We start from the raw sequence: 144179 nt of genomic DNA on the forward strand, positions 1-144179 counted from the left end.
ACCGTTCAAATTTAATTATTAAATTAAAGGAAAATTACGTATTTAAGTAAAATAATACTTACGAGTACTTATAATTTTGGAATAAATTTGTGTATTTGGATTTGATTTTTATTTGTAAAGGGCAACATATTGATAGTCTTTAGGAGATATATGCGGTACATTGTATTGCCAACTATTTCTTTACTTTCTTGAGAAAAAAAATTCTTCCAAACAAAGTTATTTCCCAATTCTACGAGACTGCGCTAACAGGCCTTCCTGGGTGATCACGGAAATTTCGATTTAATATTTTTTTATAAACTTCCCGAGACGTTTTTATATTTTTAATACTTTCAAATATAATATTTGAGGAAAGCCTCGCCATTATTTTCAATTAACAATAGTCGAAACAATTTTTGTTCTTATTTTTAAAATTTTGAAAATTAATTCTACATAAGGTTATAACTTTGTAGTCAAAATATTATTGGTATATTTTTTATAGATTAAATAAACTTCGCTTGCTTTTATGTTATAAAAAATAATTACTTCAACGTCACAAAAATTGAATTTTCAGCTTGAATGCCCTTTTATTTTTGAGAAGCATAGTTTCCATTAATTAATAGGCAACACCAATTACCTTTTTTATTTCAGTTAAATTGGTGATAAATTTTTCTGAGATTTATAAAGATTGTTTTTATAGACATATAAGTAGTTGTACAGATATAAGATATAATTGTTACAAATAGAAATAAGTACTAAAACGTATCAAATCTTTTTGCTGAAACACACTTCTTGTTAAAACACACGTGATAAATTTTAATTTTACTTTTAGTTTTGATGCATTGATTCATTTTTTATTAGAAATGTTCCTATAACCTAGTTTTCTAATACTAGGGACTGATTTTTCAGAGTCATTCTAAAAGTCGTTAAAGATCAATTGAATAAAACTTATATAGTGCTCAAACCCAACACCTGCTATTTAAACTTTTAAATATTAGCAAGTTTTCTTCAAAAAAATTACAACTATTGGGCGTAACTCATACATTTGTTTTTGTTATACTTCCAAAATTATTTGATATCGAAATATAACATAAATAATGGAATTCCATATTAATTATATAAAAATATCACAGAATACCTTGCAATTCTAAAAGGAATGACAGACAGCAAGATATTTTTAATCCCCAAAGAGGATATAGAAAAATAGAATGTTTCAACAAAATAAAAATTTAGTTAACCAAAACGAATCACAATATTAATTTTGTAGAATACAAAGTGTACAGACACTATAAAATATTTATCAAATTTTAAAACAAGTATGAGACGAAACCTCTAAGCATTCAATGGATTCACCGTGCGGGTGCCGGGTCCATCGCGTTACAGGGAAAGAAGCTTCAACAGTGCCTGGGTTTTGCGACCCACGTGTAGGTTTAAGGTTTAAACGCGCGTTAAACGCTCATCTCTACCGTCCAAGCTCCTCTCTCTACCTAATCAAATAAAAAAAAATACTAAGGCTTCTTTCGAAGAATATTCCAAGAATGAATTGATATTAGTTCTGGACAGGCAAAAGTCTTTTCGTAGGTTGTAGAGAGATTTGGCCGTTATACCTCTCGCTTCCACTTCTACCGCGTGCAAATCCATGACTAACCTATTTCTAGTGGGTTCGTTAGTGAGCTCGTAATATTTATTGACCTTGATGGTATGGTCTTTGGGGATCTTGGTGTCCCAAGGAACCGTAAGCTCTATTATCACAAAGCACTTTAAAATTCGCATAAACATAAATATGTCTGGTCTGTAGGTTGACGCACAAATATCCTCTGGGATTTTGTATTGTTTCTCATACGTGTCCATCATTATAGTCTAATCCGAAGCCGTTTAAAGGATAGAGTAAGGCTTGACGTTTTATTTTATATATTATAAGCATTATAATTATGTAAAAGAAAATCCTTGTAATCTATATATAATACAAGTAGTTTTAATTATATGTTTAAACATATATACATTATAATATAAAAAAGACTTCCTTAATAACTAGGTAACTTTTATTTAAAAAAATAGATTTAATAAGCCTTATCAGAAACGAAATTCTCTCAGATACGAACATATATATGTAAGTCCAAACGTCAATTGAAACTAGTAAATGATACGTGAATACTTGCAGAGAATAAGGGTTATATATTTCACTGTACATAATTCATAAATTTAAATCTCTAAGCCTGTCTAATTTCACAAATAAATACTAACAGAACAGTAGAAATCAGAAAAAAAGCTTATTATATCAGAATTTTCATTCCGCATGCTGTAAGCCGAATAAAAAACTTTTTGTTATTGAATATAATCCACTAATAGCGTTTTAAAGTTACAATTCTATGGTTGATATGAGTTAATAAAAAATTAACGTAAAAAACTTTTCACAAATGTCCCTATAAATTTAAACCTCTATAATATTACACGATATATTTAAGTAAATATGAAATATTCCAAATATCATAACGAAAATTAATTTGAGTGTGATTTGATTTAGCTGAAATAATTATACAATTAATGGAAATAGAACATGATATGGACATGTCACTGTGACCGATGAAGGTTTATAATTCTGCAGAGGCTGTAGATCAATTACAATGACATGTACAAATAATCTATTTACTACTATCCAAGATTTTAGAGAACATATTCTATATTTTACCTAACGATTCGATTACTTTTCAACTGCATTGATAACCGTATCGGCAAGGATAGGAAGACATGAGCAACCTACGTCGTCTCTTTTTAATGACTAATATAACGCTAACATGGTACGAGTACTAAAATTAGGGAACCGTGTAGATCCCGCAAAATTGTTTAAATTCCTTGCGGATGACCCTATTGGTTGTCTTTCTTTTTATATTTCTTTTAAATGAAACTAATATTATTTGCAAATACTATGCGTGCTTTTTACATTGGACAGGCAAAGAGGAGCATCAATATAAGGGTGCAAGAACACATCTCAGACATCAAAAATAGGCGCGCGTCGAAGTAAGCAATATGTAAACACACAATGGCCAAACCAGGCCACTACATTCAGTTTGATAAACCACAAATATTCGCTCGTGAAGACAAGTATATACCGAGATTAATCCGCGAAGGTATTGAAATTAGAAAATATCCCAATTTCAATAGAGAAGATAGCTGGAATCTATCAAAGACCTGGAACCCCCTTCTTAAAAATATAAAATCCGATATCCGAGACCCCACCGTTAGACCTAGGGAAACCGTAAGCGCATTCTGCCAGCATCCAGAGCGGTACGCCAGGAAATTGAGAAATCGATGGCGGTAGATGATAAATAACAGGACCAACTGACTGTCATTCACATCTCGCCAGCCCGTGATCAAAGTTGCTAAAAAGTACCCGAAACGTCGGGAGTATGTAGTTTTTAACAAAAATAAAGCATGCGTAGTATACCCGAATAATATTAGTTTCATTTAAATGAATAAAACTCGCGAAAATCTTAGATCTCATTCTTATATTTCTATTTTTCTGAAAGACCGTACTCTCTAACTAGTCTGAGTCTGTTCTTTTCTCAAATGTACTTTTACTACAATGTAATGACAAGGTATTTTTGGTAGAATAAGTTGAGTTAAGAAGAGAAAACATTGAGGACAAAAAATTCACACTTCAGACTTTATCTAAATGGGACGATGCCGATTTGATGCAACCAAAAACATTCACCCTTTGAAAGATTCTATTCAAATTTACTCCAACTTTTAAAAAGGTATTCTTAAAATAATTTAACCACCTACAGTCGTGTGTGGAGTATTTTTGTCTGTTTTGGGCTTGTTGTCCCAAATATCACCTTGCGGTTTAGGTTTCCCTGGTGAGAAAAGCCTAACGGATAAATCTTAGCATGGCCATTTTATGGCCAGCCTCTAATATTTTACACAATTTTCACTTTGTAAAGTGTGTGCAGATATTACATAATTTCATTTCTACATATCGTTTTTACCACGAGCTCAGAGGAAGTCAATCTTTCGATTGTAGGACTTCCTTGCATCTTCCTTTCTCTTCAGTACATCAAAGGATTGCAGAAATATATCTAAGTATGTGTGTATTCCTCCACCTACAATTTAGAAGACTTCATAAAAAAGTAAATAGGTTTTTACTGGAATAATGTGGTCTTCCACTTATGCCATCATGTGCGCTTAGCACCTAGGTGAAATTGTGATAACATGCTTTTCTAGTTCTCGTCCTACATAAAAAAAAAAACAAAAAAATATATTACAGATATAAATAGTTCGGATTGACTTCTGACTATAAAATTTTGGTCGTCTAATAATATTATGAGTTTTGGAATGTGCGGAGTTGTGGATTTCATACGCTTAGTGCAATTTAAACTTCTGAATATTAAATAGTAGGAAGTTGATTTGTGAAAACAACTAAAATGCCTAAATATCAAAAAAATATATGTAAATATACAAAATTTTACTACAACGCAGTTTTAATATATTTATTGTATGAATAAAAGTATTTAATGTCATCTATTTTTATAAAACAATAATTTTTAAAATATTTATCCGCTTTCAGATCAAATTTAATTAATAAAAAAGTTTTTTAAAACAATAAAATAAATAAGCCAAAATATCCTTTACATACGTGTCTGAATATGTGTGTGTTTGAGTACCTAACTTTGGCATCGCCCTCTCAAACGGTATTGTTTCTCATATGTATCCATCATTATAGTCCAATCCGACGCCGCTTTAAGGATACAGTAAGGTTTGACGTTTGATTATATATATATATTTATATATATAAGCATTATAATTATGTAAAAATTATTGATTTTTAATCATAAAGTTAGTTTCCTTAATGTTCGTTTCAGCTATTAACTTTTATCGGCGTACGATGGTTCGATTGAATGCTACACATATGCCAGTGCAACTATTTGATGTTAACTAAAATATAATAAAACTTTATACATTTATTTAGAAAATATTGATTTTCCGACTTAATCTTTTAACGAGTTGCTGTATGACATTTATATTATGTGTGAAACATACACTGGCATTGAACGAAACAAATAGAACCCAAGAATTCAAAAGCCTTATTATATTTTATTATAACATAAATAAAGTTATATGTGCTAAAGTGTTAAAGTTATATGTTACAACGAGAATCATCTCATAAACTCTGAGCTTACACGACAAAAGTTCAACTGGAAATGATTTTGATTAGGTACAAACTTTGTAGACTCACAAGTATCGATTACCATTTTCTAAACTTGTTCATGTTTATGAAAGAAACCTTATTACGTTACTTTATATATAACATAAAATTTGATCATACGATGAGGAATTTGACTGCATTATTAAGCAAGTTGAAACCGTAGTCGCTTGTATATTTCACTTGTGGCTTTTCTGCATAGGACTCACTGTACGTCATACGAGCTACGAATTATATTAAATCATGTTTTCATTTTAACGATCTTTCACACGTTCAAAAGACGGAAAACTCGTGCTAGAATGTTATTAAATAACTTATTGTAATCTTCACAGCATTTATCAGTATTTTTATTAAGTGATTAATAAAATATTTATTTATATATATTTCAAATTATTTATTTGTATTCAGATAAAAACACTATTAAAATGATAAAAAACATAATTTATATCATTTCTAAAACGAAACAATTTAGACGACATCTCCCTTTTTTGACTTGACACTTGAGTGACTTAAAAAATCTACTTTATATATGTATAAACTTTAAGTCTGATAAGGGTAAAATTTTGAACAGAAATACATAAAAAACCTTATTAATATACAAAGTTTTAAAAATATTTATGAATTACAAATACAATAAGTAACTATTAAAAGTACTTGACTCATCACAGTTTTATCAATAATTTTGAACATTTGCCAATTATAAGCAGGAAGTTTGTCATAAATTTTAAGTTAAAATTTGTTGTATACATAAAAGAGTACATTCATTAACAACAGTAATCAAGTTTTTATTCTAGATAGTTAGTGCTCGAATAAATTGCAAGTTATTTCCCGCACCGTCGCGCGCAGTATTGACGTTGACACTTAACGGCACATAAATTCACGAGAAATAATTAAACATAGTCGCCGAATAGGCACAATTTCATTTTCCTAATTGAACCACAGGCGTGTTTTAAACATAACTTTTAAAGTTTCATGATATTAAGCCATAAACTTAAATTTTAAGTTTTATTTTATATTGTTTTTAACAAAATTTGTCTTTTAAATGTATATAATGACAATCCTTGACCATACCCTTGGAAACACGGCAAAGGATCAATTGTGTTTTTGTAGGAATTTTGTGAATTCGCAGAGAAAATAAATAAAATATAATTCTGAAATAGACTGAACCTTTAATCAGCATGTGCGTTATAATCAGAACATTTGAACAGATATTCTTTTCCGTTAGTGTAATAGACAAAACTGACAACCTAGCTGCATACATAATGTTTATGGATTGCGTTCTTTGTTAAACAAAACAAATGTTAAGCAGAGGTCCCTTTGGTTGAAATATCCGATACATTTTTCTTTCCTTCTACATAACAAAATCTTATCTTCGAACTAGCAACAAGATCCTTAAGAAAGTGATATCAAATATCAATGTGCTTAGATCTAGGTAAGTAGCAGTCATTTGTAGTTAGCCTGATTGCACTTTGGTTGTCACAGTATATCTAGAGGGGGGATTGTTGTCATCGTGTTATCCAAGCCCCCTCTGAATTTGTTGTAGCCACAGCGCCTCCTGTGTACCCGCCGACTTAACTCCTCCCTCACTACTGAGGAATATACTTCCTCGAAATCAAAACTTTTTCTTATCGCATAACCTTTGATTACCAATCTTGCGTTATGACGCACAACGTGTCCGTTTTAATCGGTTTTTGCCTTGAATACCTATTTGCATGGGAGCGCCCTTTTACCAGAGGTAGGTCAACCAGGCTCCATGCGTTATACTTTATAAGAGCGTTATATTCCTCTTGCATAGCACCTTTCCATTTCTCAGCATCTGAGGACTCAATAGTTTTTTACACAGTGTCGATCAGATAAATTGGTAAATAAGCATAACAGGCTGTTAATGTTAGGATTAGGTTTCCCTGTTCTCAATGTGATACGGCTTTTCTGTACTCTTTTTTGAGTAATATGTCGTGGTGGCTTGTATGTTTCATCAAGGTCACCAGTATCTGTTTCATATTCACTTGAATCATTATTAACGCCTCCTCCTAAGTAAGTTATTTCATCAGACTTATTTGAAGGTGAAAATTCTTCAGATTGATTTTCTTAAAACTCACCGCTTTGCTTATTTTCCTCTCTATTGTCATATGTTGGAAGGTATATTGAAACATTGTCTTTTGATGGAACGTGTTTGTAACAATTTTCGAAGAACAGAACATATTTACTTCTAATTATTTTACGACTGTGAAGATCCATGACACGGTAATCTTTGGAATTTTCGCAATACCTCTTTATTGGATTTGTTGTCCCACTTCAGGCGCCTTTCTTTTAATATGTGGAACATTACATCAGAACCAAATATTCTCATACATAGATCAACATTTCCGATCCCTTCTACAGACAGAGCAGCTCTCTGTTAGCAACACTGACAGTATTCACTCACGGCTTGCTGATATTGTACATCCACTCTTTGTTACTGCACCTGTGCACTGATGCATCAGAATCTATATGCTATTTTTCTAAAACCACCGGAAAAGCAGCAAGAAAACTAAAACTTTCAGACGTTTTGTTTATTTTTTTCTTCTCATTGGGGCATCCACTTGAAAAATGAACATATTTTTTACACGTATAAGACCTGGGTCTTGGTTTGTTCGGTTTTGATGGAAGCATACGATTCCTTATTTTCATTAAATTTGTATACAAGACAGAGCTGGAATCAACTATTTTCACTTTTTAAAGTAGCTTTGTTTTAACGAGATCAGCACTTACTTTTGCTCTAGAATTTTCTAAGCCCACTATCATTTTCTTATACATATCGGGGAGACCAGCCAGAATCAGTGTGCCAAGCCACTCATCATGAACATCAAGTCCTATCGATCGGTGGAATTTATGTTACTCGGATCCACGCAATCCCATAGACTTCCATGTTCCAGATATGCTTTAATGGCGAATTTCCATGTGGAAAAATTATCATGTCCGGTTAAGTTCTCTAAATTAAACATATTATGTGAACTCATTTTTCCAAAGACCGGGCAGAAAAAATTACTTCCAAATCTTGCACTACCTGTTTATTATTACTGCGAATTTCCTCTTCACAACCACACTCTGCTACCATGTAGGAATATTGTGAAGTCGCAGAGGAAACAAATAAAATATAATTTGGAAATAAACTGAACCTTTAATAAGCATGTGCGTTACAATCAGAACATTTGATCAGAGAAGTTCTTGCCATTAGTATCATAGACAAGACTTAGCAGCAAATTTATGTATATAAAATTTATGCGTTCAATTTCAACAGTTTTTATAGAGATTGTAGAAATTATAAAAGAAAGATAATGAAAAGGATGCAGTAAGAATCAAATGAAAATAGACATAAAACTTTCAGTATTCTCACAAATGTTATAAAGTTCATGAAGTCAACTACATGCTCGTATTTCAAGAGTTAGTTACAATAGCCCAAGTAATTCTTATAAAATATAAAATATGATATGCAATACACCAATATTTAATAACAAGTTAGTTATTGTAATATTGATAATTATGCGACCTTTATATGTAATGAAATTTCACTAAATAGATATGAATATTGCTAAATTGTAAATTGAAGTTGAAAATATCCACTTATAGAGCTTAAGCATGAATGCGAAATTATTTGAACAAAAGCTCAACAGCTCATTCAAACACTTATCAAACAGCGTTTTAAAAATCTGCTCTGAAATAAATCTCAAGGATGATTAATCTTATATGTATATAACATAAGGTACAATTTGCAAAAATAAATAAACCATATTTATTATTATTAATCGCAAATCAAATCACTTTTAAAATATATCCATCGTAATGCGGACAAAATAAAAAAAATCAAGCAAATATTACACAAATTTTGACACCAAACGATTTAAACGCTTATTACCATATCGCCGATAACGTCCCCATATTCATAAATCACTATAGATTTTTACTGTCGCGGTAAAAATATTAACCCCTATGAATAAAACATTTAATTTGGCCTCGACTAATGTATATTTTATATCGCTACATTATTCAGTAATAGGCTATTACGTTTATGTCAAAGTTTCGAGCTGGGAAGCTCTTACGGTATTTAAATTTTGTGATTGATTTCAAGTACTAATGTATAATATAATGAAAAAATTAAACATCCTCAACATAGTTAAACATTAGGAATCAGTAAATATTAAGAATATTATTGTAATTTGTGCAAGAATTTTGATGATAATAGCACTTGTGATCATCTGGAGAGGAAACCTCAATTAAAAAGCTCTCCAATCGACAACCTGACCAGCTTTATACGCAATTAATAACAGTAAGGTATTAGAGCTATTGATATTAACATCGATCAGAATATTCGTCGCCTCGGGAAAAGGCTGGAATTTCAGTCGAGCGATTCATTAAATATGCACAAAACTCGTGATCCATGAACATTTTGGATACGCATACATTTAATAAAATCCAATTAGATTGACGACATTATTTATACGTGTAAATATTTTTTTTCGTTTAAGGACGTCATAATTTTTAGTGACATAGTAAATTTCTTTGAAAATCTAACTTATATATGTTATAGTTGATTTAATTAATATATATATAAAGTCATAAATAAATTTAACAAGAGCTTCTTCGTACAATCTTTAATAAGATTTCTTTGTTGTGCTCTGAGCTCAATGCCATGTCAAATTTATTTTAATCATTCACCTGTATTGCTTTTTGAGGCTCATGCACCCATTGTTGAAGCAACAATGGGACTGTAATGGACTACACTATGCTTATAGAATATACATTCACAAACATTTACCTTTCCATAATACTTTACAATATCAAGAAAATCTAACTTTTCATACCGTGTTTTAAATCTTTAAACAAGATAGGTAAAATCTTGTTCACTACCAAAAAAAAAGACCTGAATCTTGAAACCCTGAAAACCAGTTCCGTGAGTCATCGAATAAAATTAACAAATTCATAATATAGATAAGAATATGACGTATTCAAAATGTATTTTTATCAACAAAATTATTTCGTGATAAATCGTAGCATGCACTGTAAAGCTTGTTCATAATAATTACACCGATACAAGCACTTTAAAGTATTTACCGCTACTATAAAAATTATAGCTCATATAGTATGATTAAAACTGAAATTCACATGTGACCATTTAATAACACGTATCACGATAAATTACCATACCATATATTTCAGTAAATAATATTCGATATAATAAAAATAAGTTTTTGAGCAAAACATTAAATATATGGAGACCAGTATAAGTAGGACAATCATTTTATTAACAAGTTGTTCTTGACGATCAAAGAGTATTTTCTTAGAACCTAAACAGAGAAAGCTATTTCTGACTCTAAATTTATCTGTTTGTATGCAAAGGTAAAAAATATTACTTTTTTTATTATTTACGATTGATATATGAATATATATCTAATATGAAAATAGATTTCACGAATGAACTAATATTTATCTATTAATTTTATTTTCGTTTAAAAAAATTACGAAAACAAATAATCCAATAGAATAAATAAAAATGTTTTTTATAAAACTATGTTGTTTTGACAACAAGCTTCAATTAATATTTCATTTTAAATTCATAACATAAAACTAGACAAAAAAATGTACATAGAAAAAAAAAACATTTAGTAAAGTAAAATGATTTTATTATATAAATATATAAGATTTCAACTAAGGATTCGCAAATGTCAACGAAGATTTCAAATTAATACGAGTAATCTTAGGCCCCACTTACCTTACAAAGAAGCTTAAGCAAATTGAAACTGTACACGTTTAGCAACGATCTCAGATAAGAACACATATCACGGATGAAAATCTAACTCTTCACCCTAATTTGATTCCGCCATAAGTATGGCATGTGTAAACTTATAAGATTACATATAACAGACCAATTTAGAGGCAGTTTAATTTACTGATTGATACTGATTTTATTATTTAAATTTTAATTCTTATATTCAAAAATTGCTACTAGAAGGATTACTTGAAAATTATTCCCCATTGCAGAAATCACCCATGATTGTATAATATTTTGTAGTAGTTATTTTATATATGTCTTATAATCAAAAAGCTCTATTATTAAATGACGGTTAATAACAAAAGTTGCTGTTTATAAAAGCCTTTTATCTAACCATCCATCGGTCCTGAAGTTAAAAAAAAAATGTTAAAATACGTCAATTATTTCAGAACAGCATGTGTTTGTCAAAAGTTCATTGATATGTACCAAAAAAATATCGACTTTAAAATTTTACATAGATATATTAATTTATAGTACTTGTATGAGTATAAAATTAGCGTTAAATATGACAAATAGTATACAGAAGGCCACAGATCTCTTAATACCTGACCAACAGCGTTAATGTTCAAGCCATCTGTCGCTCCCTCGTAATCTGGCGAGACTAATAGGCGTTTCTTTGTGTCGTGATTGTTAAGACGTAGCACCCTTTTTAATCCAAGCTTTATTTATTGGCATGCTTTCTTTAACAAATTGTCGTAGAGGAAATGCTATATTAAAAAAAATCTGTATGGCCTGAGGGATGTTGAGTTCCATTTGATTTTTGTTATTGATTAATTATAATTATTTTTTTTACTTTTTAAAACGAAGTTTATAATTGAAATTAAAATTGTGTTAAAAATTATTAAAAATAAAATAATTCAAATGGTTTTGGAACAAATCTTAAATAATTTCTTTTTCATTACATTTTATACTTACCAGCAAAAAAAATATGGCCTATTAATAATACTTACTCGATATACTTAACAAAATTTACTAACTTGTTATGTTAATGTCATTTTTATTTTACATCTTTTACCACGTTTTATTTTATAATTTTTATTTTTAATCTATCTCATTTCGTATCTCTTATGTTTTATTGATTATTAAGTCTTCTCATATTTTCTCATATATTTATAAAATACAAAAAAAAAACAATTTTTAATACAATGTTAGATACGTATTATTCACAGAATAAAGAAACGAGCAGACTACTTTATTTCATTACGTATTCTTTTAAATAAATAATGTCGTTTGTGCAAAGTTAGGCGTAACATGTTATATAATATACTAGTTTTTGTTTGCGACTTTGTCTGCTTTTTCTAATGTTTTGGTCTAAAATGAAATTTATAATATGGACTTAATTATACATTTTATCTCAGTAAAATGATGTCATACACACGACTGTTATGATTTCTTCCCTTGCAAACTACAGGAAATGAAAGTGTATACCATAGATCATATGTTTTTGATATTCTTTTAAAACAGTTCTCCTATTGGAGATCAACAGTATTTTAATTAAAATCTGAAAGCATGTTTCACCTAAAAAATCAAAGAATTTTCACACCTATAATGTCAGTACGATTCATTTTTAGTTTACTAACATTTTATTATTTAAATTGTTTATTTGAGGATGTTTCAATCAAAATGATCATTACAATATCATATTTCTGAATGGCTTGGCCTTAAATTCACGTTTCCAGTCCTCATTCGTAACACATCGTTGCAAACATTATAGAATCGTTTAGAGACCTCGTATGAACATTTGTACTGTATTTGTTGGGTATTACTTATTGCAACAGGAAACAGAAGCGGGGGAAATATTATGTCGTAAGCGGAACGAATTTGTTTTACTTATTTCTATTTGAACGGTAAAAGGTTTCTTTTATATATGTTTACCTGATTATGGCAAGAGGCTTAAACATCCGATAAGTCTTTATGAGAATGAACAGTCTTTTATCATTTCTTTATTTTATATAAGCTTACAATAATAAGTTATACAATTGAAAATCATAATGTGAAATATTATTTTAATTTTTATATAATTTTTCTATAAAACTATTCATAATTTATAAGCATTTAAAAATTTTGTAAAACAAACGTCTGTCAACAAATTCCATTTTAAGTCAAATAAAGTGAATAAATATTTTTTGGGACATCAACAAGGGTAACGACCCAGTTGATGTACAAACGAAATTGCTTTTTACCTTATACTTATTTAAATCATTGAAATGCTAGCAATGTATTAAAAACTTAAGTAAGTGTGATATTTTAACATTAAGTATCGCTTTATACATTATAGAGCTATTTAAACTTCATGGAATTCTAGAATTAATTGAAAGTATACTACAATATCAACTTTTTATTCTTTTATGCATTAAAGAGTAGGTTGTTCTTGCAAGGAAGTAGTGATTGTATTACTGTTATAAAAGTTAAAATGTGTAGTCTGAGCAAATGTGGGATACGTACCTTGAGTGGAAAGTACATAAAATGGTTGCGAAATTTTAATCATAAAGCTAGTCTGTCAATTTAAATTGAGTAAGGAAACAAATTTCAAGAAAAAATTGTAAATAACCTTACATCTTCAAATGCCTTTCAATATTTTATTTTATTATTCCTTTTATTATAAGTAACATAAAAGTTATTTGAATGCTTATCGTTCTAATTTAATTCTTAGTTTAAAAATCATGTTTTATATTCCAAAACCTAAAATGCAGTGTTGTGTTTAATTTTGTTATTCAGTTATTTTTTTTTAGCTGAAAATATTAATCTCTAGTTTAATATTTTTTTCCAGGTTTGTGAGATAACAGTTTACGTAATTTGTAAAATAAAAATATTTAATTGTGTGAAATCTAAAACATATTTTTCTTTGCACTGAGAGATAAAACAAACATTCATAAAAGATTTTCGCGGACACCAGGCCGATTTAATTTCCGGATTTTTATGAAAACATTATACAACATCTGCTGCCTGTGAAAGGGGAACAAATGTCTGAAAATTGTATTTGTTTAAACTGATTTAAAATTATAATTAAGTGCGGATTAATTAAAGATTTTTCTTTGTGTTGTTTGACGGACATTTTTAGAGTTAATGGAAACAGTTAGCTGAAGTGTTTTTTTATGTAGAGATAACATTCTATCCAACGCTTGTCACTCGACTTACTTTGATGAAATCTCGACCTCTTTGGGTAAAGGCAGAAGTTTTGAAAATATAAGGTATAATGTAATAAAAGAAATATGTTAATTTTTTTTTATTTATTTTATCAATAATATATATCTTCCATTTGGAGTTATATTTGAATATTCAACGAGTTTTTTTTTATATTTTTGATAAGTTTGTCTTAAATCTTATTCTCTTCTTCAATTATATGCGGTATAAAATTACTAACCATTAATTTTAATATAAATAAATTTCTGTTTAATTATCTGAACTCAAAATGTAGTTTTAAACCCGGAAACAACTCACCAATTATTTTATTTTTTTGCAGAATAATAATCATATATATCACAATTAAAATCAAACTCTCTTAAGGAATGCTTATAAGTTCGAAACCAGTAGTAAGAGGAGGTCAAATATTGTACTATTTTTATCTTTTTTTAATTTCATGAGCTACTCAAAAAAAATTCTTACTTATAGTCTGAATACAAAAGTTCCCATACTTAAAATTTTATATTTTTTAAGTGAGCAGAAAAAATATGAGACACTACAAGCTTTCAGCTACAAAAAATCCTTATGATACCATTATACAACTCAAGAGACCTCTTAACAAAGTGTCATTCATGCACTCGTATACAATTAACAAAGAAGAATCGAACTCTAATTATATATATTGAACCTGAATCTAAAAGAATTTTCTAAATATTTAAATATTCTTATTCACTTATTTTATTTTTAGTCTTCAGTCTTAATTCCACGTACAACAGCATTAATAGTAACCACTTAAGAATATTGGGGAGTTGCTTAAGATTTTAGCAATCTCTTGCTATCAAAAGAACATTAAGTCCAGTTCGGGTTAAAAATAAATAAGGAAAAATAATAACAAATTACTTAATTAAATACTTTAAAACAAGATACTTCTTACTGTACTAAAAATAAAGATTTTAATATATTTGGTCAATATAAATAATGTGTATTTTTAGCGTACGTTATATTGAAAAAGATCACAATGTTCCTTAATACAAATGGTCCGTAATACATCATTGTTATCTCTAATAACCAGTTTAGGAACCCGATGCAGGGATCAAATCTAGCGGACGTGAGTCTTGTTACCGACGATGTATTGAAATACATTTTTTTTGATTGATACATTCTTTTTGTTCCGGGATTAAAAATGCCATTTTTATGACATGCGATTTTTATGTACACCCATTCGAATAAACCCATCTATATTATTTCGGAGAGATAATGTATATTTTATCGTAAAAACAAATTAATTTTAACAGGAAATTATTATAATACACTAGATCAACATTCTCAAGGCGAAAGTAAATGTTAGAAAGCCATTAATTATGTTAAGACAACCTCCAATTTACATTTCAGAGATTTCAAAACGAAATCGTCCGGTAAACAAATTTAGTAAGCACCTTTCAAAATAAACAAGCCAGCTGTTATTATAAGCGAAGAAATAATTGTGCACAGAATCAACACCTCCTGTTTTCAGTACAAGTTATTTTAAAAAATATTTGTATTCTGAAAACGCTATGAAAGTCGTAAAGATTTGAGTTATTGTATTTAAATTTATTAAAAATATAAAACACTGCTTTTCATTATGTTCAGAAAAAAATCATGCCTAGAATTTTTTCCTAATCTTATGTGATGTCGATTATAGGAAAATGTATTTCATAACTATAAATTATTAATGTCATCTGGTACCAAATTATCGGTTCTAATTCAAATCATGTATTGAATATTATTATTAGAAGCTCAGATATTGAGCACGTAAAACTTAATATTCATGAATACAGCTAAATGTTTAAATGTATACACATCCAATACTTGTTATATCTTACTGTTGTTGAAACCCATACAATGTTAAATAGTGTACGCAATTTTCTAATGAGAATAGCTGATAAATGCAATAACGAGACCCAATGGCATTCAGTTATCATAATGTAATCAGGGAAACTGAACGGAAACAGCGAATTACGGACTGCGGATGCCTTACGTAATCAGCGATGCTTTTATTTTGTGACGCTGTATGTTAAATAGGATGAAGATCAAACAAATCCTTTAGAACGATATTATAAAGATGTGCCTTAAAATTTTTATTATAAAACAAATAATAGATTTATACAACTACTTTAAATATTTATATGTAATTTATTGCAAGCTCTCAAACTATGTGTAAAACATTACTATTATAAATGTTATGTTTAGTACTTCATTTCATTATCTACTTTACAAAGTAGAATAGTCTAAACTAGGTATAAACCAAACTTCAAAGAAAGCCTAACATTGGCATCTAACTTATTGTATGCAGTATAAAAATTCAGATTAGATATATGCTATAAATTTGAAACACTTTTTCAGATTTCAACTGGATTCAAGAGTATAATATTATGGGCATAATTGATAATACAGTACCGGGAGTGGAATTGGAGAGTTTTTCTAGTTAATTTAGCTTGCAAATACAATTATTATGAAGAAATATCTACAACGCTTTTTTATACAACATAACATGTGGGTTTTGAATTTCAAATAGTTAATTGAAAACAAATAAAATTATTTTCCGCACACACACTGAGTGGATCAAATAAAAGCATTATGGAAGGAGATCATTTTCACTAATGAAAATGTGAAATTCCAGGCACTCAATAATTTTATTTTAAATGATATTAGTTTCGAAACATTTTAAAAAAGATCAACATGAAATAAGTCTCAAAAAAGAAAAAATCAATTGATTTTAAAATATAATTCTGTAAAAACACTTTCTTTATATTAATTTTAAAGGGGTTTTTCGTAAACTGTAAACAACAGTAACGTGAACAGATTATTATTATTTTTTTCTTTAACATCTTTCATGCGTATATCTCTACTTAGGTGCTATATATTGTATTCTTACGATTTTTATTACCAAACTAATCTTTTCTTTGATAAAAATTTCATTATTATATTAATATTGTATAAATATTTATACTGTATGATTGTAAAAATAGATTTCAATATTAGTATGATTTTTTTTTATATTTGAAATCTATCACATCAAATTATTTCACTTACTTGTTTTTGGAATCACATTTTTTCTATTTATTCTCAGCAAAACTCTCTTTTGATACCTATATTGCGGGAGACCATTACCACAATAGTCCACGCTATATTAGACTTAAAGTTTAATAACCTTTTATTTGTTACCCGTATTGTAGGAGTGTATTAAAAGTAACTAGCAACTAATACTTGAATTAAGAATGCCGTCATATATTTAACTGTTTATTGACAATTAATTATCCTATTTGCTAAAATTAGCAGTTTTTAAACTATAGTAGCAAGATTCCTATCGAATAGATTATATAAATTGCAAGTTTTATAAAGGCTTTATGTATGTATACCAAGAAATATGAGTAAATATGGTAGCTAGTGAACTATAAATTGATGTAGCCAGTCTTTTTGTTGAGTGTACACATTTTCTTTTTTTCAGATTTGTTTTTGCTTTCAGATTTATTTACTGGCGCCACCGCAGAATTCTGTCAGAAAATATTTTTATGTGGCAAATGAATTGCGACCGTGAGGACATTAAAATAAAATAGATTTTTGAAAGCTTGTCGTCTCTTACACCTTCATTACCGATAATAAGTTACCTCCAAATAAAAATATAATCTTATTGCTTTCTTTAATTAAAAATGTACAATCAGCTATTATCATGTATTGGTAAAATCAACACAAAATTGAATTTGATTTTCGTAGCAATGTGCTCACTCTACGCCCATATTTAATAAAAAATCTAAAAAAATTCTAACAATTAAATATAAAACAATTCGTAATAACCTAACATAATAAAAAATTTATATATTTCACACAGAATTCCAGATATCTGATTCATTGATCTGAACTTAGACATATAAATGACAGTAAAATAAAAGTAAAACAAAAGAATGCAAAAGTATCAATTTATTATTTTCACACATTTTCATTTAGTAGATTACATAAATGATGTAGTATTATGACTTATTTACAATGCGATATATTTTGAAAGTGATTAATAATTCTATTCTTAAAACGTAATCTTTGATATGAATTTTATAATTAACTAAATAACTAAGATTGAATTAACAATGAAATAATTAAAGCTAAACTAATATAGTCTTCGATCAAATGTTATAGTAGTTAAGTATTTACATTATAAATCTGAAATAACTCTATTATAATAAATGCAAAGGAAACATATGTGTTATACGTGAAAATCACTTTCAAAGGATACACAAAAAAAAATATATGGCGTCACAAAACATATATATATATATATATGTATATATTATATTAAACAATTACAACTAAGACAAATTCCATATGTATATTCAAAAGGATTTTCATAGTAATTTAACACATTTTTAGATCATTGCTTTATGGGTTAGCTAACCTTATGATATCTTTAAGGATATGAAGGTATTTTTAGGTTTTTAATGCATTGACTAGACCTGGCTAAAAGTGATCTTCATACACAAAAATTTTCAACATAATCTTATATTAATAATCATTTCAATTAAAAAACTCTTATTATTCTTCTATTTCGTCACCGCTATAAATTTTATTCATGAAAAAATATTTTTTTATCAGAAATTACATGTTATATAAACAAATCAAATAAGTCTTCAGCAGAAAATCTTACCAATATTTTAACATTAACACTAAATAATGCTTTTAATATAAAACAAAGATTTTTCACGTCAACTAAACCTATTAGCATGTGGCTATTTAATTTGAATAAAACAAAAATTTATAATTCATCTACTATTTCAAGCATTTTAAAATTACCTTCTTTTAATTAGTAATTATAAACTCTAATCAAGGCAGATCTTATAAATATAATCGAAATATTTAAATAATGTCAAAGTTAAAACTACTCAGACAGCCATCTATTTTTACGCTACATTACATTTACTAGAGTGCATAATAATATCAAAATAAAGATGGAGAGGGAGCGCTTTTCGCATCCTGAAGTTTTATAATATTTGACTTCGTCTTGCGTCGGCGGCGAGTAGGAAGCCTCATAGCTAAGTTTGCTAGCACAAGGGAGCATGTCAACTGGAATTTCCATTAGCTTCCTGCGATATTCTATCTTAAGTGAATCTAAACCGTTCTCCTGGTCCTGCATAGCGTCTTCATAAACTTGATCTTCATCAAAATCGTCCTCATCATCGTCTGTTTTTTCAACTTTATAAGCGCCACTGTTTACCCTGAGAGATGTTTCAGATTTCTGGATCTTTATGTTACCTAAGTTTGCTTTAAGTTTAGTGTCCATTAGGCAATTCAGTCTGATTAGAGAGGCTCGTACCCGCTTGCTTCTTGTTTCGTTCCGGAGCTGATACAACCACGACAGTCGACAATCACATGTGAACTTATTACCTGTTAAAATTAAAATATATGTCATTAAAATATATATTGATTTTAAACCATTTACTTTGTATCTTATCAAAATGAATACGTTTATTTTATCAATAAATAGCGTTGAGGTTATGTAATCATTTTCAGTGCAAAGTCGTGTGCATAAACAAAATAACTTTGAAAGCATTACAAACTTGAGTCCGAAGAAAAAAAACACTTCCAATTTAAATGCCATCCATTTAATTAAAAACTAGCTAAAGTGGTCATACATTGCATAGTTACTATTTATGTTGGTGGTATATTCATGTAAAATAATATTTTCAGACTACAGCCACAAAAATAAATTAAAACCACTGCATAGGCATTATTAAATCATATACGACAATGAAAGTGCAGCAACGAGTAGTTTTGCGGCAAATATAATATCGCCTGACCACGAAATATACCCCCATTAAAATGTCACAGTGGAACAAACCACTATATATTAACATTTGATTCATTGAGTTTCAGTTACAGTTAGCACAGTAACTGTAATATTAAATTTAAGTTCTAAGCAACCCTTACCGTAACGTGTAAAATTAAGTAAACAGTGCAAAAGTCTAACAAAATGACGCAGATCATTTGAATTTGACCCTTATGCACCCCTTCACGTATGGCATAAATTTCAGTTGCGTGCACATTAACAGACTGATGAATTTAACAACACGAAAGATTAATTACTTTGAAACTTCAGTCACTGTGTTCGGAGTTTACGATGTTTAGCAAATCGTAAATAAAATGTTATTTTCCTGTTCGTATTTTTTTATAGATATAAGCTGGTGATTTTTACGTAACATATTTCACTATCAAAGCTATTACGCAAAATCTGATAAAAATGGAAAATTCATTTTATACTCGAAGTATAAATCGTTTTCTTGTTTTCTTGCTCTGCTCCATTTGAAAATATTTTCATTTTGAACAAAACAGGTTTCATTTTCAAGTTTTATAAAATATCATGGTCTATGTTCTATTTAAAAACAAAAAGATAGGCGTAGTAATAATAATTTCAATCATGACATTGAAAACAACCTTCTAAAATATTTTAACATTACGCCTTAGGCTTTATAATTAACTCATTCTGAAGTCTCACATTAGCTCAGTCGTAAGTATTCAGTACTAAATTCAGAGAACACTACATGCTAATAAGGCACGGATTATATAATTTTCTTATTTTAATGGCTTCATACGCAAGCTTTAGAGGCATATACATATGTTAGGACATAATATAATATAATAAACATTATAAGGGCAAATTCGTAATTGATAAGTTTTATATTTATATTTATATGTATTATGTATTTAATGTTATTAATATCGAATTATTGTCCAAGAATTCAAAAGAGTATCATGTTTTTTATTGTGTTATTACATGAAACCCAGCCGAGGTTTGTGGAAAATAATGTTTTAAATTTCTTCAAGAGCAATTAATCACTTTAATAAAATTATGAACCCCTCTGAATTAATATTTCTCCCAGTAAAAGTAACATTACTGTTTAGTTTTATGTTGAAGATCAAAACTTAAATGAAAAATACTAAAGGAGATCAAGGACTTACCATCGAGAGATATTAGTGCGTAATTTGTTTTCATATTTTCTACAAGACTTCGTAGAGTTTCTTGTTTCAATGTTTCCAAGTTGTTGTTTCTTAAATCCAGAACATTCAACTTTTTTACGTCATCGAATACTCCGTCGTCCAAAACAGCTAACTTATTATCAGCTAAAGAAAGTTTTTTCAGCTGAGTCAATCCGCCAAAACCTCTTTCTGATATAAATTCTATTTCGTTTCCATCTAAATAAAGTTCTTGAAGGCTCCAAAGTTCTGCAAACGCCAAATCACCTATCATCATTAATTTATTATATCTCACGTCTAGTGTAATCAAATTGGATAACCCTAAGAAATTCTCCCTTATCACAACTGTCAACAGATTGCTGTTCAAATCCAATTTGATTAAATTATTCAAATGCTTAAAGCATCCGTCATGAAGGACACTTAATGTGTTCTTGGATAGATGAAGCCTTTGTAAATTCGGCAGCACATAAAATACATCTCTATGCAATTCAGATATTTGATTCTCGGTCAGGCTAACGTTAGCAAGCATTATTAAATGGGCAAAAGACATTTTCTCGAGTTTGGCAATTTTGTTCTTTGGTAACGATATTTCTCTCAATGTTGAAGAATTGGTAAACGCAAATGACGGTATACTGAAAATATTTGCATATTGAATATTAAGATAGTATAGTCTATCGAGTCGTACAATAACTTTCGCTGGTATATAGGTGAGTCCTCCATCTGCCCGTACATTAAATGTAAGCCTTTCTATTTTAGGTTGCGAGTAAAAGTTGGACCAAAATGGGTCATCTTCGGCAATGCCGCCATTAAAAACCCAGCAGTCGGCTTTAGTGGCAGTTTTAATTTTAATGCTCTCGCAGTAACAATGTACTTTGGACACTCGATCTTGTATATCACAAATGTTCACGTAATGAGAGTAGAGAGTTTTTTCTGATTTCCATCTTCGTTTATCATTTTGACGACTCTCCGTCAGGTTTATCTCAACCGTTGCGAAAGCAATCATCAGGATTAGGTATTTAAAGTCCATATTTATTGCTTTTCACATCGAATCTGAAACAAAGGAAAGAATATTAAGCATTCAAGCGCCTCGACATCTCTGTTTTATTACATGGCAATAATTGTGTTTATAGCTATCTCTTTCATGTCAAATAAAATTTATATTCTTTCACAATTTCTTATAAAAAATAAAGAAAAAATTTGTTGTTTGTTGAAAAAAATACTACTACACAGCTTTTGTTATGCGTGTCCACAAACACGGTTTTCAAGAATTCTCTGGGGAACTCTAATTTCTAAACAAAAAACAACACAACATTTCTCGAAACCACAAATTGTTGATTTCATAAAACATTGATACGTCGCATTAATAATTCATGTTCCGTAGCTCATATTGTTTTTATCTTCCGCCCGAACGACGGGTTCGGTATGAAATTTTAAAAATAATAATCCGCTTATTAAATTTGAATTTCAATATAATATTCACGAGAGAAATATGATTTTTCATACAACTTTGTTGTTAATTCACTCACTGCATTAATGTACGGACAAGCAATCATAAAGGCAACAAAGACATTTCTATACAAAAACTAATGTATTTTAAGTTGTTTTTCCACAAAAACATTTTCTATTAAAATTTTCCCGAAAAATAATAAACTATGGAAAATCCTATATTAACTATTTCAATTGCAAAAATACACTCATAAGTATTATTGACTGTTCACTTCAACTTACTTCGAAACAATACTCAACAAGTTTAGAAGTCTCAACATGTTTTTATTTGTTACGAAACTAATATTATATTTCACGCAGATCTTATATTCATAGTCTTATATATTTCTCCAACATTCTATAAATACTTTAATTTATTCTGGAAACGAGTATGTTCTCTAATTCTCTGACACACTGATACCAATATAAAATAAACTCTAAAACAGTGTAATAGGGATTAATAGAGTTATTAAAGTTATAGAATTATAACAGAGTAGATTGGAATTAATTGTAACAGAATTAAGACGTTATCCGACAAGTTGTCTAATCCTTTTGTCTCGCCTGCATTCTACAATATGCCTAATTAAAAGTAATTACTTCATAAAGACAAGCAGTGGCTCTCATGACGCAATTAATATAACCTTTTGTTCCTCTATTTCACTTTGTAATCTCCATACTAACTTTCACTATATTGATCATAAAACAACACGAACATTATAGAAATTTGTATATTTTTACGGTAACACTACAACTTATCTACGCTCATTGTGAATTAATCCTTGGAAGCCAATAAATAAAGTTTTTTTCGGCTCAGCCACGAAAATGAAATAAACTCATAATTTTAATAATTTATGAAACCAACTACATTTACAACCTCAATTATCAGAGGGCGTATATATCACTCCGTTCTGTTACTTACAGTGCGTTAGGGCTGCCAGCGAGAAACAAAAAAAATCTTTTATATTTCAAACATACATATTTATTATGAAACTATAGATATAAAAATAAAATTTTAACAAACAATAAATATTTTATGATACAATGAATTAATACTTTAAAAAATGTATATAATTAATATTTCGAAAAAATACAAATGCCAGCCCTAATTCCTACGTTTTAGTGCACTACAGACTGTAGAGGTCATTAAAACGTTATAACAAAGTCCGGTAGTTTCAAATGTAATTTATTAAGTCTTAATTGTATTTAGTGTGTTTTGTGGGCGCTCTATGCAGCTTTTTAAGTCCATCGTGACCCACTTCGTAGGTGTCGCGAAACTATATTGCTGACGTCTAATTTGGAGATAAATGTAACTAAGTTAAACTCGCTAGTTAACAAAACAAGGTTTTAAATTACTACGGGTAGTGTTTTATTATTTAAGACAATTAGAAAACATCCTTGGAAAATTTAAATGTTTTCTCTCTCTATATTCTTGATATCCAAAATAATGTTTGCGGTTTCGAAGAGTAATTTTTTAAAGGATTTTTACATTTGTGACTCAATATTGTTGTGTGGGAAGTAAAGAATTTAAATAGAACAATTCAAAACAACTCGCAATTTTTATATGACCCAGCTCTGAAACAACTTTTGTGATACACCGAGTCGCATTCATTTAGACCTATCTTCTTAATTGTTCATGGTTCAGTATATAAATAAATCTTTCCGATATCATTTTAAAATGGTTGAAAAAAAATTTTTGTAAAGAAAAGCTAAAAAGGGGTCTCAAACAGTATTATTTGATCGTAAATATAACAAATTGAAATTTGTTTACTTTTACATCGAATTTAAATCAGCTAGGACCGAATACATTTCAAATGATCATCACTAACAACTGAAAGTATCGTTACATAAACTCAGAACCTAAAGAATCAAAGAGAGTCAAAAAAGCACCGCTATTGTATTCAAAACAAAGACATTAATTTCAGAATTCTTTTTCAAGTCAACGTGTCGGATGCACCAATGCTCGATTAGGAGCTTTTATAACGAACGATTACTAACTTATTAACAACAATAAACAATTAAATTTAATTTCTTTAAACAAAAATCATACAGTATATATTCTTATCAAGTAAACTAACCAACTGAAAACTTTTCTTTAAAGAGTAAATCCGAACACAGCTGAACTGAAATTATTATTTTTTTTTTTTATTTTGTATATAAATTACATTCACGTATTCTTATTATCACGACGAAATTATGAATAAAAATGTCGATATAGATAACAAATATAAAGATAACAGCAATGTTAACAATATAAAATCACAGTAGTAATAATTATATTAGTGCCACCCTTACTAAATATGGCTAGACCGTAGTAGATGTTTTGAGGCGCTGATACTAATTTTATGCCTGTAAAAACATATTGCACAGAAGGCTACCTCAAAGTATTTTTCCGTATAAAATTGTATATTAAAAACTAATTATCCATTCACTCCTATTAGAGATACATTGCTATCCATGATGCTAATTTGTTAGTAATGATATACAATTTAACTTGTTAACGGGTTTATATTGGTAATACAAAATCGTATCGCAACGTCGAAACAAGCACGCTTTATATTAAAAAGCCAGCAAGTAGAACACCATATGTCAACGCTTTCGTAACTCATGATCTGATACAGTTACCGTGTTGTGATAGTTTTTATAGCTTACGATTTTTTGAAAATACAATCATATTTAAATGACCTTTCGAAAGCTCTACCTGTTTTAATCTGTAACTAATATAAAAACTATATTATTTATTTAGTTATATGAATTCCGTGTCCAAAAATACTAATAAAACGTTCGTGTTAAAAGCATGCAAGTTATAATTATTGGTTGTAATTAAAATTCCAGATGTAAATATAAATATTTTTATCCAATGGTAACCAGAATGTGGCATTTTTACAAGAAAATTGATTATAATCTAATGACCCCCTTAAAAGCCTGTTCACACGCAATTTCTGATAGTCTAATCGTTCATAAATTATCGTCCTGCAATATGACTTATCATTAGTTAATATATAAATATATTCGGTTAAAATTAAATTTATTGTAATGACAATTTTATAATAAATTTAAAACAAATTTACCTTTAATTTAATTTAAATTATAATTTTATAATTTTTCATTTATAGCCGATTACTATTTGTAGTATTTGCAGTCTGTATTAACGCCCATTGAAGCCACTTAGCCGAAATTACCAAAAGTTGCAGTGCTACGAATGTAATGTGTACTGTGTTCTAGTTATGAATTATTTATAGGGTAATCGCTCTCTCACCTGACCAGCGAACAAGTTACGTGAAACTTAAGGCTGTGTTATATTTTTTTTCTTTATAATTTTATTTCTTGTTACTATAAGAAGGAATACAATATATATGTCGCAGAATGAGAGCGATGTAAATTACGTGTTCGGCGTCAGAGTCCAACATGGTGAATTTCTTTCAAACAATCAGTAAGCACACCCGGTGCAGGCAGGAAAGCACTACTGCCAGTTACTATCTCTAACACATATATATATATATATATATATATATATATTATCTCTAACATTATACATACATACATACATATATATATAAATATATTTTGATTACTTTGTTATGACAAAATTACATAAATCACGTCGTAATTAATCTAACATGGTTTGAAAGACTGTAGCAAGTAACTTCGTAAAGCCTGGCAACGCTGTTACCTGCTATGATGTAATCAAACTCTTCTGCTTATCGATTCATGTATGAAACAACTTTCGTGAAAACACATTCAACTCATACAAGTATGTCAGATTATACGAATGCACCATTTAACTTTCATAAAATAAATACCAATAAGATTAGTTCAGCTACTTATGGACAATTAATCATTAATTATAAAGTTCGTAACAACAGTATCTACAGTGTAATTTTAAACAATTATAAGAATTTTTTCCTTCCATTATAATCATAGTCACGATGGCTTGCAACGAAAGCTTCTCACAATTATTGGCAAGAATATCTAATTACAAAGTTTTTTTTTTCCAATAGAGCAATTTCACACGTTAATAAATAATAAAGAAAAATTGAGCCAAACAGACAAAATCGATAAAAAAAATCAACTTTATACCTTCAAAGAATAGTTAGCGTGAAATCTCTTTGGTCAGAAGTTAATTGTGAAAAAAAAAAAACTTAAAACGGCACGTGATTAAATAAACCACAAACGAGTTTCGGGAGTTAATTGCTGTGTAAAAACGTTCGTACAATCGCATCATTAGTGCTGTATCGAGTGCTTCGGTTGTGATTATAATTGATGAATCGATTTGATGATCACGAATAAATCGTTTAATGTCTGCACCTCTAACTCGATTATACTAAAAATTAAATACCTAATTACGTTACTATTATCTAGCTACTAACGAAATGGACTGAGTATTCAACATTTATTCCATGAAATAAATTGAAGGATAATGGTTTTAATTTCAACGCCAGTGTCAATATTGTAGTCGTACTAACATAGAATCAGAACAAATTTCTTTTTCAAATCAAACTGTTCCTGACTGTCCGACAAAATTAAACGCAACGGAATCACTTGGTACCAAGTTGTATCACGTGAATTGGTTAGCAAATGATTACAGTAACAAATTATGTTTGCTATAATACATTGTATTATACTATGTACATATATATAGTGTACATATTACATAATTTATGTAATATGTACACGATATATATGTACATAGTATTAACTTAATTTAATTGTGTAATTATTTTCCTACTTCTATTATAACATTGCTCCTAAAACAACTATCATGGATTTAAATCTCTAAAATCATTCAATTTGAACACAACTTTTTGTTTTTCTATAGGATTATACAAATATTTTCTTCACATACAAAAAACCAATCAAGCACCCAAGGCATCATATTCAGATTCGAATGAGATGTAACAAAATCATTATTACAATATCCATTTAAACCGTCAACATATTTATTTGAGTTGAAAGTGTGCTAAATGTAGTTTTAATTATACTTAGATATCTGGGTCACAGTGTTTTACATAGAGCCGTCCAGGAATGAATTAACACACAATAAATACACACATTTCTTTGAAACATTAAAAACCTTTGTAAGTAATGTTAACTACCGCACGTCGTGTTGATTGGGAGAACGATTAACTATATTTTAGTAAATATTCTGACATAGTAATAAACATAGTAATATTTAAATCCCCGATGAGATTTTAACGAAATTTTGATCCTATTTTCAATTTTATGTTTTGCATTTACAGTCTTCTTATGACCTAAATTAAGCTTAGTATAATATTTTATTTGTTTGTACCAATCACACATTTATTTATGTTTATTTTTGTTTATTCATATAAATATACACAAAGTTTGTCAATGTCATATTTTGTATCTATAATAATTTATTACAAACAATCTCCATTTAACAAATGAAAGTAATATTTTTCGTATTTTATAATTTTAAAAACTAACTACTACCGACGTTTCGGTTACTAACCTTGCAGTAACCGTGATCACGGTTTCTTTATTAAATATTAGTTTCATTTAAATGAATACTCGCGAAATTATTCGATCTCCATTTAACAGTTTCACTGATGGCCGGAGATTTTATTGCTAAAACAAAAAATATGTCATATAAATTACACTAAAGTTTTTCTAATTTTAACTAAATAATTTAATATTCCAACCAATTTTATTAGCTGTTTCATTCATATTAAAAAAAATCGCTTGAAATAGTCTAGCTATTTCAAGGTATCTATTTTATGACGTCTGCCTTTGAAGTAACAGGTCAACATTATCTCAAACTAACCGTTACTTTTAATTAGAGCTGGTAATAATTAATTAATTAAAACTGCTTCCTAAAAAGAGGGTTCAATGCATACGCCTCATTATACATACAGCTTTTAGGGACGAATAAAAAATACTATGGGGTCATAAACCCGGAAAAGCATCGCGTTAGTATAATGTTGATTACATTTTAAAACATTCGGTCAACGAAATTAATACAAGTTATATCAAAATACTTGTATCAATATTTTTATGTTAACTTTAATTTTAATGATGTCATAAAAATATCATTGGATAACGTGTTTTTTTTTATTGTAAAAATCGAAAATAATATTAATAATTAACTTTAATATATCTAAAGAAAAAAGTTGAATAAAATGTATCAATAATATAAAAATATTTTGCAATTTATAAACTCGCCTTTGACAATTTTAGCATAAAAAAAAAGCGTATGAAGCAAAACAACTAAAAAAATTTATGAAAAGTCAAAGGGACTGACTGCAAAGTCTTGTCGATTTCACATTTGTGATATAAAAATAGTAAACAATAATTTTATCGTTCTCTTCTTTATCTTCGAAGACCTTCGTTAGCGGATAGAGTAGACCTTTTATTAATCTGAACGCAAAAGTAAAGATCGAGTGATTTGCTGAGAATATTACATATGGGATTTTTCAAAATTCTGTATTTTAAAGAGATTGTTTAGGTAGAGAAATGTATTAAAATAATACAATTTTTTACCGTTGACATCGTAAACTAGGGGTTACATATATTTCTTAAAGAAATTATATGTAATCTCCTAGTAAACTTTCATCATCATCATCATCATCGAGAGCAAAGGACTCTTCTCACAAAGAGAAGGTTAGAGAATTAATCAACAAGCTTGCTCAAGACGGATTGGGGATTTCAAACTTATAATTTGAAATTATAAGTCCAGGTTTCCTCACAATCTGTCAGTGGTGTCTAAATACTCTTAGAAAGTACATATGACTCGGAAAAGATCACATTGGTACTAACAAGGTTTAGAACCCACGCCCTCACGTATGAGAGGCGGGCCTTTAACCTCCAGTCCACCAAGACTTTAATAAACTTTATATAGATATAATTTATTAGTTAAAACACTTAGAAATCTAATCCATCAACAAATTTTACCGTGTGGGGTACCTTATGCTACGTAGATGCTTTTTTTATTCCTATTGTAGATATCTGTATGTTATATATTTTAAAGATATAATTTAGAAATTTCGTTCCATAAGAACACGTCTGTTTCACCAAATTAAGAAAAAAAAACCGCTTCTAGGGAACGATTGATTTAACAGAAGTAAGATGTTATAATAAGTTTCGAACTAAAATGAAACGTGAATTCCTATAATTCATATTTAGTTTATTAATATCATAACAATTTATTATAGTCAAACATAGTTTCAATATTTTATATATATTATGTATATGCAATCTCAAATTAAATATTTCATTTAATGTTTCAATAACTCTGCAAACAGTTTTTATATATTTTTATTCAGATAAATTTTATTTTTTTTCTATTTTTAAAAATAAAAAAAAGGCGTGATGATAAAAATATAGTTTAAAAGAGCGAATAAAAAAATTGTACCTCGTTTATAATCCGGTGTAACGGAACATCGATTTCAAAAAAACCTCTATTTTTCTGTATAATGGAGAAATAACCATAAAAACTAATGTGTGGCGCACTATAGAGTTTTAAATGTGAATGGCGGACCATTTTGAAAAAACAAAATCGTTATAATTCCTATATTATATAGAAATCTATTCTGCTTTCTTCCAACAACAATTAACAGCTACGGAAAATTTAGCATTGAGATGCAAAATGTTTGTAAATCTCTTAATAGTATTCGATAAATCACATTTGGAAGAAAGGCAATTTACAACTTTCAACAAACAATGAATGTTCTACAACGAGAATAAATAAATCGATTTTGTGAATTTCTCGTTCTTTCAGCGCTCCGTAAGTCCCGCTTGTTCCTTAGAAAACTGAATTCAGAAAATGAATTTGATATAAAACTAAAATACAAAGTATAGCGATTGTTTCAAAATATAACACAAAAAAAATTTGTTTACTTATATATGAAAATATAGATATTATATATACAATAACTATATTTTCATTTTTCAAATGTAATAGATAAGTTAATTTTTTTTTATTTATTTCACCTATATTTGTATTAGAATAATTCTTAAATCCTAGTGTAATTTACTTTCAGATAAAACCATTCATAATACACAAACAAGATTTATATATTTACGTCAGTAATGTAGCCATACATGAATTTATATCAAGAATAAACGTGTACCTACTGGAAGACTGGGTTCAGAGTTAAACCTACATTATTGGTCTAAGCAGCGAGCGCGCCATTTATTTTTGTCTGATAAATTCCATACCATAGGTATTTCACAACTATTCTACACGTGTTCGTTTCGAATATAATGTTAACCATATTATTATGATAATGATAATAATGTTATGAATATATTTAATGTCATTTTGTGTTTAACATCTAATTGCCACACTCTGTGAAGACGTATAAAGCGGAAAATATCGGGAATTAGAGTAAGAATACAAATAACGAAGTGTGCAATGTATCAAATAATATTGATTTGATTCCATGTTTGCTTATTAATTGATTGCTTATTTTACGATAAAGATTAGCTATAATTATATTATGTTGTAAATATTTGAAATAATAGTTTAAAAACTATATTAAGAAGAGAATACTGTAAAATTATATTAAAAGTGGAAATTCTAACATGCGGATCCATGGCTATAAATCTAGTTTTCAATACGATTTCTGCTTTGTAGTAATCTAAAAAATTATGGCCCAATGTCAGTAATCGGAGATGAGAATCAAATAATTTTCTCTCGAATTGTTTAACAAGTTATATCTATTTTCTGTATTGTAATAGTTGAATTTTATTTTTTTTAATTCATATAACAATTCTATTTCATATCAAATAAAAAATTTTTTGTTTATCGTAAGTCCAAAATGTATGTGTCTTAGTAATAAAATAATTATAATAACAATATGAAAATCTTAATTAACAATACAACTGATAACACCAATGGTATTTTATTTTATTTTCCGCACGGAACTCAAGAGAAAAGTTTGAAAAAAAAAATCCCCTTCTGTGTTCAGAATCGCCGCTTGAATATTTTATTGACTCACGCCTCATTTTCAGGTTGAATTATTTAAGGGAATACGACGATGGAATTTTAATTACACAGAAAGATAATTGTACCGAAGCTACAATTAATCACGTAATTATACAGCAACGGCTTTTCATTCTGAAGGTGTCATTGAGTATTTTGATTTTTATAATATTACTATAATCTCAAAACATTTTTTTTAGATATGTTGCAAAGTTTTAAATACGGATCGAGTTCAAAAGGCTAATTTTCTCTTAATATTCATATTTCTTCTTAAATCTGTGACGTCAGATTTTAGCTTTTATTTTCAAAAGTTCTTTTTCAACTCAAATATTATAAAGTAAATATATAATTATCATTGTAAATTATTTATAACCATTCAATTCAGAACATCTATTAAAATGAAGTAATGAAAAACTTACTTAACTCGTAAAAACTGCGGCAGTTATTCGTTTTGGGCGTTTTTTTATCATCAAAACTAAAGTTATCAAATATAAACGCCATTATTACTTAAACATTTACCGCTTAAAATTTTACGATGAAACTTAAAGAGTGATATTATAATAAACTAAACTTTATATATTATTTTATATAAAAATTTGTTTCATACTCAGCATACGAAATATTTTGCATTTCAATATTATATAATACAAAAAGTTATATGTTACCACATATTTATTTAATAAGACAGACATTAAATAAAATTTCAATGTAAATTTAATGTTATTTTATATCACAGAATAATAAAATAAAGGTTTACCATACCGAAATAATCACAACACTTTTGATACCACGTAAATCAACCAGCGAGAGGGGAACGTCAAATCCCCACGACGGTAACAACACAACTGAAGCTTTTGAGCTTCGAACCGTAAACGAGCGAGTAATAGCATGCGACTAGAAGCGACGTAGACTGTTTGTTTCAAATAAATATATTTCGTTAATTTTATTTATTTAAATTTTTAATTCTATTATCTTACATACTCTTCTATATTTTGCGTAAACATTTCAATTATTATTCCTAAGTAGTCAGATAACACGTCTAGATATTGTATCTCTTCGTATACAATTATCATAGCATCCTTATAACATTAACCTTATTATACCAGTACTGTATGAATATAAGTGAATTGTTTCGTCGTGTCGCACTCAAGCACAATACGTAACATATTCTTATATTTATTACATACTTGTACAACGACATATCTACGTTATTTAGGACACATAATTCATTCGAGTAAGCTCAAGACTACCGTCAAACTTATGTAATTTGTATACATTACACAAATTAATTTATCTCATACAAATAAATATATTCATAGCATATAAATAAGAACGTATATCCCAGAACAGTATAAGGCTAATCTGATACAGAAGCCGCCTCTAAACAACAATTCACAGTAGGATTTGGTTTCTCAGATAAGAAAGCGAATTTCTTGCACATTTGCAATACAATCCGGGATCTCCTTATTCTCAGCTTAAACAAGTGCATTACAGTTAAAGCACGGAACAAAATTATATTAAGCGTAATAATATTCAGTACAGATAAGGTTTCGAGTATTTTTATAGGAATAATGAAATAATTCATTAAAAATATAAATTTTGTAAACATGGAACGTCTATTATAAAAAAATGAAAGTTTTGATTGAATCCAATGCCTTATGATATCGTATTTATTCATCTGAGGCTAACAACGGAGAAACTAATCAAAACATTAAAATAAAATACAGTGGCTGTTCGCAGTAAAAGTTATCACAATCAAAGTTTAAATGAGATTCAAAACCGTCAGATAAATTTCCAGCAAGTGCGATCTGTAACTCTATCGGGAAATTGTTATATTAAATGAGTTTTAGATCAAACTTATTCGGTGAGCCCGTCCGTAATAACCTTGTTAATTGATTCGATATAAACATCATTGTGTTTCTTTACAAAACCCATTGGACTAAACAAATTGTTTCAGTTTGTAAAAAATTATATCAATTGTAGAAATTGTTTACTTAATAATAACAATCGAGTTACGTTAACAAAGAGAGACGAAGTACATTAAATTTAAGTCAGTAAGCCTAAAGGATCTTAATATGGACACGTGTAAGTAATATTCCTGAACGCTCGACACACAGATATTCAGTCACGTAGGCTGGTTTAGCCAACTGTTGATATTATGATAAATCGAACTTTATTTTTGTATTCCTAACTAGCTTACCGTACTTGGTACGAATACAAAAATTATCTTACTACCCAGAAAGGAAATTCCTCTGGAAAATTTTGTATATAAACATAATTTTTTTATTCATTTTATATTACTTTCAATTTAACAGACAAGTGAATATGACGTTTTAAAACATATATGATGTTTATTTCAGATATATTTAGATATTTTATATAGTTTCCGTCACACTTCCGACTCTTGGCATATAAAATCTCTTTGGGACCTAAGCTCAATAATTTACTGATGGCTTTAACTTAGTATTACATGTGCTTTTATATCAAAGAGCGACCAATGTTTAATGTCTGAATAAATATTAGGACATCGAGCACGCTAAGATTATTAAATTATCTGGATGGCCTCTATATATATATATATATATTTAACAATATATATATATAAAACATTCATCATAGGTATAGTAATTATTTGTTAAATTTCCCATTTCACAACTTTCATTCATATAGACGAGTCTCAACCAGACATATTGATGAATAAACAAAATACACATCCAATTTAAATGCTGCCTCCCATCATATTTTAAATCGGCTTTACCGTGTCACAATAGAGAACTGTTAATTTATTTTATAAATATAAAACTGGAGACTGCACCGTTGGAAGTATTACTTCAAACAGAACTTATAAAGCGTGCCACTCATCACCCACTGAATATAAAAAAAATATTTTCATGATGCAAAATTTTAAAGAAAAAATAAATAGTTATTATAAAAACATTAACTCAACTAATATACTTAAAAAATATCTTTAAAAATATTTTATGATATTGAACATGGTTAGAAATTAAAGTCAAATTAGTTACGAATACATTTCATCTTACAAGAATAACATGCTAATTAGATTGTCTTACAAAATATTCAATGAAAATTAAAACATGAATAGCGCGCTTAAAGCGACTTAGTTCCGCTACGAAATAATGACGGCGCACCCACATACTACTCCGTACTGTTTTTAAAATCAATTTTAGAGGTCTTAGAATACAAGGAAAATGTATTTCTCATTCTAATTGTTTCACTGCATTCTATCTCATATAACAAAAAAAAAATATATACGGAACCAAGAAATAATGACAATCAAATTTACAATGTAATATGAATTTTGAAATAAATAAAATGTTTTACACTTTTATCGGATTAAGTGTAAAAAATATTTGGTGTCAGAGGTCAACAGAAAGTGGTATTTCCGTTAGGAGCAATTCAGGTCAGAACGATTCTGAAGCGTTTGACAACCCAAGATATCATCACATTACCATCTATTTCGATTTTCATTCCTACGGAAAGAGAAAATGTAGAATTCATGAATATATATTTTGAAAAATTTGTATTTAGTTTGATTTAAATTTTTAATGCATATATTTTATGCTCTACATATACATACATGCTACTATTAGCATGACAGGAATAAGTCTTTTCATGAAGTTGTTTTCGAATTACAAAATATAATTGATTTATAGAACACAGAAATTAAGAAAACATTACACATTTTTAAAATGAATAAAAAAATATCATACCCTTCTTACAAGTCCACAGTGTATGGTTTTTTGAAAGAGTACGTCCAAAAATTGTATTTTAAAATTTATAGCTTTTAAAATTTTCCATAAATAAATGAATCAGGACCATGAAATTTTTATATTCTTGTCTAAAAGATGGAAACAGGCTACTCGGTATTTTTTAAAAAGCGGTCTCCATAAACCCCATGCGTAAATCGACAGGTGCAGGTGATGGCATCTTTTGCAATTCCCTTTATTTATGACCCTGAAAAAAGGTTATATTGAGCGTCAATTATATCGTCACAGATTCAATTGAACAGAAGATTGTGAATAAAATTTATATTCATATTTTTTACTTCGTTCTGTCTTTTAAATACTTAAATTCCATTTGCGATAGACTTGCCAGTTATATATATAAACTTCATTATTTTAGATCCATAGCATAAAAATAACTTGTTAAATTAACTTAAATTTTTAAAAATAAGATATTTACACTCATTTAATTTGAAATAATATTTTTTAAGATAATAATAATAATAATAAACGAAGCACTAAAATGAATTTACCTGTCTAAATGTTATACTATTATCCTTATTTCAAAATATTTAGGTCTTACTTATAAAGATACTATATATATATACGCTTTGGTGATAAATTGTAGCAAATAAAAAAAAAATCACATGTGCTATTCTTTCACAATACATTATATGTATCGACAACAAATGTTGTTGACACGTAGACTTTTACTAAAAATTACTACACCTCCATCTAGCCACAGCTGTTTTCGATTTTCTTATATTTCAATAAGTAGAACGGAGACGACAAGAATCAGCAGTAAGGTTTTATTTACAACATTTATCTTGTTACGTTGGCCGTACTGTACTTGACTGACTACAATATTTTTTATTGCTAAATTATAAAAAAATAAAAGAAAAACTCACATATACATACATACATACTCACATTTATTTATATATATATATGAATATAAAGTCGATGTATGTAAATTAATCACGTTTGTTAACGTACATTGTACTAAGTTATTGAAGCATACGATATGCTTGACTTACTTAATTCGATACATAATAAAGTTTAAAATAAAAGCATATTTTATTTATATAACCGGTGAAACATGACGAGAGCGTGCGATAGAACATTTAAAGCAAAGACCGTTCTAAGTAGTAATTTTTCCTACTGCCAATATTAGGTATCGTCAAATCCGAGATCAAATATCTAGACAATATCCTAACACGGTCATGACCCATGTCATAAGTAAAAAAGTGCCTATGAATAATATATCGTAGTGTCCCTAAATATAGCTCAATCTTTCAGAGAGAGTTTCAAAAACTTGAGAAAAAAAATCTATTTCTGAACTAAATAAGTATTAAAAAAGCTTACATTTTTTTATTATTTAATGCATGAAAACAAATTTATTTAATCGAATTCGACTTAAATAAATTACATTAAGGTACGGACACATTTTAAGTTACCATATTCTAATTTAGATTTAATGTTTCACTCCACAGGTCTAAATGCCAAAGTCTATATATAATTCTAATATTTTTATATAAAGATAACCATATGATTTTGGTTTTTAGTACACACTTAGTTACTCTGTGTCCGACCGCTGTCCGACATATGAGACTGGTGACGTCATGATGTCAGTCCTACGTCTAGTTAGACTAAAAATTGCGAATGATCCCCAAATTACCAGCTAATCAGTGACAGCCTGTGATCCAACATTATACACGTAGAAAGGTTTTTGTTGTAGTTTTTATTTGAAATAATAAAACGGTAAAATTATAATAGGAAACATTATTTATCTCTAAATAAAATGAATCTTATGTTTGGACGTGACATTATATTTGAATACTTTCGCGAGTGTTCATTTGATTCAAACAAATATTTTTCGGATTACTGCGATTATTTTGTTATTTTAAAAAATACATACTCCCGACGTTTCGGTTACTTTGCAGCAACCGTGATCAAAGGCAGACCAGATGTCATCTCCTAGTACACGCGTAGTAATCCGACAAATATTAGTTTCATTATATTTGAATGATTATAAAAAAAAAATATTTAAAAAATTGGTAGAATTATTATATATTGATAAAGCATACAGATTATTACGATGCGTAAAAAGGAATTTACACTAAGAATTTTCTTGAATCAATATGAATACTGCAATATATATTTTTTTGATCAAATAAATCTAACAATTTTCAACACAAATAAATTGTTATTAGGGACTTAGTAGAAACTTCGTCGAAAGCAATCTCTATGCATTCATGTACTTTACTTACAACATACGAAACAGATAGGTGGTATGCATTAAAATAACTATCTTTCAGATTTTTAACACTCCTTTGTTTTTAAAGATAGCTAATAAAAAATAAATATATTTAAAATTTAACATTATAATAGTTTTAACAATTTATTTGAAATAATGATTTTCGGATATTACTACGTTCATTTATAATGTTCTTTTACATTTGACAGGACGTTTGACATACTTTACAGTAACCGTGATGGCGAGCAGACGAGATGAAACGATTTCGTTCATAGATGACAAATAACCAGACTGACTGAAAGATACTTTCAACTCTTCATGAAATCACAGTTGCTGTAAAGTAATCAAAACGTCCGGTCAAATGTAAAATAATAAAATAAATAAACGTAATATATTTCATAATCATAGTGTTATTTAAACGTGTAATATCGAAAACCTTAGCTGTCTTTAGTTTAAACCATTTTAAATAAATGATATATATATATATATATATATATCGTGCCTTAATTACATAATTAATTAGAAACGGAACTAAATCTCGTAAGGAAATTGAAATGAGAAGATGTGGGATGAATCACGCAACTTGAAAGAAGATTGTTAGTGACTATGAAAGTTAGTAAGTTTTGAAACTTAGTTTATTGAGGCCGTGTTAATTTTGTTATTAAGTTTTCTGTAATAAGTTTGATTATTATTATTGAATTAAATTTTCAATGTGATAAGAAGTATGTTTAAATGTTGCTTTTAATCTTTCTTAATTAGTATGTAAACAGGACAATACCTTTATTTCAAGATAAATTAAATAGGTATATAGGTATGTATGTTACCGTACGCTTTTAAACATTTATTATTAAATTATTTAGTATTAAACAGATTTAAAATAATAGGAAAATCTTAATACAACTTTATAATTTTATGTAAACCACAATATTTTAAAATTATTTTAATTCATTTTATCACTTTTGTTATTTAAGTTTTGACATTGTTTCCGAACTACACAGACGAACTTGTGCTTTGAAATAATTCTTTTAATTTCTTATATGTTACGATTTCAGCAATTTTTATTTTTATCGATTAATTATTAGGAATTTTGGTGTCCTAAAAATATTGTTTTTGAATAGTATTTTCCTTATTATCTTCAGATTAATCACAGTAATGTCCCGAATGTGTTAAATAAAATGTGGAAATAGCCTTCGTAATGATTATGTTACTTTATAATTCATATCTATACTGCTTTAGAATTTAATTCCTACATACATACTGATACATTAAACACGAAGTATTTTAATAATCTTATTTACGCTATAGCGATTTATATTAAATTTGAAGAATGTATGAGAACAATGGCATGATACAAAGTTGAGGTGATATCAGAACATAGAATTTTCATGCCATTAAATACGTTCATAGATCATTAATTTTAATATCTTTGTGATTCGAATATTTAATCTGCAATATTAATTTTTGTTAAGCTTCCCCTTAAGGAACAATCTCATAAAAATTATATTATGTATATATGAATTCCAGTCATAGTTGTATTATATCATATAAATATTTATCAAATAAAATTTCCTATTATATATAAAATATTGATTATTTAAAACGAATTAAATGATCTAATATAAATATTATTTAATGTACAAACGAAATAGATTATATGTATTCAAGTATAACAGTAACGTAGAATATTTGTTCTAAATTAATCATAATGGGCGGTATTACCATTTTTCTCATAAAATATGAGCTCTGTAGTCATGTTGCGTGAAACGTTCGAGGGTTGGAGCGGCTATTTTGATTTATACGTCACATTCGTCACAACGCAAAATAATTGAAACTAGTGTCTTTATTTGAGTTTGCTCTACCGTGTTAATAGAGATTACATAACACAAAAATAAAATATTACATCAACTATTTTTCGATACTCTACTAACAAGGAGTAGCTACTCAGAGTCATAAACATTTATAATATCTAAGTTACATATTTTTCTTATAATTTATATAATCATCAAAGCACAGTCAACAATTTTAATTGATGATATGAAAATTATGTCATTTAAAAATATAAAACATATTAAAGGAGCGTACTATATAAATTCTAAAACACGCATGCGACATTTCTTTGAAATCGGAGAAGTAAAATATTATAGAAACCATTATAGTGAAGGGGTGTAATAATAGGGTCGGGTAAAGAAATATGAAGTCATTTTGGGCCATTTACGTAGTTGTTTCATAAATTAACCCTTAGGCTATGATCCCGCATCTTGTGTGTTAATTAGCGACCCAATAACAATTAGAAAATATAAAATGCCAGTATCGACGTTTTAATATTTTTATTAATTATATTACTATGATTATAATAATATATATGGTCCAGATATATCCAGTTTTATTAATCTCTTGAGCAATACCATTTTCAAATGTAAATATTTTAATTTTAAAGAAGAAACTTAATACTATCGATGATAAATAAAAGACTTTAAAAATGATGTGAGTGTATTGTGCTATAAATATATCTTTTAACACTATAAACAATTATGTATACATATATATGTGAAGTTTAAAATTATGTATATTTCCCAATGTCACCGATAATCACTAACAGGAGGGAACGAGTTAAAACTTGTTGTAGTTCTTATAGACAGTACTAAAGTAGGACGAAATGAGAAGGTGACAGTAAGGATAGGGATGAGAGTTTATGCTGCGACTCGCAATCATAAAAATAAAATAATAAGAACATCACGTCCTTCTCCTTAACAATAATGGCAATCAGATAGTAACCACGACCATTATGTTTAAGACACGCCAACGTTGATTAAAGAATATGATTTTATTATAGAGGAGATTTAAAATTACGTAGTAATAAAAGCAAGAGCCTAAAACTGCAGTTGTCTGTAAATCAAAATGCAGTTAAAGTCTAGACTTGATGAGTCACACCCCTAACGTGTTCCATTGTCGTGTCAATCTCACATTAAAGTTGACGGCTGTTTCCAACACGCTACCTACATTCGATGTATAATAACACGGATACATGCTAAATTATATAGATGTGGCGTTAGAATTGCAAAATAATTCCTTATACAAAAACCACGCTTTCAAGATGCTGTTTATCAAGGAATATACAACTTATGCTCGACATATGTATGTGTATTGATGTTCGGTAAAGTGTGTCATAAAGCTTTTTATTTGAAACGAAATTTCAAAATCTCATAAGCGTTTACAAATATATATATATATATATATATATAGGGACCCATGTTTTATAATTATGTAATATGTCGCTTCTAGTTAAATGTTGATTTGTTCTGATCAACGCATTAATGTACAGGCGTTACGAAAAGTCCTACAGAAAAATTTAAGCTCTGAATGTAGCATTGTATTCATAATTGGCTATTAACAAAGGTTTTTATTCTCATACAGAAACATATTGGAAAATTAGACAAGGAAATCGTAGGTTACCGTTGAAAGGGTGAAGCCGGAACCGTTTTATAGCGAGAGTCGGCAAGGAATTTAATAATTATAAAACGTTAATAGAATTTGTTGCAAGTTGAATGTGTGCGTGTTTTCTTATTCAAAAATAGCATATCTGAATAATTTTTTTTCCATAATTTTTATGTTAACATGCATTTAATATTACACAACATTTACCTATTTCATCAATTTTGTTCGACTCATTAAACCGTAGCACGTAAAAGAGCAGCGAGTAACACAAATAGTGCCCTACAAACAATTTAGCCTCTATTTCCCAGAGGAAAGCGTTTGTAAATATTGAACTTGGGCTTAACAACTTAATTAAAACAGTAGCCAATAGTTACCTTGAAATTTTCCAAATAAGACCCATATATAATTAGTTTTGTATTTAAATATTAGCAGTTTTTTACCACTTTGAGTCCCACTTTGGAATCTCTTTGTTCCATGTTCTCGAGGCAAACATTATTCTGTATAAACTTTATAATTTTTTGAATCAACTATAAAATTTACATGTTTATTTGAAAGAAAGTTGTTTCCACTTTAATTAAAGATTTATACACGTACATTCATTTACGACCACATATACTTTGAATATTAAAGAATTACTGTTAATAAACATTTTATTTTATGTTCGTTGTAAATTTTTGTAAACTATTAGGTTCATTACCATCTACACGTCTGGATGCTGAGCAAGATAATCAAGTGTTTTATATCCTTTCTTTACATTCGTAATCTCCGAATGTAATGAGAGATTTTTATTATCTCAGTCCCCAAACCATTTTACTCGTCTTGAGGGAAATAACTCGTAATTTATTTTATACCAACACTGGATATATGATTTGTTCTTTAACGGAACTATAGTTGGTTGGTTGATCTCAATTTGTAAGTTAATTTATTTAACAACTCTGTTATAATGACCGCAATAATTAAGTTTTTGTTTTAATACTTTTTTCAGCGAATGCTTTTAAGAGGCTCAAAAATATTTTTTTCTTTCAAATATTTTGCAATTAGTAGAGACTCATAAAACTGCTTAGGTTAATGTAATAAATAAACTTTTAATTATTAAGAATCTATTTAACGTGTGATAAGATTATAGCAGAGGAACACAAAAATAACAAGTAAAAATTATATTGAATTAACGGTTAGTAAAGAAAAAAATTTATTCGGATTTTATATAAAATAAAATTAGCAAATTTAGAAAACTGTTTATAGGCGCAGATAAAATTTACAAATGTGAAACCTCGAAATCATTTTATAACTTTATAAGAACTTAATGTAAAGATGATTTATAGAATTAAAATAAAATATACAGCTTTTCAAAGACGAAGACTTCAATAGAGATGTATTTTTATACAATTTGTCTTTCAAAAAGTATTAAAAAACATTACCGTCTTAAATGTCCAGTCATCATTAATGACTGCAATTATCAAATAGTGCAACAATTTCAATCTATTGTAATTGGTAACGTAATTTCTTGTCCAGTAGCCAAAAAGTTAAAAAAAACCTGACAGAACTATCATTCAAATTCATTGATTGCAGTGTTGAAGTATTTTTTTTTTGGTTCTTTTAAAGGAACACTAGTAAGTTAAGAAGAATACATTATCATTTTGGTTAGAAACTTGCATGAATTTTTTTGTGCTGATTTCATTATTATGTTACCTAACCCCGCTATTGGTCTAACCTACTATCTTTTGCTATGATAGTGAGACCTCATTTATTCTAGATATTGAGAACTCCAGCTTCGTGAAGAGCATTTTAAATTCGTTAGTTGAATGTCCATTTTACTTTTTCAAGCTGAGTCCCGTTGTAATAATAGTCTGAGAGTCATCATATTATAAAGGAGAAATGTATAAGAATTTAAAACCAAAAGAAGTAAAAATTTTATAAGTTTCAAAAAAGATATCAGATTTTTGTGTCTTTAATTAAAAAAATCACTTATTCTAAGATCAAATAAACCACATTATAAACCACAGTCGACATAATATACTTAAAAGACTCTCTTAAATAAAAGGAGAAAAATATAAAAAGGCTTTTAACTAAATTAATTTAATTCTGATGCTTAGCTCTCATGCTATTCTATAAAACGAAGTTACTATTTTAATGAGCAGTTTAACTCTTCACTTGGCATAACATTATCTTTTATACTACTATATTTTCCTCTAAAGGGTCATACGCTACTTGCGATTATATTTAGGTATAGTCCCTAACTATTACCAAGGGCAGTAACGTTCATTTGATACAATAAAATGTCTTTTCAGGACCACTTATGTTATATGAGATATAATTTAACATTTTTTTTGAAATTGTAATGATTTAAATTACACGTATAATTTATACAAGCGACGGGAAGATATTTCGCGCACAGATTCTGAAAAATATTACAAAATATATATCACATTAAATTTTATTATTAAAACATTATTAACCTATTTGAATTACAATTCAACAATTGTATAAAAACGTTGAAATGGCTGAAAGTTGTTTTTATAGTCATGATTTATTGGTAGGATATTAATTCTTTATTAAAATAATTATGACAAATTGTAAAACAATCGCTTAGCGTTTTCTAGTCCGATAATAGTTTCTCTGAAATACCTTTCAGTTTATGTACCGATATCAATCTCCCTTACTAATATCAAAAAATGACACATTTGTAATCAATTAAATATTAGAATAAAATAAATAATAGTAACTTTAAATATTTCTTATTGTTAATAACCTTATAGATATTATTGGTAATATAACATGAGAATACAATAATTCCCGACCGTTATAAAATATTGTTTATTTTTCCCGTCCGAAGACGGACATTTATATTTCAATGTATTGTAGATTGATCACAAACATATAATTTAGTTGCACAAAATATATGTTATTAAAATTAAAACTAGCAATTTATATTTATTAATTCCAACGTAATGTTTATCAAACTATTCACAATAACTATAAAGCAATAAAATTATCGTTACTTAACTACATCAAAACCGCAATTTTATAACAAGGGCCATAAAACGGTTTGTACCTATTATTTATGTTCCGCATTTCATATAAAAATGTTAATATGCCTTTTGTACTAGAAATGTGTAAAGATTTGGGCGCTTAACACGCACAGAAACGTCAAATTATAGAGGAGAGTTTAATAAAAACATACAAATTTAAATGAAAAAATTCTCGAAATGATGATTTATGTTTATCTACGCGGATTGTTTAAATTTTTTGATAAACTTCTACTGACACTTGATTTTTCATATTTAAAAATATATCCCAGCGTAATATCACGTGTTAATATATCCGATTAAAATGTCGCGTCTTAGTCTCATTGCTGTAAAATGTCTGAATTATATTGATTTAATATGTAAAACTGATACACCTGTCTTTATAGCTGCGCCACGCATTTCTCACCCACGCCTACACAATAACATTTCATTTAATGTTTTCAGCTTTAAATAAGCAATGTTCCGACGTAATGCCTCATTGGCACGAATGCGGTATGTTTGTTAACGGTTTGGTTAACGCCTAAATTCATATTATTATACGGCCTGTGGAATTTTAATACAATACAGACTTTACAAGGTCTCTCGAAGGACCAATGATTTTGATTAAAATTAGTTTTTTTACCCTGGTTATATATCAGACGGATAAAAAGATTCATGTATTAGTTTAAGTAATTAACGTGATAAAGTGATACTAGGTTATGATATATAAAATATAGATGGCACTAAGATTTTATTTCGCTGTTTCAGATTTATACCCCTCAGGTCGTATTATGTGTAATAAAACGTGGCCAGCTCACAGCACTCCTGGGATACTAACTGTGGAGTAAAAAGTTAACAGAGTTTACAAAATTCAGTAACAAAAGAAAAAGTTATCGATAGAAGACAAACTATTGGCATTAATTTTAAATATTCATTTAGAGATTCAATGGTATAAATATATTAGTTATTGTGATTCAAAGATATTTGTTTAATACTACGAAATTTATGTTAAAATAGTACTTAACATTTTGTTATCATATCGTTGTCATTTTGAATTGTATAGTTGAATTATCATGATTTTGAAAGGAAACAAAGCATATATTCTAGTTTAATCTACATAAGATATTAAATTTTAAATCAAAATTTTAACAAGTTATCTGATTACTCTCCAAGAAAATTACACAATTTATCTTCCTCCTAGATTTACTTCATGTAAATCAAATAAAAAAATCCTTATAGTAAGTCGTTTGTTATTCTCATTAATGAACCGAACAGAAATACTTTCTTGTTAAAAAAGAAAAGTTTTTTCTTTCATTGCAAAACGTCGACTTTATATTGTCTGAATCACACATTTTATCTGTATTGAAAAATGTTTTACCCCATTAATATAAACACTTAATACTTTTAGTAATTCATTTGTTAATTAAGATTAGTTGTAAAATATTCTGTACTAACGACTATTCAATATATCACTCCTTCATCACTTAAACTAAACACTTCTCATGATATATTGAGCCCACAGTGTTGAAATACTTTTAAAATCCACTTAAGAACAAAGCTTCTAGCCTTCACTAACTCAGGGTGCTCTTACAGGTACCGGCTACACTCAAAACTTGAACAGCTTTCACATAACAAAGCTCCGTAATAAGATCCCATGTTGGATTTAGGCTGATAACGCACTTAGCGTTTTAGCATAACATAAAAAAAAATTAAACAAATTTTTACCGAATTAAATTTATATATTGATAAAGATCGCGTAGATCTATCGTCAAAAAGTAACAACAAAGAGAGATTTGAATTTGATAAAAAATATGTTATAATATATATAATAATATAAATATAGCAATTATTATCTTTGTATAAGTTTTGTACAATATTTTTAATACATATTATTATTACTTTTTTTAAATCGCTCCATGTGTTATACACAATAGGATTCTGGATGTTAACTATGTAACTTTCTGAGTTTGGGAGAGATCGCTAACATGCGTCTTAAGTACAGTATTTCAAAGAGAATATATAGCATACTGTAAGGATTATCAGATATTAGGAATTTATTTCCTGTGATTTAATATAATTATTGACTTAATATTATTTATCAATTCTCCAATCGAAGTTTAAACTGATGAAGTTCCTTTTTTATTTATTCCTTTATTCTCACCGTATCGATAAAATTGCTTTCAAATATACATATTTTCATTATAATTTTACTTTATAAAATGTAATTTTGCTTAACAGAATATTAATTAACATCAGGACACCTTTGTGTAATTAAAGAAAATATCGGATGACGTGGAACGTTGACTCCACGGTAGCGTTACACTCTGTATAAAATAGCAAGATTTCATATACAATATACACAGTTAAATATCATAGTATATATATGTATATATATATATATATATATATACGCAACTGGCTGTAGCCAGCGTCTTTATTACAAATTAATATAAGGACAAACAAAGGTATATTTATCATATAACAAAAAAATATCTGTATACTTATCTCGTTGATGTGACTTTATAAATCGGTTATACATAACATTTATACCACCTTTGTTTTAATATCTACTTCAAGAGCATATGTCATTAAAATCTGTCAACTGATTCTGACAGAAATAAATACAATATACTGATAAGCCTCATTTTTATAAACACTATGTTACTTTGATAATCAAAGTCACAATATGTGTAATGTAACTCTAATATTTTCTTCAATACACTGCTTAAAACTAAAAATGTGAAATTAAATTATTACGCGATCAGTTATTTGTTATAGTATAGTTTAAAATTATATCATAAAATGTAATTAGGCATATGCAGCTTGAAAATTTTGCATTTTGCATGTTAAAGTTATGTCATTGCTTTATCGTGCATGTTAAGCATGATATGTCACATATCACATGTGTCACTGATTTGTATTTTGGAATTACTATTTTGAATTTTGATCCAAAAAAAAACTGTTTATATCTCTTTATTATTTTCAATCAAATATTGATTACATAATGATCAACTGCAAAAGCAGAGGAAATTCATTCAGATTGCTTTATTTATTTGCAATATGATTAAGTCTCAATAAAGTCGATATAATACGCTCTTCACAAATAAATATCCGATAACTCATATAATGTAAGGAAAATTATTACACGTTTACAAGAAGTTGGACAAAGTAAGCATACCTTTTAAGACAAAGTTTTGTTTAAAATTATAAAAATATATTTAACATCATAACGAAATAAAACAAAACATGTAATTTTCATCATAAGAAGGGCCCTCAGTTACTACTTATTACATTCAGGCAATATAAATATCAATTCCACTAGAGATCGTATTCAGAAAGATATGAAATGTGGCATTAATTAATTATATTCAATGTACAAGATCACTCCAATCAGAGAGCAAACAAAAGAGATAATAAGATGACCTATATAAGATAAATCAAAATACGTAACAGTGTCCCAAATAAAAGGTACTTTCTTGCCGATCAAGGAGACTAACCGGATAATTAAGGCGCCATTCATTTCATCCGTTCTTCTGGTAACTGTCCGTCAGCTGCCTTCTCTTATATTTTTTTATCGAAACTCTATTGTGCAAGGACGCTCCGGGCACCTACAGGATACGGGCTATAAATACTTGAGAAAATAGATTTCGAATTGTAAAGATTTTTATCAGGCGATTTTTAATTAATAATAAATAAGATTCTAGCCTTTTTTTTGGATTCGTATTTAACGAAGTAACGAAGTTTTTTACACTTGACTTCTTTGTGTAATATAGAGATATATTAAAATTCTTTCAACAAACGATTTCCAAGCTATTGTGATTCAAAAGTATCTTATATGTAAGCTAATATAGAGATCGTATAGAAGGAAAACCTTAAAATTAGTTATAACAAAAGCCTCTTTTTAATTCGAACAAATAAAAAAAACTATAGAAATAAATTAAATAATATATACAATTTTTCTATTAAAATGTTTGTTTAACCTCAATTTTTCAGAATCGCATGACCAGTTTCCGTTCAAATAATTACTTTAGTTGAAATAATTTGAATATAAAGTATCGTTTCGTTTTGAAAATATTTTAGGTTTTCTAAGAAATAATTTTTTTTGCTAAATCGTAAAATAAATAAAAAAGCTCTGAGATAACATTTTCTGGTCATTCGAACTGATCGAAATGTGAGTCTCTAAATTTTTTAAGACCACAAAGTTCCAGCCGTTCAGATCCCGAAATCTCCTTATTCACGTAAGCTGCTTAGAGGAAGCCGAGGGGAAGTCTTTGACAATCGAATGCGAGAGATTTGAACTCGAGAATTTAAATTTTCGCGGAGACAAGGATTAATGCGCACTACGGAATACGGAATTTAGAATTGGTTACGTTGTTAATAATGTTAAATACTCACAGAGTTTAATTGGATTAAGAAATAATTGCGATACAAGACTCACGACATTTAATACGTGTAGGCATTAATTGATGTCTCTTGCTGCTTAAAATTTATTTAAGAAAATAATTCTGAAGACTAAAGTTTCTCTATCTAAAAAAATTAATGACAGACGATTTACTATTAATTTGGACAAAATAAAAAATCATGAATAAACCAATTATTTAGGTATCTGTATAATTTTTGATTTTATTTCTTCACAATTTTCTTTTGCAGCAGATTAAACCAAACAATCTTCACAAATCTCTTGCCTTGTTCTTGTTATTTTGAGTCGGAAAATTATATATATATCCCCCAACCATTTATTCACTTCATATAATTTTCCTTAATCACATGTAATTACATCCGGAATATTCTACCTTCAATTTTCAGTATAAAGTTCTGAATATTTTTCACGTTTAATGTTTATAAAAAATATATCATTATGTTCTCACTTTATCTTCTAGAATTATAACTAGATTCGAACAAAAATAAAAAAAAATTGAAACAACAGTGCGCTATGTTTAAGAAATTCCAAAGAAACCTGACTGAATTAATTCGGACACGAATTAATCCGAACACCTTCCGATTTGAAAGATTGTGACGCACCGATTGGCGCTTTTCGAATTTCGAACACGTTCCATTTATCACTGACGTTTTATTTTTACAAAAGCCTTTATTAAACGCGATAAGGCCAGGCTCTTTTGATGTTTTAATGCGAAATTCAAATGAAATTCCATCAGCCATTTTGCTATACAAAAATCACTTTATTATGAGCTAGATATAAAGTAATAGAGAATGTCTCAATACTTTCATCTTATACAAATGTATTAATGCAAAACAAATAAGTTTTTAAGATATTCGTAAAACTTTTTACTCGGTCCCGTATATCAATGCATACAAACTTTTATATTCAAATACGTCTATATATTTCCGAGTATCAAAAATTCTGTTTCGCGGCCTCTGAATAATGTACATGATACGTGATGTCTCAGACGTAAAGTGGAACATGTTTTCAAATTATAGGTAGTGGATGGTATATTGATATTAGATATTGATGTACGCAGCACAGCGATGTTACTAATGGTTCGTTTCCATGATAAGTATTATATTTTAATCATGATACATTTTACAAACATATTCATCAGTACTTTGACAAAATATTATATGGATATTCAATATAGTTTTATCTTTATTATTATTATTATTCATCTCACGTCGTGCTTTCTTACATGAACGAGATACGTCAAATATATCTGATGTAAACTCTCCTTTATTCAGGGGAACATTCAAAGATCTTTCATCCTGAAGTTGAAGCCAGTTCTTATGTACTTAGGATTATTTTACAAATCATTTTATCTAGTTAAATATTTTTCTATATATATACGTAGCTGGTAAAAAGCGATAATGTGTGTAGAGTTTTTTTTTGTCTACGATAATCATCAATAACCCATTTAAAGCCTATTTATAATGATTTTAGTTGTAATTGAAAATTAAAAAGTAATACAAACACAGTTCAGTTACTATTAATTTATGATTAATTTTAATGAAAAGCGACTTAATATTTTGACTCAGTCATTCACCCAAAAATTTTTTTAGCATAGCTACCAATTAAAGACTACATATTGATTTTCGTCATCAAAATCTTGCCTCTTGAAATGTGTGAATAAAAATATAAATACCTGACTTTATAGTTTCATGAATTATCATATAATTTTTGATCAATAACACGATGTTATAACATACAGGATAATATAATAATATAATAAATTCTCTTCATACGTCCTCAAAGGATGAAGACAACGGATACCTCTTACATTTTGAAAGCAACTCTAATTCCGCAAACTTCCTTTGTATAGCAACAATGGGGTACATGTCGCGAATTCTTAAAACCTAACAAAGACTATTGAAGGCGGGATAAGTTTTTGAATCGCTCATACAGTATTTAGCCCAAATCCGACCACAAAAAGCTTGATACTGAAAACTTTTGCCTTCTAACATTAATATTAATTCAATGGTATTAGAAAAACAACTTTCACAATCAATCTAATTTTAATATCAAACATATATACAAACCAATCAACTATACTTACTCATTTTGTCTTCATACATACAATATGTCTCAATATTGGACTCTGTATTAATCAAAGGCAATCTCAGTTAGCCATTAGTATTGTAATAGAGCGATAAAAGATTGAATGGTGGCTAATTCTGAATAGTTATTAGCTATGACGTCATCCTCTGAGACCTGTGGCTTTGAGGATATTAACCAAGCGTTCACTAGAAGAGACTACTATGAAATGAAAAGAAATTTAATTCAAAACCCGGGCTTACGTTTTATTAAATCAAATATGTAACGTTTGTAGTAAAAGATTCTGATAATTATGTGGTTGTAACTTGTTCCTTTATAAATCTACAAATAGTGGAAAGTAGTTTGTATTAAAAATTGCAATCGTACACAATAGCTTGCCTAGATATTATGATATTTTTTAGCTTGATTTAAGAAGGCAAAGTGTATTAGATACTAAGAAAAAGACCTCTCTAGAACATTATTACAATCACTATTTAAGATATTCAAGCGTCCAGGCTACTACACAAGAACTGGTTCTTAGTGAATTTGCTACGCTATGCCTACAACAGCCATTTCTGGTTTGAGGGAATTCTCGCGAGTATTCTCATATAATATTGCCTTTGCTTTACCCCTGGAATAGAAAAGCAATTTTGGCAAGTAACCTTTATTTTAATGTAGTTAATTAATTTGTCGAAAACAATTTTTATATATAAACTGGTCAATATAATTTAAAATATTATAATGTTTCGCGAAAAAACACATAATATACGTGTATATATAATAAAATTTTGTAAATCATCCAGTATAACTAGTTCCGAACTTTTCCATTCTACTTTTCCGAGATTTTCCGGGATTCTCACAGATTCTATTTTATCATCTTGCTGAGAGACGTGCACTTCATTATTGGACTGGAAAAATTTCTGGAAGGGCATTGGAAATGTCGATTATATAGCACAGGAATATATTACCTCTTTAATATCCGCTTCCTTATTATATGTAATAAATAATATAAATGTGCGTAATATATTTTAGTGTATTTATTTCCGTAATCCCTATTTGCCCTTAATTTTTTTTTCTTAAAATACATTCCTTTGAGTTATATCCTGTGTATAACTTTTTTCTGAATATATTTTGCAAATTTTTTCTGGCATGGACAAATATGCTAGTGTTTTAAATAGTTTTTATTAAGAAGTAACATTTATTCTTTATTTATTAACCTTATGTATGGCCAATTTAATTTAATATCAACCTTGATAGAGTCACTATTCAAATTCTTCTCTAGTATAACTTGATATGATTTCATAAGCGTTCAGTAACAAAAATGTCTTCAAGAGTTACCGAGAACATTTTACCTAAAAGTTATTTTATACTTCTTTTATACTTTAACAGATTTCAATTTTACTTTTCTTATGCAATTCCTTTTAAATGTATGTAAGTGAATTTAAAGCAAATTACTTTTCAGTTATTTTTAGCCATAATTTTTGTTTATTTACAACAAATAAAGACAATACAACTATAAATACTTAGTTAGCGTTAAGCTATTGGTTAGTATTTAAAAAAATCTATAGGTTATTGTTTGACAGACAATATGTTTATAGAGTTTTTTGGCAATGACTAATCCTATTTACAGACAGACTAAGCTCGATATATCACTAACATCAAAGCATATTTGATCGGCTTAAAAACATGTTTCCATTATAGCTAACGAAGTTGAACCGCGGTGTGGAGCTTAAAATACATATATGACTAGATATCGAAAGCTCACAGATATAAAACACGTGTAAACGATTCTATGCCTAACTTGATACAGTTATAGAAAAAAAAAACTATGAACAAATTCCTAAGTATTATTATACAACAGTATTATATCAAAGATTTTAAATTCAGACAAACCTGCGACCTTCCTAAAATTTACATAAATTCATATACAGACAGACAATATAATAAAGCATCTTATTTAACAGCAATCTAAGAACATGACATTGGAGGTTACGAATACTGAAAATGAAAATGAAATAAAATTATTGACCCATGTCACGTAAAACGAACGGATTGATCCTAATAGGTTACGCCATTTAAGTGAAATGACAAAGTAATCTGATGGATGAGGGATCACACAGTAAATTGATATCAGCACTTTGATATTCGGAAATGTTAACAATCAGGTTACCGCTAACGTCGCCATCATTGGCCGTTTGGGGTTACGAAACGGTTTCAATGAAAATATTCTATTGATTATAGTTATTCCATTAAAAGTATATGTGGGATGGAAAGTATATGTGGGATGGGTATCGTTTAAAAACATCATACATATATGTATTATAAAAATAAAAAAAATATTAATAAATTTAATTAAAGTTTTTTTTTCTTAATTCTTTTAAGGTGATATAAGAACAAATTTTAAAAACAAAATCATTTCACTTCGCCCATTAGAAACAAAGTACTATAATTCTTTAAACAGTAATAAATTGCATTCAAAAATGGGCCTACCAACTTAATAATGGACAGATAAGCAGTGAAATTAAAGAACATTTTCTCTATAAATTTAAACAAAATGTAATTTTCATAGAATTTTCAACTTTAAACTGTTAAAGATAAGAAACAGATGTCAAAATGTAACTGTGGCTTCTAAAGTTAAAACGTCTATGCCTAGTAATTGCGTTGTTAATGGACCAAAAGTGATTAATTTGCGACGACATTTTATTTAATGAGGATAAATTGCATTTAAGAATTGTCCCATAATAACCATCTTAATTCCTTTGCTCTATAAAGCCTTATCAGATTCAGTCCCCTTTAATTATAAACTTCATTTTAATATTCTTATATGAAATACCTTCAGAATGATAGCTTAGTATAGCAATATCTTATCTATTATAGCTCTGAAGTCAAAAGGAAAAGTAACTCAAACAAGCTCAGCTTCCCGAGTAAGTCATATCAAAAGCATTCCAACGAATCTAAATTAATAGCCATTTGATTCTGTCAAGCTGGTCCTGATAGTAATCAATGGTCCAGACAACTTGAGACTAATTAATATACAAAGGGCTATTTAGTTGCTATTAAATTTGCAACTTAAAAAAAAACTTGCAAATGCTTGCGTTTTTTTTTACTTAGAATTTTAGATGCAAAATATTTTTAAAAATGAGTTCAACATAGATCTATTCTATATGACACCTGACAATAATTATGCTATCTTTAAAATTATACAAAAGAAAGAATTAAATAATGTATAGTCCCTAATTTAACATGCCCAATATATGTAGGTACATGAGATATTTGTTTTTAAACTTTGATACCACATATCGTAACTCTCCAAATTACTACATTATTTCATCAATGTCTATATAACATTGTCCAGAATAATAAGAAAATCTAAAATGAATCTCAACTTTATACCCTAAGAAAACTTATGAAAGATCCTGTGTTATTAAAAGTTCTTTTAAGAGTAAGGTGAATGTGTCTCGGGCTAATATTTAACTAGTCTTCGTTCAGCTAATCTCACTTCCAGACGTTTCGTAACAAAAGAATATAGATAACTTATTGCTCCTTTCTTAATCTTATATCGTATCTTATTAAAATTTGTGACTATGATAGCTAAATTTTTTATATATGAAATGAATTAAAATAAAAAAATGTTTTAATTTTTAATATAATCAATATCTATTTAATTTTTGTGCTATAAATAAGTTAATATGTTTGATTGCCTATACTTCACCTCAAAAACTATCTCCTTGTAACGGGAAAGCCTTATAAAGTAAAACATAAAGTTTTGATATTGAAAATCTATTTGATAAACATGTTTATATAATAAAACTTATAATGGAAAAAGTTCTAACTGACGGGTCATGGGGTAATAAATATATACCTACTTTATAGTTCTTCAATTTTCCATCCCCGACATGCAAACTATGCTGTGTCCAAAGTTTTTTTATATCTCATAAAATATTAAAGTTTAAAAGATAAATCATTGAGGTTTTTAGAGTGATGTTAACCAAATTTAATTATTTTGAAAATCTTCAACAAAAAAGTATATATTTTAAGATCACCTTAAAATACGTTCCAAATAACAATAAATAATAAAACATAGTAATAATGAAAAATATATTCATATATTCATACTCAAAAGAGCATTTCCTTTAATTATATCTATTAAGCACAATTATTTTTGAGGGTTCGGATTTATTACAACGCACTCACTAAATAAACGTGCACTCATTTATAACAATTTCGAATTATTGTTACTCCCTTATGGACATAAAGTGGACTTTAATGCATTATAATAAAATTCATATTTGCAGTTAAATCAAAATGGTACGAAATCCCTAATAAAATGACTCGTTTGTGTCAAAATCCGTTGGATATGCAAAGTCGTTAACAGTGAGTGAAATCGTATTAATTGTGGTCGTATTAAACTGATATTAAACGATACACGGTTACCTCAATTTTAAATTTAAATTGAATAATTTATTACCACAAAATTTTGTCATTATGTATCATGGTATTTAAATATTCAAAAGGAAAACCAATTGGCCTTAAATTTTATATAACACAGAACGAATTGCATATTACATATGCCCATATAAATTTATTCCATTTTTGGGGTACATAAAAATTAAAAAAAAAACATTTTGATTTCCTTTTCGACACTAAAAATAAAAAAAAAATTAAAACCGAAATGACATTCAATCAGAATTAACAAATTTCAGTCCATTGAAATAATTACATTACACTAATAAAATCCCTATGACTATTAATTCATCTTAATTCAAATAGCGTTTCCCGCTTCATTTATAATAATCCCGCACACGCTTCTTCCATATGAATTATACCATTGTCTGCGCGCGCGCCGGTATCAAGGGAGGCAGTTTAGTAACAACTGAATCGTAAAGTGGACGTGCTGTTTTAGTTTATTTGCTATTGTTCTATTTGTATATAACTTAACCGTGACGGATTTGTGATGAGTGTCACTAAATTAACATGGCTGCTATTAGGTAACGGATGTATTGACTTAAAATTTGTTAATACTATTCATTTTTATATACTTTATAATTATATATAGATACTAACCACCTTAAATAGAGTGCAATATTCAAATTCAAAAGTATTATATGCAAACAGTTGTTTTATCATAACTCGATGCTTACAAGATTTCAATATTTACACTAAAATTTCTTTTTATAACAAATATAAAACACATGATAAGTTAAATCGTATCATCAATGAATATTTTGTTAAATGTGCTCATGTAGACCAAATTGTTGCATTAGCTGACTGCCATAGTTATCATTATATATATATATAAAACCTCTATGTATCAGTTTATAATATTGACACTAACACAGTATAAAGTAATAACTTAATACATATTTAAAATTTAATAAAAATATCCCGAAGAAAAAATCTTTTACCGCTCTCGATAGGAACATTTTAAGGGCTATCTAAAATTTTAAATGGCAACTATTAATTATTCAAATGCAATGTCAAGTATCCTCCCTAACTCCTCCCCTAGACCCTTGCATGTTTAATATTTTCCATCAAAGACATGAAGTGCAGATGTCTCTTTAATTATTCTCAATTGAAACCAATTACTAAAGAACCGGAGCTTACATAAAGGCCATAATAATTGCACTTAGCTTTGTCAATGCTATTAAAAATATATTAGATTAATAACAGACTTCACATGAATAAGTCTATATTTTGGGAAAAGTAAAGTGAAAAATTGTCCAACCAACCAAATATAACCAAGGTTTTAACCTCATATTTGGAGCGTAATACTAAACTTAAGTTAGAAATTTGGTTCATTCATTAAAACTATCCAAACTATTTCAAAGAAAAGTCATATTTCATAATTATAAAGAGATTCAATTATAATTTTTGCCTTAGAGTTTCCATTTAAACTGACCTTAAGAAAGTTCGTTAGAGTGGCCAGTTAAACGTCAGTGGAAATCTTTATATCTACATAAGGCGAAGGTAATATTTCCTTTAAATCTTAAGACTTAGTAGTCTACTGGTGTATACTATCAACTCGCGATATTGTTGGCGTACTAATAAAAAAAAACTTGACTGATTGAATTCACATTTTGTGTAAGATAAGTTCTTATCAGCTTTGATCATTTCCTATGATTAGAACACTACAAGTAATATGCAGTGTGTACTTTACACTGTTAGTATAAAAATCTTTTACTCACGAATTATTGGTTATATATCTTGGTTTAAGAATTAATAACATCAAAACTGTGAAAGTTGAACCCAACATATCCTTACATGAGTTTTGCTTCGTCTAAGTGTACATAAGTAGTTTCTAATTTCCCACAGGAATATATCAACGTGAAATAAAAGTTGTGATAATGGTACTGCGGGCTTACTATAAGTTGGAATTGTCACACTATATGCGTATCACTGACAGTTTGTATTCATTAATCTTCGCACGTTACGGTATTGAAATAGTTCATTAAATGGTAAACGCGTAACGCTTCGTATATAGTGTAACTTGCGTTAAAATACAGATGTTACGTTAAATTTAAACACTGTACATTTAATCATATAATAGTATATCCATTGCAAAATTTAATTATACATTTTAGAATATTTCATGACTTTTCTATAAAATATGTTTTATTATTATATATTCAAGATGGATTCAAATTATAAAATTCTTGACAAAAGTACTAGAAAAACAGCTGCTAAATTCATTAAGTTTAAAACATTCTATATTGGTTAAGTTTAACAAACGTTTCACAACGTGTTATTAGACAATCTCGTGTCACAAGTATACTAAATGATGTTTATTAAAGTATTAGAGCGCGAGCGTCTTAACAATTGAGGATATTAGTGTATGGAGAGCAAACTATCTATGAATGAAGAGCGACTCTCGTCTGTTTAAAAGATCATGATACTTTTAACTTTGTATTTTAATATTCCTTAAACATAAACTTTTTTTTTTAAGTTTAATTTATGTTTAAATAAGCTTAAAGTTTATGTTTCAGGTAACTGAACCCACGATTCTGATAATAAATGTCAAGGTTTTGAACGGGAGCCATAACTATAGTTAATTTGCTGGTTACATTTATTATACTGATAAGAATTATATAATTTTATTAAATTGTTGAACGATAATTTAAACAACACAATATATAAAAAAAAAAATTGACAATAACTATTTGACCTGATGGAAAAAATAGCAAACCAAAAACTCCCACTCAGGTTATTGCATGAGTTCCCTTACTGTTTATATACACTATTTAAATATAAATGAAAGTACTATAAATATTAATTAATATTTCATTACACTTTACGGGTATATATCAAAACGACGCTCACAAATTAATATGATCAAAACAAACTAGTCGCGCTATAAAAAAAATATATGAATTATAACAGTGCTCCCCTCGCTAGTTTCATAATTTGTCTAATTTAAAAAAATTAAAGCGTAACTGGGCCAGGACATTTAAACACCATAAAGTTAACATTGTGTTATTTAGAACGGTATTTAAGTTTTTTCTAATTACTAGTTAGGTACTTAATTTTTATTTATTATAAGTACGCTTTTATGTTCCGCCTATGTATTAAAATTTATGTAATATGAATTATAACGACATTAAGTAAGTTTAATCGAAACCTTTCTTCTATTAGTTATCTTTCCTAGCGTTGCTCTGTACATAAGCTTTACTAAACTATAATATCAATTTAAAATTCTCTATACACCATGGAATTAAAACTGATTATAATTTATTGATATGAATCTTGAACCAACAGTTCTCGGCTTTACTTAGGTACATTTGCATAATTAATTGTTTAATTCACTCGCGTAGCAAAAACCATTTGCTTATGTAAAGCCTGTCATGGCGTAAATAATGTTTGTTTATTAGTCTGGCAAAAACGTTTACTGTGGAATGATTGCATGAGATAAGGAATAGAGTAAAATGCAACGGATGAAACAGTATTTTCATAGAGGGTTTATTTTTACTAGATTATTTAACGTTATAAGTAAAATTACGTACAAAATAAATCAGATCACTGATAGGTACTATTGTTCGAAACGAAAAAGATAGAAGATAAAAACTTTTACATTATAGAAGTAGATAATTTTCGGATATAATTTTTGTTAATTGTTAATTGTACAGATTATATAACAATAAGTAATAACATGATTTTCATCAACAGTGACATCAATAGGTGCGATAGAAGTGAACATAACGAGTGAATGGAAACCAGAACTCGGATGGAAGGTGATGTGTAACTGGCAAACATTGGACAACGACACATTACAGTCTGTCAGGTTATATAACAATGGACAACAGTTCATGATTTATAGACCAGAGGTATGTTTAGACGTGCTCTATTAAATAAAAGGTAAAATAGTTTTTGACATACAAATGTCGTTTTTACAAGTTGATATTGAATTGATGGTTAAATTTTATTTCGTGTTGTTAAAATTACAGCTATGCTAACTAGGGACAATAAAACACATTTTTAGGATATATTTTTTTATTAGTAAATATGTAATTATACAAATTTATGACTCATCTACTTCATCGAAAGTACTCCAAAGCTCGAAAGTAATCTTTTAGCTGTTATATAAACTAGTGGACTTATCTCTTTTGGTTAGTACGACGAAATACATTTCGTGTAGAAGTAATTTTTATTATGAATAGCCGGGCGAAGCAATTAATTTCGTCGTTATACGAGTCCTTGGTCCCTTTTTATTTATTTAACAGACTGGAAAGCTTTTTGTAAAGAAAACCTTGGTTACACAGATATATTTCGCAGATAATCCCTTGAATCTGGGTTGAATAACGTTTGTTTGGACTTTTATTAACTCCTTTTCGATATTTGGTATATTTGATTTTCGATATCAAACAAGTTCAAAGTTCATCACCTTCGTATTTTTTTATAAATATTCTCAAAGAATTCCCATTGTTGAGAATCCTCAGTGATAATTTTTCGGGTTCCTCTTTGAATCGTCAATGAGGTGAGCAATCTTTCTATTCGAGTACTTTACGAGTAACTGACCGTTTCCTTTTACATCCTCAATTCTTGTATGCTTTTGTAGAACTTCGTCCGATATACTGTTTATGCACATTTATACCAGTTTTAATTTCTTACTACTTATTTTTTTACATTAGTATCACAAACAACGCTAAGTACGCTTATTTATTTTGTTTTATCCTCATGTCTAGCTTTAGCTAACTCAATGAAATATGACTACACATCTTTAAAATTACATATAGACATATATTTATCTTTTCATTGACAAAAAATATATTTCAGAAACATGGACATACTCGTAATGAGATATTTAACACACCCGAAAAGAAAATAAACGTTAATTGCGCCTTAACAAGAGACCGAGGGCAAGAAGGTTTTTGTAATCTGTTGTTAGAGCCGTATCAACCTCCGATAAGTGACTTTACTTATTCTTGCGAAGTGTCTGGTGAGAGACCAATGTTCCGTATCGGCAAGAAAGATTTCGCTGTCAAGATCCTCGGTAAGTTTTTACAGCGTGAGAACATTTTGCTTTAATCTAACGAGCTAAATTACTCATAAGTGCTATTATGAGTTAATCTTTATAGTCCAAATACGAGCAAGTTCTATATAAATTATTATTAAAGAACATTCCCATAGTGCAAGCATTTGCCTTATTTCAAAAAGGAAATTTACTTTTAAACGTATTTTTAATTCTGGAGTTTTAAATACGTTTGTTCTAGTACCACCTTCGGACGCCGAGGTTGTGAGCCACGTGCATGATGAATCATTGCCTAGTCGCGTGATGTTGAACTGTTCTTCCACGGGTCTACCCGCTCCGAATTTGCAATGGACAGTTGATAATGATAAGGTATGACTAAATATATTTCCAAAGCGAAAGTTTTAGTGGGACTGTTTCGCGGAAACTTGCACTTGCTTACAGCGTTGGAATTAATTATATATAATTTTTCCCACTGATCAAGCTTGATCAGAGACTAAGACATTGTGAATTTTCACCTTTCTATATATTACAAAAATTATGCACCTAACTGGCTTGCCTTCGGTAAGAGGCGGAATAAATATACCTATATTTTTTTTTGCACGAAAACACATGTATTTGTTTCCTATGTCTGTAACAGATAAATATTTGCTTTAGTAAATTATTTATACACATCTTATGGATGTATGCGCATATCAATATTAGTTTGATTACGTAAGAATGTTTACTTCAACATTAGAGTTAATATAGGTAAAGAAAAAAACGGGTTTTAAATGCTTCAAAGGAATTCCTAATTATATATTTCTCAGTTACAAGCAGATTTCACGGGCAGAATCTGGAACGCGACCTCTAAGCTGTGGAAAGTGTGGTCCTATCTCTCGTACACGCGAATAGATGACTCCAAGGTTCTGTGTAGACCTGAGATCATTTATAACGGTGATATCTTCAGTGGAAAACCGGCCGAGTTTAACTCCGCTAGCCGACTACTTGGTGGGTATAAAAACCGTCACCTATTTATACTGACCCTACCGAAATGGGATGGAAATTGTATAGAAAATTATTAACAAATTACAGATTCACTGCCAAACAATTTAATTGCATGTGAAAATATTCGTACCTAAATTACATTTCATTAAATTGCTGCCATTTCTTTTAAAATCTTTTCAATTTAACTATAGACTGAACACAAGACGGAAATCATATTTAGTTGTAGCTGACGTTGTTTATAATATATATCTTGTTTCGTTGGCACACGTATGTAATTCAAATTCCGGGTTTTTGAATATTGCTATTTTAAATTACTAATTTTTTGCTCCATTCCTAATTATTAGGAAAAAAAAATGATTCTGACAAGCGAAATTTCTCATCAATCATTTTAAATTATTATAAAATTCTTTCCAGGTACATCGGTTCTCTCACTGAGCGTTTTATTTCTTGTGACATTTATAAGATAGTGAGGTGAAATTTAAATGACATTTACTTAAATGAAACAAAAACAGAGATGTATCGTTTTACTTCCACAATAATATCGTTGACTTAACAATCTTTAGGATTATGTTACACTGGAACGAAGAGCACAGATTATAAAAAAAAGTGTCTTATAAATAAACCCGTATTCACACTTGGCATGTACTAAGATCGAAATTTATATTACTATATGTTATACTGTGAATCTGTTCAGGATTAACTATGGACATATATAAACACACTGTATATTAAGTATTTACATATAATTAAAAATAGTAGTGTAACAGCTGAGTGGAAACAACCATAGAACTTTAATTGTAAGTAAGATTTACGTATGTTCATTTGATTATATAGATATTATGGTTAGTGGAATTAAAATCGATCGACAGATTATGATGAAATAAGACTCGAATATAGATAGATAGATGGAATGCTCGTCCGTCGATTGCTTTTAAATTCACTACAATACGTAACCACAGATAATTAAACTTACATGATTATATATCAACAGCATTCGAATATATTTGGCATCAGATATTGAATTACTAGATTTATATATATATATATTTGTATTTAATATTATCTAGAATAGACAACTTAATAGACATCTTTATGAACGTACATAGTTTTTGTTGTAAATAAAATTTCAATTAAACTTTTTATATAATTAAGAATAAAACTAAGTCAAGCTCAATATAACTCGAGATACATTTGACTAGATGTGCTATAGTATTATATATATTTTCAATGAGTAACTACCCTCATTATGAGAAAACACGAAAACCATAAGGTTATATAAGAATCATTCTATCAACAAAAATACTATATGTTACGAGTTAAAAATTTGTGCGTGTTTATCATTGTAAACAATGACACATTCAAGCGAGACGATACGGACTTAAAGTCCAAGAAATATACAAAGAAAAAAAAGGCCATTGGTTTAAATCGACCTCATAACTATTAATATTTTTTTTATTCTCAATTAAACACGACCGTTTGTTTAACGGATAGTTTTTTGTTAACGTACGGACCAAATTTGACTACAGAATCGAACATTCAATCTCCACATTATCACAGTTCACTTCCCTTTCCTTCCATACAACAATCTTGCTATATTTGTATAGAAAAATCGTCGATAGAATCCGAACGATCCTAATCAGTCCACATTAATGAGATCTAAGACTTTCGCGAGTTGTATTCATTTAACTGAAACTAGTATATTTTCGGATATTCGGATATACCTACTACGTGTGCTTTATTTTTGTAAAAAAACTACATACTGCATACTCCCGACGTTTCGGTTACTTTTCAGCGACCGTGATCACGGGCAGACGAGATGTCCACATTAAGGTTAAACTCAAAGTGTCGAGACGAGAATATTATAAAGATAAATTATTAACTAGATCCGAAATAACGTGCGTTTTCACTGTCACAGTGACATTGTATGGAACTGTGTGAATAAAAATATATTAAATTAATACATAACACACAGATATTACACCAATACATCAAGAAACCAGCCGGGTGGTATGTACATATATATAGTTTTATCATATCACATCACAACATACGCGGGACGTGACGCGCTCTTTAAAGGTAACATTTTGACCATTTTACGAGTACCTCTGTTGATTCTAAATTCAAATATTATCTTAGTCATTGACTATAATAAATTTTTCAGTAAATAATTTTAAAATAGGTTAGTATCGACGAAGGTGTTTTATTTTCAGCCGCTTAACTAAAAACTAATTTTCAAAGAAAATTTTCTACTAAATTTATATTTTCCTATACAACCAAGTTGTTTTGTTATTTTTATGTTTTTTGTTAACGCTTCAGCTAAATTAAATTTAATTAAATATATGATTTAAATAATTGAATTTATGTAAAAATAGATATAAATTTAAAATTAAATATCGATTAAGACGAATAAAAATATTCCATGAAATATGTGCATTTTTAATAACCTAAAGTATTTTTTTATGTAATATAATCGCATTACATCAATAGGAGATTCGGGGTAATACATCCAAGCTACCGAACTCTACGAAAAGTCGCCGAGTCTGAAGTGGGCGACAGGCATACCAACTATCACTACAATATTAATCTAGGATAATCACGTGTCTAGATATATCTAGAATAGAAGTTCCATTATCAGTCTATCGACTAAAATTATGACTAGATACAATCATTTGGTTTCTATTCCCACAACACATTAATTCAAAATCTTCATAATCACATCAAGTACCGAAGATATAAATTTCATTAACAAAGTCATCTTTAAAATTACCCTTCACAGCGGGTAGGACTTTCACACACATGTACTTATAAAATAAAAGTAAAATTAACATACATTTTGTTATTTTTCCTCAAACTTTATGGAATGATTTGTTGTCTGTGGTTAATTCGAATAATGCATTTATACCATAAAAACGCAGAGAGAAATTAATAAGATAACTATGAACGGGCGATATTATATAATGCTGTCCGGACTGCATCATGGAGCTGTCTGAAGCCACGCTCTCAATCCTTTAGCCTTCTCTGTGATCGCGTCCGAGTCCTGTGGGTTCGTCTTGCAGGTTTCAGGCTGAAAATTATTTTAATTTTTATTATTATGAAATATTTTAAAATATAGACAAATAAAACTCTTCGAGATTAATTGGTGAATTTAGTTTAGTTGATATGATTTCTAATAAAAAAATAGTAGAACTTATAAGACTATTATATATATATATTAGAATTAGAAACAGTTCTGTATGTATATAAATCTATGTTAACTCACAGCCGACATCGTCAATCTAGTGTGAGAGGTGGTGGGGTTACAGGAACTCGTCTCCGGCGAGGCTGAAATTCAGAATTAATATGAAATTCTAAATATAAGATCATTGCAATGAGCTTAGAAATGCAGAACGAGTGGCTACACATAGGGGATTTTTGCATCCCATTGGCACTAGAATGGCGCACTTTAATCCATGATTGGTCGCCAGCATTGCTAAAATTTTATTTCAATGTGTTTCGGATGAATCTCCCAGATCAGAGTAATTTAGTAAGATGGGGTACAAGGAACCGAAAAAACTTGCTACATCTGCGGGGAGGCAGTTGGAACTGCTAAGCATTTGCGGGTGGGATGTAGGTTACTCCTAGATAGCGGTCAATACTCGCTTCGTCACGATAGGGTTTTAGAAATCATACGTGAAGCGTTTCTTTTATGTGAAAGCTGGCAAACGAGCAGATGGCCTACTCGATGGGCAACCGTCGTCTATGATCGTCCACAACATAAATCTTGTGGATGCGTTGCCAACCTTGATTGTTGAGGAAAAGGGAGAGGCTAATTCTTAACAAGTAATATATACTGATTGGCCGTTCTTTGACATCAAATACTTGTGATTGGCTAATTCCTAATAAATTTTCCATACTAACCGGTGTGAGGGCGACGTGCGTCCAGCGCCCTCCATATATCTCTGACGTCAGCGTGAAGCGCTCGAAGAGAGCGAAGCACCGCGCTACCCGCTTCCGCTTCGTGAGGTGCTTCGCTACCAGACGACGCTTCGCTGGTAGTAGCCTCCTAGATAACAATAATTTTTAACATTAAATATATCGCAAACATTTTAATGTATATTGGCTTAATTGTGCAATAAATAAAAAAAAATATGATAGCGACGTGTAGAAAAAATGACCTCCGACGATGACAACGAATATGAAACGACGATAAAAAATACAACAATGAAGGACACGAAAACAAATAATAATCCGCAAGCAAATAAAAATAAGGGCCACCACGGACTAGGCTATTGAACCTGTATGAGCGGCGGCTGCGCGTCCGCTAATTTGCGCAAGGCTCGCTCGATGTGTCTCAGCCTTATTTCCTTTTCACCGAGCAACGCTCGTGCTCGGTGCAGCGCTACCTCGAGCTCTGTAGCTTCGCGTTCCTCCTAAATTATAAATTCCATCAAACGCAGACATCATACAGATATACATAAGAATTTCATCGTCTTCGTGTCGTTTAGTAACTAGAGACACGAACATGGTATCTAAGGTTAAAGTTTTTGTACAAATCACTCAAAATTCTTTAAAATTCGCTTAGTTTTCCAACTGACAAATTGTTTATTAGTTTTGAGTACAATTTATACAAATGTCATTAATGTTATTTGGTTATAAAAAACAATGTTCTTGTAAACTCAGGATTGCCTCGTTTCGATATAACCCATTTGTGTGTTTTATTATTTTCGATCACTTAATAATGCAGTGACGTATGTGTTAGCATCCAACACTAACGCGTATGTGTCCTTGATCAACACATAGGTACGCTGCGTGCTTACATATACGTACACGTGTGTGTGTGTGTGAGTGTGTGTGTGTGTATATACCGAGGGCGCTCTGTGTGGCGACAGTCTGTCTCTCTCGCGGAGAGTGGCTCGCCGTCTGCGGAGCGCGTCCCTCGCTCGCCTCACGCCCTCACGCTCCACTAACGCACGGTGACGCACGAACTCGAGCTCGGGCGTATCAGCTGTAGGACCGGGACCTTCACACACATATATCATTAGAAATACTGTATATGTATGGAGATATAACACTTTTTATACATATGCTTATTGGTAAGAGGTATATACTAAAATGTTGAATTAAATGTATGCGGAACCAATTCGTGAAGTAACAGATTAAATTTAATAATGAAATAAAGTAAGTGAATAGATTTAAATTTAAACAAAATTCAATTACAAGACACACACACACACACACACACACACACACAAATATATATATATATATATATATATATATATTTGTGTATGACTGCGTATCCAGAAAATATCGTATAAACTACCTTATTTTAAGAAAATTATTTGATGTTTTGATTATATTTCTTTTATGTTTATATTTAAATGTGTTCGTTTATTTATGTGATTATATTTAGTTGATAAATATTACAAATGTAATTTTAAAAAGACACTCAATTTATTTAATTTTGCTAAGAGCCGACGCTAACGTCAGTTAGATTGTCGAGTGGGGTTGCTAGTGGCGCCAACGTCGTACCAAGGTATATAAATGGGAGCAGTCACATTGTAATAGCAGTGTTCACTTGGACACGGTGTTGGACGCACACTCGCCAATCCACGTGGCTCAAATTCATAATTGCTATTCTATAATAGTAAATTACTTTCGTGGTGTTAATCAAATAGTGACAAGTGAAATAAAGTTATTGCAAAGTGTATTGAAGTTTTAGTCATTGGAATGCAATATGAGTGGTTCACAAGACCCTAATGGGCTCAGCGATCCGACATACATATATATATAAATATATCCGACATATATGTCATCAGTAATTTTCATCAGATTTCCAGATCACGCTGCAATATTCCGAACATCTTTACTGATTTCAAAAATATGTTAATTTTTTTTCATTATATATTTGTTACAGCTTATAAGGTCGGAATTTTAACGACTTTTATTATTCAATGTTGACGCGATTTTAAATTATGTCTGTTGTTCGGACAGATCGCTAAATTGAATTAGTCACGGCTTAAAAATCATTAAATTTAGAATATTATTCAGTTCTAAACTTCCTCTGTAAAAGTTAAGTTACTGCAGCTCGAACACGGGCTGGCTCGACCGGGGAAGTACCACCCTCTCACAGAAGATCGGCGTGAAGTAGTCTTAAATGGCTGCGTGCGTCCGATGAGTGAGAAATACCGTTGACTTTTCCCTATTCCCACCCTTTCCTGCCATCTCCTTATCCCCACCCCCCCCTCTTTCTCAACAACCAAGGTTGGCAACGCATCCATGGGCGAGGGTCACTACAGCCCACCAAGTAGGTCGTCTGCTCCTTTGCCAGCTTTCTCATAAAACATAATAATAATAATAATCACCTAACTCTCCGAAGGGATATCTCAGACTGTAGGCCGGCTGGCAGGCGAGGTCGGGGAACTGATCTTCTAAGTCGTCTAATTTTCTTAATTGTTGACGGAGACATTCCAATGGGCTCGACCAACCTTCACCACGTCTGGAATTCAACAAATAATATTATATATGAACGTACTACAGAAATATATAATAAATAAATGGACATGTTACTATTTTAAACTAGTTTTTGCTCGCGTTTTCGTCCTCGTGAACATTGGAGTTGTTCTCAGAGACTCGTATAAAGTGTGTTTACACAATACATATAGTAATCTACCCACAACGAGAACTACAGTGTGTGTCACGTGACCTCATACACCAGACAACAGTTGTGGGTAGATGTCGCGTGAACTACACGTTTCCGCGATAAATTATAGCCTATGTGTTATTCTGATGAATAATCTAAACCATTGTTAAGTTTCATCAAAATCCGTTCAGTGGTTTTTACGTACAAGAGTAACAAACATCTATCCACACTCACGGTCTCTCGGGTATGACATTAGCAGAATTCCTATAGAAAACGATTTGGATGAGTTCTAATAACTTAATTGCTGTAAATATAACTAATACTGAGCCGTTACAAATGCTCTAAATAACATTATACAAGCAGCACGCGGTGACATGTATATCAATACTCAGTTCACTTACTTCGGTGAATAATTCAATCTCGAGGTGGAAGCTGATTTTAATCTCGTGAAACACCTACGTCTACCGTGACCTGAAATATTTAAATAGTTTTATGAGGAAACACTACGGTTAGGATTTTGATGCTTTTTTTTAATATTTTCAGTGAGCTTAATGAATGGTGTATGTTCTATGTTGTTAAACTTATAGCCGAGTACCGTTTATATTCTCCTTGGGCTTCTCGTCCGCTGTGGTCGCGTCTGACGAATCCTGACAGTCGGTAGTACCTTGAATATGATAAAAATTTAAAAAAAGTACCTATATCCTATGATGACAAAAGTGCTCTGAAAATAGCCAAAAATATAACTTACCAATTAAATTAAAGAACAATGTAAATAAAACATTTGTTATGGCTGACGATGTAAAACATTTAATTTTATTAAAATTATATATATTTTAAATTTTCTTTTAATGAATTTAGTATAAGGGGAAAATTTTGTAAAATGTATATATATAGTTTAAGTTATAATTACCAGCGTCTGTATCTTTGTCCCGCCTACGTCTCGGAGGTTCTCTGAAAGCCACTGCATTTCGTTTGCGAGGCTTCGAGGACAGCTTTGACGGATCCGATTGTAGAGTCTATATAAAGAAATACATATATATATTCGCAACTTAGCAAGAACGTAATATTTTGACAAACTTATTGTAAGGTGATATAAAAATATCCGAACATATGCGTATCCAATGAAAGAGGAGAAAGTTTAATAACAAACGGTTGCCTAGCAACCGTGAAGATACAATAACAACCATAGCTGCAAGTATAGTAATTTATAATTCAATACAGATTTTTTTTACTAATCAATGTATATTTATCGAATAAAACATAACGATATGAGAGAAATTATTCTAAGTCAATGAAATATTTTTTATCACATTTCAATTATTGTAATGCTCACGTGGCTCTGATTTCAAACAAACTATTCCGAATTAGTACGTGTATACTTAGGTTCAATAGCCATTATTATAAAATATAACTTTTCACATATAATGTTACATATAGGAAACGGCTTGTATAAGGATAGTCCCACGTATTTAAATATATACTGGACTTATGTATGGCACTATATGGCATTATATTATATTTAAATTTAATTCTCGTTCCTTAAAACTTTAATGTATGTATGAAGTAATAAGTTATATATTTTTTTCTATTACTTACACATAACGTAAATAAAATTTAACACATCTACATATAGAGACTACTTACAACATCCCTTTTGTGTTTCCAGTCTTCGTTGTTATTATCCAGCGACCTCTGCGCGTTGCTCTCGGAGTAAGACGTCTCGTCCGTGAACTTTATAGTTGGATTGTTGTTCCTGCGGGGAGGCTCGCTCTCCATCACCACACTGACCGACGTCTCGTTCAGCTCCTTACATCTGTCATTATAAATAAGGATTTATATAAAAGACCTTACCTATGTATTTATAACACTTATAATATTTCCGACCTTCAATTTACCAACAATTAACATGCTGTTACTTTTACAGCAGAGAAATTGAGATAATTCCTTTCTGATCATGATTTTTAGACCGAACGTCTATACATGGATATTCTATTTTCAAATTGATAAAAGATTATAGTATTTTAAAATCGAAATCATGAAATAAAATTTTAATTTTATTTTATTTTGAAAAAAAAACTATTTATTATATTTATATTAATAATTTCAAAATTCTGGACTAATTTATTTTGCTAAGGAACATAGTCGTCACTTTTAACTAGATATTGTACATATAAGCGTTTAAATTCAATGTTTACGGGACCATAGTAATAGTAATATTCTTTTCCTTACTAATTATTTCTGTCTCGTATGTCATCGCACAAACCTTTCCAAGGACTGGTTGTTCGTTTTGTGTGAGTTTGACTTCTCAGTCTCCGATCCAGTCGTCATACTCATCTCGCGACGCTTGTTACGCCTCTCTATAGACATCTGGAAAATTTAACCCACATATATATAATAATTTTCTTTAGTTAGTGTAACAAGGCACGAAATTTTTAATTCGGTTTAATTCATATTTATAATTTCTTAGTGTCGGTAAAACAACAAAAATATGATACTACACTATATTCAATGTAATATAACATTAGTCTGTCATACCTTCAGGTCAAACTGAGCATTCAAATATACTTACCATGACAATGAAAAAATACATTGTTGATTTGGGCTATTAGGAACTGTTTTGAATTATATGCACATCTATCAATATTTTAGTTTTATTTAACTTTAAGGAAATTTGTAATTTAGGTCGCGGGAAAAACAAAAATAATACGCACAGGTACAAGACTGTCGCAGTAACTCTTACGCTTCATGTAGATTTGGAAGCAACACTGTTCTCTACCATCTCGCCCATACCAAACAGAGATGTTTTATACTGCCTCATGATACGTATATTCTATTCTAAATTACTGTAGGATCGACTTCGTACAATGTTATTGCATATATGATTTCGGTTTTAAACAGATATACCTTTATATGTAAACTATATGAAATATGGACGACCCCCCCCCCCCACTCCCTCACCCGGCTCCCCCCTCCCCAAACTCAAGCTGCCGTAGCATCAAAGATACCTTAACATCGTGTTTCAATCTCGCGTACTTCTCCTTCAAACACTTGTACTTGTCAAGGACGACCCTGTCCTCTCGTCTAGAGGACGCCCTCTCCCCGGCCAGACGAGCTCGCAGCTCCTCCAAGTGACACGCGTGCTGGGCACGGAGACGCTCCACCTGGGTCAATACAATTGAATTTGGTAGGTTATTATAGATTGTTCCGGTGTACAGTAATGTTTCATTGGAAATTTTGTACTGTTTTCCAAGAAATTACTGTTTTTTGGATGCAGTTAAAAAGTAATAGCAATTACCTCTGTTTCATATACAAGTTGGGTGAGATACGACAGTATAAAACCCACACGAAGACTACAAAACGAACCGCCCCATAGTTTTAAGTATCGCGTAATCAACACTAAACAATATTTTTCATAAATCATATTTGACATTAACAAAACTATGAAATTACGAACGAAACACCTGGCCTTGACCGAATAGATTACCGTTATACAGAGTGGTCTAGGTGACCATTGAATGAGGTTCAAAATCCCATGCATCCATACATGCATTCACCCATGCATGCATGCTTTCATACATCCATAAACTCCATCACCGATACATTCGGACATCCAGACATTGATGCAACTATAAAGCCACATACACACAATCTACAATCTTGCTAATATTATTGTTATATCAATATTAATAATAAACTAACCTCAGCTCTATAGTCATGTCTCAAGTCGGTGACGCGTGTAGTGTGTTCCTCCCTTAACGTGTCAATGGTAGCGCGGTTCTCTTCTATCATTCTCGATCTCTCTCTATTCAAGATGGCTTGCAATTGGCTGTGCACTTCAGTTAAGGCCCGTTCGTTTTCTGTCATATTAAAATTGCATTTATAATTAATATAAAAAATTATATATAATCTCAAGTTTTCCATAATTTAAAGGTTAAAAATATAGTAAGTTTAATTCTTACTGAGTATGAAATATAATTGACAAATTATTTAGTCATCATCAATGAATAATAATTATTATTGAAGTGAAACTTCTTATGCGACCTCCAACAAGGTTGCGTTGAACGTTCAACGCTTGGGGAGGGGAGAGTTTAAAGAAACAGAGTGAGAGGGCTTGCGCGGCGCTCGAGCGCATGCAGGCAAACCATTGTGACTTAGATAGAAATACTACAAATTCCTGGAAAATAAATTTCTCCCCCTTCCTGTCTTCATTCCAACATAACGACGTCTCACTTCTTACGCGGACGGACGCCTCGCACACTTATTTTTTTTGCTATATAGTAACTAACCTATTTCTAATTGTTCTCGTAACTCGTTGAACTTCCTACTGTAATCGCTCCTCAGTCTCGCCATATCACTCTCGTATTGTTTTGCAGCTGTCTCAGTATCGTTGTTATATTTTCTTTCGATTTCTTTCAAATTGTTCTGAAGCTCTTGTTGATGCTTCCTTTCAGCGTCTGTGAGGGCCTATAAGCATAATACACATTAAAAATCGATGCTTCTGAGAAATGTTTCATAGGGAGGAACAATTTATTACAGACTGCTAGTTTCTAGACATACAAAAGCCTCTTACCTAATTAATTTTTTTTTAATGCATATTTTTGGCTTCAAACTAATGACTATGTTCATGACCTAAGCATTATGTCTCAAACCAAAGACGGTCTAATATTAAACGTCGTATAATTCTCACCTGATCCATTTCCCTCTTATGTCGATCCGATTGTTCCTTCAACCTCATCGTTTTTTCGTTCAGAAACTTCTCTTCCGCTTCCTTCAACTCTTCCTGCAACTCCGACCTCATTCTTTTCTCTTTCGCACTGAACTCTATTCTTATAACCTCCAACTCCTTCTGTAGAGCTAACTCCAACCTTCTACGCTCATCTTGCTTCCTCTCAAGCATGTCCCTGACCCCCATATCCGGTATCAATGGAGATTTTATTGGTTTGGGTGTGTCTTCCTGCGTTTCGAACTGGTATACCACAACAACGTTATCTGTGCTCGATTTCCCTTGAGATAGTATCACGCCGTCTAACCTCGGACTGGTTATGCCTTTGCCCAAACTGGACGCAGAATCTGATGATTTCAATGGCGTTATGACATTTTTATTGAAAGGTTTGAAAGTCGTTAAAGGGCTGGACCAGTTCTTAGCGAATTCTAGTCTAGGCGACCTATCCGATCCCAAGCTTGGTGTTGGAGATAGTTTTAGCTGTGGTCTAGCCTTAGGTATTTCTATACTATTTGATCTGACGCTAGTCTTTGCTTCGTCGTCGTTTGTACTCTTCTTGGAATCCTCTGAATCTGTATGAGTAATTTTATTCTGCTTCTGTATGGGCTCTAATTTAGGAACTTTAATCTGCGGGATCGGATCTCGTGGTTTCGGCAGTGACTCGGTCACTTTAGATTGTGATTTCTCTGACGAGTCCTCTGTTTTTTGACTGTTTTCCTTGTCAGAGTCTTTTGTATCGGTTACCTTAACGTTTGAGTCGTCTAAGTCGTTTAGATCCAAGTTGGCGAATTCTCTATCAGGGGAATCAATCGAAGTTTCAGATTCGATGCTTTCCATCAGATTTATTGATATCTTGCTCCTTAGTGGTATTAACGGTGATCTAAAAATATATATTGATTATTTCATAGTAATACCTATAAGATATCAATATATAATGTTATACCTACCTCGGTCTGATTTCTTTGTCAGATGAAGGTTCTTCCAAAGTCATAGGCGTCGGTTCAATATCGCTTCTTCGGACTAAATCTGAAATTTTTTGGAAATTCTTCTGGAACAATTCAGGTTTAATATAATCCGCTGGTGAGGGTTTCACAAGGCGACGTCTTGGAGAAGTTCCACGATTTAAACTTTCGCTCTCTATATTAAAAAAAAGAAAAAGTTATAATACTGATTTTATTTGATAATACATAAAATTATTATTGTCTTACCAATTGAATCTCTTTCGGAACCGGAAATACTTTTAATTTCCCTGGGGCTATCCAATTTAGGCGGTAATGGGGGTCTGGATACCAATGGTGATAAAGGCATAGGATTAATGGGGGTCGACGTAGGTGATGGCAAGGCAGCTCGTATTGAACTCTGAGCGTCGTTCTGTTCCGAGGAGCTGTTTGAACCGGGACTGACGGTAGGATCCGGGAGATTTTCCAGTTTGAACCTGTTCATTCAAGCATATACAAAGTTATTATGATAATTTCAACTTTATATTAGTAATATTAAATTTTGATGTTCTTAGTTAAGGGTTTTCTTGTTGCACGTAAGTAAGAAGTGAATAATATGTCACACCTAACACTTTTCTTATCTTCTTCAAAACTCGGAGTTTGCTTGGCCCTCCCGAGAATAATTTCAGCCTTTTTCTGGATCGCGTCATATGTTTTCTCTCGCAGAATACCCTTCGGTGGGTCACTTTTAGTCACTGAATCTAGTTGTAGAGACTTCTCTGTATCTGGACTGGGAAGATTCGAACGAGACAGCTTGAGGAACATGTTTCCTTTGCCTGTTGATAAAATTTTTATTTATTTTTTATGAATTAAATTATTTCTTATTGGACTAGATTGATTTTTTTTTGAACTACAATTATATTTACGACAAGGTTTAAATCATATCACCTGTCAACGGTAACCCTCTGTCTACTTTAGTGGATGATAAAAGTGGACTAAAATTTTCTTCCTCCGGACTAGTCAAAACGTGCATCTTCAAATCAATTATTTCGGATTGCTGTTTGAACAACATTTTAGGCCTCTCAAACGTGGGACGACTAAGAATATCTCTATCGGATATATTTCTGACTAGACTCGGTTTAGGCGATGAAGGACTTTCTACACTGCGTCTTAGAGGCGATATTCGCAGATCACTCAGTTTTTTCTCCAATCTGGACAGTGGAGCCAGAGGTGGCCTTCCCAAAGGAGTCAAACGTCTACTTCCGGACATTACCGCAGGATTTGCACTGTCCTTGACATCAGACACATGTTGTTCGCTATCGGTGCTTAAATCTTCATCTTCGCTCTCCACTTTGGTTTCGACGCGTTCAAGGTTTTTGGTGTTTTCTTCAGATGTGAGAAGTTCCTGAAAAGTTAAAATAGATCGTGTTTGTATTTCAGTTCAGTTTATTTAAGACAGTATGAAGTGTCCTTTTAATGAAAGTTATTTGTAGAACAAGAATTTGACCTATTTTTTTAATATGTATTCACATTACTGAGAAATATTGGCAAAAAAAAATAATTAGAACTAAATTATTTCTATAAATATAAGAGATAATAACAATTATTTATATAGATAATAATGTATTAGATATTTTTTTACCAATTTAAAATTCTTACAAGTTTAAGATAATGAATTTAAAAAAAATGACATGTACATTGAAAACTTCATAATGTAATATGTTGACTTGCTTACAATATATTAGATATATGAATAAAAACTATCAGATATTCTCTCAAAGATATTCTGCATTCCATATTATCATAGATAATTATATAACTTACAATAACTTTTCAAATGTAAATGTAAACATTCAATATCACCTGAACCGATGCACAGGTGTCATCTTGCACAGAGGCATCCCTGGCTTTCTTCACCAATTCTTTATAAACATGATCAAGAGGATGTTCCCATTGAGTCTTCTTTGTTTCTTCATTGTAGTAGTAATGAGTTTGAAGCTTTTCATCAAAACTTGAAAAAAATTATTAATTTTTATTCGCATTAATAAAGGGCTAATATGATCAATCAAATGGTAAGGAATTTGCAAAAAAAAAAAGATTTGTGTATATATTTTAAGGAAGAAACAAAGTTAGTATGGACTCCAATGTTTAAAGTTTAAACTAAATCAATGGAAATACAGAGAGAAAATATCAAGAAAACTGAGCCAACTGACCAATTAGACTAGAAAAAAAATCTTTATATTATATAGATTTTATTCATTAACAATTATCCAATAATTTGAACCTAGGCCAATAATCTTTAAATATTAATAATGATATTTACTACATTTTCTATTTATAAAGGGATTTGCATAATCACAACTGTTTCCTACATTATAAGTTGTATCTGTGAAGTACAATTATTGTAATATTTAAGATAAATTTTCACAACTTCAATGGCAACATGTGGTAAAAGTTACATACAACATAAGAATCAATATATTCTTACTTCGAAGCTCTACAATTTTCAATACTTTTTTCCTATGAAATGTTATATTACCAGAGTTTGCTATCAACATAGTATGATTTAATGTTAAACTTTCATAATTTTTTCCTGAACACTAAAAAACTAATATGTTATTTGATGAATAACAATTTGAACAACACTACCCCCTACAAAAAGAGACTGTTTCGTAAGATTAAGGGTAACTGATTAGAAAATTATGAAGTAAGAGAAGGTATCATATGTCAGTATAACAAAAGTATAAGTTGAAACTTAAAAATCTTAAGCTAATTCTCATTCTTATAAATGATTATTAACACGGAATATAAAAAAATATTTTACTTACTAGGCTTTCCATGGGGCCGGCAGAGCTTGCATGAGACCATCTCTAGCCAGGGGTAGAAGATGACTCTCACTCTCTGGATCAATGCCGAGCTGACAGGCATAGTCTGAGACTTCTATAAATTACATGTTTTTGTTGATTACGTACACATTGTATAGGTACTTGCATTGTCATAATTTTTTAAACAAGTCTAGTTTCTAGGAAAGCTCATTAAAATATGTCTTTCTTTTAAAAGGTTTATAATAAAATCGAGCATTAATCAGTAAAGTCGTTACGGATAATTAAATGAAAAAACTCTATCACATAATTTTTCAAAATCTTTCAAATTAATTATTTAGTGCCGAATTTAAAATTTTTCGTTCATTGATATAAAATTTAAATGGGATACAAACAATACCTTCGGCTGATGGTTGGCTATTTTCATCAAATATTTCACGACACACCACAGCCGACGGCGAAGTCATGTTTAGGTCTCATTCTCTACTTCATTTAAAATTATTTCCACACATTATTATAGCATCTTTATTTCTAAAATCTTTAATATTCATGATTAAAAAATCCAATTCAATCTTAAAGTTATCAGCGAAAGAAAAATTTGACAACTGAATGACAGTTACTGATAAATTGAAAATAATGATATAATGTTAGGTACTGACTACATTTCATGTATAATAGTGTTTATTATAAGTTTTCTCATTAATAAGAAAGGATTATATAGGACAGTCCCTTAAAATGTGAATATTTCAAGACATACATTTTAAAATAACTTTTATTTTTAAATTTCTATTATCAAAGGTATGACAATTATTTAGTACATCATAAAATATATATCACACAACTATTTAATGATATAAATTGTTTCATTCGTAAAAATTAAGTTGGCCTATCGAACGTTTTCCCTTATATTTATGATTTTATAATTAAAATAATAAATTCTGCAATAAATCGAAATAGGGAATATTCAAATAATTTATATATAATTATTTATTAATTTAAATGAAATAAATAGACTAAGTGTCGACGGACAAAATAAATAAATAACTTCCTTAATAATACTTTTAATTTGATTGTCAACGGCTGTTTTTTTATATTTCTGTAGATGTTTCAAAGATTTCCTTAAATTGGTTGCAATAAATAAAGTAATTGCAAAAGAAATATATCAGAGATCTAAAATATGCACAATCATTACTTTTAGCTAATTCTTATAAATGGTCAAATATAGTCATTATTGATAATTAAAAGGAAGATAATCCTTATAAAGATTAAAACTTTTTTATTTAATTCACAGTTTTTCTTAGATAACAAAATATATTTTTTAAAATCATCGTATTTGCAAAAGTTTTAGATAAAGGATCTCTTTTTTGTTAGGAAATAAACTGAAACAGCTAAGGAGTCGCCCATAGTATAAATAATATTTTAATGTCATGACAACAGCAAAAATGTCACTTGGGTAATACAAATCAGTTTGGAAAATTGTCTGTGGAGGTATAGATGACAACTTGTATTTACATTTTCAAGCATAATCTTTTGAAAATATCTAAAATTCATTAAAGAAATGGCTTCTGTAAAGGACGTTGCAACTCTTTATCAAAATCTTAAAACAGAATGGGCGAAAAAACCACGCAAGTTAGACAAATGTGGCGAGCTTCTCAATAAAATAAAGGTAAGGAGGATGACTTGTCAAATATCAGCAAACAGTATTATAAAGAACAAAAATACCAAAGTTTATTTTATATTTTTATAAATTTATTATATCTTTATATTATAAAAATTACATTATCTTTAATTTCAGATTGCACTAACCCATCTTAGTTTCTTACCTAGTAATAATGAAGCCGCTAACCAAAAAGAATTGATATTAGGTCGCGATGTTTTGGAAATCGGAGCACAATGGGCTGTAGCGACTAAAGACGTAAAGGCATTTGAAAGATATATGTCTCAATTAAAATGTTACTACTTTGATTACAAGTAAGAAATTATTATAATGTCCAATATGTAATATAATTTTATATATGCAAGTCTATTATTAAGTTCTTTCCTAGTATTTTAATTAGGTTTGGTATAGTTTTGTTTATTCAAGTAAAGCACTTAATACTATATATAATTTTATGTTTTAGAGATCACCTTCCGGAGTCAGCCTTCACTTACCAACTGTTGGGTTTAAATCTTTTGTTTTTGCTGGCTCAGAATAGAGTTGCTGAATTCCACACTGAACTCGAGCGTCTCCCTGTTGATGTGATCAGAGCGGATCCTTATGTCAAGCATCCATTGGCTTTGGAACAGTATCTGATGGAAGGAAGCTATAATAAAATTTTCTTGGCTAAGGTACTGTATAGATTGTTTGGGTTGTACTTTTTCAACCAAACTATACCTTTATTAAATATTAAAAAAAAAACTTTACAGTAAAATTAAAATAATCAAATATTCTTCACAGGATAATGTACCAGCAGAGAGTTACACATTGTTTATGGACACTTTACTAGATACCGTGAGAGGTGAAATAGCAGCTTGTATTGAAAAGGCTTACTTGTGTATATCAAGCACTGAAGCTGCCAGAAGGCTTAACTTACCTAATCAGCAGGCAGTTTTGGAATATGGAAAGAAGGTATATATATGAACAATAAAACTTTGTAATATTAAAATAACAGTTTCTTACAAAATGCATACACAATTGGCTTGACTGACTTTGATAGGACTTTCTTTGGCAGGGTAGATAAAATAATGGTTAAATTGGGCTACTAGTATTTATTTTTATTAATGCAATCATAAAAAAAACTATTCCATTTAAACATAGTTGCCCTTAGTGAGTTAATAAAACTTGATTGTTATTTTGTTGTATCAATTGCAATTCATTTTATAATTTAATTAATTATAAAATAAAATATTTAAATCCGGTCATAACAATAACCAAAGACAATAAAATACGCTTACCACAATAACCACTTTTTTCTACTTTTTTTGCTACATTCATTATCTGCTTTCTACATTTTTTATATAAGTCTATTGTATTGAAGCATTGAATTGTGCTGCTTCAAAATGTTTGAGATTAAATATTTTTTTACATTTCTATTAAATGTATATCAGATACTGGAAAAAATATATTTTTTTCAATTTTAGACATATATAGTATAAATTTGTAGTGTATAAAAAAATATATTTAAAGTTACTAATTCTATTATATGTCTTGGTCCAGGTTATAACATTTTACAGCATAATACATAAAATGTGCACTCAACTCTTTTAAAAAAGTATTGTTGTTTTTAAAAAAAAGCTAAAGCACATTAGTGTGTAAGTTAACTGATAAGCTTCCCTTATTGGTGTATATGGCCCTGTTTAAATTATATACTGTGATTTAATCATTCTATCGTTTTGCTAGATGAGTGCCTGTGTGAGTAAGTAAGAAAAACCTAAATATATGTAATTACAACATGGTAAAGTAAACTTAAGATTACTAAAAAAAGAAACATTTGAAGCCTTCACCTAATTACAAAATAATTAATTTAAATAACATAAAAAATCAATCTGTCCATGTATAAAAAGGTTTTTGTATTTAATTTAGAACTATGTATAATTTAAAAACCTCATTCGTCTGAAAGTCCTGTAATAATAATACTAAACTTTTGTTTCTACATAGCGTAACTGGACATTGGGAGCTGATAACTGTTACCACTTCAATGCAGCTGAAGAAACTTGTATATGTGCTGCCGGCGTCTTCCCATCAGCGGAACTGGCCGAACAGACTATAGAGTATGCCAGACATCTTGAAATGATAGTATAAATGTATAAGCTTTATGAATAAAACCTCATTTAAGAATTCATTTTTTATTGATCCCTGAACACATTGTTTTGAATACAATCAGGTTGTTGTTATTTTGTTTTTTATACACTGAAATCAGTACATCTTGAATCAATTAATATTCTTCTAAATTAATGTATTGTTTCTATATTATTTGCTTTTATGGCTTGTGTAAACAGTTCCAAAGCCTCTTTGAAGTTCCAATTTCTGTCCACCAAGTAGCTAAAAGCAGAAAATGTTTAGTATTTTCTACAATGAAATTAATGTTAATTATGAAAAATTATCAATTTTCTTTACCTTTCACATTGTTTTTCATTCGCGTTCGTTATTTTCATTAAAATGTAAATAAGGCGGGTTTTTGTATTTTCATCGGGGGTGGAATCAAATTTAAAACACAACGCCCTTTTTGGAATCTAAAAATATAACATGTAAAATTGAGAAAACTACGTTTTAAAGGATTAGATAATGAAAATGTTTATAATATATCACAATTATATCAGACACTTTAAATATTAATTTGCATTTAATAAATAGCATAAATAAATGTAGGTATATTGAGTGATTTCAACAGTTATTTTCTACAAAACTAATTTATTAAAACTTATTGAAATGTGTAAGATTTTTTGATATGGCAACGATCCCATTGATTTCGGCGACGCCGCTGTCAAACATTGTTAACCTGCGACGAAGAGTGTAAAATATAAAACTGACAATATTATTAAATCTGTGAAATATGAAGAAACATCAAACTCGACAAAAAACTATTAATGATCCAGTCATTGTATCCCGGGTAAAAAATTATCTTGCTGAAAATGTGGATAAGACATTCGTTGATGTTAGCCAAATGGCGCGTTCTCTTAAAGAGCGCTATCGTGAATACAGCAACAGAAGCGATAATGCATTTTGTCAACTGGTTGAAAGTGCCTACAAAGTGGTATTACAGAGCTACGGATTGGATGGAGCTTCCACGTCAGAGGGCTCCGAGGAGGAATCTGATTTAGAGTTATTAGACGAAAACAACAGTGAATTGAATGATCGCTTATTAGCTATGTATAAAATGCAGGATAAAAAACGACCGCCGGTCATTCGTCGAGCTAATGACAAATCTGGTGAACCCATAGATATATTGAGCAGTGACGAAGATGGCAGCGCAGCCCCAAAAATACCCAAAATAAATGATCAAATAACTATTACACCCCACATACCAAATCGAAATACAAATAGTACAGCGGTAGAAAGTCCTGCACGTGAGAAATCGCAACCGATTCAGAATATAGCAGATAAAAAAAGGAAATTGGAGTCAAATAAAAGTGCACAACCTAAGAAAAAACCTGAACTTGGTACTGTTAAAAATGTCAAGGTTAGTTTTGAAGATATCGGTGGTATATCAGATATTATAACACAAATTTGTGATCTTGTGTTGCACATGAAACATCCGGAAGTGTATGCAAAACTGGGAATTAAATGTCCAAGAGGAGCTCTGTTGCATGGACCTCCAGGCACTGGGAAGACATTGTTAGCACATGCTATTGCAGGAAAACTTCAATTACCTCTTATCGCTGTTACTGGTACTGAACTAGTTGGAGGAGTCTCGGGAGAATCTGAAGAACGAATCAGGGAGCTGTTTGAAAGGGCCACAACGGTTGCACCATGTATCTTATTTATAGACGAAATAGATGCTGTGTGTGGAAACAGAATGAATGCTCAAAAAGAGATGGAAAAAAGAATGGTTGCTCAACTGCTTGCTAGCTTAGATAGCTTAAATGAAAACAGCGCCTCAGTTCTTATACTTGCTGCTACAAATAATCCTGATTCTTTGGACCCTGCACTCAGGAGGGCTGGTCGCCTTGAACAGGAGATAACTTTAGGAATACCTTCACTAAAGGCGAGAAAAGAAATATTACTAATTCTATGTAAAAATCTAGCTCTCGGTGATGATGTTAACATGAATAACTTGGCTCAGATAACTCCCGGTTTTGTAGGTGCTGATTTACAAGCTCTTGTTAACAAAGCAAGCACATATGCTGTTAAGAGAATCTTTGCTAAAATAAGTCAGAATAGAATAGAAAATGTTAAGGAAGTTATGGAAAACAAAGATAACGAAGATAAAATACCGAATGGTGAGAATAGTAATGAAGAAATTGTTAAGGAATCTGATGTAGTAGTGACTGATAATGTTTTGGAACCATCAATACAGGATAGCACCACTGAGGCAGTGAACTCTCAGGAAACCGATCATGGTAGTGGAATCATTGAATCAGTACAGAAAGCACCAGAAATTGAGATTAAACCAATAGACCCAGTTGATGAAGTCTTAAGCCTTCTCGAAAACACTCATCCTTATACTTCGGAACAGTTATCTGGATTGGCCATCATACAGGAAGATTTTCTAAAAGCCCTGAAAACAACCAAACCTTGTGCTGTAAGGGAAGGTATTGTCACAGTTCCTGATGTTACATGGGATGATGTAGGATCTTTAAATCAAGTTCGTAAAGATTTACAATTAGCTGTTCTAGCACCTGTGAAATATCCCGAGCAACTAAAGAAACTAGGATTGTCATCACCAAGTGGAGTTTTATTATGTGGCCCACCTGGATGTGGGAAGACTTTACTAGCAAAGGCTGTAGCTAATGAAGCTGGCGTAAACTTTATATCTGTGAAAGGTCCCGAATTGCTTAATATGTACGTCGGTGAAAGCGAGCGGGCAGTCCGCACATGTTTTAGACGCGCGAGAAATTCAGCTCCTTGTGTTATATTCTTCGACGAATTCGACGCTTTATGTCCTAGACGTAGCTCGCACGATAACAATGGAGCTGCGAGAGTGGTAAATCAACTGCTGACAGAAATGGATGGCATCGAAAGTCGAGAAGGCGTCTTCGTTCTGGCCGCATCCAATCGACCAGATATCATAGACCCTGCGGTGCTCCGACCAGGCAGGCTGGACAGGATCATGTATGTTGGGATGCCAGCTACAGAAGACCGTTACGATATATTGCAGAAACTGACTAAGGGAGGAACTAAACCGTCTCTCAGTCCGGATGTTGATTTACGAGTTATCGCGGATGTGACCGAAGGTTACACTGGCGCTGACTTATCTGGTCTGGTTAGAGCCGCTGCAACCTACTCATTAACCAATCATATCGCCAATGGCACTCTCGACGGCGAAATATTTGTATCATTCGAAGACTTCAGATCCGCTCTATCTAAATGTAAACCATCTATATCTCAAAAGGAGCAATTGCATTATGAGAAGTTGAGAATAAAATATTCCGGTAGTATATATGAAAGGGACATGCTGATGGAGACTGAACCTACTAATGAAGAATCTATGGATACTGTGTAATATAAGTTTGTGTTATAGATGAAAGTATGTACCCATTTGTATCACGTCCTTATGATAAGTGTATTACAGTGCCAAAAATAATTTGGTGTTTTAATTTACTTTTGAAAATATTTAAACAATTCGTTTTTAATTGTTAAAAGCTTATATTAATATACATGTATATAACATTCTCAAGGTTAATGATACCAAATAAAGATTCTGATAACGATTAATTTAAAATCATTAAGTATTCAAAGTAAGAGAAGCATTATTAGGATATTGAATGAATAATTAAGTGATACAAATGTTAGAAATCTATAAATTTAGTCTTACGAATTTTAATTTCAGTGACAAAATATAAATATTTTGATTACAACTGTCTTTTTTTAATTAGCCGAGGGTATGACTATATAGAAATAAGAAAAATTAACATCAACATTAAGCATCCATACAATTAAAACGGTTAAGAGAACTCACCAGAACTGAATTGTCAAGTTGTTAAAGTTTCTATTTACTGACCTGTATTCACTTTCATTTAAATTTAAGTTTATAGTAAATTTACCTACATTTTAAGTCGAAAAAGGTAAAGTGTAATCTTTATTTTGTTTTCAATAAAATCTATTTTATGCTATGAATATGAAATATCAGAAATTAAGAAATTATTTTAAATTTTTATTAGAATATGTTACTCAGTTCAAAAATAACAGCTTACAAAATCCTCTTATTACAGATTAGACAAATAAACAGTTATTTAATAACTTAATTTGTGTTCAATCCCAGTTTGCGGACGCATTAAGATGTTGTGATTTTGTATATATGAGCGTGCAAATTTCATTAGTGAAATAAAGCCAAGTACACACTTGATACTTACCCGTAAACATAGACAATTACATTTGGAACTCAAGTAAAATGATTTTTAAAAAATGAAACTCACCGAAACAATTTGAAAAGCTTTTTTTTCCCATTCATAATAAGGTTCGTCGATGTGAACCATCTCATTGGTTATTTTGTATTCATAGCCATTTGCGGAATACAACGTTACTGTACGTGCGAACGTTAAAAGACTTTCGTTTTCCGCCAGTGTCTCGGCCGTTACTTTGAAGACGCCGTTTATCGTGAATGTTATGGATGTATCCTTTGTGAATTTAATTAAGAAAAATAGTCGCGGTTTATTTAAATTATTCAAAATATTTTGATTTTATTTAAAATGCAAGTTTTTGAGAATAAAATATGTAACTTACTGTAGAATAAACAACGTCAACAGTGAACGTGGAGGGGTCGTGCTGTATATTCGGCCATTTTTTCAATAATTTCAAAATATTAGAACTACCCTGTATATAGTCGAGGTCACTGGTCAGAATATTTCTATTTTTAATAAGCAAGTTCAAGGCCAGCTTATTTGATGTGTTGTAGCCTGTAAATAAACATTATTATTTAAATAGCGTCAAATATTAAGGAAATTTATTTCTCTCGTCAAGAAACACTGAAAATATATAAAAGTTGGTGAAGTTAATGACATTTGGCACACAGATAGTTTAGAGTATTTTAAAACAGAAGACATATTTTATTCCGTAATTCATTGTATAAGAGTAGTGTTTTATGAGTTCATATCTAAGATAGATGGCGCTGACTTCATTAATTTCTTTATGGATTTAATTCCGACGTCTGTGCGGACTAAGTCGCGACAAGCTAGTTAATGTAGTAAAAGACGTATACGTACGCAACTGTCCTCTGTGAGTAACGGTCATAACGGCGTTATCAGCATACATAGATTGCATAGGTCTTCTGTCATCAGGACTACATTCCAATAAAGGAAAAAATACTTCTAGAAATTTCTCAACAATATTCCTACAATCTTCTGGACAATAATTCTGTTTTGTATTTGGAACAAAGTCGTGGATTATTTGAATTCCATCCTGTAATTGAAATTATCATTTTGTATGTGACTGTTATTTGTGTAATTTTTTTTTTTAAATTTTGAGTTTCTGATTGTTATTTTGGAATAACTGCTGTTTATTAAATATATATGGATGTATACATGACACATGTACCAAAACATAACATATTTATTTTGCACAATTATTGGCAGTCTGTCTGTTTGTTCCGGCTTATCTCTAAATCGGCAGAACCGATTTCAATGGGACTTTCATTAGCAGAGAGCTGTTATTATAAGAAGTAAGAAAGGCTGGTAATATTTTTTTCAAAAAAATGATATATTTTTATTATTCCATCAATACTTAATCAATGGCACAATAAGACATTAATATATTTTGACATAAAAATAAAAAATTACTTACTATTTCTCTCAAACTGGAAAATATACTCTTCAACACTTTGACATAATGATCTGATTCTATGTAATCATAACAAAGAGGATTTCCTTCTAGAGATAGCTTTAGTAAATGCAACTGTCTAATTGGAAGCAAACTCAGGACACTCTCAATATTGTTATGGGAAAGATCTAAAGCATTCAGCCTAGGTGTTGATTTATCTAGATTAAAACCTTCTATGCATCTGAAAGATTTGAATATTTTAAGATAATTATATTTTAATATTAATCTAAAAAAAATATGTTGCTATTGAAAACATTTTACACGTACGTTATTTTGTTATGTGACAATATAAGTTCAGTCAGTGTATGCCACGACACAGAACTGGGCAAGTGTATTAATTCTGTTTGATTGAAGTTACGGTGAAGTGGATAGTATATAAAGTGGCTTATATCTGAAAATTATGTAAAATATTATAACACATACATAATATGTATATTATATATTTACATAATTATCAAAACCAAATATGACTTACCTGTTTTCAAGGTAAACTCGCTCAAATCCAACTTACTCTCACCGTCATATCCCATACATAGTCTCGATCTCAAAACTATTCTCGGTAAGAAGTCAATCTGTCTCAAGGTGAGCACAGTTTGTGCTATCGACAGTCTTACTTCAATATTATCCCTGCGGATAACAAAACCCAGTGAATGAATGGTCAGGAGAGCACCTTTGCTCCTGATGACGAAGAATTTGCATTCCTTTGGAGTGAACTGAAAATAACGATTTCAAATTCATATATAACTAATGGTAAACGAGTGTCAGATAGTTTAAGTCATCTTAATCTAAATAAAAAGCCTAAGGTTCAGCGATTGTTAATTTTTTGCATGAAATTTTTGGGACTTTTTTATGTTACTGATTCATTGTTCTAGAAAAATCCATTTATTTAATAACTGTCGAAGTCCCAAAAAGCTTTTAGGACAATTTAATGTCATCTACCTACTATAGTACTTTTTTATTAACATGACACAGAAAAAAATTACGATTGCTTACTAATATTTACATACAGTGTTGAAGAAATTGTTAAAATTAATGAATACTTATATCTTGTAAGGAAGATGTATTTTATAAATAATCAGCAAGACATACTTCTATAAAGCAAGGAACAAAATGTTTTCCTTTCAAGTGATCAAGGACGAGATCCAAAACGTCTTCCTTCGTCCATTGCTCCGGATAGCCTTCTACCTGTTTGAGACAAATAAAGTATTCAATTTTATTAAAAAAAACTAAACAGATTTCGATGAAAATTTACAGTAAAACAGTTCAAACATTGAAATAAGACAGCTCATAATTTATACCGGAATTTTTAGTTTATTATATTTTCGAAAACTATATACGGATCGTTAGACGTTTTTCATTGGTTATAGAATGAAAAACGCGAAACGCTTCGTATGAGCTGTGACTATACAAACTACGGATTAGTTTTTTTGGATAAAGTTTTATGACACAAACAACAGATGTCGCTGACGAAGGGTTAACATTTCTATGGTTGCGGCACATTTCTTTCTGAACTCAATGCCGAGGTCCAAACGAACGAAAACGCGGTCAAAAACTAGTTTCATGTAAGCATATCCATTATATCACACATACTGCTATCAAGAAGAAAGCTGAATCCTTTTCGTATTTCTCTTCCATATATTCCTTGTTCATCATCATCAGAGTCTGTTGATAAAAAATATTAATTAATTATACATTAGTACTAACTCATTGTTAAAAAAAAATATGAATTTTTATATGTACTGTAGTATATTGAGTGAAATAATACAGTATTTAATTATCGCTTGTACTATGTTGCCTGTTATTATCTGTTAGGGTGAAATTTTCATATTAGCTCTTATTGATATAGTAAATAAAAAAAATGTATGAAAAATAAAATAGATTTTAAGATTTTTACTCGTGGTATTATTAGTTTGGTTCGCTTGGACTCTATGTCCCATACCAACAATATAAATATGTATAGCCCAGTATGAGCCATATATTGTGTTATATTCTATGAGTATTTATATACCTTGGAACTCCTGTAAGAGACCGTTTTTCTGGTCACAATGCTGTTCTTCCACGGCCATGTAGGTAAGAAAGCTAGCACAGTACCGTCTTTGCTCTCCAGTAATTCTTGTTTCTCATGAGCTGGTATATACCTCCCCGAGCCATCTGATACATCTCTTTAAACGGAAGAGTATAGTCAAAATTAATTTATTACAATTAAGATATTTGTTTGGATGGACGTTTGTTACTCCGTCATCAATCGGCTAAAATTCCTGCCTGTTTGTTGGACAAACGTATACCAATGCAAAGTTGTGATAAAATAAATATGCTATAAGGTTATTTACGTTAATGTAATTTCAATCATTCTTTATACCAAAGAGTTTAATTAAATAAATTTAATAAAATAATATATGTTTTACACAAAAAAAAAAACATTAAGAAATAATAAAGTTTTAATACTAACCGGATAGAGTGATCTGTGTCGACGCTGACGTTGATAGTAAGCCTGGGTTTTTTTTCGGGTGGACCGAGTCTTTGAAAGGCGCTAGTACGAGTCACGCTTTCACTGTCCGGGGAGTCTGGAACAGCGTACAATATATTTCGTCATTGATGTCTAAGCAGAATTTAGAGTATCTACATTCAAATCTCATATAACGGTCCTTATTAACAAAGATCTCATTAGGTTTTTTATGCCATTAATTTCTATTATATTTATTGAGTAACGCAACGTATCTCATTTTCAATAAACTTAATCAAAATCGACTTAACCAACTAAATTAAACTAATATTATTCGGATATACGCGTGTTTTATTTTTGTAAAAAACTACATACTCCCTACGTTTCGGTCATATGACGTGTCATTCACATCTCGTCTGCCCGTGATCAAGGTTGCTGAAAAGCAACCGAAAAACAAACAAAAATAAAGCACTCGTAGTATATCCGAATACTATTAGTTTACTTTAAATTAATATAACTCGCGAAAGTCTTACATCTTATCCAAAAAGTAAAAAAAGAAGAATATTGGATTCTATCATTAAGCGAAAAACACAATTTAATAGTTGATGGAAATGGGAGTGAAAATTAAAATATTGACAAATTATAGTGAAAAAAAAAATTAAATTTTACATTATATAATTATTTATCTCAACATTTAATATTTCATTACTTATAGGGATATGATACAAATTATTTAACATGAATAATTAATTAAAAAAAAATCTTCTACTTATACCTTCCTTAGCGAGTCCTTCATAGACATCAGATGGCGAATACAACTGTGAGACGTTTGATTCATCCGTCTGAACAAATATTTTTTGATTTAAATTCAGATTATTGCTTGCATATCCTGTAACAAATGCAATAATTTGTTAATTCCATACAAAAATAAGACTAAGATCGCTTTAAAGTGTACCTTAACCCACCCTGAGATTGCATTGGTCCTAAGTCGGTGTTGTGCATAAAAAAGTTTTGGGCATCTGAAAAATTTATCGAATTTTTTACTATATATAGTAAATATGTATAATTATAGTGAATCGAATATTTTAGAAAACTCTTATACAGTGGCATATAAAAATATTTCTCAAGTTAAAGTAACTGATATTGTTGGAAGTAGTACAAAAAATTACTAAGTCCTATTAATATTACTCTAATAATATTAAATACAAAATACATTACTATGACTTGACAAAGACTTTGTTCAGAAACATAAAAAGTTATACAAAAAAAAAAATCGATATATCTTTACTTTGTGCTAGAGGTGTTTCGATGTGTTTGCTTTGTTCACAAATATTTGCATGAATACTCTCTCTCACAACCTTATTTGAATCAGATGTCACCGGCGGTAGATTGTCCTGGTTGGAATCTGCGGTAATATATATAAAAATAACAAAATAAATTAATGTATAGATAAAACTTTACCATAGACAAATCAAACAAGAAATATTATTTGATATTTGTAAAAAAAAATGCAGGGCCTATTTGTCAACAAAGTAATGAATTTTGGGAGAATTACTTGAAGAGATATTAATTCAAACATAAATGTTTATATAAAAAAAAATATACAGTGTCTATGATTTTTTAAAATGTAGACATCTTAATTTTAAATAAATCTTTTCCTATAATCATTTAATCATTTTTTAAAATTATAAACAGACAAATGGTTCACCGTTCTGTGGCAATTCCTTCTTAATAGCATTACTTTCTTTGTCAGTTTGACTCATATTGATCTGTTTAATTTTTGTATCTTGATTTATCGATTCAGCTCTCTTTGGGTATTGGTCTTGCAATTTCAATTTGAAACCAGCGTTTATATCTTGTTGATTTTTATTTCTGAAAATGTTACAAAATTATATATATATATTCTATATTTACTAAATATAAAAACATGAGACTTATACTAATAAGTTTTGGAAATTTATTGGATATAAAACTTAAGTAACATATGCACTAGCAATATTGTTTATACTCACATTTCATCTCCAGCCTTCGATAAATTTTTGTTGAAAATATCATCATCGTTTAAATCGGTCACCCCTTCCTCAGATTCAAAGTTAATGAACGACGGACTGTCATATACCTCACATTCATGGAATTTATAATTTGTGTGCATATTTTGATTGAAATTAGTAATTTTGGAATCATATACAGGAAAATCCTGTCCACTAGTATTTAAGCTTGAAGATGCAACTGGCTCAGACAGTTGGTTAGATATTTGAGCAGTTGTATTTTGTGAGATTTCGTTTTTAGAAGTGCTTGCATTAAGATTTTCATTTTCGTTTCTGTTTGATGTATCACTATCATTTTGTTGAGCAGATAGTGGTGTTGAATTGCGGATCTGTGCTTGTGGATTCATAAATTTTTTGTTAACCCATTTCATATGCGGACTGAATCTAGGACCTGACATAAGAGGCCTATCGTAAGTAGTGTGTTTGTTTTTATTAGTTAATTGTTGCTGTAATTTGAACAAAGCTGCGATTCTTGTCATTGGTGTGTCCACTACAAGACTTTGTGGATTAGGCTGTGGAAGAAGAAACTTCCTTTTGCGTTTCTTTTTTTTCTTTTTGTTGGTTCTAAAATTTTTAATATAAATATGTAGTTTTTTATTTATTGATAGATATTCAGAGTATTATAATAAATAGTTACATATACTTATAAGAGAAAATGTTACTTAATGTTTTTTTAACTATAAGAATATGAAGGAAACTATAGTAATTTAAAGATTTTTCCTTGATAATTAAATCTACCTGTCGGTTATTTTTTGAAAGAAGCTAAAGATTATATACTTACAAGGCAACATTGATATTTATATTAGACATTCTTAAGTTTTAAAATTGTTATTTAAATCAGTCTTCTTCTTCTTTAGTGGCGTTTCTTTTAAATCCTTATATTTATTTATAAACATATGAGTTTGACGTCTCGGTTGTGATTTTGACAAGAGGTATGCCATTGACAGTATTGTTGAGGTTGTCATTGTTAATCAGATTATCACAAGCCTAATAATAAAACGTGTTCATAGGCATGTAAATTTTTTGGGTGCCCATATTTTTTTTTAGTTAAAAAAAATTGTTTTGATTATTTACACATAAGATTCAATTACTTTTTGGTATAATAATGTCAAAGAACAGTAATACTTTGAATATTATAAAAAAGAAATATGAGTGTGTAACTTTATTTTTTATAGTTTCTATGGTTTTGTTCTGTGCCATATTTAATGTGGTCATCTATTAAAAGTTATATTTTTGTAATTTATTTTTTTATTGTAAACTGTATGTGACATATAAACCGAATTAAATTTTATATTTAGGTATTCTTCTAAAATTATATTAATATATTTGAATCTTATGTTTTTAGCGATGTAAGTACATTATAAATCTTGTAATTCATCTAAAACTTTTTTAGTACAACATTTTGAAATTAACTCTTTTTTAAATCCTGTTTACGTAAGTTAGTGGTAAATTGTTAAATTAATTAGTTAATTTTATTTTTCTTGGAATCTATTTTAAATTTGGATTATTAATTATTGTATAGTTGTGAAATAAAATTAAAAGGATCTTGGCGAATAAAAAATATATTTAGGAAGATAATAAAATAAAAAGAATTAATAAGGTTCAAGACCCTGTTTTCGATATTAAATTGAGATAATTAACTGTAATTATTTCATTCTCGTCTATTTACATACATATTTTTATTTTAAGTATAGTTTAAATGTAAAACAGAATTTTATCTTAATCTGATGTGGTTAAAAAAAAATAGTATCTTGCAATGACAATATTATTTCATAAACAGTAAAACTTGTTAAATTTTTATACATAAAATAAAATATAATACAGATAATGAATAACTTATTTTTATATGTGAATCGTATGTAATCTGTACCTACAAAACAATAACTCTAAATTTCAGTAGATACCTAGATACAATAATTACGCTCTGAAGACCATTGTCATTTGATTGGTTTCTGTCATGAATAGCTTAGTTAGGCTTAACAAGAGAGTTATGAACAGAATAACGGTTGTGAAACACATCTTTGTTCAGTAAATGTTATTTATGTTGTGTATTCCTTAAACGATGGGACCAGCATAATTATAGACATTTGTAATGTCACCGCTCCCCTACACGCTTGTCATGAATGTAATTGTAAAGGTGTAATCTCACGGTCAAGCCATTTGGCATCATTCCAAATGGTTTTAGTGTAATGGATTGACACCAAATAGATGATAATAATCACTCTAATTCTTTGATTTATTTGCTTCACTGGATTGAAATAGTCAGCCAACTCTAAGGAATATTTTCGTAGTTAATAAAAATATTTTAGAAATTTTAGATAATTGTCATATTTCTGATTGAATTGAAAGAATAAATTCAACGTAAACACCTTCTACTAATTATTAAAAGTGTGTGAGAAAATAACTACGCGCAATCTTAAAATTAACAGTTTTATTCCGAGAAGAATAAAACTGTCTTTCAAGTTTGAGGATCACATCACATCATATATTCTGAATGAAAGTTAAAATAACCTTTTATTAAAAAAAAAACCTTTAATATTTTGATTCTTTGTTTAAATTGTTATATGTAAATGTTAATTAAATACTTGAAATTTTAGGTCCTTACATAATACGAAAAAACATTTTGTTGAATTGGTCGTCTTGATGTCAAATAATCTGACATTTGGTTAGGAATTCAGAAATATAGGTATTTTTTTTTTATATTTGTGTTTCAAATTTAGCGGGTCATAAATTTACACGCCATTTATTTCTTCCTTCTCATCTTTCGAGATATAATAAATTAAACTTGAAAAATTGTATTTTTGATCAATCTGTGTTCAACAGTGATTCAAGTGATGGAGTAACAGTTCATAGGATTATTGATGTATTTGAGAAAGCTATTATAATAGATAGCAATGAAGGCTTTTGGTTTAAGCTTTTCGCTTTGGAGATTTAGCTTTCTAATATAAAATAACATTTGCAAATCCCATTTGATTAAGATTAATTAAAAAGATGATTCCGTTAAACCAATAATCAATAGCAATAATTAGGTAATATCTAGAACTTGACGGGTGTTGTTCCTTTAAATTGTCACGACATTTAGTGGAGTAGGCCTACGGGGGAAAATACGGTAACAAAAACGAATCCAGTACACTGCTTCACAGGTGGCGTGGCAATATGTGCTCATTATGTGTAATGTGACAGAATCGCGATATCATACCGATTTAAACTCTTAGGAAAATAAAGTCACTGAGCCCATTTTTGTAAAGAATTTTAAGATCTACGACTTTGGATTTCGAGAAAAATCAAAGAAACCTCATAACTTTAATTCCGAATAACTTTTGCACTAAATGATTGACATGAATCGATTTATTTGTAATGGTAACCCCAGCTTTCCATAAATATTTGGTTTTGCAGGAATTTTTATGGGTAAATTTATTGGATTATACGACTATTTGTATTTTATAAAGTTGGACTGGTATTGTTCTAACCAATTGCTGTATCCCGATACCATTAAAACCGAAACTTCATGATAGATAGTCAATAATATGGAGATGCGATTGAAATGTTCCAAACAACAACCATTTTGTCTAGGATTCGCTCTAATAAATGACTATTTTTCCCGAATTTTCTTGCAAGTAAAATATAATTCACGAAGTGCAACTAACTGTTAATAAATTAAAAATTATCAGGATACATAAACAATAACAGTAGATACATACTTCAGTTAATTAGGTATATTTTCCATATAAAAACTTAACGTATATTTTTGTGGTGTACTTGTTCCAAGTTGTCCATTAAAATTAATTATAAAATTAATATTTATTTATGAAATTGATGTCAAATAAAAAAAAATATCATATATAATTAAAGTCTGTAATGCTTAAGCGATGTCTGTTGCTAAATAATGGCAAAGTGTATTTCGTTCCTATTTTTCCTTAGGATGTCGTTTTGCTTCGAGCAGTTTTTTAATTAAAATATATTTTTGTTTATAAACGTATCAAATAGATTTGACATGCCCAAGTTATAGTCATACATGTCTTACAAATAAAATCTCGCTAAAAGTAAGAAATTAATATTTAATGAAGACCGGCCGACAGAGTCCTCTGTCGGTGTGTTTTGCAACAAAATACTTAATGTTTTAGGTGGTGATATGTCAATAACATTTGTTTAAAAACTGTATATAATTAATTTTAAAACTTCAAAACAATATTTCAATAACATTTTTGAACCTAAAAATTTCAAAGCGATATTAAAAATATGCACTAACAATATCCAACGGCACAAAATGCAATATTACTCGTTAAGTCCACTTGACCTGTAGGTCCCCTTATACAGGCTGTGTTATTACAATACTCCACGTCGAAATATTAAGGAACATAAGCGAAATAAAGCAAGATCAAACTCCGAAATTAATAACATAAGGCGGAAAACGGGAGTCAGTGGAAAATTGTTTCCCTGTATAATACCTACTTAGAATTCTTCGTGCGCAATCGTTTTTAAGTTGATTTGTATTTAGAGTTATATAAATATGGTATTATAGAACTAAAAAAACCGAAAAACCTACCGTTACATCTATATATATATATACAAACACATCTCTAAGTACGCCATTAATCAGCCAAAACTCAACAATGGCACACGATTCGCAGTTATACAATTAACGAGTAACATGGTGGAAGCAATGATTTTTACAGGGCCTTTCAAAGGTGAAGATGTCCACATTCATCGAATTCCCAAGATCCCGATTGATACACCATTTCCATTTAAAAGATTACAATTTCCAATTCGATTGGCGTTCTCAGTCACAGTTAACAAAGCTCAAGGTCAATCTTTAGAAACGTGTGGTGTAGATCTGTATGTGAATTGCTTTCACATAGACAATTGTATGTTGCGTGTTCCCGTGTTAGAAAACCAGATAGCCTCTATATCTACATAATCAATAAATATTGTATACCCACAAGTATTGAAAAAATAAACTTCAATAAAACATAGCTGTATTTTGTTGTTCACAGCGAAGCGTGACAGGGCACAGCTGGTGTAATATAATAAAGTGATTTTTATTGCATATACATGTGAAGTTAAGTATATTGTATTGTATATACAGCTTATTGATGCACAAAGTAGATATTAAATTAAAAAAAAAAAACGAAAATAAGTTACTTGTTATTTTATTTTCTGGAACATGCCGTATATGCGTAACCTTTGGGGTCGAGCTCTTGAATTAAGGGACTATCGAATCTTTATGGGCATAATTAAATAATTTGCACTTGTTTTAGACTTCAGTCTGTACGTTGACTTTACTTTGATAGCCGGTATTGTTATAAGGAAGCGGTTACTTTTCCTTATTTACAATACAAATATATCGTTGTAGTTCTTATAAAGTGCAGTGATCTGATGAAAACGACAAATTTGTAATATCCATGTACTTATAAAATATAATTTTGAAGTGTATCTATATTTGTGAAAAATAACCCAATTAAATTCAGACTTAAAAAAATTAAATATAAGCAAAAGATTTTTCATGCATGTGCATATTTCAATCGAACAAACAAGAAAAACTATTGAAATTATAAGATTGAATAAATTAAGAAAAATGCATCATATCAGATATGGAATATAAAGTAAAATGACGTGTTTCACGAGTGCATGGTATTTAAGAATTATCCGAAGAATACTTCTTAACTCGTCCCATTCAAATCATACAGCGCGTCGTACATCTAAAACCTACAAAAGGTTCGGTTCGAAAAAATTTAAGGTGACATGGCGAAAATTGTTTTAATGTGGTAATTATTCTACAAATATTATGTTAAATTAACTCTTATGTGATCTTTAGTACAAATATAATATGTATTTTTAGTAAGTAATGAGGTATTTTTTAGGTAATCGTTATTTAACTGTTAGTGAAATACATTATTTTGTAAAAATATATTTTGAATTAAGGATTATTTTACCGTTTTTTGAAACGTGAACAGATCTTATAAGTTTTTAAAGCTTTTTATATTTAACGGACAGAAAAAAGAGTCGGTTAATACTATGCCTAAATAAATAAAAAAAAAAACAGTAAAAATTTATTTAATTTAAAGGTGCATATTATCTTTTAAATCGTGGTCTTTTAGTCATACTTTCGTAAATTATAATAAGTACAACATTACCGTACATACCAAAACCTTTATCTTTGAATGAATTTTTTATTTTTATTTTTAAATAATACACTTGTTTTATGACAAAATATATTCTTATCTAATATACTTTTAAAATTAATTTTTCATTTCAAATATAAAATAAAATTTAATTTGTTACAGACCTAATTATAAACAATTCTCTATAACGATGTGATAACGAGCGTATATAACTTCCGTTGACTTATTAATAACAAAATGTTACATGTATTAAATGTAGGTATTGTATGTGTATTCCAGTAATAATTCTAAGTTGTTCAAAACGCCTCCTTTTGAATTACTATATAATATATACTAACTAAAACTTCTTAGGTACTAAGTAAAACTTAGACGAGTGCCAGGATTAAAACTCTTGTATACTAAATAAATATACTAAAAGCATTTTACATTAAATAAACAGAAAAACAGTGATATAATCACATGTCATCCGGCGGCAAATGAAAGTTTCGCTAGTAACTTCTTAAGCGGATACATTTCGCGTTTTTGACATGGGTCAAAGTTATCTATGTCATGGAACTTAATATATCGTTTGAGGAAGGATAAAACCCCTCGAACAGAATGTACTGCAGATTTCCTTTCTCTAAATAAATATTTGATGTTTTGATACCTTTCTCAGCGTTATGAATTTAAAATACCCTTTTTTACGATTCCTCTTGTTACAATAGGATACAGGGGTTTTGAAAATGTCCGTAATAATAATGTTTATTGCTCATATTGTAAGAGCAGTGTTACTAATTTTCTGCCCAATTTTAGCTTAAAATTAATTTAATATTTTTTTATACAATTCAAATTATTTATCGTACATATTAAAAAAAATCTCCGATTTGTATATACGCAGGTTAATTTTCATCGCGATTGGATTGCTTTGTTCTCATGGAGAGATACGTATAGAAGCACCGAGGGAATATCATGGAATATGTACTAGCATCTTCGTAAATAGAATGGCAAATATAAAAAAGTTACAAAACTGCACAGTTGTGGTTGGGGATCTGATAATAACACTTCTAGAGAGAACTAAACCAAAAGACTTTCGGGATATAAGTTTTCCTAAATTAAAAGAGGTAAAAATTATATAGAAATCATATTTTTTATTATATAATGAAAAAGGAAGTGCTGTCATATCATATACCTACTATGAGTTTGTTGAATGTTCAAAGACCGTCGTGGCCAAAAGAATATTAATAAATTATTTCTATAATAAATCTTAAAACGTAAAAATACAAACATATATATCGATGCGAGTTAGGAAATGTAAATAGATCTCTGTTTACGTTATGAATTTTGTAACCATGATTATGAATGCTTTGAAATAATTTGTGCTATACATTTAGGTTACAGGATTTATGGTTGTTTACCGAGTGTCGGGATTGGAGTCTCTGGGGGACCTCTTTCCGAATTTAGCGAGAATCCGCGGTAACACGCTTCTATACAACTACGCGCTCATTGTTTATGACATGCCCCGTTTGAGAGAGGTTAGTCTTACATTTGAAATCTTTATTAATTACCACTATCCATCTTATAGTGTTTTAATTAAGTGAGCCGAGTTAATTAACGTCATTCAAAACCATCGAGTCTAATTACTGTAATTTTGTTGATTACCAAATATCTTGCTCATATTCATCATGAATATAGTAAATTAGATAAAACATTTTGTTCGTTTATAAAATGAGGCATGAATCTAAAATAAATTATTCAAGCGTCCTCTAGAATTATGTAAATAAGATAAAACTAAACTAATTTATTCTTTGAATAGAAAAATGTGTCTTTATAATTCTGGGTGACTTGGATCACGTTTTTTTTATTTATCTTATTGTAAATTTCTATTCAGGAGATAAGTGAAATAATTTATGATGTGCCCATCGCTCTGTTCAGTTGTTATAATTGTCATAATTTACAATAACACTATCAAAGCTTCATTACGGCTTTTTATTTTACTTTTTATTTAGCGATGAATTGATAATATACTGAAATATATATATTTTTTTTCATATAAAACCGAAGGACACTTATAAGAAAAATAAAACATTTAGCCGTTTTAAATATACTGATATTTATAGGTATATATATGTATATGTAGATATATGCTTAATTTCAGATAGGTTTCTATAACCTGCTCAAAATCGATAGAGGCGGAGTCATCATATGGGGCGGTAAACTTACTTGCTTCATTGATTCCATTGATTGGAACGTTATTGCGCCCAAATCTCGTCACGTTCTCAGCATACCAGACAAAGGGACACGGTGCATGTTTGTTTGCACTTGTACAAGAAACGCTGTCTCCAATCGCTGCTGGAATAATAAGTAAAATTTCTACGCTGTCATTAACTTAGAGAGTGCCGAAATATTGTATAATTTATTATTATTTGTTACTAAGAAAAGGGGAAGGAAAAAATATTACTATTCAATATGTTTACTTATACTTAGCTAATATATTTTAGACTGTAAGGCGACTTACATATTAATTTCAAGTTCTCGATGAGTAAATAAGATTGAGGATCGTCTATAATGAAGCGAGGACTCAAAGATTATTTACAACTGTTTGTTAAAAGATAAACAGAATGAATAGGGCTAAGTGAAGTTTGTATCAAATATTTTATATTTATATTAATAAAGCTACGAAGAAAATCAACATTGAAGTCAAAATTAGAAACTTTCTTTGGAACGAATAATATCTCAAATTTGATGATCTTTTAGTCTTAATTATTCGAAAGTAAACATTAAAATAAAAGTAATTTTGCTACTATTAGTTATGAGAAGATTTTACAATTTTCTCCTCTATTTATATATATATATATATATGTCGTGTTCACTAAATATGGCTTCAAATATTTTTAATACATTCAACTGTAGGAAATGCCAACGCTTCCTTGAGGGTCCGGATGCAGAAGATTGTGATGTGAATTGCTTTGGATGCCGCAAGACCAACCCGAAGAGCTGCACATTGTGTAGGAACTACACCATCAATAATACATGTGTGAACCGCTGCCCTAACAATACGTATGTACAAACTCCCTTATATAATGAATGTGCAGGGTAAGAAGGATGTATATTCAGTATTAATATACTAAATGGATTTTGATGAATATTTCCAATTATATAAGTATAGTTCCATTCCCTGCAGTTTGTACGGAACACTTGACAACAGTTGCATGTAGTATGAAGTCACGTGACACTGATGATAGATATCGCTGTCTTTATTTATTATATCTATCATATTAAGTGAATATTATTTTTTCTTTTCTTAACATAATACCGAAATACTCCTCGCCAAGTAAAGGTCCAAGCCCCTTTTGTAATTGTTATTGAGATTTAGGGTGGGATGAAATAAATACTTAGAAGTTTAGGACATAGATAATAGACCTATATTTTTAAAGCTTTTGAATATGTAACGAGTCAGTCGATATGCAATCAGTTGTTTGCTAATAGGTAAATAAAAACCTTACAGCGTTATGTAAATCTGTAAACAAAAATATTACGGAGCGGGAAAATAAAATGAAGAATAAATTGCGGTTCGACTTTCGGTTTTTATTAAAAAAAATGATTCACAGTTAATCGTGAACTATAATAATACTAAAGAAATTATATTTAAATCTGACGCGATCTTTTCTTTGCCCTTTTATTTCTTGATTTAAGTTTAAATTTCTTGTTTTAGCATAATATTAACGGAGAGCAATTATTGCGTGACGATTGACGAATGTAAACATTTAAATAGATTTGAATTCAATAATACATGCGTGGAAAAGTGTCCGAATAATTATGAAATGGTGACCATTGGAAGAGATACATCATGCAAACCCTGCGTTAATTGCGATAAGGTAATCATCCTCATATAAATGTTACTCATTATTACTTTAATTCATATTTTGTTCATTTATATATTTACAGACTTGTAAAAGCCTCATTATTCAAACATTGGCTTCCATACAAGCTACGGAAAAGTGTGTATACGTGAATGGCTCATTGACAATACACGTTAGATCAGTTCCCGGAGCGATGGATGAATTGAGATATTATTTGAAAAATATCAAAGAAGTTTCTGGATACATTCTAATTTATGGTTCTATTTCAGTTACATCACTAGATTTTCTATCATCGCTAAAAAGTATCAAGGGCAATACACTATTAAATGGAAAGTATAGTTTAGTCGTTTACGATATGCAAAACCTTCAGATGCTATTTTCAGACAATGTTACCAAAAAACTTAAAATAAACAAGGGTTCAATGAGATTTTACCGAAACCCCATCCTTTGTATGAGCCAAATCGAAAAGTTAAAGCCATTATTTCCGGTGGCTCCTAATGAAATTGATTTACCTCAGGGACTCAATGGTTATAGCGGGGGTTGTAAAGAAATAAATTTGGGTCTAAAAATTAACGTCAAGAATCAAACGTTTGCAGTTGCCACTTTTGATGGTGAGGCTGGAACTGACGTGTTTTACACTATTTTATATATCGAAATATCTCACGATACAAAAGTGCCAATTGGACCGGAAGCATGTAGTGAGTCAGAATGGAATGCTATAAGCGTTTCATATTCTTCAAATAGGCTAATTGAAGTTCCCCTACACTCTCTTCGACCGGCTTCGATGTATGCTGTTTGTATAGAAAAGTATGAACCTTCCACACGTCATCTCGCTCGCAGTGCTATAGTAAATTTTACGACGCCACCTGGTAAACCAGAGCCGCCATTCATAACAGAACTTGTGGCTTCTTCCTCTGACGTAGTTGTAGTAAGATGGGTTGATCACAAAAACTATGAACGGCACATTACTAGATACGAGTTAGACGTGTACTTAATAGAAAAGAATCAAAACCATATAAATACAAGAGATTATTGCCAAAATTATAATGATATTGATGAAATTGACTATTCACGTCACGCAAAAGTTATGAGACCACCGCGTGATTATGGAAAAGGTTGTGAAAGTATGTGCGGTATTTTATCATCTTTTACTTTTGGTGCAATGGTCGATGAGTATTTTGATATATGCAATTCAATAAAAGGCTGTGAGAAAGAAGTGGATCGTCCTAAAGTTGATTATATCAAAGGATTACTTAAAACGGTATCGTTAGACATTACTGCCCCAAGAAAAGTTTATCAAATTGGAGGATTAGCACCTTTTAGAGATTATAGATTTCACCTTCGGGCTTGTATTAAAGATTTGTGTAGCCGTTCTGCTAGAGAGGTAGTGCGGACCTTAAGGTTAGAAAACATTGATATAGCCTCTATTACATTTACAAGCGCTGAAGAGAATGGTTTAATAGTCGTGAACTGGGATCCACCGGCAATATCAAACGGAGTTATATTGTCATACACTGTGGAAATTTGTCCAGATAATAATTTAAATGACATGAGTCATTTATTGCCTCAAGTTATGTGCGTTTTTGGAAACGAGACAAGTCTCACAGTAAAATCTCATAAAGCAAATATTTATCTTATAAGAGTGTGTACAACGACGCTGGCTTATTCGTATGTTTGTAACAATTGGACTAAAGTGATGGTTATTCAACAAAATTATCTTTCCATATGGATTGGTGGTGTAGTCTTCGGAATATTACTGTGTGTTATATCCATAAAATTTGGATGGCACTGGAAACAAACTACTATCAAATCGGACGATATACCGTTGGTAGACGCTACTTCTGCTAATCGCAATGAATCTGAACCACCAGCAATTATGTTGTCGGATTTTATGCCACTGTATAGCATAGATTTTGGACATTCAGAATAGATTACATTTATCTGTATTAGCATGACAGTGAATGAAACGATTGTACCTTTTAAGTTTTTATTAAATATTGATTTAGATTTTTTGATTTTTTTATCTATATACGACATATAGAAAGAAAACATGGCAATTTTATCGTTCATATGTCGGAAATAGAAGACATTTATTTTTAACAAATATATTCGTAACCAAATCAACATTTTATTTAGTGTATTTTTTATATTTATCAAGTCCGCTTTTTGTATACTGAATTAATTGATAATTTATAACTTAGTATTATCAGTGAAAAATAAAAATGCGATTGCTGAAACAAAAAAAAAAAGATAATATTAATTGATAAAAACTCAATTCAATTAATACAACGAACAGTATACCTACAACTGTAAAAAATTTTAAAACCAAAACGGCCAATCTCATCACTTGTATCGAGAAAAGATTTTAACAAATGGTTTGTATCCAAATAGTTCTCCAATCTACAGCTAGCTAAATTTCGACAAGCAGGGGTTTGACAGTTGACCTTACAATCGGGGCTTATCTCGAGCCCACAGATCTTACAATCAAACTTTGACGATTTAGTTTCTGTTACAAGGACTTACAAAGCTTAAAATTTATGAAATATGTCGTCTTTTGGTCCAATAAGGGTTTTGGTGATCGTCTTACCGTCAATGTTACGTCGAAGTTATATTTTGATTTTTATTGCATTGTTAGTAATAAAAGTCTTAAACTGTGGATTTAAAAATGAATAATTAATATCTTAAGCTAATGTATAAGGTTATTGTAACTTTTTTGTCTGAATTGGTTAAAGCAAATTAATAAGTTTTATTTTAAAGGCTATCGTTGTCAGAGTAGATGTATCGGTAAAATAGAGATAAAAAACAGACATTTTTAATTTAATGCTTCAGTTTAAAATATAAATTTAAATCTAACTACATATTAATTTGTTAGAAAAAGTGTTTTTTAGCCCAATAAAATTATTTTTATTATATTTAATGTTCATTTTAATTTTTAATTAGAAAAAAATACTTAACAAAATTTAAAACATCCTGTCAGGGTCGATTACCTTATTAATACAGAATATTAAAAAAGGAATCAGTTTTTCTCCGTATTATGGAATTCCTTCACTTTATCTCCGTATTATAGAAGACATTTTTAAAGAAGTTTTTTTTTTTAGTAAATCGCAAATATTTTTTTCAAGAGAACAATCATTGCAAGTTATTTACTGTTTTCAAAAATATGTTTCCTAGTTACGTTAAGTGTCAGAGAAATTATTATAAGTACATTTTCAATACATATTATAAAACAAAGCCCCTGCCGCGTCTGTCTGTCTGCCTGTTCGCGATAAACGGAAAAACTACTGCACCGATTATGAAAAAGTTATCACCACTCGATAGCGTGATTGTCGAGGATGGTTTTAAAATGAATTTGAAAGTTATCATAATATAAGTTTAATAATTCGCAAAATTAAATACGCTACATTATATTTTTTGTAAAGGGCCCGTGCGAAGTCGGGGCCTAGTACCTAGTTACCTAGTTTTAAAATAAACAGATACGGTAGCTCGAGATGGTTGGCACGGAAACTAGGTGTAAATAAGCATATAGAGGTTTGTATTTAGAATTTAAGTTTCTAAAATGAGAGTGACACTGTTCAAACTTTTGCAGCGTCGGTAAGCGAGCGAAATTGCTAAACACAGAACGGCTAACTTTGAATATCGAGGATCGAGGTGTTGACGACTTTTATGTATAATGCAAGCGAAACTTTATCCAAGTGACGTTGGTTCTAAACTGAAGTGAGGCTTAAATTGCCAGACTCCAAACATTCAATGTAGAAATGGAATTATTGGTTAATATATATATTACTTAAAAATATTAACCTTGTCATAGCGATTTTCATTTAAGATTTAGAAAGCTGCTGGCAAGAAAAAATTGTCGTGACTCACTTACATTAGTCATATATAAAACAAATACATACTTATCACTAATATAAAGCAACCTAATTCTACTTTTAATGTGGATAAAAGTAGCATGTCACTAACAATTGGATACCATAAAGTGAGATATTCGAGCCTTCATTAAAGCTGAATAGGATTTTAATGAGTGACTATTAGATTAAACTGAGTATTGAGATTTTGAAGTCGGTAGCTTTGTACACATAAAATGGGTTGTTAATGTACGGTTTTATCATTGCACATAAAACTTAGAGAGCAGTTGTGAAAAGAAAATCAAGTTTCAAACGAATATGAGTCATGACATCATGTAAAGTAAATATAACACGTCAGTGAAACACGATGAACGAACGAAGTGTGTGCTTTATATGTCACAAATTTATTAATATCCTCTATTTCAGTTTATTTTTAATTATTCTAAAAAGTATAGAACAGAAATATTCAATATAATTTTATTATATCTGGTTCAAAATATGTAACTGTAATAATATATTTGTAAATATACATACATACATGAAGGGCGGTTTTCATTACGTGGCAGATATAATAGTAACATTAGATCATACTATTAAGTGTTTACTAACCTTATAAGTTTGATAACTGATAAATGGCTTGTGCAACTTGTACGAAGTTCCGATGTTGATGGGTGGTCGTTATCTGTTTGACTTAAGGATGTATCGATGTTTGTGTTGGTTTGATTACAATTTAGTTACATATAATAAAACAGTTGAAATCTTTATGTCTATATACTGATTAAATAGGAGGATGAATATAAAGATAATATAACCTATATTATAACCTTGATTATGAGATAGAAAAAAAAAAATTTTTTTTATCTGACTCTTTCTATTCTCGCTAATCTGCGATAATACTGACGTGGTCTTCTACGTGTCTGAAATGGAATAGAGTATTTTTATATAGTTAGAAATTTTAATGATCGTAAAAAAATTCAGACAACTTTGAATATTATAAATAATGATCGACTAGAAAGTAATAAATTTTATTAATGAAACAACGTGAACAGAAAATAAGAGAGTTTAAACAATACATTTTTTCAAGTTCTTTATACAATGAAAAGTTATGTAAATTCCATTCTCAGTTGTATTTTTAGATATTTCAGTAATATTTATTTGTTTTAAAATAGGTCGCCTTTGACTAAACACTTTAATTATTACATCCATTCTTCTGTGTTCCGTGATACTTTTTTCCATATAACTGTTTATAAATATTTTGATCAATATATTGCAATATAATTTCCCCAAATTTTTATTTTTTTTTCTTAACTCTCATGGCCACCCACTGACCAACTATATCAATTTCCTCATTATTAATAAAATGAATTACTGACATTGAAAATAAACAATGTTTATTTTAATTAAATTCGGAATAATTGAACTCACTAACTTCAGATATAATTTATTTAGCTTGTCACACACACGAGGGGAAGGTTAAGTTGAGACTGTCCAACTCTAAATTAATCTCGACAAATGCGAGTTTAATGAGTAGTCGATTAAGTTGACCATATTCGAAATCACTGGCAACAAGTTTTAATTAGTTAATTAGAATATACGTAATAAATAGAAAAATTATTAACGTTATGGACTAATATATAAAAACCGGATTACTGTAGAACATAATAAACAAATCAGATCTTAAGTCCCGTTTATTATTCTTCTTTATCCATCTGGCATACGCAAATGTTACCTAAATATTTCTTTTTATATTTTGTACAAACGTATTCCACAAACGTCTCGATGGCGGTAATAAATTTCAATTGAAAATTTTACGCCCCATTCCCAGCAGTTCGAACAAAATTTACTGCAATTTAAAAAGTTACGGTTCATTTTATTTTTTCTGGGTTGTTTTTTTTTTGCAGAAGACAATTCTGTAATACACTTTTGTTGTCAAATTAGATGGGTAATTATAATACGCATAATTAATTTTTTCAGAAACTATATTATACTAATGCTTGGGTATGTTCTAGTACAATATGGTAATCTAATTGGCACTTGCATCCATTATCTATAGCCATTAAGTGGGTGCAGGCATCTCAATGGATCTTGTCAGTAACACTGCTATTCTTGATGAAATTTAAACGTCTGTCTGATTGTCCATGCTCCCAATTTCATCCAATAAGAAGCCAAAAAATAAACACATATAAGTTACAGGTTAAATGTATATTCGAAAACATTAAATTCAAAAGAGCCTTTGAGTCGTTTACATTAAACATGAAATGTTATGTAATACAGTTCGTTCCAGTATTTGCATATTTCATAAAACCACAAAGAGCTAGTCATTTATCATTTTATGTTTCGATTTCGTTACCGTTATGTGCGAATGGCGGCTGGTTATTGCTATTCGCTATTTGAGTGACGCAGCGCAGAAATAACACAGATTATTAATATTAACAAGATAAACATTCAGTTCAGAGAAATATAAATGTCTGTTTTTAGTAAAATAGTAAATACATTAACTAATGACTCAAAGAGAAACCGTGTGTTTATTCTCAAAGGTATTATACATTTTGATATTCAAATGTGCTGAGTTGTGTTTAAACACTCAATCTAAATATCAAATAATTATATGTGTGGACTGTATATGGTATTATGTTCAGATGATCATGTCACGTCAATACAATTATCATCAATATTCCGAGAAAATAGACATACACTTAAATAATAGCAACTGATGGAATATGGGCGAATAATTTTTTATGATAAATGAAACCGTGAATACATATTATTTGACACCTCCAAAGAAATACGGTATTGGTTTAACCCTTTACTTGGCAAGAACTAAAAATATGAAAAAAAAGGAAATTATTGATAAATTTTGTTTAATTTATGAATGGACAACTTGAGAAAAATAAAAATAAAAATCTAGGTATCCTAGGTTTCGAGAAAACTTAAGTACATCACAATGTACACTGCCAATTTTACAGAAATATTATAAATAAATTGTTTGTACATTTTGGTGTACACTACCAAGGACATAATGAATTACATTATTCAGGTTATTATAAATTTATTTCAAAAAAAGGAGGAAATATTTAAATTATTCTTTATTATTTTAGGTGAAAATTACGAAAGCAATTACGTTTTATTTTTCCCACAACAAAACACAAATGTACGTTACATTTTATACAGTAGACAGATGTTCTTCCACTCTTACAATATTTGCAACGCATTGTTTCATTACCTGCTTCTGGAAGATGACCTGTGTTATCAAATCTGACGCTATCAGTTGGTCGGACTGAGACTGGTTTATGGATTTTCAGATTCTCGCCTATATCGTCTGTAACGTTTTGGTTTGTTCCTATTCTATTAGACTTAGACAACCCATCAAACAATTCAAATCTGAAATCTTTCAATGAAGTCTTCTTCCCATCTCTTCTATGTAGGAGCCAAGCGTTATTTATACACATATCAACAAGTTGTGAAAATATTCCCAAGTACCAACGGTGACTTTTGAAGGGAGTTCTATATAACGATATCAACATATCTGCTAAATCGACCCCTCCCATATGTTTGTTGTAATGTTTGACCACTTGAGGATATTCTACATCTACTTTCTTTTTCTCATCCTTATCGTATCGTTTGATTGTTTCTAAGGGGTACGAGTCTATGTAGGTGCTAATAAGTGTAACCACTTTATTGTCGTTCCACTTTACGACTGCCAACTTATTCTTATTGCAAACCACCTGGGCGCTAGAACCGCGTTTCTTCTTTTTTAATTGTTTGTCAGTTGGCAATAACTCTTGACAGCCTCTGAGACGATTAGTCCTTATTGTTCCTAGACTAAGGATCCCGTATTCTTCCCGCAGAATATATGTTAGTTCAGGCGACATAAAAAAGTTATCAGCATACACAATGGCCGGCTTTTTCTTTATAGTTTGACACAATGCAAGCACTACCATACCTCCTAAACCAATTGTAGCTTCTTTCTCTGAAAAAGTCAGTCCACGAAAGGTATCGTCGCCACCATACAGAATAAAATCGTAGATGATACCCGAAACACCCGCACGGACAAAATTCTTAAACCCCCATTTCTTAGGTTTCATTTTTATGTACTGCTTTCGTTTACCTGCTTTACGACCTTTATAAGGTATCATCATCTCGTCAATGGAATATTTTCCTTCTTCTTCAATTTTCAGAAAATTTTGCGTATTTTCTCCATTAGGGGGCGAATCTTGAAATAACGGTCTGAATCTTGCAAAGTATTATCAACAAAATGAATATATCGACGTATTTGTTGATACTTTTTGAGAGGCATAAGATCAGCAATGAGAGGGTATCTTGTTTTTCTTGCCCAATAGTCAGTATAAGCTGGCATCTGTACTATACCCATCATGATTTGAATGGCCAGGAAGCTTTTAATCTCATCTTCTGTCAGCTGAATAGATCGACCTAGTTGTTCAACTGCATATAAATTTGTATTATAAACAATGTCAGTAATTAAGTCAGGAGAAAAAAAGAAATAAAAATAATCCAGTACTGTCTCTATTTGTGTTTGATGGAGATTGTATAAGTTTTCTTCAAGAGATACATTGTGACGAAATACTGCTTTTAACCATTGATAATTTAGGGCGAATTTCTGAACCTTTACTTTTTTGGTCACTACAGTCTTTGTTGTCTTTTTACGCTTGGACCTGGTAAGTAGTAACTGCTGTCCGCTGGTGCTAGGCTGGGGAGATGATAGTTCAACAGAAGGAGATGGCAAAGATTGGATGGAGTTCAATGTGGGTATAACATTGTAGTTACTTGTATTCGGCGATGGAAAAACTTCATCAAATGTTGGTGTGAGTGGTAAAGTAATGGGTATATCATGCTGTTCGTTTTTGGAGTCAGTTGAAGTATCAAGCAAATTAAGGGCTTCTAGTGATGATGCTATTGAAGGTGGATCAGAGGTATCTGGTGAAGGCGGTATATAAGCATTTGCTTCCTCATCAGATGTGGAACTATCGTCAGAGCATGCGTTTTGAGCGGGTACCAAAGCCAAGATCTTATGGGCGCGAGTTAGTTGTAAGTTCTGCAGGCGGAAAAAGAAAAAAAAAAGTTCAAAGCAGACAGTTTTTATGAGAAGGTAAAAAAATAAATAAACAAAAACTGCCGATTCGTTGAAAAACAAAAACTGTGTAAACTTAGCAATGTACAGCGTGGTTACCATAGTTCATTTTTAGTATTTTAGTGCGTTATTGGCAACGTGCAGTGCAGTGTACATACATTTGTTTCAACCAAAATCGGCCATAAAAATTTACACAGTAACGCATAAAACCACTTTTTGAGTAATACATAGTTTTTAGATCAAATAACACACCATTTTTTATTAGTTTTTGAGCTAAAAAGTAATTTATAACGCAAAAACTTACCCGGGTCCCGCCAACACTTTGTTGTTTCGAAGCCATTTTGAATTTGACATGTGTTGTTCAGTGTTGCAACAACGAAAATATTTTTCTACTAATTCTAAATTATTTAGTAATATTTTTAATAAAAACAAAACAAAAAAGTATTATTATTTAACCAGTAAATTTTTTTTGAAATGTATGTACAGTCTAATGTACCTTACCAAGTTAAGGGTTAAGGATTGAAGGAATACCTTACGTCTAGTAATGATTCTGAGAAATCAAATTTGTATACATATTACTAGCCTTTACCATTCCGCTTTGCATTGCGGGAGTAAAGAAATTTAAATTGTTCATTGTCGTTGTCCGTTGTGGGTGGAATTTCATAAAACTAGTTCTGAGCTGACCTTAACTAAGCGAAAAAAAATATTCATACACAATGTCACGTCTCTTCACCTAACGATTCTAGAAATACCGGGATGAGCCAATCTATATGGAAATCTCTTATATATTGTAGTATATTTCAAACCCTCAGCCATCAAAATCATTTTTTCTGAATAAAATTGACAGAAAATCATAACATAATATTTAGTAGTTGCGTTGTTACAACTTGATACTTCGCAACATTTAATGCTTATATCTCTAAAGTAATGCTTTTAAATAATTAAATTCATTTACATTACTGTATTGCTTAACCTAATAAACTTATAACTTTTTATCTTCCTAATTCATAAACAAACAAGAACTGACTTTAAAAAGTGCAAATATTACAGCTTAAATATATATCTCTACATCATTAAATTGCCGTCATTCTGTCGAAAGTTTTCCGTTAACGGGAGTTTAAAAATGATATGATAGGTATATAATGGTAATATAATAAAAACACTACTACTTAATAATGCTGCTGTATTAAGTATACAGAATTCTTTAGAGCCTTAAATTTTTCACCTTATTTTGTTAATATTCGTCAATGAAAAAAAATTCTCATCACATCGTTCCTGAAATTAAATGACTCATAAACATAACAAGAATATCAAATACGTTTACCGAGTTTTTGTATTGGGAACGAGTTGTTAAATTCTGTGTACTGTGTAATTTAATATTAGGAAAGTACGCTGTGAATACCTTTTATACCTTGTACATTGCTTTTGTAAAAAAAAAAAATAACTTCAATTACACACGATCTGCAAAACAATTTTTTGTATTTTTCTCTGATTTGAAATATTAATTTATTTATCCGCTTGCAGGATTATATTGAACTTACACCATACAAACGTCTATATATAAATACTATTGATCGTAACCTAAGGCAAACATTAATAAAGAATACGTAAACGCGAGTAATAAATTCAGTATATTTTCTATACATAAACACAACTTCTACATTTTATTATTTCGAATGGATTACAATACTACCCAATACAATGCGATTTATTACTTGATTTCATGAAACATTTTTAGCATATAAGTTACTAAATCGTGTGGGTTACGAATAAATGTGACGAAAGTCTAAAGATTGTTACTTCGCTACAGAATTAAAAATTAATATTCCGTTATCGCAAAAATCGGCAAGATGTAGTTTCGCACAATACCTATAGCTAAAAGTAAGCGGCGTAATAGTGCAAATTATAAATTTAGCAAAGGACGTAGTAATAGTGTAATAAGAAACTTTGGCAACGATATTCGCTTTTTCACTCGCCACTGTCACTCCGGGATAATATTTCAGAGAAAAGCCATTTTTGGCCAGTACTTTTTGATATAAATTGCGGCAATGTCAAAAAAAGTTTAAAGTGCACACTCCAAAGCCCCATAAAAATGGAGACTTGAAATAAAATACACATAAAATTATGAAAATAAATAACCAATATTGTAGGCAACTAAACGTAATAATACAATATATATCTAAAGTTATCGCAAACTGTGGTTTTTTCGTTAAAAAATTAAATAAAAATAAATCATTTCCTGTGTAAACTTGATTAGAATGCGTTTAATCCGTTCCGTTTGACGTTCAAAGCCTATTATCACACTACATCGCTTTCTCTGGCTCACTTGGCTGCTAGATGTCGCTAGTAATTGTCAGCAACGGATTACTGATCACCCTTCCTATCACTTCCAGTCTTCCTCATCGTCAAGCTTTAAAACAAAAACTATCACCTATGTCATTTTTAAGTTCATACACATATTCAAGAAAAAAATTACAGGGATTTCAGATGTCTTTGGAATGTCTTTGGAAGCATGATACAAAAATTTTATTATGAAAGAAACGTTTCTATGTTATGCCTTCTTTTGGACCTCCGAAGTTCGGTATGAGAGTCGGCTTAAAACTCAATAATGTAATCGAAATTAGAATGTGATAGAATGAATGACTTACATTAATACACATAAATTAATTATTATTCAAGTAAAAAATACTGAGACAAGTTATTCTCATTATGCTTCTTCACGTAAAACAAAAATATCTTTTAGATGAAATCTTCTAAAAGTACATTCATGTTGTCAATCGGTTTTTGATAGTGTTATTAATAGGGCACTTTCTACTCAATTAGAGTACAAATAACAGCGTTACCACACTCAATACTATTTTTTTTTATACTGAATTATAATTTGTAGGTTTTAAAACCAATTATAAAGTAAAGACGCTAAATAAATTGCTTTTCTATTTATTATTTTACGTATATTTTAGTGACCTTAATAGTTATAGATGAATACATATATTATTTGTCTCAGAAAGATAACGAGAAATGTTTTTGCTCATTGAATTTACCTGCAACTTCAAACAAATGCTCCCGTCCGTCTCAAATACGGTCACTTTAATCAGGTCGTCAGTGATCAAACTCTCGTTTGTCGGGATTAATAATTAAGGCTTGGACGGCTCGTTATCCACTCAACATATCCCAATTGTTAGTGATATGTTAAATTAATGGCTCTTCAATTAATGATGACATTTAAAGTAAAGTCATTTGCAGAATTTCGTTTTTTATTTACCATTTTATTTAACATTACAATATATGTATATATATTTATATTTATATTTACAAAAGCATTAACGTTCGTCAGATTATTTACATATTGCAGTTATCTTAAAATACATCTATTAAGTTGAATGTTAATGCTTTTGTAAACAATAAATAATATTATGTGATTAGATAACCAATTTTAATGGCAGTAGAAAATTCTACTTAAATAATGTTTATAAGTTGGCAATAAAATTTACTTGAAAATTTATACCGTCATGTTAATTTAGAAAAAAGTAATGAAAAAAATACCACTACTTCAAGTCCAATAGTATATTGACTAAAAGCAAAAGAGTTCAAATCTGTAATCAACATATTCCAAAATTTCATACGTTTATTAAAAATAAAATTATTTTATTTTATTCTATTAAAATTAGTACCTATTTGCTATTCCTCTCTCATAAATTGTGGATTTAAAGTTGATTCTTGAAAATAGTGAGTAATGAAAGCATGAAGCGAAAAAGAGAAAAATAAATAAGATAGCAGACGAAAAAAAAAAATAACGAAATCTGATTTACAACCATTACAAGTACAACAAGGATTATATATTTAAATGAATAAAACTCGCGAAAGTCTTAGATCTCATTAAGGATTATATTTTCTATATACATTTTCTATGTTTAGGTATACATGTAATATTTATGACGGATAAGATAAATATTTATGAATGTAAAACAAAATTTGACTTTTATATTAAAAATATAAAGTCAAATGGAGAGCCATCATGTTAACGGATCACTGATACGTGACGACCACTACGAGTCTGCAAGGACTATGGCGACGATGAAGAGATTAAAAATGTTTCGCTTAGAAAAGATTTCAATTAATGTAATGTGAATGTATGTCATCATCATCGTCATCAGCCTATAGGAGCCCACTGCTGAGCAAAAGGCCTCTTCTCACATGGAGAAGGTTAGAGCATTAATCACCACGCTTGCTCAAGACGGGTTGGTGATTTCAATCTTATAATTTGAAATTATAAGACCAGGTTTTCTCACGATGTTTTCCTTCACCGTCCGTCAGTGGTGTCTAAATACTCTTAGAAATTCGGATTCGGAAAAGATCACATTGGTACTTGCCAGGTTTCGAAACCGCGCCCTCACGTATGAATGTATGTATTGAGTCATTAATTCCTTTGTTCTTTAAGTAATAAATTGTTTATTAATTATTGTAAATAGCTTTATTAGCAGCAATTCGTTTATGTTTTCATGTTATTAGTGAACTAGCCAGGTTTATTATTATAAAAAAATTCGTTTAGTGAATTTATGGCTAAATGATGGCAAATAGAGTATAAAGAACAAAATCCATTTATTATAGTGTTATGATTTAGGAACATATATGTGTACATTGTTGCCAACATTTCATTAATAAATATAAACAATATACCAAGTTTTTTTCCATACAAACCTTCCTGACTTTGATAGCTGTCTCTCGGAACTTGCACAAAGTTTCGACATTGACGTTTACTTCTTGTTGTTGTTTGTGTTTTACAAACGTTATTATATATAATATTAATGTGTTTATTCTTAGCGATATATTTAGAACCTTTTATATCTTTTGAAACGTCAAGTTATTTACCTAAGGAAACAGCTCGTTTAGATCAAATATAATTATTACAATACCTCCTCTCGGATGAATTGTCTTTGATTTTGAGCTATGATAATATAATGTGTTCCATATGGTTTTAAATCCAAGATGGTGGCACCTACAAAATGGCCGACTGCCTGATGATTTGTCACACCCCAGTGTACATGAGTATGAAATTAATTATTGTATTACTTTTCGTACACAATAATAATAACAACTAATAGTTTGAAATAAAATTCTAAAGAAATATTACATAAATAGTGTTCTGTAATTATGATGCAAAATATGTGGGTAACGAGGATACCAAAGAGTTCAATGGTTCTTCACACTCCCTGATTGTGTTACCACAGTACTCCCCATCTAAATATAGGTTATTAATTCTTATCGTAAAAAAATATATCTTAATATGTATTTTTTTACAACTTGACAAAATTTTAAAATAGTGATAATATGCGAACCATTGCCTGTGGATTGAAATATCATGTTAATAAAAGCTATTAATTTAAATATTGCATTGTATTGATATGTTAGTTTATTAAATTAAATTAAGAAGTTGGTAAATTTGTAATTAATAGCTCTATTATAGTATCGAAATATTCTGCCAAAAGGCACAGCAAACTTTTTCATTACTATTATGAATTATATTTATTGTTACATTTAAATCTTCGTGAAAAAAAAACGTTCTATACCAAGATTTTTGGGGTTTTTATTGAATTTCTTTTACGACACAAATATGTGGATAGCAGGACGTATTGCGATATGGTCTATTAGATTAAATTTAAGGGAAATTGCTGTGTTATGGTTCGGATAAGACATTCAAAAGATTTAAACAAGTATGGAGACCTTAAATCTTAAGAGAAAAGTTCAACAGGCATGTACTCGCATTTATGTAGGTATTTTATGGGTTGCTAGAGATAAAAAATATATTATTGAATCAATTGATTATTTGTTATACATATTTAAAAACATACTTTTTCAATTATATTAAAACAATTTTGCTTATTACCCGTGTCGTTAAAGTAAAATTTCACTTATTTACTTCTTTATCTTCTAAAGTATTAGTAATATTTGAAACTAAATTTCGCAATGAAACAATTCTTGTACAACGTTAAGTAGAAGCGATTCAATTATTAATGAAAGTTATTTATTACATGAAAAAGATAAGAAAAGATATGTATAACCTAAAAAAATTTATTGACATAATTCATTTTGTTTTGTTAGTCTATATTCTTAACCCTATAATTTATGGACTTTACGTTATCAAAGTGATATTTCGTGGTTTCCCCAACTGTGTATAAAGGTTAGAAATACTATATACAAACTGAGATATTTAATGTAATAAAAAAAATCTGTTAATATATATTCATTTAGAATACATTTATATAAAATATTACCTTAAAAATAATGTAATTTTAAAATATTGTGCAGTAAAGTATTAAGGTAATCTAAAGTACACCAAAACTTTTTCAATTTCATTAAACCCGATGTGCAGCTTAAATTGAAATTAATACGATACATTGAACAAGGATTAACGTAATATTAACTATGACACATCTGTTGCTACATGAGAAAAAATCTAAGAGTCAATATATACAATAATTGCTTTGACAGAAAGATGTAATTAATTTTCTCAAAAAGTCAGCAAGCAAATGTATTAATACCATTGATTTCTAATTTTGATAAGTTTTTTTTTACTATTTATTATACTGTTTACGATATTTCAAGTTTGCTATTAGAAAAATATTTACTAAACAATTTCTACTAATCTTCAAGTTGCATTTATTACAAGGGAATGAATTTTAGTTAATAATTAATTACTCACATATCAGCTCTTTTACAGTTAGGATGTATGTATGTCTGTATATCTTCTTTGTTGATCCGCTCCGTCGAGGAAGAGCTGGTAGAAGCTATGAGACTATGCTTGTAATGTTCTTACAAATTCTGTAGAGCTTGGGCAAGGTGGGAAGAGAAGCCAAAATCTTGTACCATGCAGGTTTACATCGTGTGAGTGCTCTCTTTACTTGGTGAATCTTTATCAAAGTTGGGTCTCGCCGGAGCGACACGGTTAAAGCCCCGAGCGTCCCTAATAATTACTATTATTGAAGGCAAACATCGTGAAGAAACCTGGTCTTATTATTTCAAATTATAAGATTGAAATCGCCAATCCGTCTTGAGCAAGCGTGGTGATTAATGCTCTCTAACCTTCTCCATGTGAGAAGAGGCCTTTGCTCAGCAGTGGGCTTCGATAGGCTGATGATGATGATGATTGGATATCTTAATAATATTTAGAAATCTTTAACGTGGAGGCCCAAATAGACTGAGTCTCCTATTAGGTCAAAGCAAAACAATTAAGCCTTTTAAATCCAACATTGAAAAAATGTCTGGTGGTATACTGTTAGTAACAGCAACACGAGCCAAAAGATTTTCAAGAGGAAGAAATTTAAAAGTAAAATAAAATGACGAATGGAGTCTTTTCAAATCCTTTAAGTGTTTTTTGGCATAGTATTTGCATAGTATTTGCTAGTACATTAAGACATCTGGTTAAATATGGCCAATCAGATTAATAAAATGCCCAATAGTTACTAAAATAAGTTTGAAAATATATTTTAGGAATAGCGTGTGATTGATTGCAAATGGTTCTCGTCTTAAAGAATAGAAAAAAAAACTTCTTAAAAGAGAAATGTTGAAACTACAGAATCTATTGAACAATATGCATACATAAATCAAGGTATGTATGTAAGTTTGTTTTATTATTTATTATTGTATTATTTATATATTATTTATATATTGTATTATTACGCTGATACATAAGGTTATGTGTTAACGTATTGTCCCATCAATCCATCCCTTTAGTTTAATTGTCAGCTTTTTTAGAAAATCGATTTTTAGACAAGTAAACTAGCTGTTGTCTCTTATTTAATCAGATTGTAAGTCAGCGTAATATAGTAATTATTTACCAAATAAATTATTTAAATAATTTTCATTACCGAAAATATAGTAACAGCACAAAATAAAGTAATAAATTAACATGTATGTTAACCTTTAAATGTTAAATGAAGGTTGAATTTAGATTAAATCAATTTCGACAAATAATTTAATGACTACGGTGATCGAGTTAAAAGTTGAAAATTAATATTCGAATTTAACAAACCAGAACGTTGTGAATTTCCCTTAGTTAATTTATTTACCCGTCATGTAATGGAATCGATACTCGACAGCTTATACTTAGATTAAAATTAATTAGTTTTGATTGAAATAAAATTATGACACGAATGCTTTTACTTTCGTTCTGAAATACACGAGTGTAAAGTGTATTATATACACAAAAAAAAATTGAAGTTTTGCTATTTTTTTTATAAAGAATATAAATATTTAATTTATTTAAATTTTAAATAGATGTAACTGTAATGTGAGTACGAACAATAACAGTTATTAATATAAACTACATCATTTTATGACAATGATATAAAGATTAACTTTCCTATACAATATAGAAATAAGAACCATTTTAAGTAGAGACTTTATTACTTTTTAATCACTACCTGAATAGTACTTAGCTATTTTTCGACCTGACGGTGAGTGCAAATGAAGTAAATCGTAACCACTCTATCCCAGTAAGGGACTATCCACTCTTGCCTTGATGTCATTAAAATATTTAATGTACAAATTGTACAAACATCAATTTAAACAGAATTTAAATTAATATTTTAATATAATTTATATTAATAATTCAAAAAATTAGAAATAACATGTGAAGTGTATAAGGTTTCAATTTACATCAGATTTGTATAATGGAAATTTCAATTTGGCGTTCGAGATATTTTCATTGCGTTAATTTAATCTAAACTATTATTGTAGTCTAGTCTGTAGTAGGTACTGTTACTGGCGAAAATTCTTATCATGTTCCCATACTGTGTGAAGTAACATCGAAAGCCGCTTTACATATGTACATTTTTAATAGATATGAAAAATCTGCGTATGTAAGTGCATTCGAGTTAACTCTTTGAGCGTATGTTGTGTAAAAGTACCGACTCGTGAAATGGAGCGGTTATTGGTAGATTTATTATTCAGCAATGTCGAATGTTTGTATGTATTTATTTCGAATATCGTTTTTACTATTCAATGTAATGAATGTTTAATGAAATGTTGCGGTATCGAATGGAAAATTCAGGTAAAATTAATCGATCATTTTATAGTGTCCGCCCTTTATTTGAACAATCAATACATTTTTAATGTTATCGTCTAAGCGCTTTGTGGAACGCCATATATTTTGTTTATGTGGAACGCCATATTTTTTGTTTCAAGTCTCTATACATATATTGGCGCACAAACGCATTTCTCCGCCTGAGGGATGTATATACAAACGAAAGCTTTTATCCATATTTAACAACGTTTAAAATTCTGCTGTTTTATAAAATTAAATTTAAGTCACAGATTGTGATAGAACACATTTATTTCTAACTTTTCATATAACCATATAATTGTCTTTATAAAAAAGTGATAAGTTTTTTAGAAATGATAAAAGGCATTAAGAATACGACAACAAACGACGAAAAAATAGATTTTCCTTACAAAGATATTAAAAAATTGGAATGTTTGATTGTATTAAATCATTTCATAAATGACAAATACGTCTGTGAAATTGTATGTTGTGTAATTTTTTTCTATTATAAATTATATAAAATAAAATCCAAGATTTACGTTTTTATATTTTATTAATAGATTTTAAATCCTCATTAAAAATAATAATGTTAATAAGGATTTAATATATATTTGCGATATAAATGATGTTTTTTTTTACTTTATATTTATCATTATTATATTATTTTTTCATCAAAATTAATCGCAAACTTTCGTCACATTCTAACTGTAAAGGAAAATATTGTTCAAGATTTTCACAGTTTTATAGATTTTAAAATGATTTACAAAAAAAATATTAATTAATTCAGACAAAAATTTGTCAGTTTTATTAAGTAACAATGATTACGGTGACCGGATTTGTAATCTACGGATCCACTCGTACAAAGAGCTGAAGTTAATTTGTTAACGGTCGTTGTAAATAAAAACGAATTTAATTTATTTACAGGTTTCTGTAATTAGTGTTAATTAATTATAAAATTGTTAAAATGTATTTTGCCGTAAATGGGGTTGCGAATAAAATTATAATGTATATTTTAATTTAAAATGACAAATATTCTGTAAAGGTTGCTCTATATTTTAAAACATTAACAGACATTTATTATTTATTTATGCTCCAAAAGTAGATATAATAACATTATAATAAAAAAAATGTAATGCACAAAAAATTATTTAAAAAAAATATCTTCCAGTTATCCTTTTGATAGAGGAAACTAGAAAAGAAATGTGGTGTAGGTACCAAAAAGAGATATAAGTATATATATAAGCATACAAACCAAATTATAATAATAATTTTTTTAAATATTATACATACATATATATATAACTTTGTTACGAAATAGTATAAATAAATAAACAATACATATCAGAAGGTACAAGTGACAGAAGATTTCTCTTCTAGAGATGTTTAAATGCATGTGCATTTGGACTCTTTTTGTAAACAGAAGGTGGGAGTGAATTCCATAGTTGTGCACCTTAGACAGAGAAGAATTTACGAATACATTTTATGTTAAACGATATTAATATGATTTTGTGTAAAACAGAGCTATTAGGAAGTATTCCGGGGAGGAAAATTAAAAAAGCTCAAGTAGGTATAGAGAAGATGAATGTTTGAACATACTGTACATTAGTGTCAAAGCATGCATATTCCAGAGGAAGAAAATGGGGAGCCACTTTTACTTACTCTGGAATTCAGAAATGTGGCCGTATTTAAGCAAGCCGAAAATAAAACGGATGCATAAATTCTGAACCCGAGAGAGAGACAGGAGAGAATTCATAGTAAAATGTCAAAGTCAACTGACTTAAATGCATTACTGAAGTCTAGGAGAACTAATACAGTTAGTTCCCTGTTATCCATAGCATACTGGAAATCATCTGTTACTTTCATGGTGGGGTCGGAAATCGAATGGACAGGGGCTAAGGAGATTGTTGCCGTAGAGGTAGTCAGAAAGTTGTTTATGAGTAATGTATTCAAAAACTTTAGGAAGAATAGGGAGAATTTAAATAATACATAGGTCTAAAGTGAGATGGTAAAGTAGGTTTAGGCAGGTAGGTAGCGGAATAATGTAAGCCGACTTCCAGGCTATAGGAAATGTTCCTGATACCAAAGAAAAATTAAAAGTAAGATAAAGTTATGGTTAAAGTATGTCAACACTGATTTCATTAAATCCTACAGCTTTGAAAGAAATAGATAAAAGGAATTTCTTGACATAATCTTCCGGCAAGGAAATAAAAAGAGTTACCATTGGGGGGGGGGAGCAGTTGCCTTTTAATTAAAGAATACTTCTTACGAGATGAAAGCACAGACACCGGAGGATTAGAGAAATGATTATTTAATTAATTTAAGTTAACATTTTGGAAGTATTTACAGTTCTTTAAAGTAAGAAATAATTTGGAATTGTAAAAATTTAATGGGGAAATAAGATTAAAAAAATAATGAGACGAAACTTCTAGACATTCCATGTATTTGCCATGTGGGTGTCGGGTCCATGGCACTGTAGGGAGTGGACCTTTAACAGTGCCTTTGAATTGCGACCCAGGTGTTGGTTTAAGGGGTTCCTATAGAACGAGCGTTAAACGCTCAACTACTCTGTCCAAGGTCTTCTCTCTCCCTAAACAAAAAAACGAACCTACTAGGGCTGCTTTTAAAGTACGTTCTAAGAAACAAAAGTAACATGTAATATATTAGAATAGGAGAACACTTAGTGTTGTGGAATGCTGTATACGTTGATCATAGAAGTCAAATTTAGGCAGCACAAACTCGAAACCTATGATATTGAAAAATGTTTTATAATACATTTTTTATGAACCGTAAGATTATCTAGAAACATTTTTTGATTTCGTTTACTTTATAGTCGAAACAACAAAACTTCCTGAGTCTTAATAATAATTAATAATACAGATTAGGTATATTATCTTCTTAGATTGTAATAAGTAAAATAATTGGACACGCTTCTTGAAGAAACGAAGGCGATTAAGTACAGAGGGTCACGAGCTAGGAATATAAAATAACTTATTGTGTTCTGAATAGTGAAGGATATTTAATTTATTGTATATATAAAGTTTAATTCGACAGTACTTGTAATAATCTTCTTTTGCGTAGTAAACAGTTCTTAATTTTTGATGCTAGTAATTAAATCATCCCCTTAGTGATAACTTATCTGAAGTAGCATGTGTACATGATTACAATTAATAATACCGCTGAATGAAGTTAATTTTAGAGATCTTGAGTGTTCGTGAAACTTATACTCTGGTTATATGAATATAAGGTCTTCCCAGAATACCGGAAGGTTTCCCAACTTTCTTGAATATGATTTACGACTGTTTGTTATTAATACCTCACATTCATAAGAGGATTTAGAGTAATTTTATGTCATCTATGCATAATATTTAATTATTAAAGTATTTGATTGCCAATATCATTATATAAACCTTTTATAATTCAATTTTCCCTTAAAACATTAAAGGAATGTCAAATGTATATACAGAAAATATAAATGCATTTCTTATTTAGTGGTTTTTAATAAAACAGATCAATATTTTATAATTGCTTCTGAAGAGAAAATGTACGGGTGGAATTTTAAGAAAACCGTCAAGATCGTGTTCATGAAGTTGTTTGAATTCTGTTGAAGTTAGTTTTAAATTTAAACGTTAATTGGTCTAAAGTAACTTATGTTTATGTTTTTGTATAGCTGGATGCTTTAACAATGTACCATTAAGAATATAGCGACTCTTTCATATGAAAAAATGATAGTTAAAATTACAATTTATTTTGTGAAAAAAAATTTATTTTTTTATAAGTATACTAACATTACTAGGGGACGAATTTTTGTAGGTGGTAGAGCCTAGCTATGGTCAAGTTCCTACAGCTCGAACATGGGCGAGCTCGACCGGGGAAGTACCACCCTCTCACAGAAGATCGGCGTGAAGTAGTCTTTAATGGCTGCGTTTCCTCAGATGAGTGAGAGACCCGTTTGCCCTTTCCCTTTTCCCATCCTATTTTACCCCTTCCTTTTTCCTCCCTTTCCCACTTTTTCCTCCCCCTCTTCGCCAATGAAGGGTCAAATTCTCCAACACATCCGCACAACTATGTTGTGGATGTCCATGGGCGATGGCACTACTTCCTCCGGGTAGGCCGTCTGCTCGGTTGTTATATTATAAATTAATGTCGGCATAGCATTTCTAGATATTGTATTTTAATTGATTATCCTGCATAAAGTTGGCTTATTTATAATGATAACAGTACGCTACTCTCTAAATATCTAATCTTTATCGTGTTTATATGTCGATGAATATGTTCTCTTTGTTCTTTTATAGGATCAACTATTTTTTATACATTTTTATGACATTATTTTTTTTAAGTCAGTAGATTTCCACTTAAGTTTTTCATTATGTCTTAAAACCTCACGATTTCTATCGATAACAGTGGCAATGCTTTGTTTCGAAACTTACTTATAAATAAAATAAATAGTATTTCTCTTTGCAGACATATTAAATTATTTCAATGAACCAACTATTATGCGGCCACGCCATTAAGAAATAATTAACCACTTTGAGTTCGCTATAGATCACTCGCTTTGGCTGAATATACTTTATTTACTGGGAAGGAACTGAAATGACCTTATATTCTCCTTTCATACATGTTACTTCAAAAACTTTCGTGTACCTTTTTCCCACTGTCGCAAATGTTCAATGCATGTTTTGCATACACTATGAGGCACTCAAACTTTATTTTGAATTCGAATTTCAATGTGGAAGTTAGCAAATACAAATGTATCACAGCACAGTACAGTATCTTTTAATAAGTACTAACACTTTTCGGAATAAAATGGGACTGTACTATGACACCCGGAAGAAATAGTTGTCATGAATTTTTTAAGCAACATATAATTTATAAACAAGTTTTGAAGATATAATTATAGAAATGTATGTATACATATACTGCAAGTATAATGCATAATTGCTCTAAAATATGCTGAGGCCTGTTACAATCATAGAAATAAGGAAAATAAAAATATATTTTTGTTAGATATTATGACAATTTATAGAAATTCAACATTACCTCTTTATCCGCAGTCATAGATACCCTCTTCAAATGCATTGCGGTTCGTGTCTTTGAATGTTTAAAAGATATCTGTATACTAGACTGTAACAAGTAATTATTGTTAATCTTATAAATAAACTAGAAAGAAGATCATTACGTTACTAGTAAGTTGATGAGGAAAATTATCACAAGCATTGTTTCATTATTAAATCATCTTGTGAATGCGGATGCCATCTCTTCTAAAGGAGTAATGCGATGGAAAAGGTTGAAATATTAAACATTTATATAGAATATTCCTATATACCTTTGTACGAGTGGAGAGCAGGAACATATGTATATCGTAAATTTCTTCATCTTTCTTTTGTTCCATCGGTACGGGACTCTCCTATTTCTAGGATTTCTTATCAACAACATATAACTGGAGCACTTTGGAAAGATTATTGACTGTTTATCCAATTATTTTTTTTGGAAATCAATGTAGAAAGTAGAAGTAAAAATTAATGTTCACTTTTGTTTAAATTTTGAGAGGTCTTTTTAGTTATTATTGATTAAACTTTGTCTATATAATAATATGAACTTCATCGTATTTATCAGGATAATATTATTATTAATTCATTTTAATTCAATTAAAACATTAAATAACATTTTACAAAGTTCACCAATGCTTTTCTATGTTCCAGATCAGCGGTGTTAGTATTGTATACTTAAGGTAATGTTTAAAAAGATTTCTACATTGTAAATAATTTATAGATAAAGCGTTATAGGCAATATTATTAAGATAACTACAAGCTAGCAAAAGCGTTTTGGTTGCCAGTTCAAAGATAAATAGCCCGTAGGATTTTTAAATTATTCGCGACCTCTTTAACGATAATACGTATTATAACACCGGGAGATTCTCAACACTGTTGAAGTTATTAAAACTTTGTGCTTTGAACGCTTAACTATGTTAAATATATTTTAAATCTTTTATGAAAAGAATCAACGTTTAAGGATCGAAACGTGATGGATTTTTTTGTTTTTTGTTTGAAAACTTTACTTATATAACTAAAATTCTTAAATAAACATTGAAAATCTACAAAACAGTAACAGAAATGCCTTATGAGTTCTATTGAATGCATACACAACGGGCATACTAGTAAATATTTTAAAAGTTAAATACAAAGATTAAATGTCATAAAAACGAAAAATTAAATCGTTTTAAAAATGGCATACAATTTCAATACGATATTTGTGATGATTTTATGAAAACTATTTTGGTTAAAGTGTTTTTTTTTTATTGAAATCTTTTGTAAAAATAAATACCGAGTTTGAATTATTTTCTAAGTTTTATACAAAAAAATTACCTACTAAGTTCTTCGAATTATTCCAACATAATTTTACGAGTGAACCTTGAATTTAGGATTTGAACAATATACTTTCTGGTCTGTAATTAAATGATAAACAGAAAATTATTCGCATGGCGGAAAATCAAGAAACGAATGTTACGTCAATGATTGAAAATTGTATGACTTCATACATAATGGATTTTCATATCTGACGTCTGAGCTATGGTCTCTTTCTTACAAAAACCGGAGAGCAGGTTTCCCTATGACATGACAGCCTTTGATCTCAGAAGACGATGCAAAAATATGAACTTAGTATTTGGATATAATTGAGACATATATTCTAGTAAAGGTCTGAAAGATTTTCCATAAAAAAAAAGTTTTTATTTACATAAAGCGTTTATGGAAAGCTAATATAATTATTCGGCGTATATTGTGAAAGATTTAGTCCTTTTTTTTTAATATGATAGATGCCTGTAATGAACATATTTAAATTTATATTTACTAGTCGATTATAAATATCATATAGATTATATGAGGTAAATCATTTTACTCTTCGTTTAATTTAAATGTCAAAATAAAGTCCATTTATTAAATTTCATTTTATTCGCCTGATTTAGTTCCCTATCATTTTGAAATTAAATAAGCGAGTTTAAAATGTTCAGTGTTCATCCAGCACAAACAAAAGTACACAATTAAGTCAAGAGATAACAATAGCACGTCGGTATTGGAAGTTTCGACAAGCGCCGGAAACAATTGTCAGGAGTAAAATAAAAAGATTCAAGTACTTAAAATTTAATTAGTTTAAAATGGTAGATGTTAACTTTATTTTGGTCATAACAAACGCTTCACAATCCCGTAACGCTTCCTTTTGTTTGATTCATTGCAATGATATAAAGAATTTCGCGTACGATAATGACGTAATTGGAATAAGGGATCCTTATATCCAAAACCCAACAATTAATTTGATGCTGTACAATTTTTGTCTTGTCCCATTACGCCTTGAATTCATCGTAATAGAAGGTTTACCAATCTAAAACATTTTTATAATACTTATTTTTAGAATTGTCAATATTTTAATTTAAAGTTTGCCTTGATTAAACAAATGTGAAAGAAAATCATTTAAAAGTAGCAAATACGCACATAAAACCGCTTAATTATATTTGAATTCATCGGCAATATCCAAAATTTTTAACTCTCCAGTTATTCTGTCAATAAAAGATTTTTTGTCATAGCTTTTTTCGTTAAATGGAAAAGCTTGCGCTAAACCTTAAGCACTTTAAATAAAAATTTGTCAATTAATTTAAATTACAAAAGTAAGTTCTAAGCTTAGAACTTAACGCTTCGCTTACAGCTTCCGTCGTAGCGATTTTTTAATTAAACTAGTAAGTTACATAGCTTGCTACAAACACTTGTGCTCTTGTATACAGCGAGACTTTTCACTGGAGAATTTTCTTATTATTTACTTTTACTTATTTTGATTGAAATTAGGAACGAAATAAAATCCAAAACTCTTTGATTAAAAGAAACTAAATTTCGTGTTTTATTTTATAAGAAGTTTTTGTTGACGAGTATCCTCTTTGATATTTCATATAAATTAAATTATTATGCGCATGTTGTTTTAGATTTCGAGAAGCTATGAAAGAGGGTACATCACAAAAAAGGTGCTTTGTATACTAATTGAGATTTACAAAGGGTATGAACATTGAGTCAAAATTTAATTTATATTTTATAATAATGATATTTATTGTAACGTTTATAGGATTTATTTATTTATTTTATTTAGGCTTACACCATAATAATTATTTTCATTGAAAGTATTTAAAAAGAGTTTAGTTAAAAGGTTCAAATATCACTGCTGTCTTGTGCGATACCTAAAAATATATACAAAGAAGATAATATATGTATAATCTACATTTATTTTGAAATTAATATGCCGTTTTCGTGTTAGGAGTTACAATGCAAATATTACTCACGTTGTCTTTAAATAGAAGTTTTAGTTTAAGAAAAGAAAAACCATAAGTAACAGATATTAAATTGCATTTAACATTTGTTACTTTTCTTTATATAAGAATTGTAAGGTCTTATGAATAAAGTCAAAACGTACTTAACAGTTATTATATTTAATTTATATGAACGTGTTGAATTGCAAATGCATTTGTATGAAGCGGTCGCTTTCAGAATAGCAACGACGTAGTGAGTATTAACATTTGAATAAAATGTAGACATATTTACTTTCAAAATATTTTAATATAATCATAACCATCTGATTACATGTATTTTTTTAATAAAATTTATACAATTTAATTCAAGCTGAAGTGAATTGAATTTATTTCATAGGGACGTATTATTCCATATTCGCTTGCATTCTCATAAAAAATAATAATTTTGTTACAACGCTTGTTTCGTAAAATTCATCAATTCGTCATTAAATTCATAAAAAGCATGTGCTGTGCCTGCTATGTCCCAATTCGAAAAAATCTTTAAATTACACATTTATATTTGCGAATTGTTTGATGTTTACATCGTATTTGAAGGCTTAAATCCGAGTGTATTCATTATATAGTACGCAGATACTACAACAACATGTGTTATTCTTGTCAAATCTCATTATAATTGTTTAAATCAATATTTACATCTATTCAGAACATATAATGAGTTGAATTGTCATAATTCATATGACAGGAAGATGAACTCATTAATAGGTATAAAATTAATAAACCGATGAAGCAGCTATGTTCTGTTTTGTCTTCCGTTATGAAGATAAGGGACTTAAGGGTATGGATGTAACTAAACAAGTGTTTTGAAACTGATACCAACTAAACTGAACCTTAGTAGTGGGACATGGAGTAGTTTTATCTAAAAGATTAAATATTTGACTAAATTTTCGAAAACGAACTCAGTCTTTGATATGTGAGCTCACATTTTGAGTTAATTTTTTAAATAAAAAAGGTTTTATTTCATAAAGAGTAATTTACCTAAAGGTAAATTATATATAAAAAGATTCAAATTTTTATCATCTATGTACACTTCTTTAATTCATCAAATCGTAGTGTTCAATCTACGGTAAAAGTATCCTGAATGAACTAATTGGAACTAGCTTTAAACATCGAGCTGTATAATCACGTTAAAGACAGATGCTGGAGTAATTGAGCACGCTCCTTGGAAGGATGACAGCGATTAGCTCCAGGCGTTCACGTGGTCAGAATATTGACATAGTTAATATAACATTGCTTTTAATAACGTAAAAATATACCCAACTTGTAATCATGTAGTTAATACAAATAAAATCTTAACTTTTGATGAAAAATATTCTTGAAATCTCTTAACACAGTTTTAACGTTCACTGTAACTACATACATTACACAAGTGGGAAGTGAGTTAAGAACTGCTAGCAAACATCAACTTTAAGTTTAATAAGAAGTTTATCTACGATGTTTCAATTTAAAAGTTATGTAATACAAACAGTAGTTTTCACTGAGAAACGTTAAGCACCGAATCTCACTTCCTCTTCATCATAAATTACACGGAACATAATATATTTCTATTTCATTGACACTGACTTCGTAACTGTTATACAATATTTGACTCTAAAAGCCATTTACTATTTCCATTGTTATAAGCTTGCAGATTATTTGAACAATGTAACAACAAACTTTTAGAAGATATTTGCATTTGTCTAATTTTAAACTAAACATTTGGAATGCTATATCTGTCATCTCTACAATATTTTATACACACCTAGAAAATTGTTAAGAACTCTATTCACGTTTACTTTGATGTTAAAAAATTCGAGCAAATGTTTTCTTTTTATATTTTCTTCCAAGTTTAAGAGTAAATTTAAACTTAACTTAGTACTTACGCAAACACTATTAGAGATTGTTGTAGTATATATTATCTTTTGTACGTGAAACTTTGAAAAAACCTCAAGTTTTTCTAATGTAGTCTATCTTTATTATATAAAAGATACATTACACAACTTATATATACATATATATGTATATGTATATATATAACTCATATATCGCAATGAAAAAATTGTTCTAAAGTAAATTAGAAATAATAACCTTGAATGAAGAACTATATTCGATTTCAATATACATAACCTTATAAAAACTTTTTAAATTGCTGAATAATAAATCGACCAATCACCGCTCCATTTCACGCTTCGCTACTTTTCTATAAAGTATTCTCAAAGAGGAAACACGTACAGCGCCGACATAAAGCATACTTTGAAAGGACGTATGCAAAACAGATTTCAATATTGCTACTTCACTTTAAATATAATAATATTACAAATGCAGTAATAGTAACACAAATGTATTAGTTTGTATCTTAGTTTTATAAAGAAGTAATTTTTTATTTCCACTTTGAGGTTTAGTTGTGTGCCCCTAAAGCGTTCTTCTTGTTCTTTACCGATTTTTTATTTTCATAATTTTTATTTTTAATTAATTGCAACATCTTATTTACCTCCTCTGATAGAGAGGCGCTCTAGGTGTGGTTGCATTCCACAATCATTTAAGTACAAATTTAGCCAAAACAGCAACATAAAAATACAGAAAAGCACGTGTCATAAATGTAAGAAATAAAAACATATAATATTTCAGTAATGAAGATGAAGAATGAAAGAGTACACCATTGTTAAGGATACCTCCGCATCTGTTTTCAAAGTATTTACGATTTTCAAAAAATAAAATACTACATTTAAATACAAACAACTTTAAGGTATCGCCTATAAAATATATTGATAAAGTTCGAGAGTTAATTTACAACTCTTAATACTGTTTCAAAACTATTAACGCTAATCTGATAACAAGTCAAATTATTCCATCAAAATTTATCTGAGCCTAAGAAGACTTGTGTATAACCTTGAAAAGTATACACAATTATTAATAACTTTCATATTAATTAAAATATTTATATTAATGAAATACTTATTTACAAGTTTCAACAGTTATTCAAGAACATTCTAATATTTCTTTATACAAAACGGAAGAAAAATATACTTTAGGAAAAGATTTATTCGATACATTATGAATAATTTTCAAATTTTACCGTACTATTAGAGGAATATTATTTTTGTTGTACATAATTTTTGTTCCTCCTCAAAATACTATAATACGAATGCTAGTTTGCTTATAAATTTTCTGTGGATCCAATTATTTCAAACTAGCAGTTTCTTTAGTAAGTGTGGAAGATATTTGAATACATTCAGGGTTTTTGACAATATATATATATATATATTATAATGCAAACTATTTACGGTTCAAAAATTATTTTTATGTTCGTTTCATATTTGGTTAGGTAGAGAGAGGAGTTTGGAGAGAGAAGGTGAACGTTTAACGCGCGTTAGATAGGGGCTCCTTTAACCTACAGGTGTAGGTCGCAAGTCCCAGGCACTGTTGAAGCTCCTCTCCCTGCAACGCGATGGACCCGGCATCCGCAAGATGAATCCATGGAATGTTAAGAGGTTTCGTCTCTATGTCGAAGTAAAAATTAGCAGTTTTGATAATATACTTATCGGAGCGAATACCTTTATTTAAGTAATTAATAATTTTTGATGGTTAAAATTTTCAGCTGTCACATGCTTAACCACCTGTGTAGCCGCAAGTGCAAGTACAGTCACAACAATGAGTGTCGCTTGGTTTAAATAGATAAATAGACATTGGTGACGTGACAAAAAGTTAAAAAAATCTTTATTTGTTTTTATGAAATACTATTTTATGTTACGCGTGTAGAACGTATCATTCTTTTTACTACTGTTCTAATGATTTTATGTCATTTCAAATCAAATGTACTGTAATGGACAATGTAAAACGTTGAAATATACTACATATATATTTTTCAAAAGGGTTAAATATTTCACATTATGAATTTCTTTTAGGTCAACTTTATATTATTTAATTTTTTATTTTACAGAAATAAAAATCGGACATTTCCAAAAGTGGTTCAGAGTCTCTCTTCATTCATTTTATTAATATTTATGTTAATAGTGCACAGATTTCAGTATTTTTTTTTAAATTATGTGGTGGATTTGTTTAATCCTATGTTATGTTATATTTTTCTATAATTTCATATTCCTCAATAGATTTTAAGTTCAAATAGATTTGTCTTGAAATAGAAAATATAAATTTTTCCTCTAACCGTTATTTCACGTGATAAGTACTTATAAAAGAGAAACAAAAAACGTAATTAACTTGAAAATAAATAAATTATTCTGTCGCTAACAATAAAATCGAGATTATAATTAGTAAATTGAAAACTAAGCAAAACAAGCAAACTATAACAATATACTGAAATGAGGTCAAATAGAATTAGTACTCTGATGCAAAAGTACATAGAGAATGGTTTATTATTGCAACTTTCATTGTATTATTTAGCAAATAAAAACTAAAATATGCTGACTCCATATTTGAAACGGGTCTTATTATACCGTTCAAAATACAAGGAAAATCTTTAGCTATAAAAACACTATATACATCTTTAAAAGTAGGTATTAGTTTTATATTCGTGACTGTATCATTTACATTGGACAAGTGTCACTCATATTAACGTAGCTTTAAATATGTACTAACTAAATATTTTATATCTTTGACATATTGGCTTGTGATTGGCTGTTAATTTTCTTAACAGTGGATAGTAAATAACTTTTACTTTTGATAAGTAACAACGTTGCTGTGATATTAAGCTTCTAGTGAATAAAATGATTTGTTTACAACAAGGAAATAAAATTATTTTGCAAGCTTCTGTTCTTGAAGCATGATTTATTGATCATCAACTTTAGTTTTGATAAAAGTAAGGTCACCCTGATTTTATATACCCATTTTTATTTTTATTTTATTTTATTTTACTGTACGTATATTATCTCAGTATAATTTAGCAGAACATGTACTTGAAAGTATTGAACATTGTTAAGTTGAAACATAAACGAAGATTATTTAAAAATTAAAATGGTTGGTTGGGGTTCAAATTGTCCGGATATGTTTTGTACGCCTGTCTTGGTAATCGGAGGCCAACAAATAAAAAACTATATTATTCATCCAAAACATTTAGCCGTTAATAAAACAATGATATAAAATTGTTTAGTATGGTTGGTTAATTTTTTCCTCTACACTGCCTTCACGCGTACACTCAAAGCAATTGAGTGGAGCCAGTTACGTCTGATCAGTTCTTGTCCTCACGATATCGTCTACCCATATAACTTAAATAATATAAAAATAAATATTTGTGTCTTTTTTTTTGCTTATGATATTTAGATTTTTCTTGGTGGTTAAGTAAGCATTTAATGTAGTCGAATAAGTATAATCGGCTACTAATGATTTAGTATCATTTTAAAATTTATTTCTTTATATTTTAACTGACTACTGTGTTGTGAAATAAAATACGTACATTTGTCAAATGCAACACTTTTCGAATTTCAGTCTTCAAGTTCAAATATTGGCTCTTCAAGAAAAAGGGAAGCGCTTACTTTTTTTTCCGTTTGTAAAGAAACCTATTTTTTGGATATTCTCCTGATAAACGTTTATATTGCAGTACTGGTTTCAATAGTGTCTAAAAATAAATATTAGTTGAATATTTATCTTTTATTGTAACTAGGTTCTCTGATCATACTTACTCCTATGATATTACTAACATCGTAGCTCCAACTGACTATGTCTAGAGCATAAATGTTGCATAGAAAACTGCTTATGGATTCAAAGGATTCGTTCGTGTTCAATTCTTGGTTTTGTTGTTTTGTTCAAACTGAAAAGTCTTACAGACATGTATGTATATTCATTGCTCAATTGAAACTTGCGAGAATTGAATCACACACAGGTTCGTCTGTTCAAAATGAAAAAATGTATTTTGTTGTTGTGAATCAAAGCTTTTACTCTGAATAAGTACTAGTACGATAATTAATATATTTTATATATCTTATTAAAATTGTAATCAGCTCTATTCTTCTTGCACTACTAGTATTCGCATATAGAGGTAAAGAAATCGAATCATAAAATGTATAATGGTTGATTTTTAAGCTTTAAAGAACTTTGCAAATATAGGTACGGATAACATAATTTTTCATTTTTAATGTGATGCGATTATCAAATGTTAGATGTTTAATAAATATGGTTGCTGAAAGATTCTTCATAAATAAATTTCTTTGTTTATTTAAATGAACTAAAACATATTCTATTGTTTTGTAATACTTAAAAATATTTTTTAAACGATAAGTTCAAGCTATGTTCTCTGCATTTAGCAAAGCTCACCTTAGTATTAACCAAAGCATTAGGTAATAATTTGGTTTTTATTAGAAGTTATTATATGTATGTCAGTGTACTTAATACACTGCGTGATAAAAGTTTGAATAAACAATAATTATGTGGTCTGTTACTGACTAATTATTATTTTTAGTAATTCAATAACATTAAGTGTTAGGTACAATAAAGTTGTAGCTGACAAGTAATAATGTCACCTGCAAGTGTCATGTCAAATTAGTAGAACATAACGAATCTTGTCATCAACAAAGCAATTTGACAAGATCCTTATCACACATAACATCATGGCAGCTTCGAATCAAATATAATGAAACAATGTGATTTAAATTATTAGCAAATCTACAAGGTACAATATTAACGTATTATGTCTAGCAACATAAGAAATATTACTAAGAAAATACGATTTATTGATTTTTTTTACCATCTCAAATAAATAAATAAATTTTATTTGCTGTCTCTCCTAAAAACTATACATATAAGAATTAGGTGTTAAAACTTTCCCCATCTCTAGAAGGACAAATACAGGACTGTTCTTCGCAGGTGCGCCACAAGATCTTTGAGATTTGGAATAAGATTCGCCTAATCGCAAGTTTTTTTGAAAGCCCTTACTAAGGAGGCTAAGAAAGTGGACCATAGAAAGGCCCGGAAGTTCGCTGGTTTCCGAGATTAGGGACTTTCCCTTCGGCAAGTCGGGATGAATTCGCTAAGGCCAATTGGTGGCTGTGGGAAGTTTTCATGATATAGGGAATGCCGAAAAGACCACCATGTTTAAATGAATAAAACTCGCGAAAATCTTAGACCTCATTACCTCCATGTTGGTGAGGTTCTTAGGGGCAAAGGGGGCATGGGAGTTACCTTTGCCCAATGACCCGTAAATGCAGCTAAGCGACTTGTAGATTAGTTTTGGCTCTCGTGGATTGGAGCTCGGTGTAGGTTGGCAACCCTGTTCTGTCATTTCCTCCCGTGCACAGTGAGGGGGTGTGCTGTCCAAGTTTTTTTTAACGTTGGAAAAAATACATTGCTGCATAAACTTCCCCCCCGCGCCTAAGCCCGATGACTAGGGTGGTTATGTAGGGTTGACAAGAATGCTTAGCTTTGCGTGCCTGCCAAATTACCCAATAAAACAAATAACGGTTTCCCTCCTCGCCATAGTGGAACATTACGGGATCGGGTGCTATCCAACCTATCACAGATTCAAGATTGTAAGACTGACGGGGAAGGATTGTATCCTAGGGCCGGTTCTGTTTATCAATCTGGCTTTGGAGACAGGCTTCAGGATCATTGCAATTTTTGCTTACGCTTTGGACAGTTCCCAAAAGTGTGGAAAAACCCACCTGGTCTGGTGGTATGTGGTAAATTATTTTTAAATTGAAAAAAAGGTCGAAACATTGAGATCTACCATCATTTTTTTTTAAATAAAATCAAGGATACAAGTATGTATATATGCAACAAAAGCTATTGCGTTTATTAATTTAAAAAAAAGAGCGAAAACTTTTTTTCACCTGATATTTTTATTTATTACTCTTAAACGTGTTCGTCAAAAGATATTTTTTTAAGTGAAAGGTGGCAAATGAGCAGACGGCCTACTTGGTGGGCAGTAGTCACCGTCATCCATTGACATCCGCAACAGAGATGTTGCCGGCTCTCTCACTCATCGGACTTGACACTTGATCAGACGTGATACTTCCCCGATCGAGTCACCCCATGTTCGATCTGTAGTTACTTGAACACAGCTGGGCTCTACCACCTATAGAATAAAAGATTATTTATTCACTCTACAAATAAAAAAGGTCGAACTTGTATAGATTTTTGCAAAATGTTTCGAAAAAAAACGTATGGCGACAAAACCCATTGGTTTGTTCTGCAAAAATAAATTACCATTCGAATGCCCCTACAATACGTTTTCCGTTAAGCTTCAAAGGCAAACCACGAGCTTGCCATAAATAAGCGAAACGGACATTTGTACAATTTCAAATACTTGAAAGCTTACAATTTACTAATAGACTCATGAATAATTACAAATATCAATCAGAACTTGTATGAAAATATTACTTCAAATTATTTAATATTTTTTTTTTATGTCACACAGTGCTACTTAATATTTTATAATGTTTGCTAAAGAACAATTGGTCGACGCCAATCCTAAGTCTTATAAAATAATATTGTTGTACTGTCCCTTTGTTAAAATGGTCAGTGACGAGTTGAGGTCTCAACTTGATATGTGATGGTTAAGACCCTGTTTCACCAAGTTCTGTTTGTTAAATCAAAACGAGGCATTTACTAACGAACCTTCAGAAATATAATCGTCTTTCAAAATATTTAATCCCCACGATGAAAAATTAATTAGGCGTTATTATATGACACGTTAAATGACCGGCTACAAAAATTATTCGTTCTTGGTATAAGACGACCAAATTAAAGTTATAGCTCTTAATACGACATTTTTGCTACGATGCACCACTTTATCCCTTGATCGTATATATACCTCGATACGTCACTTGTTAGCTAATGCGACCAAATTGTATTTATCGTTGATTGCATAGATTTGACACACGAAAAGCTTTCTTTTCAGTTTACTAGGTGTAACATGTCAAAATCGTGTTGTAAATTTGATGGCATAAATTGTGTTCAAGTTAAAAGTGATGAAAAGAGTCTAAATTTGCAATGTCATAGCAAAGCTGGGGGCAAAATTTTTCGTCATATGAAAAGGTAAGTTTTATTCACCTTATTAATAAATACAATTAAATAGTCGAAAATGATAAACAGATTATGTTACTATGGCTACAAAAATGAGGGGTGGGATTGGACATTTGGGTTTTGACAATACAAGAGATTAAAAGTCCGTTAATCATTTGACGGACCTCTCGAACAGGAATTAATATTAATGTCCTGTAAAACATATAAACAGACACAAGTGCGTGTTGGGACGCTCGATACATCTAACAGTCCATAAAATGCCTTAACAACATATTATTTATTTAACAAACAGAGCTTGGTGAAACTATATTTTAGTCTATTATATTATTAAAATGTTTTAAATTAATTAATTTTATGAACAACAATGTGTTTAATAATCATGAAAAGTTAGAATTATGTTATTCTCACTTTACCGACACCACAGGTTAATATAATTTTAGATTTTTATTGTTATTTAATTTGTGATAAATTATTTATACACCGTGAACGTAATAAATGTATTCTATGAATTTAACTGAAATAGAATGTGTTTTCAATTCATTCGTACTGGATGTTTACGTAATGAAGGACTATTATTTTAGTCCAAATACATATTATGAGCTTCATACGTTTCATAAATTACTGATATGACTCGCTGTACCGTTTCACTATCAAGTATTCATAAAAGAAATATAGATAATATAATGTGTTGAATTTAAATTTAACTTTGCGTTAGTGCCTGTAAGGTGGTTTGTTATATAAATTAATGGCTTAATTTACAACAAGTCTGTGCAAAATAGTGTCAATAGCTTGGATTCTTAGCCGCAAACTTTAATCTGGGGCATAATTACAAAGTTGTCGTACAAGAATGTTAACCTTAGACAGATATTCAACAAGGGCTTGGTAAAATGTTCTAGAATTACTTTATTTATTCGATTACTTTACTGGACGTTATTTAAACCAAAAGATTTTATTTATTCAACAAATGCCATGAAATTTAATTCACACTAACAATTTTGTTATATGTTAGAATTTATTTTATATTTTTGTACACTGACAATTATTTGGCATCATTCACAAGAATATTTTTGTTTTTTAGAAATGTTCCATATATTAAAAATAATCGAAATAGTTTTGTTTAGATTGACTAAATATAGTGGGGAATTTTACGTATAGCAATTTTTTAAGTCGTATTAGTCGAAGCCTGCGAAAAAATATATCTTTAATATAAAATTCTATGAGGTGGTAATCCTTATACCAAGTTTAGCCAACAATAGCAAGGCAATCGCTATTTCTAAAAGTTCTGTAACACTGTCGTACTTGTTAGTCAATCTATATTGTAACATTAATAATTTTATGGAATATAATAGTTTAATAAAAGATGGCATAAAATAAATGGCAATTTTCAATTTTAATTAAACAAGTGACGTCACTACATTCAATATTAAAATATGTTTTGAATACTAAAAAAATATAAGTCTCCTTAATTTATTTATAACAAAGATCCTAAAGGTAAAGAAAATATTCGATTTACATATTAGAAATTTATTTAAATAAAACTACTACATTTGTTGTACGACTGCTGCCGCCAAAATAGACGTTTCAGAAAATAATGATTACTGTTAACAAAAATATATATAATGAGATCTAAGACTTTCGCGAGTTTTATTAATTAAAATTAAACTAATATTTTTCGGATTTACTACGCGTGCTTTATTTTTTGTTAACACTACATACTACCCACGTTTCGGTTACTATTCTGCAACCGTGATCACGGGCAGACGAGATGTGAATGTCATTCATGTATTTAGTAGTATGTAATTTTCTCTCTAGGATGTGATGAAAAAGATTTAAGTGAAACAAGCAATTATGCTGGAATAACTTCGATCCCAATAGCGTTGACAGGCAGCTTTATCATTCCTTGATTTGTTAACCGTGAAATTAAACTGACAATAGTAAATGGATAAAAAAAAATACAAACCTCTAACGGACTGAAGAGGCCTTGGCCCTAAAGAAGCTGATGTACCTGGCAATATTCAGCGGATTGACATAATGAAGATCTTGCAACTATAAATAAAAATATTATACGCTTGGCTAAACTATAAAGATATACATTGGCACATGAAATAAAGAGACGAAACTTCTTAGCATTCAATAGATATATATACATAGAACGCCAAAGGGAGGGAGGTACTCCCGAAGTATCCATGCCCGGAGAGGACCTGAGTCAGTTAGAAAGTAAGCGTCCTATGGTCGCGTTTTAGCTACTCAAGTAGAATCGGACGAACGGACGGATCGCCTCAACTGTACGGATCCCTACTGTCGGTTGAGCTATCCTCGACATAGCCTCCGACTTGTACAAGGCAACCCCCAACCTTAATATCCTAATACGGGTAGTTCCCTGGGCCTATAATGTATAGGCAGCATTTAAAAAGACAAAAATGGAATATGATAAGTGCCCGGTTTCATTTGTGAAGAGGCAGATTGGTAAGGACACTTTTCATGAATGAAACCAGAGATATACGGAAGGCACAAACTACAAAAAATTTCTTACCAGACATATACACTGCAAATAAATTTAATAATAACACATACCTAAATAAATACGCTCATACCGATACGAAGTTTCACACGCCGTTACCAGTGTATTTTCAGCGTTGGTAACGGCACGCGAAATGTTTGTGTTTAGTACGTGGAAATGAAGAGACATAAGCAGCTGTCGGGGTCTTTTATTGGTCATCACAATTTAATTATTAGACCTTCATAGATTTGTATGATAGAAAGGTTTTCTTTTATTTCTAAATATGAGCTTGTTTTTGTAATTCGTGATATAAATATCTACATGTTGTATGTAAATGACCCCTTAACTGTTAATTTCCTGTATTTTTTATCACAGTATGGTTTGCACCAAATGTATGGCGGGTGCCTTAGGAATGGTGTCGAATGCTGTAATCAGACTGTATATTTAGAATAGTATTGATTTATATATTAGCTACATTAATTGAACATAACATTCTTTATTATCACACCATAATGCTACAAGACTAACTAATTCAAGCCAGTCTTTGTTGGATGTGCTCAACCGTGTGGCCACAGCCAAAAGCGGCGCGGGGCGCGGTGCGACGAGAGTCGCGGCAGGCGATGTGATTTGCGGTGGTATGTCACAGCTACAACGCGCGGTAGAAATAAAATTATTTGCTTTGGTCGCGCGATGCCTGAACATATCCACCGATGCCGCCGCGCGCACCGCTCTGAGCTGTGGTCGCCTCGATACTCGCTAGTATATTTGTTTCACTCGCACACCGCGCAGCCCGTCGCCACCACGTGCGGTGCGTGTCTATCCGCGCCGCAGGTCGCGCCGCTGTCCGAGCCGCCGGTAGTTGTGGCATACTTCATAGGTTGACTACCATTTGTTTTTGCCACTCACCGTTTACCGCGTCGCAAACCGCGCCGCAATCCACGCCTCTCGTGGCTGTGGCCACACCGTAAAAGATTTCTTGCCTAAAAATGTAATTGTAGAACATAAAGATTAAATATTTGAATAATAATGCATTTGTTCAGGCCTCTTTTGCCATACCCTTACAATCATCATTGCCAAAAGTGGTTATTTTTAGACTGTTTAGTATTTAAAATGCAGATATGATTAAATTCGCGTCTTCTCTAACTTCTTGGGTTTGGATCTTTCGAACAAATGGCATTGATGATATGTATGTATGTATGTAAAATGTTTTACTGCTTTGATTATTTGACTATTTCGTACCCATACAGAAGAAGAATTCACAACTCCACCAACTCCATGGATCCCAGATATTTTTTTATTATAATTATGATATATGTGATAATAATTATGAATAAATTCGTACGGTATGCAACTCTGTCGATTTCAAGAATTCAGTAACAACATAACTTTCATCATAAAGTGAAGGAACAAATAAAATGACCAAAATCCATCTAGAATAATTTATCAGCGAAATCAATCTAAAAACATAAAATTCCCACTGACATAATTGATCAAAATGTTATAAATAGAGGGTTTTTTTTTAAATATAATCATCTCCTGGCTATTATGAATAAAGAAATTCCGCAAAATTTAATTTCAACAAAGTCACTAATAAAGACATTCTAAGGATAATAAACTCAATTACCTCTACTGCCACGGGTCTGGGCGGAGTTTCAATAAATGATAAAACTTACATTTCCTTATTCCTTTGAAGCAATATCGCGTACAGTTGACTCTACTTTGAAAAGTGGTAAATATCCATTATGGTGGGAAACAAATCTCAAAAACCAAAACCTAAGAAGGCGAAGGTAGATAAAAGACCTGAGACCTATTGTTCTTCTGTCTATTTTGTCCAAGATTGTTGAAAAAGTTGTTTACCAAGTTGGCCAACTTATTTATTTAAAACACCTAAGTGGGTAGAAAACTGCGCCTTAACTTAATATAGTTATTCTGGTATCTTTAACGTTACACTGCCTAAACCTTGTTGCCAACGCTTCATGGGTAGTTTTAAGTCTTGTGCCTATAAATGCTGGCAGGACATTCCGCGACCAATTATAATTTATATCTGTCTCCGATCCGAATCAATTAAAGAGAAAATGTAAGCAATGTCCCCTCATCTGTCAAAAATCGGAATCGAATTAAATGAAAATAACATAATTTTATTTTAAAATTTAAGGGGCTTACTAAGATAATTGATTTTTTTCTCAAACTATAAATATATCGCGTAGGAAATCCGAATAATACTAGTTTCATTTAAATGAATACTCGCGAAAATCTTAGATCTCATTATATAAATATATATTTTTCATATTATATTATTATAAATGTGCAAAAGGTATGTACCGTATTGTAACTTATTTTGAAATATGTATATTGTAAATTACAGTCTATCAATGCCATCGAAATAGTTCCAATTGTGTATGATATAATAAATAATGTAATATTATCAAATAGTAAAAATTTTATTGAATGTAAATTTTTCCTATCCATAGTTTCGAATGCCAAATGTTCCAGAAAAGTTGCATCGTAAAGAACTGAATAAAAATAACTTGCCAACTTCTCATGTGAGTAAGTTTCATTTATATTTTTGATTTATATCAATACTTTTAGTCTGGAGACTAAGTTTACGAATATAAATTTTATTAAAACCTAACACCCATATCCTTTAATTTTACAAGACCTTATTTAGTTTCGATGTTTTCTTCTGTATTTAATGTTTATTGACTTAAGCATAGAAAGTTATTTTGTTTAGTGTACATTGGATAAAGAAGTATTTTTATGAAATACAAACGAGAAAGTTCAAGAGTAAGGCGCACGACAAGGCTTAAATTTAAGTTAAATTCCTTTGCCAATACATATTAATGGCTAGTTGTTCAAAGCAAGCCATGGTGACTTCACGTATTTGGAAAGCTTAGTCGACTTACTGGTGTAGAAACTGCATGTTTTGTTTATTTCGGTTACTTTTAGAGTCTCATGTTTCAAGCACTAATAATTTGTAGAATTTAACTCAAAGTTTATTCTAAAAGTTAGAAAAAATAATACATAGAAAAACGTTGAAATTATACTGTTGAAGCTCCTTTCCCTGGAACGAGATGGACCCAGCGACCGCACGATGAATCCATGGAATGCTGAGAGCTTTCGTCTCACTGCCAGAATTTCTTTTAACTTATTATTATACCAATTCAGTTATTTATTTATATCTCTGTGAGTATTTAATTTATATGAATAATTATAATTTTGATATACTAAAATTTTATAAATGTGTCAAAAGTATATTTTAGGATTTTTTAATTTTTAAGAAGATTAAATATTATATTTTATATTTTACAAAAGTAAAATTAATACTATTTGCAAAAACTATCTCTTTGTAGTTTTAATGTTAAAAGTTGATTAAACATATTTTTAGCGTTTTTTAAGTAGCTACCAAATTAGATTAAACTCAAACTTTATGCTTATTTCAAGCCGACTATTTTATGCATTCTTGATAAATTTGTCAACTATCTAATAAAAAGTAGTATACAATTTTTATGAAAAATAAAATATTCACATCCAGTTTGTAACAGGACTAAATTTTTAGTCGTCAAAATGTGTGCAGTATTAAATGAAATTAAGTTTTTTGGTAACTAGTCGCTATTTTATTATTTTACATATACTTATACATGATTCCGATTTTTCGGTCCCTTCACAGCGTCCATGATCACGGGGAGACGAGATGAAAGTATCTGTCTATTATTATTTGTCATCTAAGGCCAACTATTTCTTAGAAATCATTTATTCATCATCTTTCACCATAAAAGTATAACTAGTATATAATGAAAAGTAAAATTTTTAATATCAACTTAAGCCAAAAGTCCAACTTTAATATATAGCAGTCCAAAGTAACTTGACTTTACAACGGCATGTTCAAATATCACGAACGTTTTATCGATAATGGGAACGATTGATGAATTCGATTGGCTTTTGACTATTCGAGTGTAAATTTAGTTGAAGCAAACGGTTGATATTGATAACCCTGGATACTATTTTACTTCCTTTATTAGGTAGATTCATTGTTGGTTGTAATAAGGTTTTAATAGTTCAAAAGAAACAGACGTTTTTAAATCATTTTTTTTTATTATTTAGGAACAGAACTTTTGTTAAAATCGAGTCACATCATTAATTGTTTGTAAAAAGATAATAAGTCAAACTTTTGTACTACAAAAAATGTATCTTTGGAGTAAATTTAATTTAGCGTTTATATAAAACACAAGCCTTTTCTTGACTTCAAGTTTTCAGCATGAGATGTCCTCAAAGTTCTTTGGAGGGTTCATTAATTACAAAGCTATGGTAGCTGCAAGGACAGATAGGACCCTTGCTTAAGAGCTATAGCAATTTACAACGGAGCATTTTTTAGTCTCTTTAAAGCACTGATCCGGTCATGTTTGGAGTACCGTTCTCACATTGAGCAGGTGCTTCCAAAATTATCATAACGCCTTTGGACTTTGTTTGAATGAGAACATGGTTTGATAAATCAGTGAAGGAATGCTTATTGGTGACCACAATTGGATAAACATAAATCTAGTTAGTCTAGAGTATCAGTGTGAAATAACCTGCCTCTGAAGTGCTTCTCCTACAATAGCAAGGGATATACTTTGGAATGTACGCTTTTATTCATTCATTTCCTTTTTATTATCCAGACGAAGCATACACTTGCTCTTTCTTTATGCGCAAAATCCAGGTTTGGAATAGTTAGTCTGCTCCTGTACATACAATTTGCATATCTTAAAGGAAGGGTGAATTTTATGCCTCTACTGGGACAGTGCTTTTATTATATAAGGCTTTTATTACTTCCCATAAGTAAGTAACAAACCAGTTATAAATTAAAAATGCTATTTCGTAAAAATATAATAAAAAAAAGTATGAGAAGAATAAAAATAGAAATTAGACGAAGAAGAATAGTTAACAGAACTAACAATACAAAATTCATATATCTTATTAATATCATTTAATTTAAAAAATATAGATGTACATATTTGCATAGACTAACTTTTTTTGCACTTCAGCCATTCACTTTAGGCGAAATATTTAAATCTAAAACAAGATTGAACAGTGCTCTTTACTAAGATGACAATTATTCAATAAATTTTGATTGTAAACAGCTATCTGTTTACAACCATAATAAATTCGGTCTAAAACAAAAATTAAATGAAATTTAAGGTAAATAAACAACCAAAAATATGAGTCAGTATTATTTTAATATCTCGTTCTAATTTTAATCTCGTTCTTCATACTTTATCTCATTTCAAAGATAAATTGTCTCGACCTGTAGGAGATTAACCAGCGGAAAATTAATTAGTAATTTTAATTCTGCCGGCTTTAAAGGAATAAGTAGGAGACTCAGCATTTTTTGTAAAATAATAAGCTATTTTAAATTACTATATACTTTCACAAAATGTTTTCAATAAATGGATAAAAAACAATTAAATATCGCCGAGATCTTAATTTCTTTAGTGATTACAATTATAATTATATTTTTTTATTCACAAAATGAAAGCAAATATCCTTCAATACTTATAAATAATAAAGCACTTTGTTTTAAAAACTGAACTCAAGTTTATTAGACAAATTTCCATTATATTTGTCGCTAAAATCAATTTCTTACAAGGACCTAATATTTTTTTTAGTAGGATTAGATACAAGCAGTAGGTGTCATAAACTGTATAGTTTGGCTTTAGCCGGCTTAAGGTGAATACTGTTTACCAAATTTTTTTTTCTTTCATATATAAATTTAAAGCTACTACAAAGATTTTTGGGTTAAACATTATCTTTGGTTAATCATCAGCTTTAGTTAGAATCAAATAATTTTACAATAATAAATCTAATTATTATCATGGAATTCATTAATTTTAATTTTACTTGTATAAGTTATAAAAAACAAAAAAAAAAATTCTTTAAAAAAAATATATATGGATGTTCAAATTATTAAAAACAAAATTCAAAAACCCAGTTCGACAAGAGTCAATTCGATTCAACCTATTATTTTTTTTTCATATTTTAATTGTATTGTTATGAACAACTTCGTTACTTGTTAATGGGAAATATATTATAGTTATTGGAAATAAAATTCATTTAAAATATTTAGGTTAGAAGTTAGTCTTATTGGCACTTAAAATATTATTTTATTTTCACAAAATTAAACCTACGTTTTCACGCTGTTAAAAGAAATGATAATGATTTATTGATTTTCCCGTATGATGTTTGAGGACTATTTTTTGGAGGTCGTAATTAATGTAATGCCCTATTCTAGAAAACTATAAGAGTAATTCGTTTCATGTGTAGAAGGCTTTTTAAAATTGGAACATATTACATTGTGAAAGTGTTCATATTACATTTTTCTCATGTTTATTACTTCAAATAGAAGCGGGTAAAATATATATTTTTTATTGTTCTATGCCCATGCTTGTTATTATAATTAACCAAATATAACAAAAGAATTTTTGTTTACTATTCATATTGTATATAAGAATAATATTTATTTT

General features: G+C 29.9%; 8 protein-coding genes across 13 annotated transcripts; 4 read left to right on the plus strand and 4 right to left on the minus strand.

The window, feature by feature from the left end:
• Positions 1-18410: 18410 nt before the first annotated feature.
• LOC116770830 (connectin-like) lies at positions 18411-32367 on the minus strand. The gene is made up of 3 exons (XM_032662455.2): positions 32296-32367; positions 21093-22157; positions 18411-19520 (listed from the first exon to the last, which is right to left on the minus strand). The coding sequence occupies exons 2-3, from the start codon at positions 22132-22134 to the stop codon at positions 19042-19044; spliced, it is 1521 nt and encodes a 506-aa protein (XP_032518346.2). The 5' UTR covers positions 22135-22157; positions 32296-32367; the 3' UTR covers positions 18411-19041.
• Positions 32368-55283: 22916 nt separating this feature from the next.
• LOC116770596 (uncharacterized) lies at positions 55284-63329 on the plus strand. 2 transcript variants are annotated; one of them, XM_032662136.2, is made up of 7 exons: positions 55306-55445; positions 56338-56424; positions 58618-58775; positions 59725-59941; positions 60162-60289; positions 60727-60907; positions 61319-63329. In XM_032662136.2, the coding sequence occupies exons 3-7, from the start codon at positions 58686-58688 to the stop codon at positions 61369-61371; spliced, it is 669 nt and encodes a 222-aa protein (XP_032518027.2). In that variant the 5' UTR covers positions 55306-55445; positions 56338-56424; positions 58618-58685; the 3' UTR covers positions 61372-63329. The 2 variants fall into 2 exon arrangements, with proteins under 2 accessions (XP_032518026.2, XP_032518027.2); XM_032662135.2 differs by lacking the exon at positions 56338-56424 and having other exon boundaries at positions 55284-55445.
• LOC116770637 (centrosomal protein of 164 kDa) lies at positions 61416-76602 on the minus strand. 2 transcript variants are annotated; one of them, XM_061520814.1, is made up of 22 exons: positions 76410-76602; positions 76016-76127; positions 75051-75198; positions 74136-74592; positions 73813-74023; positions 73458-73684; positions 73197-73386; positions 72214-73129; positions 71813-71990; positions 71226-71383; positions 70532-70687; positions 69790-69893; positions 69171-69339; positions 68437-68542; positions 68122-68190; positions 67928-67997; positions 67249-67382; positions 65749-65903; positions 65179-65313; positions 64802-64946; positions 64164-64225; positions 61416-63968 (listed from the first exon to the last, which is right to left on the minus strand). In XM_061520814.1, the coding sequence occupies exons 1-22, from the start codon at positions 76474-76476 to the stop codon at positions 63879-63881; spliced, it is 4059 nt and encodes a 1352-aa protein (XP_061376798.1). In that variant the 5' UTR covers positions 76477-76602; the 3' UTR covers positions 61416-63878. The 2 variants fall into 2 exon arrangements, with proteins under 2 accessions (XP_061376798.1, XP_061376799.1); XM_061520815.1 differs by lacking the exon at positions 65179-65313.
• Positions 76603-77463: 861 nt separating this feature from the next.
• Positions 77464-79826, plus strand: LOC116771016 (26S proteasome non-ATPase regulatory subunit 8). The gene is made up of 5 exons (XM_032662717.2): positions 77464-77675; positions 77805-77980; positions 78130-78337; positions 78447-78617; positions 79647-79826. Exons 1-5 carry the CDS (start codon positions 77568-77570, stop codon positions 79788-79790), a joined length of 807 nt encoding a protein of 268 aa, XP_032518608.1. The 5' UTR covers positions 77464-77567; the 3' UTR covers positions 79791-79826.
• On the minus strand, positions 79819-90892 carry LOC116771014 (uncharacterized). Of its 3 annotated transcripts, XM_061520785.1 has the most exons (18): positions 90736-90892; positions 89919-90518; positions 89615-89778; positions 89195-89311; positions 88872-88925; positions 88682-88795; positions 87913-88027; positions 87472-87625; positions 87054-87125; positions 86553-86648; positions 85939-86176; positions 85731-85854; positions 85428-85644; positions 84851-85046; positions 84372-84544; positions 84065-84265; positions 80106-80221; positions 79819-80030 (listed from the first exon to the last, which is right to left on the minus strand). In XM_061520785.1, the coding sequence occupies exons 1-18, from the start codon at positions 90762-90764 to the stop codon at positions 79940-79942; spliced, it is 2871 nt and encodes a 956-aa protein (XP_061376769.1). In that variant the 5' UTR covers positions 90765-90892; the 3' UTR covers positions 79819-79939. The 3 variants fall into 3 exon arrangements, with proteins under 3 accessions (XP_061376769.1, XP_061376770.1, XP_061376771.1); XM_061520786.1 differs by lacking the exon at positions 88872-88925; XM_061520787.1 differs by lacking the exon at positions 84065-84265.
• On the plus strand, positions 80464-83506 carry LOC116771015 (nuclear valosin-containing protein-like). The gene has a single exon (XM_032662716.2). The coding sequence runs from the start codon at positions 80542-80544 to the stop codon at positions 83149-83151; it is 2610 nt and encodes an 869-aa protein (XP_032518607.1). The 5' UTR covers positions 80464-80541; the 3' UTR covers positions 83152-83506.
• A 4329-nt stretch (positions 90893-95221) lies between the features above and the next one.
• Positions 95222-101922, plus strand: LOC116770865 (insulin-like growth factor 1 receptor). 2 transcript variants are annotated; one of them, XM_061520900.1, is made up of 7 exons: positions 95222-95719; positions 96954-97176; positions 97447-97587; positions 98211-98416; positions 98966-99112; positions 99768-99930; positions 100001-101922. In XM_061520900.1, the coding sequence occupies exons 1-7, from the start codon at positions 95697-95699 to the stop codon at positions 101843-101845; spliced, it is 2748 nt and encodes a 915-aa protein (XP_061376884.1). In that variant the 5' UTR covers positions 95222-95696; the 3' UTR covers positions 101846-101922. The 2 variants fall into 2 exon arrangements, with proteins under 2 accessions (XP_061376884.1, XP_061376885.1); XM_061520901.1 differs by lacking the exon at positions 95222-95719 and adding an exon at positions 96307-96331.
• A 4909-nt stretch (positions 101923-106831) lies between these two features.
• LOC133318767 (piggyBac transposable element-derived protein 2-like) lies at positions 106832-107899 on the minus strand. The gene has a single exon (XM_061520978.1). The coding sequence runs from the start codon at positions 107897-107899 to the stop codon at positions 106850-106852; it is 1050 nt and encodes a 349-aa protein (XP_061376962.1). The 3' UTR covers positions 106832-106849.
• Positions 107900-144179: the final 36280 nt, after the last annotated feature.

This window comes from Danaus plexippus, chromosome 7 (assembly GCF_018135715.1).
Source record: "Danaus plexippus chromosome 7, MEX_DaPlex, whole genome shotgun sequence".
NCBI classification, from domain to species: domain Eukaryota; kingdom Metazoa; phylum Arthropoda; class Insecta; order Lepidoptera; family Nymphalidae; genus Danaus; species Danaus plexippus.

Excerpts from the sequence above, each read along its gene's own strand:
- LOC116770637 (XM_061520814.1), bottom strand. The coding sequence starts at position 76,476 with ATGACTTCGCCGTCGGCTGTGGTGTGTCGTGAAATATTTGATGAAAAT. Across the intron at positions 73,685-73,812 it reads GAAGATAAGAAAAGTGTTAG|GTTCAAACTGGAAAATCTCC; the intron begins GTGTGACATATT and ends TTGAATGAACAG. Across the intron at positions 64,226-64,801 it reads CGCACGTCGCCCTCACACCG|CCTCGCCGGAGACGAGTTCC; the intron begins GTTAGTATGGAA and ends TCTGAATTTCAG.
- LOC116771016 (XM_032662717.2), top strand. The coding sequence starts at position 77,568 with ATGGCTTCTGTAAAGGACGTTGCAACTCTTTATCAAAATCTTAAAACA. Across the intron at positions 77,676-77,804 it reads AGCTTCTCAATAAAATAAAG|ATTGCACTAACCCATCTTAG; the intron begins GTAAGGAGGATG and ends CTTTAATTTCAG. Across the intron at positions 78,618-79,646 it reads TTTTGGAATATGGAAAGAAG|CGTAACTGGACATTGGGAGC; the intron begins GTATATATATGA and ends GTTTCTACATAG.
- LOC116770865 (XM_061520900.1), top strand. The coding sequence starts at position 95,697 with ATGGCGAAAATTGTTTTAATGTG. Across the intron at positions 97,177-97,446 it reads GTTTTCCTAAATTAAAAGAG|GTTACAGGATTTATGGTTGT; the intron begins GTAAAAATTATA and ends CTATACATTTAG. Across the intron at positions 99,931-100,000 it reads CCTGCGTTAATTGCGATAAG|ACTTGTAAAAGCCTCATTAT; the intron begins GTAATCATCCTC and ends ATATATTTACAG.
- LOC116770830 (XM_032662455.2), bottom strand. The coding sequence starts at position 22,134 with ATGGACTTTAAATACCTAATCCTGATGATTGCTTTCGCAACGGTTGAG. Across the intron at positions 19,521-21,092 it reads CGCACTAATATCTCTCGATG|GTAATAAGTTCACATGTGAT; the intron begins GTAAGTCCTTGA and ends TAATTTTAACAG.
- LOC116771015 (XM_032662716.2), top strand. The coding sequence starts at position 80,542 with ATGAAGAAACATCAAACTCGACAAAAAACTATTAATGATCCAGTCATT.
- LOC116770596 (XM_032662135.2), top strand. The coding sequence starts at position 55,412 with ATGAGTGTCACTAAATTAACATGGCTGCTATTAG. Across the intron at positions 60,290-60,726 it reads GGACAGTTGATAATGATAAG|TTACAAGCAGATTTCACGGG; the intron begins GTATGACTAAAT and ends TATATTTCTCAG. Across the intron at positions 60,908-61,318 it reads CTCCGCTAGCCGACTACTTG|GTACATCGGTTCTCTCACTG; the intron begins GTGGGTATAAAA and ends AATTCTTTCCAG.
- LOC133318767 (XM_061520978.1), bottom strand. The coding sequence starts at position 107,899 with ATGATGATACCTTATAAAGGTCGTAAAGCAGGTAAACGAAAGCAGTAC.
- LOC116771014 (XM_061520785.1), bottom strand. The coding sequence starts at position 90,764 with ATGTCTAATATAAATATCAATGTTGCCTT. Across the intron at positions 87,626-87,912 it reads GACACAGATCACTCTATCCG|AGATGTATCAGATGGCTCGG; the intron begins GTTAGTATTAAA and ends TTCCGTTTAAAG. Across the intron at positions 87,126-87,471 it reads TCTCTTACAGGAGTTCCAAG|ACTCTGATGATGATGAACAA; the intron begins GTATATAAATAC and ends TTTTATCAACAG.